We start from the raw sequence: 144,179 nt of genomic DNA, 5'->3' as shown, positions 1-144,179 counted from the left end.
ACTATGAGATTCAAAGAAGAGGAAGTACTGACACTTTTGAGAAATATAAAAGTGGATAAGTCTCCAGGTCCGGACAGGATATTCCCTAGGACATTGAGGGAAGTTAGTGTAGAAATAGCAGGGGCTATGACAGAAATATCTCAAATGTCATTAGAAACGGGAATAGTGCCGGAGGATTGGCGTACTGCGCATGTTGTTCCATTGTTTAAAAAGGGGTCTAAGAGTAAACCTAGCAATTATAGACCTGTTAGTTTGATGTCAGTGGTGGGCAAATTAATGGAAAGGATACTTAGAGATAATATATATAAGCATCTGGATAAACAGGGTCTGATTAGGAACAGTCAACATGGATTTGTGCCTGGAAGGTCATGTTTGACTAATCTTCTTGAATTTTTTGAAGAGGTTACTCGGGAAATTGATGAGGGTAAAGCAGTGGATGTTGTATATATGGACTTCAGTAAGGCCTTTGACAAGGTTCCTCATGGAAGGTTGGTTAAGAAGGTTCAATGGTTGGGTATTAATGGTGGAGTAGCAAGATGGATTCAACAGTGGCTGAATGGGAGATGCCAGAGAGTAATGGTGGATGGTTGTTTGTCAGGTTGGAGGCCAGTGACTAGTGGGGTGCCACAGGGATCTGTGTTGGGTCCACTGTTGTTTGTCATGTACATCAATGATCTGGATGATGGTGTGGTAAATTGGATTAGTAAGTATGCAGATGATACTAAGATAGGTGGGGTTGTGGATAATGAAGTAGATTTTCAAAGTCTACAGAGAGATTTATGCCAGTTGGAAGAGTGGACTGAAAGATGGCAGATGGAGTTTAATGCTGATAAGTGTGAGGTGCTACATCTTGGCAGGACAAATCAAAATAGGACGTGCATGGTAAATGGTAGGGAATTGAAGAATGCAGGTGAACAGAGGGATCTGGGAATAACTGTGCACAGTTCCCTGAAAGTGGAATCTCATGTAGATAGGGTGGTAAAGAAAGCTTTTGGTGTGCTGGCCTTTATAAATCAGAGCATTGAGTATAGAAGTTGGGATGTAATGTTAAAATTGTACAAGGCATCGGTGAGGCCAATTCTGGAGTATGGGGTACAATTTTGGTCGCCTAATTATAGGAAGGATGTCAACAAAATAGAGGAGATTTACTAGAATGTTGCCTGGGTTTCAGCAACTAAGTTACAGAGAGAGGTTGAACAAGTTAGGGCTTTATTCTTTGGAGCGCAGAAGGTTAAGGGGGGACTTGATAGAGGTCTTTAAAATGATGAGAGGGATAGACAGAGTTGACGTGGATAAGCTTTTCCCACTGAGAGTAGGGAAGATTCAAACAAGGGGACATGACTTGAGAATTAAGGGACTGAAGTTTAGGGGTAACATGAGGGGGAACTTCTTTACTCAGAGAGTGGTAGCGGTGTGGAATGAGCTTCCAGTGAAGGTGGTGGAGGCAGGTTCGTTTTTATCATTTAAAAATAAATTGGATAGTTAAATGGACGGGAAAGGAATGGAGTGTTATGGTCTGAACGCAGGTATATGGGACTAGGGGAGAATACGTGTTCGGCACGGACTAGAAGGGTCGAGATGGCCTGTTTCCGTGCTGTAATTGTTATATGGTTATATATGGTTATATAAAACAAACCGAAGTACATTAAATCAAACTTTTAACAAACACTAAACATAACAAAATACGAACAGACTGCCGGCAGGGCTGGCCATCTCCCCGCCGCCCCAGGTGGTATATATGCAAAACCTTGAACTGGTACCATCACATTCTGGAACAGCTTCTTCCCAGCTGTTATCAGACTACTAAATTACCCCCTCATAATCTAGGGGGTAGTCCTGATCTTCCAAGCAATTTTCATGCAGACTTTGCATATTTATTATCTGCACTTCCTCTGCAACTATAACGTTATAAGTCTGTAAGAATGTTTCCTGGTATTTTTCTCTTTGCACAACTTCTTGTACTTGTGTATGGCTTGATTGTTCCATTACCAATGCAATTCCAAGTTATTAACATTACACTGAAAATATTGAAAGATGTCATTTAATATTTGTTATTGTCATGTGCACCAAGATACAGTGAAAAGTTTTGTTTGTGTGTTATCATATTATACATGGAGACACAAAAAATGCAAATACTGGAATCTGGAGCATCTTGAGGGAGACCAGCCCCCCCCCCCCCCCCCCCCCCCCCCCCCCCCCCCCCCCCACCACCTATAACCACCTGTCACTAGCCAGGTTTTGCCACAACCTACTTCTCTTTTCCAACTTTCTACCACTCTATTCCATCAGTTTGAAGAAGCATCCCGACCCAAGATGTCTTCTGTCCATTCCCCCCACAGATGCTGCCTGACCTGCTGAGTTACTCCAAACCTTCCTGTTTTACTCATGCTATATGAGTATAATCAAGGCATACACAAGTCCAACAGTTAGCTCAAAGAGAAAAATACTAGTGCAGAATATACTTGGAACATTTTAGCATTACAGTTACAGAAAAAGTGCAGATGAAAATGAAGTGCAATGACCAACAATAAGGTAGGTTGGCCGATCGGGACTGCACCCTAACAAGCCAATCCCTAATGAAAAAATAATTACTGCCACAGCCAATACAGAGCGAGGGTGAGGGGTTGGGCTTGCCTTGGAGATGAATGAACGTTTCTCGGTGGAATTACAAAAATAGATAAATGAAGGGCTTATCTTATGCCTTCTCCTTTGTAACAGCCCCAAGAACAAGCATTAAGGTTGAAATTAAAATCTGCAATCGCTCGCAACAAAAAGATCAAAGTAGCTAATACGATGTCTGTTGATATAGAATTACTATCAAGATGAAAATATCAAACCAATGGCCTCAAAAAGGAAATACATTTCACAATATTATCACTAAATCGTTTTCTGTTACAAATGAAGCTTTTTACACCTTAGGCTGGACAGCAATATGCTGCCCTCTTTGCAAACAGATAACATAATTTGTGCAAGGCAGCACCATGTGCATTTTGATAAGAAATGTTGACCCTGTGCTACTGGTTTAATGAGCGAAGTCTCCTGACACAATTGCAGTATACGACTGGTGTGTGAACATGGATTGTGGCATGTATTGTGCTGGCAATCACATTGATCAGCACAGCAGCTCATACGCAGTTAATATTGCCTCGAAGAATGCGAGATAAGCAGATTATGACATCAATCAGCGTGTAATGTTGATTTTACGCGGGTGCTGCCAAATTGAAGCGTAACATTCCAGTTAACACCCTCTCAACTTTACACAGCTAAACCATGCCTGAAGCAACAAGGGTCTCCACCCAACAGCTTAGAGAAGAGCACTAAAATAAGACCAATATTCCAGTGCAGTCATGAAAGGGAGAATCAGAGGTCTTGTGAGAGGAGTAAAACTCTGACCATGGTAGGTAAACAATAAAATATATTGAAATACTATTACGTAGTGAAAATACTCTTTTGAAAAGAAGAGATATGCTCAATACTATCTCAATCAAATCAGTAAACTAGATTATCTAGCTATTATGTAGATATTTACCTGGATGTTTGTAGGAGCTTGCTATGTGCAATTTGACTGCTACAAATTCAACAGTGAAGAACGGTTTTGGCCCGAAACGTTGCCTATTTCCTTCGCTCCATAGATGCTGCTGCACCTGCTGAGTTTCTCCAGCTTTTTGGTGTACCTTTGATTTTCCAGCATCTGCAGTTCCTTCTTAAAGTACAAAGATGTACTTTGACTTACAAAGATATATATCACCCCCTCTTTTCCCTACGCCTGTCCCTATTCACCCACATCCCTCCTTATCTAACACCCTTTTGTCACCTTGTCACTTCTTAGTCTTTGTCACTTACTCCATCCACCAGCCAATCAAACCTCCCTCACCTGTGTCCAACTATCACTTGCCAGGCTTTGTCCTGCCCCACTTCTCTTTTCCAGATCCCCCCCCCCCCCCCCCCACAACTCCGGTCAGTCTGAAGAAGGGTTGCAACCCAAAACGTTGTGTGTCCATTCCCTCCCCAGATGTTGCCTGACCCGTTAAGTCTTCCATCACTTTGTATTATATTTTAGAAACATTTGATTGGCTGTATAAGTGGCACATTGATCCTAAAAGGTAATGCATTCTTTACATTTTCACAAACAGGTAATCAATGACTTGCTGGATCATTTCTGTTTGATTTATACCAACTGTTATGATGCTTCTTTAAGCAAATGGTTCTTTCTTGGATTATCCAACATTGTGAAGCTCTACAAGGTGTGACCTACCAGGTGCTGAGGGAGTTTGCCTTTTCTTCAAGGATACTGTCAAGGTCATTGCTCCCACATATGAGCACACAGATATGCATTTTCCTTAATTAGCTGAAACTGGAGATTTCAATGTTCATGCCTGCTGGTTGTAGACTGCCTCTTATTCTGCCTGGGTAGCTTACCACCCAACGGCATTAATATTGAATTCTCCAGTTTCAAGTAACCCACTGTATTTCTTCCCCTTTCTCCTTCTGATCTACTCATGTTCTCTCACACACACCTTTCTTTCCAAGTTCTCCAACGGCCCCCAAACACACAGTTTCTTACACCTCTCCACAGACTTCCCCATCCGTCCCTCACCTGCGTTCTCCTCACACTGGTCCCTTCTCTCCTCCCCTACTTTTCCCATCTGCCCACCATCCCTCCCTTATTTGGTTCCACTCTTCACCTCTGTTTTTTATTCACTCATCATCTCTCAGCTTCTGTCACCATCTCCACCCTTCAATCCCCCACCCGACTCCTTGATCTGCCACTCAACCCCTCCTAATCTCGATCCACCCATCACTCACCAGCTCTTGCTCCACCTTGCCCCTCACAATGTCATACTGGCCATCACCCCTTTACACTTTCAGTCCAGATTACGTTTTTCGACCTGAAATATCAACTGCCCATTTCCCTCCCCAGATGCTGCTTGACGTTGAATCCCTCCAGCAGTTTGTTTCTTGCTCCAAGTTCCAGGACCAGCAGTCACTTTTGTCTATCATGCAGATTCTTGCTTTGCAATTCCACTGCTGCCCCTTTCTGACCACTTCCATGAAAAACTCATTCGAATGTGGTACCAATAATCACATGGTGTAGCAATTAACTGCAGATGCTGAATTACACTGAAGATAGATACAAAAATCTGGAGTAACTCAGGGGGTCAGGCAGCATCTCTGGAGAAAAGGAACAGGTGACGTTTCGGGTCGAGATCCATCATCAGACTGAAGCAGGGTCTCGACCCAAAATGTCACCTGTTCCTTTTCTCCAGAGATGCTGCCTGACCCGCTGTTTTAAATATCTGGGAGTCCACATCTCCGAGGATATGACATGGGCATCACATGCCTCAGCACTCGTGAGTAAGGCAAGGCAGCACCTTTACCACCTCAGGCAATTGAGGAAATTCAGAGTGTCTCCGAGGATCCTCCAGTGCTTCTATGCAGCGGCGGTGGAAAGCATCTTGTCCGGGAACATTACCATCTGGTTTGGGAATTGCTCTGCCAAGGACAAGAAGGCTCTGCAGAGAGTAGTGCGTTCGGCCGAACGCACTATGGGAACTTCACTTGCCCCCCTGCAGGAACTATCCATCAGGAGGTGCAACTCCAGAGCCAACAATATTATGAGAGACCCCTTCCACCCCTGCAACGGACTGTTCCAGCTGCTACGGTCAGGCAAACGCCTCCGTTGCCATGCGGTGAGAACGGAGAGGTTGAGAAGGAGTTTCTTCCCGGAGGCCATTCGGACTGTAAACGCCTATCTCACCAGGGACTAACTCTACTGAACGTTCTTCCTTCCATTATTTATTATGTAAAAGGATATGTGTGTTATGATTGTGTTTATAGTTTGTTTGGTTGTTTGGTTGTTTGTCTTTTGCACAAAAGTCCGCGAGCATTGCCACTTTCATTTCACTGCACATCTCGTATGTATATGTGACAAATAAACTTGACTTGAGTTACTCCAGTGAGTCTACCAATAAGTACAATCCTGATTCTTCATTTTTACTCTCTTCCAACCTTCTTTCCCCTCCCCCCCACCTACAATCAGTTTGAAGAAGGGTCCCAACCCCAAACATCATAAATCCGTGTTCTCCATGGATGCTGCCTGAGCCGCAGAGTTACTCCAGCCCTCTATGTCCTGATTCCTCATTAACATTCTCATGCATTATCACTCACCACCAGTGTACCTAAACTTAAACTAAACGCCACAAACTCATATGCCATTGCATGCCAAATTGATGCATGCACTGACCAGTCAGAGGCTGATGGTGTTGCTGGCTAGAGATGGGCTCCATATCAGTGACTAGAACTTATCTACTTAGATTCTCCATTGCTGTTCACTTGTTCAGCTCGCACAGAGCATCCTCAATCCAATCAGTGCAGCCCTGAGCAGTTTCAGGGGCTTCTGAGATATTACCAGGTTGCATGGTTGCCATAGAACAAGTCAGTTTAACAGATGTCAGGCTGTGGTCCTGAATTTCACCAGCTGTCAAGCTTTTAGAAAACTTTTGAAACACCCTGTCATTCCACAGCTTTCAAAATCTATTGGAAGTAAACAATTAGATTTTTTTAAGTTCAACAATAAACAGAAAATAAGATCTGAAGCAAAATAATTACAAAATCTTTGCAAAGGTAAATGATTCTAAAACAAAATTGCACATCTTATATTCCTCTGGCACCTATAAAATTGCCAGTGAAACAAATGGGATCTGTGAACAGGTTTCCCAGTGTATGTACTGGGGAATATAAGCAAGTCTGTGCTCTGTTAATGGATTTCACAAGGAGATGAGCATTGAGCGTATATTTTCATCAATCGGAATATGTCACTAATTTGGGACCTGCATCTGCCTTTGGATCAACCCGATTTACAGCACATGGTGTTGTAAAATTCACAAATTTACAGCACCATACAACAACTGTACTTCAAGACTCAGAGCTGCTGTAGGTTTGGAAGCAACAGCAGGAGAAGATTAGCAAGAGAAAACACTGATTGGCTCTAGCCCAAGTGGGAGGAGAGAAGTGAGTCAGAGGGGTGAAAACAGTTGAAAAGGAGAGGCAAAGCACAGGCAGACTTTACTCAGAGCTGCTGTAGATTTGGAAGCAACAACAGGAGAAGTTTAGCAAGAGAAAACACTGATTGGCTCTAGCCCAAGTGGGAGGAGAAAAGTGAGTCAAAGCGGGGAAAACAGTTGAAAACTGAGGAATTTGGATTGTAAATTGGTAAATTAGGCAATTTATCAGTCAATATAAGCAAGACTGCTCTTAGGGAGCGGCAGTGAGGGAAGTGCCCTGTGAGAAAAGTGTGAGTCTTTGGTTCGAGAGTCTTAGGAGAGGAGGCTACGCAAAACACTGCAGAGGGAGAGACGAAAGAAGGAGATGTCAGGCAAGCTGATCCAGTGTGATGCTTGCAGTATGTGGGAGGTCAAGGGCACTGCTGGTGCCTCTGGCTGCTACAAATATGAGAAGTGCATCCAGGTACAGCTCCTGAAGAACCGTGTTGGGGAACTGGAGAAGCAAGTGGATGACCTCAGGTTCGTCCGAGAAACGGAGTCGTTCCTCGACAAGTCCTACAGTAAGATTGTTACACCTAAGGTACTGGAAGAGAGAAGGTGGAAGACAGTGAGAAAGGGAAGGAAGCATGTAATGCCAACGTCCCCGGGTGTTGTACCTCTTGTGAACAGGCTCACCCACTTAGAAGCTGTCGGGACAGAAGATGTTTTAACACTGAGCGGCAGATTGGCTTGCGATGCGAATAGGGCTGTTGAGCCAAAACCAAAAAGGTCAAAGTCAGGCAACACCATTGTAGTGGGAGACTCCATTGTGAGAGGTACGGACAGGGGTTTCTGCGGCAACAGACGGGATTCGAGGTTGGTGTGCTGCCTTCCTGGTGCCAGGATCCAGGATGTCACGGACAGAGTGCAGAAAGTCCTCAAGGGCGAAGGTGAACAGCCGGAAGTGGTTGTGCATGTCGGCACATACGATGTTGGAAAGAAGGGGATGAATATTCTGCAGCGTGACTTTAGAGAGCTCGGAAAAATGCTGAAAAGCAGGACCTCCAGGGTTGTTATCTCCGGTTTGCTTCCAGTTCCTCGTGCTGGCGAGAGCAGGAACAGGGAGATACAGGACCTGAATGTGTGGCTGAGGAACTGGTGCACGGGGCAGGGATTTAGATTCTTAGATCACGGGGATCTGTTTTGGAGTAAGATGGAACTGTACAAAAGGGACGGATTGCATCTTAACAGATGGGGGACCAGCATTCTGGCAGGCAGGTTTGCCACTGCTACACGGGTGGTTTTAAACTGAATAAGGGGAGTGGGGTGTCGAATGGGATTGTTGAGGATGGAGTTAAAGGGAAAGGGTTTCTTAAATGTGTGAGCGTAGAGACAGAGGGGAGTAAAATGAGGGTAGAAGCAATAGGTAGCAAGGTGAAAAGTAAAAGTGGCAGGCAGACAAATCCAGGGCAAAAATCAAAAAGGGCCACGTTTCAACATAATTGTATAAGGGGTAAGAGTGTTGTAAAAACAAGCCTGAAGGCTTTGTGTCTCAATGCAAGGAGCATTCGTAATAAGGTGGATGAGTTGAATGTGCAGATAGCTATTAATGACTATGATATAGTTGGGATCACGGAGACATGGCTCCAGGGTGACCAAGGCTGGGAGCTGAACATCCAGGGATATTCAATATTCAGGAGGGATAGACAGAAAGAGAAAGGAGGTGGGGTAGCGTTGCTAGTTAGAGAGCAGATTAACGCAATAGAAAGGAAGGACATTAGCTTGGAGGATGTGGAATCGATATGGGTAGAGCTGCGAAACACTAAGGGGCAGAAAACGCTAGTGGGAGTTGTGTACAGGCCACCTAACAGTAGTAGTGGAGTTGGGGATGGCATCAAACAGGAAATTAGAAATGTGTGCAACAAAGGTAAAACAGTTATAATGGGTGACTTCAATCTACATATAGATTGGGTGAATCAAATTGGCAAGGGTGCTGAGGAAGAGGATTTCTTGGAATGTATGCGGGATAGTTTTCTAAACGAACCACGAGAGAGCAGGCTATTCTAGATTGGGTATTGAGTAATGAGGAAGGGTTAGTTAGCAGTCTTGTTGTGCGTGGCCCCTTGGGCAATAGTGACCATAATATGGTTGAGTTTGTGGCGGCTCCCAAGGGTTGTGCCATCATACTGTCGAACCCCTCGTCACGGGAGTGGTTCAGTCCGGAGGCGGCCCTTAGCCAGAGGGTTTAAAGGCAGGGGTTTGGGTGCCATCTTTCTCTTGTTTGGTCTTCCCTACAACCGGGAGGAACATAATTAAAGGTGCCTCTCAAAACACTGGACTTCGTGCTTCCTTTTGAGACCCACGCACTACATTGGTGACCCCCGACGCTCCATTGGCATCATGATGGAGAGAAGAGAAAGCCCTACCTCCTCACAGGCTGGCCCGGCCCTGTCTCTGGACAAGGTCTCCGGGAAACTGCCCAACTTCTGGACCACCCGGCCACTCATCTGGTTCCAGCAGGCGGAGGCCCAGTTCAACCTGCCTCCGGTCGATCACGGTCGATGCCACCCGCTTCTATTATCTGGTGGGGGCCCTCGACCAGGACACGGTTGAAGAGGTCACGGACTTCCTCGCAGTCCCCCCGGACACTGATAAATATCTCGGCCTTAAGGAGCTCCTGCTCCACATTTAACGCCTAAGCAGGATGGAGCGTGCTGCTAGGATCCTGCATATGGGGGGCCTAGGCGACCGACGGCCATCTAGCCTCCTAAAGGAGATGGTGGCTCTACTGGATGGGCACACGCCGTGCCTGTTGTTCGAGTACACCTACCTGCATCTGCTGCCGGCCTCCATTCGTCTGCAGCTCACAGACGCCTCCTTTGCTGACCGCAGGGCCCTCGGGAGGCGCGCCGACGCGCTGTGGATGGCGCGCCCTGATGACGTCAGTGCGCTGGCCATCAGCAGAGATGGGGTCGCGCTGAGGACGTTGATACTGGAGCTGAGCTCAGCGTCCTGCCCCCTTCACTGGCCGACATTCGTTCCGGTAAGTGGGGGCCCGTCCTCACCGCGGCGAATGGCAGCCCCATCCGCACATATGGAGTGCGCATGGTTCCGATCGTGTTCGGCTCCTGCCATTTCTCGTGGCGGTTCACCATTGTCGATGTCTCCAAGCCATTGCTCGTGGCCAATTTCCTCCGGGCGCATTCCCTCATGGTGGACGTCCGGCGTCAGCGTTTGGTCAACGCCGCTACGATGGAGCCAATCACATTGCGTTTGTATCAACCGGTGGGATGGCCCCTGGTGTCCGTGGACTCCCGCTTCGCACGGATCTTTTCCGCGTTCCCAGACATTTTGACCCCACAGTTTCGATCATCGACCCCCAGCCACGGAGTGGTACATTTTATCCAGACTACCAGCCCACCTCTCCATGCACGAGCACGCCGACTGTCGCCGGATAAACTGCGTCTGGCACGGCGGGAATTCCGCACAATGGAGACCTTGGGGATCGTCCGCCCTTCGAGCAGCCCTTGGGCATCCCCACTCCACATGGTCCCTAAGTCGAGCGGGGGCTGGTGACCTTGCGGGGATTACCGACGGCTGAATGCCACAACAACAGCGGATCGATACCCCGTACCCCACATCCAGGACTTCACCGCCCATTTGGCTGGGGCCACAATATTTTCAAAAGTGGATCTGGTACGGGGTTATAACCAGATCCCGGTTCATCTGGATGACGTACCCAAGACGGCGATCATCACGCCATTCGGACTTTACGAGTTCACGCGGATGCCGTTCGGCTTCAAGAACGCTGCGCAGGCCTTTCAATGCCTAATGGACGGGGTTTGTCGCGACCTCGATTTCGTGTTTGTGTACCTGGACGACATCCTGGTGGCCAGCCGCTCGCAGCAGGAGCACTGCGCCCACCTTCGGCAGCTCTGTCAGCGGCTCAGCTCTGTCAGTTGGCAATCAACCTCGACAAGTGCCGTTTTGGTGTAACCGAGATTGACTTTCTCGGCCACCGCGTGACTTCGCAAGGCGCGGTTCCCTTGCCTGACAGGGTCGACGCCATCCGTCGGTTTCCCCGCCCACGCACGGTGCGTGGCCTGCAGCAGTTTATCTGCATGGTGGCGTTTTACCATCGTTTCGTGCCATCCGCGGCCCACATCATGCGGCCGCTGTATCAACTTCTGGCAGGTGGGCAGAACAAGAACGTTGAATGGACCCACGAGGCAGGGGTAGCTTTTGACGGCGCGAAGGAGGCCCTTGCTCGGGCCGTACTGCTGGTGCACCCGCGGGAAGATGCCCCGACTGCTCTCACGGTGGACGCCTCGGAGTAGGCGGTTGGTGCTGTGCTGGAGCAACTGACGGGTGGAGGTTGGCAACCCCTGGCCTTCTTCAGCCGGCACCTCAACCGTGCGCAGACGAAATACAGCGCGTTCGATCGCGAGCTCCTGGCTCTGTACCTGGCAGTGCGCCATTTCCGCTATTTCCTGGAGGTTTCCGACCCCTGGTCCGCACGACAGCAGCGACAATTGGCCTACATTTCGGAGTATACAACATCTATCCGCTACATCGAGGGGAAAGAGAACCGGGTGGCCGACGCATTGTCCCGCCCCGCTATAAACGCTGTGTTCGAGGTGGCGCCCGGAATGGACTATTCTGCTCTGGCGGCGGCACAGCTCACGGACGATGAGGTGCCCGCCTACCGGACTGCCATCTCCGGCCTCAGCCTTGAGGATGTCCCTCTCGGTCCTGGGGGAGTGACAATCCTGTGCGATGTGTCGTCCGGTCAGCCGCGCCCCATCGTCCCTGCCACCTGGCGCCGGAGGGTGTTCGAGGTGATCCACGGACTGGCTCACCCATCAATCCGGGTGACAACGGCACTAGTGGCCGCTCGTTTCATGTGGCACGGTCTGCGCAAGCAGGTTGGCCATTGGGCTCGCACCTGCATTCCGTGCCAGACGGCAAAAATCCAGCGCCATGTCCGTGCGCCTCTCCAGGAGTTTGGTCTACCTCACCGGCGATTCGACCATCTCCACGTAGACATTGTAGGGCCTCTCCCGCAGTCCCGGGGCATCACCCACCTTCTTACAATGGTGGACCGCTTCACGCGGTGGCCGGAGGCCATTCCGTTGACCGATACTTCAACGGCTACGTGTGCTCGTGCGTTCTCCGCGCACTGGATTACTCGCTTCGGGGTGCTGGCGCACATCTCCTCAGACCGGGGGCCACAGCTGCGAGCTGTGATCAGCCATGGCTCGCTTGCTGGGGGTGCGGCTACACCACACCACGGCTTACCACCCGCAAGCTAACGGTCTGGTGGAGAGATTCCACCGGCAGCTGAAGGCAGCACTGAAGGCACGACTCTCCGGCCCGGACTGGATGGACGAGTTGCCATGGGTCATGCTGGGCATCCGGACTGCTCCCAAAGAGGACTTGGCCTCATCATCGGTGGAGCTCGTGTACGGGTCGCCACTCACGGTGCCCGGGGAGTTCGTGCCGTCGGCGCCGGGGCAGCAGGGAACGCCCTCATCCACCCTAAAGCACCTTCGCGAGCGAGTTGGCAGGCTCGCACCCGTCCCGATGTCCTGCCATGGGACATTTCGCCCACACGTGCCATCAGCCCTCAGCGACTGCCCTTACGTCTTCCTGCGCCGTGATGCCCATCGGACGCCACTCCAGAGGCCGTATGAGGGCCCGTTCCGGGTGCTGGAACACGGGCAGTCGACTTTTGTCCTGGACATGGGGGGCCGGCCGGAGGCAGTGTCGACAGACCTGGACATTGACCAGCCGGTGCTGGTTGCCCAACCTCGGCCTCGAGGTTGCCCCCCTTCACGGCTCCCTCTGCCTCTCACTCCACCTGTCCTCCCGCCGGTCCCTCGACCATTCACTCGACCTGTCCCTCCACCTATGCCTCCGCCAGCCCCATGATCGGCTGACTTCCGCACGCGGGACGGCCGGGTCGTGTGCCCGCCGGTGCGTTTCGTGCCTCTGGTTCTGGGGGGGGGGGGTCCTGTGGCGGCTCCCAAGGGTCGTGCCATCATACTGTCGAACCCCTCGGCACGGGAGTGGTTCAGTCCGGAGGCGGCCCTTAGCCAGAAGGTTTAAAGGCAGGGGTTTGGGTGCCATCTTTCTCTTGTTTGGTCTTCCCTACAACCGGGAGGAACATAATTAAAGGTGCCTCTCAAAACACTGGACTTCGTGCTTCCTTTTGAGACCCACGCACCACAAGTTCTTCATTAGGATGGAGAGTGACATTGTTAATTCAGAAACAAGGGTCCTGAACTTAAAGAAAGGTAACTTTGAGGGTATGAGACGTGAATTGGCCAAGATAGACTGGCAATTGATTCTTAATGGGTTGACGGTAGATATGCAATGGAAGGCATTTAAAGACTGCATGGATGAACTACAACAATTGTTCATCCCAGTTTGGCAAAAAAATAAATCAGGGAAGGTAGTGCATCCGTGGATAACAAGGGGAATCGGGGATAGTATCAAAACAAAAGATGAAGCGTACAAATTAGCCAGAAAAAGCAGCCTACCAGAGGACTGGGAGAAATTCAGAGTCCAGCAGAGGAGGACAAAGGGCTTAATTAGGAAAGGGAAAATAGATTATGAAAGAAAACTGGCAGGGAACATAAAAACTGACTGCAAAAGCTTTTATAGATATGTGAAGAGAAAAAGATTAGTTAAAACAAATGTAGGTCCCTTGCAGTCAGAAAGAGGTGAATTGATCATGGGGAACAAAGAAATGGCAGACCAATTGAATAACTACTTTGGTTCTGTCTTCACTAAGGAAGACATAAATAATATGCCGGAAATAGCAGGGGACCGGGGGTCAAATGAGATGGAGAAACTGAGTGAAATTCAGGTTAGCCGGGAAGTGGTGTTAGGTAAATTGAATGGATTAAAGGCCGATAAATCCCCAGGGCCAGATAGGCTGCATCCCAGAGTACTTAATGAAGTAGCCCCAGAAATAGTGGAAGCATTAGTGATAATTTTTCAAAACTCTTTAGATTCTGGAGTAGTTCCTGAGGATTGGAGGGTAGCTAATGTAACCCCACTTTTTAAAAAGGGAGGGAGAGAGAAAGCGGGGAATTACAGACCAGTTAGTCTAACGTCGTTAGTGGGGAAACTGCTAGAATCAGTTCTTAAAGATGGGATAGCAGCACATTTGGAAAGTGGTGAAATCATTGGACAAAGTCAGCATGGATTTATGAAAGGTAAATCATGTCTGACGAATCTTATAGAATTTTTCGAGGATGTAACTAGTAGAGTGGATAAGGGAGAACCAGTGGATGTGTTATATCTGGACTTTCAGAAGGCTTTCGAAAAGGTCCCACATAAGAGATTAGTATACAAACTTAAAGCACACGGTATTGGGGTTCAGTTTTGATGTGGATAGAGAACTGGCTGTCAGACAGGAAGCAAAGAGTAGGAGTAAACGGGTCCTTTTCACAATGGCAGGCAGTGACTAGTGGGGTACCGCAAGGCTCAGTTCTGGGACCCCAGCTATTTACGATGTATATTAATGATTTGGACGAAGGAATTGAATGCAACATCTCCAAGTTTGCGGATGACATGAAGCTGGGGGGCAGTGTTAGCTGTGAGGAGGATGCTCGGAGGCTGCAAGGTGACTTGGATAGGCTGCGTGAGTGGGCAAATGCATGGCAGATGCAGTATAATGTGGATAAATGTGAGGTTATCCACTTTGGTGGCAAAAACAGGAAAGTAGACTATTATCTGAATGGTGGCCGATTAGGAAAAGGGGAGATGCAGCGAGGCCTGGGTGTCATGGTACACCAGTCATTAAAAGTAGGCATGCAGATGCAGCAGGCAGTGAAGAAGGCGAATGGTATGTTAGCATTCATAGCAAAAGGATTTGAGTATAGGAGCAGGGAGGTTCTACTGCAGTTGTACAGGGTCTTGGTGAGACCACACCTGGAGTATTGCGTACAGTTTTGGTCTCCTAATCTGAGGAAAGACATTCTTGCCATAGAGGGAGTACAGAGAAGGTTCACCAGACTGATTCCTGGGATGTCAGGACTTTCATATGAAGAAAGACTGGATAGACTCGGTTTGTACTCGCTAGAATTTAGAGGATTGAGGGGGGATCTTATAGAAACTTACAAAATTCTTAAGGGGTTGGACAGGCTAGATGCAGGAAGATTGTTCCCGATGTTGGGGAAGTCCAGAACGAGGGGTCACAGTTTAAGTATAAGGGGGAAATCTTTTAGGACAGAGATGAGGAAAACATTTTTCACACAGAGAGTGGTGAATCTCTGGAATTCTCTGCCACAGAAGGTAGTTGAGGCCAGTTCATTGGCTATATTTAAGAGGGAGTTAGATGTGGCCCTTGTGGCTAAAGGGATCAGGGGGTATGGAGAGAAGGCAGGTACAGGATACTGAGTTGGGTGATCAGCCATGATCATATTGAATGGTGGTGCAGGCCCGAAGGGCCGAATGGCCTACTCCTGCACCTATTTTCTATGTCTATGTTTCTAAGATGAAATTTGATCTATGCTGTTTGAAGATATGTTCATTAATCTGCATCGTTTGCATGAGGTTTTTCAACATATTGGGCTTGGCATTCTGCTCTGGATGTCTATGGCTATCTGTTGATTTCATAGAAACATGGAAAATAGGTGCAGGAGTAGGGCATTGGGCTCTTCGAGTCAGCACCACCATTCAATATGATTATGGCTAATCATCCAATATCAGTACCCCGTTCCTGCTTTCTCCCCATATCCCTCGATTCCCTTAGCCCTAAGAGCTATATATAACTCTCTCTTGAATACATGTCACAGAGTATGCCTGCTGATCTATCCTCCCCTGTGATCACCACTATAGAAATATGCATACAAAGCAGTAAAGTCACCCAGAAAATAACCTTACTCACAATTGCTCAAAGGCAAAGCAAGTTTGGCAGTTGCATTCCAGATGAGTTATAACCCTGGGCAATGATCCTTTGTTACTGCTTCACATTCACTCAACAGCAATCCAATGAAGTACCTGAACTCCAAAGTCAACTATCACCAGAGCCAAGCTATGGAACCAAGGCAGGTGCTGTTGGCAATAACTGTTTCCAATTGTCCCAGATTAGCATTTTTAACCATGAACAAATCTAGTAAAGTCTCCTGCTGAGTTTTGGAATTTGTCAAGGTCCCTTGATAGGTTCTTTCCTGGTAGCTGCCTCTAACAAAGAACTTGCCATTCAAGGCAACAGATTTGCTTGAAGACTTCACCTTTTGGAATAAATCCATGTTTCTGTGTCCTTAAACTAATTGCGAGTCTGAGATAAAAGCTGCCTTTTAGGCAGTAAATAAGAAAATGTTGGCAAAACATAATTGTATTGTCCTCATGAGACCAAAATCTCAGACATTAAAGAGGGTTAAAGTAGAGTGCACATTTTAAGTTACTGGACAAACACCAACTGGTTTATGTTGCAACAAACAAAGTGTGACACTGGGACCCATGGGCATCATGACCAAAACCTCATCAACACAGATTTTTTAAGAGTGTGGCTTAAAGGAGAAGAGAAAACAAGATGAGAGGCTTAAAGAGAGTTTAGTGGAACTTGAGGTGAGGGCAGCTGACAGGATGGATACGCAAGGGGCCAGAATTCTGAAGTGATATCAGAAGGCAGTATGAATTATATAGATTAAGAGGCAAAGCAATAGAGAGATTTGAAAACAAAGATAAGAATTTTTGGGGAAAAATGGTTAGAAACAGTAAAATAGAAACAGGCAGTGACTAGTCACCCCTTTAAGTCTGGGCGGCTGTCCAGAGACTCGTTGAAAGTGGCTGAGATTGTGAAGGATAACTCGTTGAATGTGATAGCTAGAGGTTTGGAAGGTCAGAAGTAGAGAATCCCAATCCTTACTCTATCCAGGGGAGGGAGGGAGGGGTGGGTGAGAACAGATGTGATGGAAATATTTGAGTTGCAGCCAACATTACAGTAAATTGTGGTAGAGGGAGGTTCTGGTTCAAACAGAAGGAATATTGGGAAAAATATAACAAAGAATGATAAACTGTTAGAATGGAATGGAATCCTTGCAGAAGACAAGGTGATGAGAAGTATAGTTGAGATAGCTGTGTGGGTTTGTGGGCTTGTCACAAACTTATCCTCTGAAGTGCAGAGAGTGAGAGAGATCAAGAAAGGGAAAAGAAGAGTCACAGACGGACCATATTTTTAGTTTAGTTTAGAGATTAGGGATGCACAATGGAAACAGCCCCTTTAGCCCATCAAGTCCACAACAACCATCGATCATCCTTTCTCACTAGTTCTATGTTATCCCACTTTTCCATCCACTCCCTACACACCAGTGGCATTTTTTTACTGAAGCCAATTAAGCTCCCCTTATGTGGCAACCATTAGCATACCTTGGGTATGCAAGCAAAGAATTTCACTGTGACTTGTCACATGTGACAATTAAGTATTCATTCATTCATAACCTACAAACACGCACATTATTTAGAATGTGGAAGGAAATCAAAGTGCCCACAGGAAACCCATGCAGTCACAGGGAGGTCTGAAGTCTGATGTCTTCTTCTACAGAATGAAGAAGGGTCCAGACCTGAAATGATACCTATCCATGTTCTCCAGAAATGTTGCCTATCCCGCTGCATTACTCCAGCACTTTGTGTCTTTTTTTGTAAACCAACAAATGCAGTTCCTTGCATCTATGGTCACAGAGAGAATGTGCCTACTCCAAACGACAGTAGCCAAGGTCAGGATCTAACCCAGGTCTTTGGCACTGTGAGGTAGCAGATCTATGAGCTGAGCCAGTGTGCCACCCATAAATTGACAACATTGTTCAATGTGTGAGAGTTCAACCCAAACAAGGGCTAAATGAGCGTGTTGGTGGAGAAAAAACAGTTGGGTCCCTCTTCAAGGAAGAGCCCTTAGAGCATTCTGCATCTTTTTTTAATCAAGACCCTCTTTGCAGGTACACTCTTCTCCTTCTTGCTAAAATGGCTTAGTTATCTGTATCTCAATTATTTTATTTTACACGGCTTCCTTGTCTTTTCCCTCATTAATATTCTACATTTCACTCACCAAGACTTCCCCATCCAAGTCATTTTGTTTAAAGCCCTATCAACCACATGAGCTATGTGATTTGCTAAAACTATGGTCCCAGCACAGTTCAGATGTAATTTGATTAGCACTCTCTTTCTCCAGAGCACAACAAATTGTAACTCACTTCTCCCACACCCAGTCTTTGATTCAAGCTTTCATCTCCCTGATCCGATTAATGCTATGCTGATTCCCTGACGATCCAGGTAATAATTCAGAAGTTATTGGCTTTGTAGTTCTGCCTTTTAATTTGTCCATTGATACTCAATCTCTTCCAGCAGAACTTTTGTTGTTAGTTTGTCTATGCCAGTGGTACAATGAACAATAACTTGATCATCCCCCTCCCACTCCAAAACTGAAGGAAATATCTTTATCCTGGCACCAGGTGGACAACATAGCCTTCAGATCTCACGTCTCTGGTTGTGGAGAGCAGTGTCTATCCTCTTAACTATACTATCTTGGAAGGAACTGCAGATGCTGGTTTACACCGAAGATAGACACAAAATGCTGGAGTAATTCAGCGCGCCAGGCAGCATCTCTGGATAGACTTTAAATAATAAGTTTAGTTGTGTCTATCTCCTTGCAATACTGTTCCTTACTACAACTTGCTTTTTACTCTAACCACATGAATGGCTTCATATACTAAAATGCAATACTCATTCTCCCCACCGTCTCCATACTTGTCCTTAAGGGTCACAGAAACCTTAGATCTATTTGACAAGTGTAGGGACTGACACTCATGTGATACAACGCAAGCACTCACCCATAAGCACACCCCCCTGACCCTGACCAAATGACAAAGTATACAAGTCAAAAGCTTTAAGGTACACAAAATTGCTGGGGAAACTCAGCGGGTGCAGCAGCATCTATGGAGCGAAGGAAATAGGCGACGTTTCGGGCCGAAACCCTTCTTCAGACGCTTTGCCTGCATCCTGGAGTAAAAGACCCAGGTCGCATCAACAACTCTCACTCCAGCTCCTCAACATAGACTTAAATTTCCTCAAGCCACAAATATTTACTTCAGATGTCATTTCCTTTGACAGAAATGTCTGCAAACTCCATAAACAGCACATCTCCAGCCTGCTTATTACTTCATTTATTTATCAGAGGGCACAGACCAAGTGTTGTCAGTCCTGAAGCTCCCTTTTGGAAGGGGGAGCAGTAGGACCCAGGAGAGGCATTCCAGGTAACACAGTTGGAGCATCATGTGTACTTCATTTAACCAACAGTGTTAATCAAATTATTTACCTCATTTCGTTTACCAAATTTACTTAACTGCTATAAATTTAATCTAAGCCACTGGCATTACCAATCATTTAACCTGCTTCACGTGTGAAATCACACTCGGGATTTCTCTTGTTGCACCAGGTTTTACACACTCACAGACACTCCTGTACATTTAATCTCAATCCCTACTCTTTATGTTATATATTAAATATAGGTCAGCAAGCCACCTTTTTACTATTTCTCCTCTGCATTTCTCTGTTCAATTTAATCCTCCACTGTGCAAGGAACCATCCAAACCTTCATCTTCAAAAGTTCCACAGAACTGTCCTTGTGGAGTAGAACACAGTGCTTGCGATCACACTACATAAGAAAGGAGGGAGGGAAAAAGAGATATATTGCCCCGTTAACCTAATGTCAGTGCTAGGGAAAATGCTGGCATCTATATAAATATCGTTATAACAGAACAGCTTGAAAATAATAATTGGATCGAGCAGAGCAAACATGAAATATGAAAAGAAAATCAAGTTTGACTAATCTGCTGGAGTTCTTTGATGATGTGACTGGTAAAATAGATAAGGAGGAACCAGTGGGTTGTATTTTTAGATATTTGGAAGGCTTTGAATTAGGTCCCACACAAGAGCTTGGTTTATAATGTTAAAGCCCATGTAATTGGAGATACTGTAATGTACTGATGGATTGAGAGATGGTTAATCAGGCAGAAAGCAATGAATAGGAATAAACAGCAATTTCTCTGGTTGCCTGCTGTGATGAGTGATGTGCCACAGGTATTGATGTATGGCCTCAACTATTCACAATCAGGGAACATATTTTCAAAATAAGAGGTAGGACTGAGATGAGGAAAACATGCAGAAATTGACTGCTTCATGGATAATAAGGAAATTGAGGGAAATGGCCCTGACATAATCATCATGTCCCTGACACAATTCCATGAGCAAGACTGGATTTAGGATTGAACCCAGCTTAATGCAGCCATGAGACAACAGCTCTACTAGCTCCTACCATGCAGCAATACCCAAATAAAATGTATATTTGAATCCACAAACAATTCTATCCTTTTCACAACCATAACAATATCCTTACCCAATTCTAACTCCCTACCCTCTCTCCACCCTAAACACATTTCCAAGCGTGGTGTGTTTGGAATTCATGTCAGTCTTTGCTGATCAGTATTCCCATCCTTATATTTATCTATTGTTCATGCCAAGCATTTTTTTTTTGACTGTTGTAACATCATCCATTTCACTTCAATTATAATGACATTTAAATTACATCAAAGACAAATGAATGTCACATCCAAAAGCAGGTTTTTTTTTGGCAAGTTTCTTGATGAAAACTTGCTAAACTTGTAAAATATCACTCCTTGTCTAAAGCTACAGAAAAGTATCCTTGATCTTAAACAATATCTTCTTTAAAAAAAAATTGCTGTTCTTAAATTACTTAAATGGAACAAATGTCAAATTAAATTCAAATTATTAAAGTAGATATTGAGGCACAGTGGTGCAGCTTGAGGAACTGCTGCCTCACAGTGCCTGAGACCCATGTTCAATCCTGAACGTGGGTGCTGTCTATGTGGAGTTTGCATGGTCTCCCTGTGACCATACGGTTACCTCTGGGTTTCCTCCCACATCCCAAAGACGTGCGAGTTTGTTGGTTTATTGTCTCCGCTAAATTGCCTGTAGTGTGTAGGGAGTGGATATGAAAGCAGAATAACATAGGACTAGCTATGAACTGAATGGCGATCGATGGTTGGCATGGACTCGGGGGGCGCGGGGGGAGGGGGGGGGGGGATAGAAAGGAGAAGGGGGGGGGGGTGAACGTCCTGTTGTGTGGAAACATGACCTATTAATAAAGTCAATGCTATTTTATACAGCTGGTCCACATTACTTCCAAGAGTTAAAACAGATTTTTCACAATAATCTATAATTTATTTGGCATAACACTTCATGAAGATGAATTTTATTCATACCTGCCCATTCTTCATAGTTTCATTGAGTGAAAAAACCCCACCAAATAGTATGCAAATGATTATTAATTTGTTTTACAGAAATGAGCTAGAAATTTAGAGTATCACCAGAGGTGCACTATTGCATTGTAGCACAGTGTGCAATGAACATTTTCATGACCATTTGCCTGAAGAAGGTTCCCAACACAAAACGTCACTTATCCATGTTCTGCAGAGATGCTGCCTGACCGACTGAGTCCAGCAATTTGTGTCGTATTTTTTTTGTAAACCAGCATCTGCAGTTCATTATATCCTCCTTTTCCCTAAAGGTCCCTACAAAATTTAACTCGAGCAAAGGAATCAGTAAGGGTTGATAATCATCAGATTGAGACTGGAATATTTTGGGGCTTCATCGATTTGGGGATTGGGATCCTGAAGAATCAGGAGAGGTAAGATCTGGAAGTTGGACGATTAAATCCAGGGAAGTTTAAGAGTATTGGGTAGTACCATAAAGACTGAGAGGATGAGATGCACAGAGGACAAAAGGCTGTGCAATGAAAACATGGTTGTTTCAGAAGTGAAAAATAATGGCACCTTCCCAGTATAACGTAGTCAGTCTTCCTCTGCAACACTCCATTGAATCAATGAACCATCTGAAGCTAACATCGTCTTACATGTGCAAGTGTGACTCACCATGGGAAGTGCTATTAAATTCCCAGAGTGACATGAAACAACTAGAAATGTTCATAATCACATTTCAATCAGTCTAGAGTGCATTTTCAATTACATATTGCTGAAATAAACAGCAATACATAATTGAATTTCTAGCTCAATAAGTTTAATGTATACGTTGTTATTAGTACCCTGTATGATAAAAAGCATGGAGGAATTGCCAGAAATTGCTGACAATTTGCACTGTTATAAATAACCCTTTCTTAAACTGAACATTATTGTAAGTATAAAGAAATATGCTCTATTTTGATCAGGAATAATAAGTAAATGCAGAAGAATGTTTGAGATTAATATCGCCAATGTGGAGAGAATATTTTATGGCAACATTAATGTTCTACCAATCTTCCAAGTCCACAAAATGAGGAGTTAAAGTTTTGTATTTATTTTCTGGCAGGTTTAAGTAGTTGTTAAAATTCTGTCATACTTTTGTCTTCCTTTTTTCTTCTCTAGTAATCTGGTTAAAGAGAGACTGCCCTTCACTGAGATACTGATTAATATCCATTTTCATTTACTGCCTTCTTGACAATTTATTTTGATTTAATTGCGAATTCTTTGTTGCATCAATGGACATATTTTGACTACTGGTCATACAGAATTTTAATCCTGTAGAAAGGACATAGAAACATAGTAATTCAGCACATGAACAAGCCCTTCGGCCCAACTCATCCACACTAACCAAGAATGGTCCCAAGTCATGAATTATCAACCCTTCATTATTATTAACCCTATAATCCAGGTTCAGGAACAGCTACTTCCCCACAGCCATCAAGCTATTAAACACAACATCAAACAAACTCTGAACAATAACAGCCTATTGCACTTTATCTGTTTATTTATTGTGTGTATATATATGGTCTATGGTATACAGACACACTAAACTTTTATCTCCTGTTCTGTATTATGTTTACATATTCTGTTGTGCTGCAGCAAGCAAGAATTTCATTGGCCTATCTGGGACACAAGACAATAAAACTGTCTTGACTCTTGACGTTCCATTTAATCTATACATAACTAAAACTTGTGCTCTTCCGGTTTGCGTGGTTTTTCTATTTGCGCAAAAACGATACATGATAGCGCTATGATTTTTCGCCACCCCACTCCCCATTCTCATGTGCTGCAAATGCAACAAGTGTTGTTCCAATTGGTGGTATATTTTTAAAGTTATTAAGGTTTAAAAATCTTTTAAACCACACAGGGGCAGATTGGTCTATTCTCCTGTCAGTCAGCGCCACACAGATTCATCTCCTCTCCTGTCAGTCAACGCCATGGCCAGGATGGCGACACCCCTTCCTGCACTGCGGCCTCTCCCACCTCACTCACAAACTCCTTTCTATCCCCCTCACAGTAAATCGTCTACCATCTCCCCCAACACCGGCGGCGGTCGCGGTGAGCGTTCAGTGGAGGACCTTGACCCGTCTCCCTCTCACTCGCTCACCCCTCTCCACCACCCACCCTCTGCGGTATATATATATACAGATGTATGTACAGATGTATATACAAATGTATACATATATATATATACATACACACACACACACACACACACACACACACACACACACACACACACACACACACACACACACACACACACACGCACAAGCACGCACGCATTCACACACACAATGCAAACTGGTCCAACCGTCAAGTCAGCTAACAATGAATGGCCTGTGGAGGAAGGGACTGCAGATGCTGCTTTTTATGTAGCAATGTTACAAAATTTTGAGATTTAAAAAATCAAGTCTGTAATTTATCCCATCCAATAAAGCATAAAAAGAAGTTTAATTTGACACCTAATTCACTTTCATATCTTCAGTATTAAACAAGTTATGGCCATTTTCATACTCGGAAATATGCATCTTGTTCCCTATTGCTTTTCCATTGACTGAACACAAAAACTGTGATCGAGAACATTTAAAAGCTTATAACTTTATTAAAAATTAAGAGAACTGAAATAATTGTATATTATAGTTATTGTAGATTGAAGCATTCTGAAACAAATATGAAACAATCTTACTTAGATGACTTGAAATTAAAGCATATAATTAGTTAGTTACCTAATTGTAGCTAATTACAGAATTCAATTACTAGATCTAAACATCTATCAATTTCTTAAGAATAGATTAACATTTTTAAATAGCCTAAGTGTCCAAATAACATTCACACAAGAATTCACAATAAAACATGTTTTTTAAATCTCATTGTCATGGATTTATAGGCCAAATGGAAGGAATTTAATGTTTAATACCTGTAAATCAATGGCCATTTAAATCAACTTGTGAGTGGGTTTTACTGGAACGGGACCATTTGGAACGCTGAGGTTGTGGTGATTTATACCCCCATATCGGCATGCCGGTTGGTATGGGGACTAAATCGCCGTTTCGCAACATAAAATGTGAACTAAGGGCATCTAAAGGACCACTTTTATACATAAAAATAAACAACTTTCTTTTACCTGTCACCTACATGAAATCCGTCCCCGTTGTCGGCGTTTACGGCTTTAGAAGCTGGTTTTAAAATGACTCCAACGTTGAAATTGTCGGGCGATTTAAAAAAAAAAAGACACAGAACGGCCGTCGGAACGTTTCTTCAGCAAACGCTTGGACTCCGACAAAATATAATCCAGGACAAGGTAAGAGAAAATCGCGTTTTAACTCCGCCCCCCCCCCCTCAAACGCGCCAAAATATCGCACACGGCCAGTGGCAGAACTGCAGCGCTGCTGAAGGTAAGTATTGTAACATACCTATTTTATGGAGGGAGTGACTGAGGGTATGGGGAAAAAAGAGGGAGAGAGAGGTGAGGGAAGGATTGGGGGAGGGGAGGAGGAGTGGGGAAAGATCCTGGGGTGATGAGGAGGGAGAGTGGGGGAATTGATGGAGGGGGTAGGGAGGGAGAGGGGGGAAAGTGGGGGGAGGGGGGTGGGTGGGTGGGGTGGGGGTTGAGGAGGTAAAGTGGGGGAGGAGGGGGAATATTTTATTTTATTACCAAAATTTTATAAAATTCTATTTTATTTTTTATATGTTTTATTATTTATTATTATTTATTTCTTTTTATGATACTGCCTGTAAGGGAAATTCATTTTGTTGTCTCTAACTGAGACAATGACAATAAATTTGAATACAATACAATACAATACGAATAGAGGGAGAGGAGGGGATGACAGGGGAGGTGCGGAATGGGGATAGAGGGATTGGACGGGTGTAGGGAGGGGAAAGTAGTTATGGAGGGAGGGAGTGACTGAGTGTAGGGGAAAGGAGAGGGAGGGAGAGGTGAGGGAGGGATTGAGGGGAGGAGTACAGGGGAAAGAATAGGGGGAGGGAGTGCTGGGGATGATGGGAAATGAGCCGCGCCTGCACAGTTGGGGGCTATGCGTGAGTGGTGGAATATTGCGTTGGGGGAACAGTTTGGGTTGGGGAAATGGGTGAGTGGTGGAATATTGTGTTGGTGGAGGAGGTCTGCACTTAGTCTAGTAATAGACTAAAATTTGTAACTATTGGTAAATTATCCAGACGTATAGTTGGCCTATAAGTTTCTATTTAACTCTCACAATTTCCTCCAGTAAGAAATTACAGAATTTATAGAAATGTCATTTTAATCATTTTATAAGACAATTTTGCAGTAAACAACCCCTGCTGGAGAAGTCTGCCACAAAGCTACTGATAAAACTATTATAGCTAGAGGAACAAACCACGATGCAGAAGGAGGTGATTTTGGTAATCAAGGCTCTGCCCCATCCCTATCTGGGAGTTGGGAAAACAGATGCACCTTCAATATAGATGGCTATCAAGTTATCAATAGCAATGAATGCTGATGAAACTTTCAATTAAAAATTATTCAAACTGTTGAAGAAATTAAAATTGATAAAAAATATTTGGACACTAAGTAAGAACCCAAAATAACTCTGAATAATATTTAAATTAACTCAAAATAAATCTAAAGCCATTGCTGCCACCCTTAGTCATCACACTTATTCTCCATTTCATCCATTTCATTCATTCATCATCGTTGAAAACATTAGCGACTCAGTGGTGCTGGTTTCCGACGGGAACGGTGACGGGCGCACCTCACATCTCTGTCCTCCAGTTCCTGGGGACTTCCACTGCTGGAAGTATAGGATTTTGGAGTATGTGTTTTATCATTCCTTACAGTCCTAAGTACGACAGTGATTGCAACTTCTACTGGTGTGGATGGCCGTCGGCTCGCTAGATGCTCATCCACCCTTTGACAGGTCTTGTTTTTGGTCCTGTTGGGGGGTCCACAGTCCCCTCCTCACCTGGCAAACCAGGTGGGAGTGGCGGTTTAGTCACCAACTATCCGACCATGGAGCAGGTAGCACGGGACTACACAGTACCCATGGCGGGCGGATCTCCCCCTGACCCCTCCCCCCCCCCCCCCGACCCTCCGTTGGAAAAAAATAACTAATGGAAAACTCCATTTGGCAAATCAAACATGGTGTGTTATATTCTAACAGAATGCCACCATAACTGGTGAAGAATCTCCATCATTTTGTGTTTCTATTTTGGACATCTCAAACTTGCAGCTGTCACTTATCTATGCAATAGTCACTCTTCTTCAGATGTGAAGGTCATGGACAAGGGCCATGGACCAGCTTTGCCATATATTGTGAAAATTATATAGAAAATAATGTCAATCAGTATCTAAGAATAGTTCGGAAAATAGGTTACATGTGCCAGTTCCTAAATGAAAGCTACAAACTAGATTCAACCTGTTCGGTTGAAAGGAAATAGTAAAAATCGGAAAGAGCCATGGTTTTCAAGGGAAATTGGACACTTGGCTCGGAAAAAGAGGGAGATCTACAATAATTATAGGCAGCATGGAGTAAATGAGGTGCTTGAGGAGTATAAAGAATGTAAAAAGAATCTTAAGAAAGAAATTAGAAAAGCTAAAAGAAGATATGAGGTTGCTTTGGCAAGTAAGGTGAAAGTAAACCCAAAGGGTTTCTACAGCTATATTAATAGCAAAAGGATAACGAGGAATAAAATTGGTCCATTAGAGAGTCAGAGTGGACAGCTATCTGCAGAGCCAAAAGAGATGGGGGAGATATTGAACAATTTATTTTCTTCGGTATTCACCAAGGAGAAGGATATTGAATTATGTGAGGTAAAGGAAACAAGTAGAGTAGCTATGGAAACTATGAGATTCAAAGAAGAGGAAGTACTGACACTTTTGAGAAATATAAAAGTGGATAAGTCTCCAGGTCCGGACAGGATATTGTTAGGACATTGAGGGAAGTTAGTGTAGAAATAGCAGGGGCTATGACAGAAATATTTCAAATGTCATTAGAAACGGGAATAGTGCCGGAGGATTGGCGTACTGCGCATGTTGTTCCATTGTTTAAAAAGGGGTCTAAGAGTAAACCTAGCAATTATAGACCTGTTAGTTTGACGTCAGTGGTGGGCAAATTAATGGAAAGGATACTTAGAGATAATATATATAAGCATCTGGATAAACAGGGTCTGATTAGGAACAGTCAACATGGATTTGTGCCTGGAAGGTCATGTTTGACTAATCTTCTTGAATTTTTTGAAGAGGTTACTCGGGAAATTGATGAGGGTAAAGCAGTGGATGTTGTATATATGGACTTCAGTAAGGCCTTTGACAAGGTTCCTCATGGAAGGTTGGTTAAGAAGGTTCAATGGTTGGGTATTAATAGTGGAGTAGCAAGATGGATTCAACAGTGGCTGAATGGGAGATGCCAGAGAGTAATGGTGGATGGTTGTTTGTCAGGTTGGAGGCCAGTGACTAGTGGGGTGCCACAGGGATCTGTGTTGGGTCCACTGTTGTTTGTCATGTACATCAATGATCTGGATGATGGTGTGGTAAATTGGATTAGTAAGTATGCAGATGATACTAAGATAGGTGGGGTTGTGGATAATGAAGTAGATTTTCAAAGTCTACAGAGAGATTTATGCCAGTTGGAAGAGTGGACTGAAAGATGGCAGATGGAGTTTAATGCTGATAAGTGTGAGGTGCTACATCTTGGCAGGACAAATCAAAATAGGACGTACATGGTAAATGGTAGGGAATTGAAGAATGCAGGTGAACAGAGGGATCTGGGAATAACTGTGCACAGTTCCCTGAAAGTGAAATCTCATGTAGATAGGGTGGTAAAGAAAGCTTTTGGTGTGCTGGCCTTTATAAATCAGAGCATTGAGTATAGAAGTTGGGATGTAATGTTAAAATTGTAGAAGGCATTGGTGAGGCCAATTCTGGAGTATGGGGTACAATTTTGGTCGCCTAATTATAGGAAGGATGTCAACAAAATAGAGAGAGTACAGAGGAGATTTACTAGAATGTTGCCTGGGTTTCAGCAACTAAGTTACAGAGAAAGGTTGAACAAGTTAGGGCTTTATTCTTTGGGGCGCAGAAGGTTAAGGGGGGACTTGATAGAGGTCTTTAAAATGATGAGAGGGATAGACAGAGTTGACGTGGATAAGCTTTTCCCACTGAGAGTAGGGAAGATTCAAACAAGGGGACATGACTTGAGAATTAAGGGACAGAAGTTTAGGGGTAACATGAGGGGGAACTTCTTTACTCAGAGAGTGGTGGCTGTGTGGAATGAGCTTCCAGTGAAGGTGGTGGAGGCAGGTTCGTTTTTATCATTTAAAAATAAATTGGACAGTTATATGGACGGGAAAGGAATGGAGGGTTATGGTCTGAGCGCAGGTATATGGGACTTGGGGAGAATACGTGTTCGGCACGGACTAGAAGGGTCGAGATGGCCTGTTTCCGTGCTGTCATTGTTATATGGTTATATGGTTATATGGTTATAGATCATCAACCCAAATACCTATGCCACTGGCTTTCAAAATGACCATTGTGACTTGAACATTTCAAGTAATGAAGGAGACATTTGTAAAATACACAGCATGGAAATGTGGCCACGGACAATATTTTCACGAGAGCTGCTGAATACATCCTTGTTTGAAAAAGAAGCACAGGTGCAAAGCAGAGCCTACTTTAGTAAGGTGAAAGTTCCAACAAAGCTCAGGCTTACACTAAGACAGCACAGAGTGCTGCTGTCGCTGAGCATGTCGGGCAGAATCTCGCCATTTCCATGTTCTCCTGAAAGAGTGCCAACCCAATACATAATTTATCCATATTCTCCTGAGATGCTCCCTAACCCACTGAGCCATTCCAATACTCTCTGTCTCCCTTCAGCAGCCAATGTATCAGGTTCTGATATCTTCTGTTTTCTGCTCTCGTGTTTTTCAGGACCCATATCATAAGAAAGGACTGGGTGCTGTTGTGGATTGTAAAGCTCGTAGGGTTGTTGTGGGTATTTTGTCAACAGGTGTTTATTCCTGCAGATATACAACAAACTAGAACACCTGAATGACACTCGGGTCCACCAGGCCTCACCTCCTGCATGCAACTTGCTGTAGTAGATGCTGAATAGTGTGGTCAAAAGAATCATAAATCCCATTAACTACCATTCCAGCTATCGCAGCCTCAAAAGTGCTTGAAAAGCAGAATGTTACTAGTGTACCTGCTCCTGGGTTTTTTGTGCTGCAGCTGCAATTCATGCTTTCATGGAAGATGAACTAACAGGTGTTAGATCTCTTCTGAGGTAGCTTCCGATCATTCACTCCGATAAAGCTGTTTTGTGCTCCTGTTCTAAGGAGACGCTTCTCCTACATGTTACTAAATATAAGAGGTGTAGATCCCAGAATCTCAGCCATCAGTTTGCTGCATATCCTGGGAAGCAATTCTCAGTTATAAATGCTCTCTTGAACATCGTCAGCTTTGGTTTGAAATCTGCTCTTGATTCCCATGCAGGCTTTGAACAAAGTGTTTTTGTGAAGAAACATCCATGGGTGAAATAGGGCCATAAGCCTTCATTTCTTCTCTGAGACTGTTGGGAAAAAAATACATTCTTGTGGTCATTTGGATCACTCCAACAGCATCAGAGTCCCATTGCTCAGCCACCAGGCATACATCATTAGAGAGCTGGCACATCAACTGAATGAATCAGAATGAGTCTGAAGGAGGGTTCCGACCCGAAATGCCATCTATTCTTTTTCTCCAGAGATGCTGCCTGACTCGATGATTTACTCCAGCATTTTGTGTCTATCTTTGGCACATCATTACACAGTCCTTCAAGCTCCCTGTACTTGGAGAACCGTGAGCTACACTTCCTTGCTGACACCTTCTGCCCCTGAGAACGTCTGCATTGCCTCATTTTGCCCTCAATGCAGTTAGGAAGAAATTGCCAAGAAATCCTGGTGGGATCTTTGTGCCCTAATTGGAGTGACCGTTAGAAATGTGCACCGTCTTCGCTCTGCTGCATGACAAAACTTTAAATCCTTGCTATCATTGCCGTGAAATAAAACAGGCTGTCCTGTTATGTGTGTGGGATGAAACTCAGCAGTGAGCCTTGACCTTAGAGCAGCACTCGGAGGACACCTGTAAATTTGATGATGGGAATTTATTCTCTATGTTCATACACAATACCAAATATTCTACACCAATATGACAGATCATATTGTGTCGGCAGGAACTGCAGATGCTGGTTTATACCGAAGATAGACACAAAAAGCTGGAGTAACTCACCAGGTCAGACAGCATTTCTGGAGAAAAAGAATCGGTGATGTTTCGGATCAGATGCTATTGTTATTTTACCTCATACATTTAAAATTACTGTCATTAACATTTAGTTGTATAACTTCTAATAGATGATCAGCAAACATAGAGCACACCATACCATGTGCTGCAGTGGACACTTCGAATGTTATGCTTCTGTTTCCAGTTACTTTCAATTTTAATTATGACTTGTATCCAAATGAGCATAAAATTGCCTGCTTCCTTGGCAGTCCCTGGGAAAAATCAAAATGGTTTTGCTCCATTCTGTTGTGACCATCCCTGACAAGGGCTGCTCTGTTCAACTGCTGCGTGAGAATCAGGAAGCAGATTTTACAGCAATGCCAATTTGTTCCAGGCATCACTTTAAAATTGATTGAGAAGTATTTAAGGTGTCAGCACTAGGCTTGTTATAGGCTGCATGGAATAAAGGACTTCTTCAGTTCTCCGATGCATGTAGTCTGGTCATTATTTTGACCTCTGCCAAGTATTTGGTTGGTAAATGCCTCCCTTTCTAAGAATCTGTTTGAGAGCCAACCTCCCACTGATGAGCACTGCGTTTCTGCCTCCACTTGGAGCAAAGCTCTCATCTAAGCTTCACCTTGGTAATGTTGCTGTTATTTCCCCTAATACCCAACAGGAAAAAACTAACAACAATAAGACAGCACCCACTGAATACAAAATACTTTTTTTTTTTAATCAAGGTCCAAGTAGCTTTTATTCACTATGCTAAAATGAGACATGTGGTGGGAGGATTTCCTCTGAGTTAAAAGCAATGAAATAGTCTACCTGTACGACCTGAACATGTTTGCCACTGCGATAGACATTACACAGAAGGAAACCTGCCCTGTGGTGTGCATTTGATTTACATGCCAGAAACTTGAGAAACAAAAACTGTGTTCCTATTGGCACATCTATTCCTATTCTAACCTGAGGAAGAATCCTATATGCAGCAGGACAGGGGCAGAATTTCTGCTATCTGCTTTAACTCTCCTGAGCAAAGGATATATAAAACAAAAATCAGATAACTTGAGCCAGATTGATATGTCAGCCATATTAAATGTCACCATTTTTAGCTTGTCAAAATTAGAAATCCGTAAAACCTATCCTCATTCTCCCAGAATTAACACCAGGGTACCGAGTAAACCAACTAAATATTGACTGTCAGGTAATGTGGAAATGGATAATTTTGATGGTCCTGCTAGCAAACATTCCACTGAGCTAAAAGAAATAGGAGCCATTTGCTGTGATCCCTTTGCTCATTTAATTGTAATTGTAATTATTTATTAGCCAAGTATGTAAAAATATACAAGGAATTTGATTTGCCATACAGTTATACCAAAAAAGCAACAAGACAAACAACTACATAAAAAATTAACCAACATCCACAACAGCACACTGTGATGGAAGGCAATAACGTATTATCTTCTTCCCTCCTTTTCTCCGGTCGCGCCAGTCGAACCATCCGCAGTCCGGGCGATCGAAGCTCCCGCGTCAGGGCGATCGAAGCTCCCCGCGTTGGGGCGATCGAAGCTCCCGCGTCAGGGCGATCGAAGCTCCCGCGTTGGGGCGATCGAAGCTCCCGCGTCAGGGCGATCGAAGCTCCCGCGATTGGAACGATTGCAGCTCCTGCGGTTGGAGCTCCCAAAATCGATCCCTAACCAAGGGACTGCGAGCTCCACGATGTTAAGTCCACAGGCTACCATGGTTGGAGCTCCCGAAGTCGATCCCCAGCAAAGGGAATGCCAGCTTCACGATGTTAGGCCATAGTGCGCACGGAGATATGATACGGAAAAAAGTCGCATCTCGGTTGAGGAAAGAACTTAAAAAAGTTCTCCTCCCCTTCCCCCCCCACATTATACAAAACTAAAGATACACTAAAAAAAATTAAACAACAGACTAAAAACAACAACAAAAAGAAAAGGATGAGACAGACTGTTGGCGAGACTCCCATCGACGGCGCCACCCGGTGCAGAAGAAACATTTAGACAGGTACATGGATAGGACAGGTTTAGAGAGATATGGGTCAAATGCAGGCAGGTGGAACTAGTGTACTGGAGATGGGACATGATGGTTGGTGTGGGCATATGGGCTGAAGGACCTGTTTCCATACTGTATGACTCTATAACTATGCATTTAAAGTTTTATATGTGTCTGGGGTTGTTCGCATGGACTGAATGGAGACCCATATGGTATCAATATTTAAGACAGGCATTAAACTACAGACAAATTAGTTATGTTTCAGTTATACATAAATTACTTGAATAGGTAATTTCACCGTTTATATTGAAGTTCTGTTGGAGGTGTGATGGAAACACTGGAACCATTGATGGTACAAAAGATGTCTGGGGGTTGAAGATCTTTGACTTTAGCACATAACACCCAGCTCCACTTTTCCACCTGCAATTTACTCCTTATAAGCAATAAGAGGAACACAATAATAATCTTCAGACCCCTCAGAAATTCTGCAAACTTATGAGTCTTCCTACATGGCGACAGACTGGATACAATTAGGCTTTCTCAATTTAAGTCCAAACTGAGCTTCCACAACATAACCTCTCCATTATGAAGACTACCAAATTCCATTATGCTTCAACCCCTTCACTCAAGCTCATTTTTGGTTAAATCCTTTCAAGAGAGAGCTAGATAGGGCTCTTAGAGATAGCGGAGTCAGGGGATGTGGGGAGAAGGCAGGAACGGGGTACTGATTGTGGATCATCAGCCATGATCACATTGAATGGCAGTGCTGGCTCGAAGGAGAATGTCACTTGTGCAATAATTTCAAAATACTGCATTGATGATGAATGTAAGGGCAATGCAGCTAAAATTATAAAATTAATGGCATTGAAGGAGGTTATTTGCCCAAATTATCTAGCCAAACAAAAAAAAAAGTATCTTGGCCAGTCTTAGTTTCCAGCTTCTGAAATGTAACCTCGTAAATCGCAATACTTTAAGTTCCTCTCTATGCATCTCCATTTAGTCTTTGTCACTGCTATCATTGTTGGACATGAGCTCAAGATTGATTTTCGAACATTATTTTATTTAGATGGACAAAGATTGTACATGCGCACTGGAGGTGATGATGAATTTCACTATTGTTTCATATGTTCATAAGGTATAGGAGCAGAATTAGGCCATTCAGCCCATCAAGTCTACTCCGCCATTCAATCATGGCTGATCGATCTTTCCCTCTCAACCCCATTCTCCTGCTATCTGCCCATAACCCCTGACCCATTAGTTATTTGTCTGAACTCACACGTACAAACATAACTGAACATTAAGAGATGTTTATGGGAAGTTGAGGCAATGTAGTTTGAAATTCGATAGCAAGCACTGGCTTGTTTAGGATTAGGTTCATTAATGTCATGTGTACCGAGGTACATTGAAAAGATTTGTTTTGCATGCCATCCAAATAGTTCAGACAATATTATACATAAATACAATCAAGTAAACTCCATAAGTAGAGCGAAGGGGATGATAGTGCAGACTCAAGTGCAGACTATAGTTCTCAACATTGTAGCACATCAGACATCTGGTACACGTTCACAAATTATTGGAGTAGAATTAGGCCATTCGGCCCATTTAGTCTACCTTGCCATTCAATCATGGCTAATCTCTGGCTTCTTATCCCATTTTCCTGCCTTCTCCCCATAACCCTTGACACCCGTACTAATCAAGAATTTGTCTATCTCTGCCTTAAAAATATCCACTGACTTGACCTCCACAGCTCTCTGTGGCAATGAGTTCCACTGATTAACTACCCCCTGACTGAAGAAGTTCCTCCACACCTCCTTTCTAAAATAGCACCCTTTAATTCTGAAGCTATGACCTCTGGTCCTTTCGTTCACTAAGGGATGGCTCCAATGTGATCATGTTTTACTACAGGAACCATTCCTAAATATCTGCTTTGTGCTCCATTTTTATCAACTACATTAAGATTGCAGTAAATTGGCTCGGCATTTAAATAAAAATAAAAAAATATATATGTGTGTGTGTATGTGTGTGTGTGTGTGTGTGTGTGTGTGTGTGTGTGTGTGTGTGTGTGTGTGTGTGTGTGTGTGTGTGTATATATATGTATACATTTGTATATACATCTGTACATGCATCTGTATATATATATATACATACATATAGCTATTGTTTCCCTTAATCTAGATGTATTTATTTTAGAGATTCAGCGTGGAAACAGGCTCTTCAACCCACCATGTCCGCGCCAACCTACAATCACCCATGTGGGAGGAAACCGGAGCACTCACAGTCACAGGGAGAACCTCCGAACTCTGTCTAGACAGCACCAGTTGTCAGGATGCAACCTGGGTGTTTGTCACTTTAAGGCAGCAACTCTACCACTATTGCACTGTGCTGCCAATTCTTGCAAATATCTGCACATTAAATTGACCTGAAAATGGATGTGAAACACTCGCGTTAAATAACTTCCAATCCGATTTTAATTCTTTGAGCCAACCTCTTCTATATAGAGATATCTGTTTTCCAGTCAACCATTATGAATGGTAAGTTAATGTTATGGCCATTGTGGAAAACTATGCTATGTCTCTTGAGAATAAGTCTTCAGTTTCAGCATGCTTTTTATCAATGGCATTTTGTCCCAGTTTTTGATAGGTATATGTCAGCCCACAGCTGAACAATCAACTGAGCAGCCAAGCGAGTGACATACATATTAACATACTGATCATTGCCCTTCATTTTGATTTTGAAATCTCTGCATTTTTCATTACAGAATCACCATTAGTGGCACATATGTTCATAAGCTTCACTCTCCAAGCTGCTTCAATATCGCATAAGCATCTCAGTTGCAGCTTTCTGCTGTCGTTATTTACTTACACCAAAACCTACATGGTTGACATTATTTTGTCTATCCATCCTGGGTGAAGCTAATGTTTGTTTGCTTATCCTCCCAATGGATTTGGAGGATTTTGCAGAGACAATATTGAAGGTACCTTTCCAGTGTCTGAAAATGTCTGTATAGGCATTCCTTGTCTCCAAAGTATGCAAAAGAACAGGCAACTCTGCTTCCTGGAGAATATGAGCTTAGTAATGCTTTTGAAATCTTTATCTTTGAACATTCTTCACCTTAGATGGTCAAAAGTTGTACATATGCACCGGAGGTGATGATGAATTTCACCATTGTTTTCTTCACTGAGGGGTGGGTCCAAGGAATGGAGTGATCAATGTTTTACCACTGAACCACTCCAGAATCTCTACTCTAAGCTCCCACCGGACATTTTCACAAAGGAATTCAAAAGGTAATTACACAAAAAACTCTGTAGGTTATAGAAAATAAGTACCAGTCTCAATAAAACACAAATAAATAAAACATTGATGATGCAAAACCCAACATTCACTGGACCTGGGCCTTTTCAAATGAGGTTCAATGAATTACACCACTGCCATCTACTGAAGAAAAACTGGAATAAACTTGGAAATAAACTAAACACAAATGTTGACATAAGCAACTACGAATGCTAGAATTTTGAGTAAAACACAAAGTGCCAGGGAAACACAGCAGGTCAGGCAACATTTGTGGAGGGAATGCACAGGCAACATTTTGATTCGGGACCCTTCTTCAGACTGAATGATTCTGAAGTACATAACATCTATAAAGTTCACAGATTAGACAATGATCCTTCACTAACTTTGTTTTTTGTCAGATTCTGTAATTTTTTTTACAACTATATATGCAGCTAAAATGGAAAATATATATATTAGATAGATAATAGAAATTAACAGGGATCCTTATGTTTGCCTTTATGCACTTGGTTCCAACCACAATATGGCTTTGATATTAGTAGAAGCACAGGTTTTTTTTAAACTGACATTTTCAGGGAAACCTGAACTTTGGAATTAAAAACAATGCCAGCAGTCTCGGGCCGATGGTGGTCAGCACATCTCGCAATGAAGATTTAAAAAAATTAATAGACCTTTCTGCAGTTTTTCATCAGTCCATTGGCGGTATCACTGCTTGCCTTCAAATGACAACAGCAGATCTAGGTTCGTAAAAGGTGAATATTCTCTGCTTATTTTTGGTTGACAAAATATCTATTGTAAAGGACATAACGTGCTGGAGTAACTCAGGGACATTAGTTTTGATTTTGCACTATTATTATTTATTTATCTATATGTTATAATATATACACATGTATATGTATATATTTCCGTTGGATTGCAACCTTGTTGTGATCGGGGAGCTTGTGTGTCTCAGTGACCCCTAGAGCTATGCCAGCGGGAGATTCGTCTCCTGTTGGGTCTCCCATGCTGGACAGGTCGAAGGGTAGAGGCGAGATGAAGAGCGATCCACTGGTCCTCATCGGTGGTGGTGAAGATGCTGGAGTCAATTATAAAAGATGAGATAGCCGAACATTTGGATAGCAGTAACAGGATCGGTCCGATTCAGTATTGATTTATGAATGGGAAATCATGCTTGACTAATCTTCTGGAAATTTTTGAAGATGTAACTAGGAAAATGGACAAGGGAGAGCCAGTGGATGTAGTGTACAAAATTAGTGTACAGGGTATTGGGGGTAGAGTGCTGAAATGGATAGAGAAGTGGTTGGCAGACAGGAAACAAAGAGTAGGGGTTAACGGGTCCCTTTCAGAATGGCAGGCAGTGACTAGTGGGGTACTGCAATGCTCGGCGCTGGTACCGCAGCTATTTACAAAATACATCAATGATTTGGATGAAGGGATTCAAAGTAACATTATCAAATTTGCAGATGGGTGGCAGTGTGAACTGTGAGGAGGATGCTATGAGAGTGCAGGGTGACTTGGACATGTTGGGTGGAGTGGGTGTCAGGTCTCACGTTTGATCTAGTTTCTGTTTCTTATTGTTTTTATTATTATTGTTTGCATTCTTGTTTTATTTTGGTGTCTCACATCTCCTCTCGTTTCAGGTCCCATTTCCTGTCATGTCGTTTCCCCTCGTGTGATTGTTGGCCCCGCCCTGATGTGTTTCACCTGTGTCTCGTTATCCCCTGTTAGTCTGTGTATTTAAGCCCTTTGTGTTTTAGTTCTCATTGCCAGTTCGTTGTGTATGTTATTTTGTATCACCTCGTGCCAGCTCTGGAAATCTTTTGACCTTGTTATCTCGACCATTGCCTGTTTTTCGACCACTGTTTTTGCCTGCTCCTTGATTGTACCGTTGCCTCCGTTTTTTGCTTACCTGTGTACCGACTTGGAATGATTAAACTCTGAAAACTGATCTGCCCTGTGTCTGAGCCTGCATTTGAGTCCTCCTCCTCCTCATTCAGTTCTGATATTATGAACTGGCCAACAATGGACTCAGCGGGCTCTGATCTTTTTCGTGCAGCGCTCCATAAGCAAGAGGAGCGCATCTCGCATTACGAGGGTCAACTCGCCTCGATCTTCGCCGGGTTCCGGGATATCTGCGAGCGTCAGCAGGGGTTCCAGGCGGACATCGGCTCACAGGTGAACACTTTAAGTTCCCGGTTTGAACACCTGGTTGCTCGGCTCCCAGCAGTGGCGGCAGCGTCGCCCTTCGCCTTCCGGTCGGGACTTCTTCCCTCTCGGCCGGTCCAGTCAGCCTACAGCGCCACCTGTCTCTTCGGAGGAGCCCATGCAGGTGGGACGAGCCAAACTCAGCCCGGAGGAACGGCAGCGCCGCCTAAGGGTAGGAAGGTGTTTGTACTGTGGTGAAATGGAACATTTGTTGAACAGCTGTTCAGTAAAAGACAAAGCTCACCAATGAAAGAGAGGACATTGGTGAGTTGTACCGCTCCTATGAGCCTTTCCTCTCGTCAACTCACGGCTGTACAATTGTTGGTGCATTCCCAGCGTCACTCCCTGCAGGCTTTGGTTGATTCTGGGGCAGATGAGAACTTCTTGGACATTCGCTTGGCTGATGAATTCAAGCTGGAACGTGAACAGCTTCAAAATCCTCTGGAGGTTAGTGCACTGGATGGGCGCCTACTGTGCAGGGTAACTCCACGAACTCAACCTGTTCAACTCATCGTGGCAGGTAATCACATTGAGACCATCAGTTTTCACCTCCTCGACTCTTCTCTTCATCCTCTGGTTTTGGGGCTCCCTTGGCTGTCTGACCATAATCCTCACATGAACTGGGGTACTGGGGAAGTAATTTCCTGGGGGAATAACTGTAAACTCACCTGTCTGGTGCATGATTCTTCTCCTGAGCCTATGAAGGATTCGTCAAGGAGCAGTTTGCTGGGATCTTCCAGGACCACCCTCCGGCAGCCTCCCCGTTCAAGGGAGGGGGACTTTCCAGATCTCACCAATGTTCCATCGTGTTATCTGAACCTGAAGGAGGTGTTCAACAGGGCCAAGGCCACATCTCTTCCGCCGCATAGACCGTACGACTGCTGCACCAACCTTCTGCCAGGTACAGCGCCTCCTAAGGGTCATCTCTACTCCTTGTCTTCACCTGAGCAGCTCGCCATGGAAAAGTACATTGACGACGCCCTTGCTGCTGGGATCATCAGACCTTCCTATTCACCTGCAGGAGCTGGATTCTTCTTTGTGGATAAAAAGGATAAAACACTTCGGCCCTGCATTGACTACAGAGGACTCAATTACATTACTGTTAAAAACAGGTACCCTCTTCCTCTTATCTCCTCTGCATTTGAATTGTTAAAAGACGCTAAAGTATTCACTAAGTTAGATCTTAGAAATGCTTTATCATCTGGTGAGGATAAGGGAGGGGGATGAATGGAAAACTGTGTTTAACACACCCAGTGGTCATTATGAATATCTGGTCATGCCGTTTGGTCTTACTAATGCTCCAGCAGTTTTTCAAGGCCTGGTTAATGATGTATTACGTGACATGCTGAACAAATTTGTGTTTGTGTACCTTGATGACATTTTGATCTTTTCTCCAGACGAGACTTCCCATGTGCAGCATGTACACCAGGTGCTGGAACGTTTGCTCCTGAATGATCTGTTTGTGAAAGCTGAGAAATGTGAATTTCATACTAACACTGTTCTATTCCTTGGTTATGTTGTATCACCTGCTGGTATACAGATGGACCCGAGCATGGTCAGTGCTGTGGCCAACTGGCCTACACCCTCCAGTCGTAAGCGACTTCAGGGGTTCCTTGGGTTTGCTAATTTTTATAGGAAGTTTATCCGGAACTTTAGTGTCACTGCTGCACCACTTCATGATCTCACCTCACCCCACGTGCCTTTCTCTTGGTCCCCTCAAGCAGAAACTGCATTTATGAGACTCAAGAGGAGCTTGGACAGGCTAGATGCAGGAAGATTGTTCCCGATGTTGGGGAAGTCCAGTACAAGGGGTCACAGTTTAAGGATAAAGGGGAAATCTTTTAGGACCGAGATGAGGAAAACTTTTTTCACACAGAGAATGGTGAATCTGTGGAATTCTCTCCCGCAGAAGGTAGTTGAGGCCAGTTCATTGGCTATATTTAAGAGGGAGTTAGATGTGGCCCTTGTGGCTAAAGGGATCAAGGGATATGGAGAGAAGGCAGGTACAGGATACTGAGTTGGATGATCAGCCATGATCATATTGAATGGCGGTGCAGGCTCGAAGGGCCGAATGGCCTACTCCTGCACCTATTTTCTATGTTTCTATGTTTCACCTCAGCCCCCATCCTGGTTCACCCTGACCCGTCACTCCAGTTCGTGGTTGAGGTGGACGCCTCGGGTGTGGGCATCGGGGCCGTACGCTCCCAGAAATCCCCCACAGATGGTCAACTGCATCCCTGCGCTTTCCTCTCAAGAAAGCTTTCTCCTGCTGAGAGAAATTACGATGTGGGTAACCATGAACTGTTAGCGGTTAAAACAGCCTTGGAGGAATGGAGACACTGGTTGGAGGGCACCGAGCAGCCGTTTCTAGTTTGGACAGACCACAAGAACCTGGAATACATCAAGTCAGCCAAACGCTTCAACTCACGCCAAGCAAGGTGGGCTCTCTTCTTTAATCGGTTTGATTTTGTACTGTCTTACAGCCCTGGTGCCAAGAATGGCAAACCTGATGTGTTTCACCTGTGTCTCGTTATCCCCTGTTAGTCTGTGTATTTAAGCCCTTTGTGTTTTAGTTCTCATTGCCAGTTCGTTGTGTATGTTACTTTGTATCACCTCGTGCCAGCTCTAGAAATCTTTTGACCTTGTTATCTCGACCATTGCCTGTTTTTCGACCACTGTTTTTGCCTGCTCCTTGATTGTACCGTTGCCTCCGTTTTTTGCTTACCTGTGTACCGACTTGGACCGATTAAACACTGAAAACTGATCTGCCCTGTGTCTGAGCCTGCATTTGAGTCCTCCTCCTCGTTCAGTTCTGATAGTGGGCAGATGCATGGCAGATGAAGTTTAATGCAGATAAATGTGAGGTTATCCACTTTGGTAGCAAAAACAGGAAAGCAGATTACTATCTAAATGGTGTCAAGTTGGGAAAAAGGGAAGTACAATGGGATCAGGGGGTGCTTTTACATCAGTCTATGAAAGTAAGCATGCAGGTACAGCAGGCAGTGAAGAAAGTGATTGGAATGTTGGCCTTTATAACAAGAGGAATCGAATGTAGGAGCAAAGAGGTCCTTCTGCAGTTGTACAGAGCCCGAGTGAGACCACACCTGGAGTATTGTGTGCAGTTTTGATCCCCTAATTTGAGGAAGGACATTCTTGCTATTGATGGAGTGAAGCGTAGGTTTACAAGGTTAATTCCCGGGATGGCGGGACTGTCATATGCTGAGAGAATGGAGCAGCTGGGTTTGTACACTCTGGAGTTTAAAAGGATGAGAGGGTATCTCATTGAAACATATAAGATTGTTAAGGGTTTGGACATGCTAGAGGCAGGAAACACGTTCCCGATGTTGGGGGAGTCCAGAACCCGGGGCCACAGTTTAAGAATAAGGAGTAAGCCATTTAGAACAGAGACGAGGATTTTTTCTCACAGAGAGTGGTGAGTCTGTGGAATTCTCTGCCTCAGAGGGCGGTGGAGGTAGGTTCTCTGGATGCTTTCAAGAGAGAGCTAGATAGGGCTCTTAAAAATAGCGGAGTCAGGGGATATGGGGAGAAGGCAGGAACGGGGTACAGATTGGGGATGATCAGCCATGATCACATGAAATGGCGGTGCTGGCTCGAAGGGCCGAATGGCCTACTCCTGCACTTATTGTCTAATGTCTATTGTCTATTTCTGCTTTCCACAGAGACCATTCCCTCCACATCTCCCTGGTCAACTCGTCCCTTCCCACCCAAACCACCGCCTCCCCAGATACCTTCCCTTGCAACCGCTGGAGATGCAACACCTGTCCCTTTACCTCCCCCCTCGACTCCAGCCAATGACCCCAACAGTCTTTTCAGGTGAGGCAGAGGTTCACTGGCACCTCCTCCAACCTCATCGACTGTATCTGCTGTTCCAGGTGTCAAGTCCTGTACATCGGCGAGACCAAGCTCAGGCTCGACAATCGTTTCGCTGAACACCTTCGCTCAGCCCGCCTTAACCTACCTGATCTTGCAGTTGCTCAGCATTTTAACTCTCCCCTCCCATTTCCAATCTGACCTTTCTGTCCTGTGCCTCCTCCATTGTCAGAGTGAGGCCCAGCACAAATTGGAGGAACAGCACCTCATATTTCACTTGGGTAGCTTAAACCCCAGCGGTATGAACATTGGCTTCTCTGACTTCAAATAGCCCTTGTTTTCCCTCTCTTTCCGTCCCCTCTCCCTTCCCAGTCCCCTCCACCAGTTTTACTGTCTCAGACTACATTCTATCTCTGTCCCGCCCACTCCCCTAACATCAATGTGAAGAAGGGTCTCCACCCGAAATGTCACCCTTTCCTTCTCTCCAGAGATGCTGCCTGTCCTGCTGTGTTACTCTAGCATTTTGTGTCTATATACATATATATATACATATACATATATATGTATATGTATATGTATATGTATATGTATATGTATATGTAATATATATATATAACTTTCTTTTGTTGTTTATCATGGGTTTTACAGAGTACCGTAGTATATTTACATGTCTGTTGTACATATCTGGGGGCAGGGGGGCAGGCTGGGGGAAGGATCACCTATCCATGTTCTCCAGAGATGCTGGCTGACCTGCTGAGTTACTCAAGCACTTTGTGCCCATTTGCATAAACCAGCATTTGTAATTCCTTTTTTTCTAAAATAACCATTGTGTTTACTTATTTACCTAATTGTGCGGCATGGTGGCGCAGCGGTAGCGTTGCTGCCTTACAGTGCTTACAGCGCCAGAGACCCGGGCTCTATCCCGGCAACTGGTGCTGTCTGTACGGAGTTTGTATATTCTCCTCATGCTTTTCTCCACGATCTTCGGTTTCCTCCCACACTCCAAAGACATATAGGTTTATTGGTTAATTGGCTTGGGTTTGTATACTCGGTATAAGTGTAATTTGTCCCTGGTGTGTGTAGGCTTGTGCTAATGTGCAGGAATTGCTGGTCGGTGCCGACTCGGTGGACCGAAGGGCCTGTATCCGCGCTGTATCTGTAAACTAAACTCGTTTTTAATCTGCATTAATTTTTGTTCCAGTTTAAGAATAGTTCTCAAAGAGTGAGAATAGTTACTTTTCTCAACTATCAGATTCTTGAATGTATAATGCACAGCCCTGATCCTACTTCGACAATGGGACACTGCGGTTCATGTCTTGCAGTTCCATGGACTTTGGGGTTTTTTTAATTGTGTTTTGCACCAATATCTTAGTTATTTTGCAGTCTTCTTTCTTTTAGAAATTTCATGTGTAGGTTATGCATAATTTTTATTTGCATGTTTGTCTGAATATATGTGTCTTTAATGCTTCTGCAAGCAAAATTTTTCATCGTCCCGGTATCTCATCGTACTTGTGGATATGACAATAAACTTGACAAGAGTAGAAAGAATAGTAGGTGGTGCTCATGATCCCTTACACACGCCTATGACTAGATTTAATACCCTACTCTGAAACTCTCCTCGCCATACCAGCCTGTTCACAACTCATTGATGGCTGACATTTAAAATATAACCATATAACCATATAACAATTACAGCACGGAAACAGGCCATCTCGACCCTTCTAGTCCGTGCCGAACACGTATTCTCCCCTAGTCCCATATACCTGCGCTCAGACCATAACCCTCCATTCCTTTCCCGTCCATATAACTATCCAATTTATTTTTAAATGATAAAAACGAACCTGCCTCCACCACCTTCACTGGAAGCTCATTCCACACAGCCACCACTCTCTGAGTAAAGAAGTTCCCCCTCATGTTACCCCTAAACTTCTGTCCCTTAATTCTCAAGTCATGTCCCCTTGTTTGAATCTTCCCTACTCTCAGTGGGAAAAGCTTATCCACGTCAACTCTGTCTATCCCTCTCATCATTTTAAAGACCTCTATCAAGTCCCCCCTTAACCTTCTGCGCTCCAAAGAATAAAGCCCTAACTTGTTCAACCTCTCTCTGTAACTTAGTTGCTGAAACCCAGGCAACATTCTAGTAAATCTCCTCTGTACTCTCTCTATTTTGTTGACATCCTTCCTATAATTAGGCGACCAAAATTGTATCCCATACTCCAGAATTGGCCTCACCAATGCCTTGTACAATTTTAACATTACATCCCAACTTCTATACTCAATGCTCTGATTTATAAAGGCCAGCACACCAAAAGCTTTCTTTACCACCCTATCTACATGAGATTCCACTTTCAGGGAACTGTGCACAGTTATTCCCAGATCCCTCTGTTCACCTGCATTCTTCAATTCCCTACCATTTACCATGTACGTCCTATTTTGATTTGTCCTGCCAAGATGTAGCACCTCACACTTATCAGCATTAAACTCCATCTGCCATCTTTCAGTCCACTCTTCCAACTGGCATAAATCTCTCTGTAGACTTTGAAAATCTACTTCATTATCCACAACCCCACCTATCTTAGTATCATCTGCATACTTACTAATCCAATTTACCACACCATCATCCAGATCATTGATGTACATGACAAACAACAGTGGACCCAACACAGATCCCTGTGGCACCCCACTAGTCACTGGCCTCCAACCTGACAAACAACCATCCACCATTACTCTCTGGCATCTCCCATTCAGCCACTGTTGAATCCATCTTGCTACTCCACCATTAATACCCAACCATTGAACCTTCTTAACCAACCTTCCATGAGGAACCTTGTCAAAGGCCTTACTGAAGTCCATATATACAACATCCACTGCTTTACCCTCATCAATTTCCCAAGTAACCTCTTCAAAAAATTCAAGAAGATTAGTCAAACATGACCTTCCAGGCACAAATCCATGTTGACTGTTCCTAATCAGATCCTGTTTATCCAGATGCTTATATATATTATCTCTAAGTATCCTTTCCATTAATTTGCCCACCACTGACGTCAAACTAACAGGTCTATAATTGCTAGTTTTACTCTTAGACCCCTTTTTAAACAATGGAACAACATGCGCAGTACGCCAATCCTCCGGCACTATTCCCGTTTCTAATGACATTTGAAATATTTCTGTCATAGCCCCTGCTATTTCTACACTAACTTCCCTCAATGTCCTAGGGAATATCCTGTCCGGACCTGGAGACTTATCCACTTTTATATTTCTCAAAAATGTCAGTACTTCCTCTTCTTTGAATCTCATAGTTTCCATAGCTACTCTACTTGTTTCCCTTACCTCACATAATGCAATATCCTTCTCCTTGGTGAATACCGAAGAAAAGAAATTGTTCAATATCTCCCCCATCTCTTTTGGCTCTGCAGATAGCTGTCCACTCTGACTCTCTAATGGACCAATTTTATTCCTCGTTATCCTTTTGCTATTAATATAGCTGTAGAAACCCTTTGGGTTTACTTTCACCTTACTTGCCAAAGCAACCTCATATCTTCTTTTAGCTTTTCTAATTTCTTTCTTAAGATTCTTTTTACATTCTTTATACTCCTCAAGCACCTCATTTACTCCATGCTGCCTATAATTATTGTAGATCTCCCTCTTTTTCCGAACCAAGTGTCCAATTTCCATTGAAAACCATGGCTCTTTCCGATTTTTACTATTTCCTTTCAACCGAACAGGGACATAAAGATTCTGTACTCTTAAAATTTCACCTTTAAATGTACTCCATTTCTCTTCCACATCTTTCCCATAAAACAAAATGTCCCAATTTACTCCTTTTAAATCCTTTCGCATCTCCTCAAAGTTAGCCTTTCTCCAATCAAAAATCTCAACCCTAGGTCCAGTTCTGAACCTCTCCATAATTATATTGAAACTAATGGTATTGTGATCACTGGTCCCGAACTGTTCCCCAACGCATACCTCTGCCACCTGACCCGTCTCATTTCCTAACAGGAGGTCCAGCACTGCCCCTTCTCTAGTAGGCACTTCTATGTATTGCTGCAAAAAACTATCCTGCACACATTTGACAAACTCCAACCCATCCAGCCCATTTACAGAATGTGTTTCCCAGTCTATGTGTGGAAAATTGAAATCTCCCACAATCACTACCTTGTGCTTACTACTAATATCTGCAATCTCCTTACATATTTGCTTTTCCAATTCTCGCTCCCCATTTGGCGGTCTATAATACACCCCTATAAGTGTTGCTACCCCTTTCCCATTTCTCAGTTCCACCCAAATAGCCTCCCTAGACGAGCCCTCTAATCTATCCTGCCAAAGCACTGCTGTAATATCTTCCCTGATAAGCAATGCAACACCTTCACCTCTTGCCCCTCCAATTCTATCACACCTGAAGCAACCAAATCCTGGAATATTTAGTTTCCAATCACAGCCCTCCTGCAACCATGTTTCACTGATCGCCACAACATCATACTTCCAGGTGTCAATCCAGGCTCTAAGTTCATCCACCTTTCTTACAATGCTCCTAGCATTAAAATATACACATTTAAGAAACCCACCCTCTCTTATTCTCTGTTTATTATCTTTTTCTTCTCTCTCCCCTACATTTTGGGTCAGAGTGCTACCATTCTCTGCCTCCTGCCTCACACACTGACTGCTAGCTTTCCCAATTTGAGTCCCTCCCCCCAACCATACTAGTTTAAAGTCTCCCCAGTAGCCTTTGCAAATCTCCCCGCCAGGATATTGGTCCCCCTCGAGTTCAAGTGCAACCCGTCCTTTCTGTACAGGTCGCACCTTCCCCAAAAGAGGTCCCAATGATCCAGAAACTTGAATCCATACCCACTGCACCAGTCCCTCATCCACTCATTTATCCTCCACCTCGCTCCATTCCTACTCTCACTGTCGCGTGGCACAGGCAGTAATCCTGAGATTGTTACCTTTGCAGTCCTTCTCCTTAACTCTCTACCTAACTCCCTAAATTCTTCTTTCAGGACCTCTTCTCCTTTTTTACCTATGTCGTTGGTACCTATATGTACCACAACTTCAGGCTCCTCTCCCTCCCATTTCAGGATTTCTTGGACCCGTTCAGACACATCCCTGACCCTGGCACCAGGGAGGCAAACTACCATCCGGGTCTCTTGTCTGCGTCCACCGAATCGCCTATCCGACCCCCTGACTATAGAGTCCCCTATTACAATTGCCATCCTCTTCTTTTCCTTACCCTTCTGAGCAACAGGACCGGTCTTTATGCCAGAGGCCCGGCCGCTGTCGCTGCCCCCAGGTAGGCTGTCTCCCCCACCCTTACTCAAACATGAGTACTTATTTTCAAGGTGTACAGCCACCGGGGTACTCACCAGTCCCTGCCTCTGCCCGTTGCCCTTCCTAACTGTGACCCAGTTTTCTGTCTCCCGTGGTCTTGGAGTGACCACCTCCCTGTAACTCCTATCTATAACCTCCTCGCTCTCCCTGAGCAGACAGAGGTCATCGAGTTGCTGTTCCAGGTTCCTAACACGGTCCCTTAGGAGCCCCATCTCGACGCACCTGGCGCAGATGTGGACGTCTGGAGGGCACTCAGTCTCCATGACCTCCCACATCTGACATCCAGAACAGTAAACTGCCCTGGCCCTCATTCTCCCCCTTATCCGAATACAATAAAGCCTTACCCGGGATACAAGCCAATCAGCTGCTTCCTCTAGTCCTGTAACGGCTGCTTCCTCTAGTCCGTTCGACCAATCAGAGGCTTCCACCAGCCCCCTTAATTTGAAGTGTGATCTGCGAATGGAACGTTGCAGATTTTGATAGTCCTCCCTCTGTAACGGCTCCTGGGCCTCTGTTGAGACAAGCCCCGCGATGGGTTTTTTAACAGTGCTGAACGATATTTGATTCTAAGCCTTTAAATATACCTGTACCTCTAAACAAGATCTTGACTGTCAACCAGTAATTCCATCTGCAAATTACTGGGGGAAAATTGTAAAAACATGGTTATTCCATTCACTTTATTCACTGGGAGAGAATGATGCAGATCATCTGTGCAATGTGTGGATATCTATGGAAGATTTTGCAATTTGTAGATATCAATGGAAGATTTTGCTCTGCTGATAAGACTGTTTCTTTTGAATTCTTTAACTCTGCTCAAACTTGACCCCACCTCAGCATATACGAAGATGAACCAACTATGGATTTGTTAAGTGCAGACATGTCTATTTCAATGCCATCTTGGCCAGCTCCCAGTTTCCCCTTCCTCTATTAACTTCCTTTGTACTTAACTCAGACAGGATCAGTTAGCCAAACCTCTGTGCTCGAAAGCCTCTCCTAATGTCATGTCCATCCACACTTTGACTTTTCATCCTTTTTTTGCACAATTTTTCCCTCCATAATCTCTTCCAGTCCTTTAGCTCTCTGAGATTTTCTCCTCTTGAAACTCTTCAAATCCACAACTCAAATCACTCAGCCTTGGGCAGTCATTTTCAACAACTTGGCTTTAATTTTTTGCTATTCCATCCCTAACTTCTCCATGTATTTGTTCTTTTATGATGTTCTTTAACATTTATTTCTCAAACTAATTTTTCTCTGACAATATTTCTTTGGTATCTTTGTATTAAACATTAATAAAATTCTTACAAACATTTCATTGCATTAAATGTGCTAGATAAATGTGGTTGTTTGACAAATTATGACTGACAACTGTGTACAGAGCAATATGAGTAGGGATGATCTTTTCTGTAGACAAAGAAATTCAACAATAATGCAAGTATCAGCCATAGACAAGTGGGTCTTTGCTAATTTTTCTTTTAATTCAATTTTTGGGATTTGAACATTATCGGCAAGGCAGCACTTATTCCCATCCTCAATTCCCTGGAGAAGAGAGTGGTAAGTTGCTTTCTTGAACTGTTCCACTTCTGGTGAATATTCTCCGATTTTCTCTGTTGGAATATTCTCCTTTGATGTGGAGCTCCAGGGTTTCGAATCAGTGAGAATGAAGAAATGTTAATAGATTTCCAAGTCCAGATGGCGTGTGACTCGTAAATTGTGTCCTGGGATTGGAGTGATTGACACCCAACAGCAGCGACAACTTACTTTGAGTGGGATATTACTCTTGCTACTGGTGAGGTTTTCCCTTGATTCCCATTGACTTCCAATTTGCCTGGGATTCTTGATGCTACACTGACTCAAATGCTGTCCCGATATCAAAGACAGTAGCCCTCACCTCACCTCTGGAATTCAGCTGTGCAATCAATGTTTGGATTGCAGCTAAACAGTTCTGGTGAAACACAAATGTAAGCATGTTTATGTTTGCCATAAGCATTGCTTGAAACCGTTGCTGAAGACAATGGTGCTACTAAAAGCCAAGAACAGATTGAAATTGGACAGTTTGTATTTGTCCTGCTTTTTGTGGACAGAACATACCTGGGCAATTTTCCTTACTGTCAGGTGATACCATGTTATAACTGGACTGGAACAAATTAGCCAGAGGCACAATAAATTCTGGAGTGTAGGTCGGGAAGGTTCTCATTTTATCTCATTAGTTCAGGCTGAATAATCTCAGAGGCTGCGGAATGGCCAAGGCTGACATAAAGCTAGTGGAATAACATAAGACGTTTTTCAGAACATTTGTGCTCCCACATTGACTAAATCTGGCAGTGAAACTCTAGGTGAGATGTGGCAGCATCTGACCTCTGGGCTGTAACATGCAAGTGCAAAAGTCAGGAACACACGGCCCAGCCTGCTAATGGTTCTCTATTAAATAGATGACAAAAGGGAAGTATGATTTGGTCTGTCACTACCACAAAAGAGGTTCCAGTAAAATGGAGAGAACTAATTGAAGTCTTACTCACAATCCCAAACCAGATGCTGCCTGACCTGCTGAATTCCTCCAGCATTTTGTGTTTTGCTCAATATTCAAGCATCTGCAGTTCCTTGTGTCTCCACTAATTGGTAGATCTGTTTGCCTGTGTAACCTCAGTTGGCACCTGCAAAATTCCCAGTGAGTTTCAAGAAACCTGGAAAATCAGTGGATTGTTTTGAAATATTGCTTTAATTGAGCAATTAACAGCGAACCGCTCTCAAAGGGTTGCCTAATTTGACTGTATAGTGAAATTCCCAAAATGCTTGATTGAACCTGTTTTCCCAGCATCCACACTTTCACTGTTTACAAAGGCCCCATCTGTAATCAGACCCATGCATTTCTGTGATTAAAATTCAGTTCCAAGTCATTTTTATATGTAGCCATAGAGAGATTCAAAAGTAGGTTTCTTCTTTAAAATGTAGAATAAAATAAGCCCACCAGAATTTCTTGGAAGTGGAAGAATATTCCCTGCAAATCTCTACTTTGACTTCTTCTTTGTAAAACCACTTTGTTTCACCTTCAGGGCTCAGAGGACAGTTAAGGGATAAAATTGAATTGACACTTGCCCATCAGGAGTGGGCAGGGAGATGTGCAACAGAGAAACTGCACAAAAAACTGCACAAAAACTTCTGACATCTTGCGCATAAAATAAGCCAAGGTTTCCCTCTGCTGGCTGGTTTGTTACTTTAAATATTTTATATTTCACACATAAATCATGGGCATTGGTGGAAACATCAGCATCAATTATCCAGCTCTAAATGGCCAGAAAATGTGGTGGTGAACTGATTTTTTGAAATTGAGAAGTTGAAAAGTATTGGTTTTCAAAGGATCCCGGATATACGTGTTCATGGATCACTGGACATTAATGTGTAGGTACATACTGCAAACATCAATGAGACCAAGTGTAGACTAGTCGACCGTTTCACCGAACACATGCGCTCGGACCACCTGGGCCGACTTGATCTCCCAGTTGTTAACCATTTCATCGCCCCAATGGACTCCTCCATTGCCAATGAGGTTACACGCAAACTGGAAGAACAGCATCTCATATTCCGCCTGGGTAGTTTACAACCCAATGGTATGAACATTGAATTCTCCAATTTTAGCTAACTAACCTGCACCACTCATTCCCTCATTTCCCCCCTTTGTTGTTCCCTGTGCCCTACCTGGATGCACACCCATTTCTCCCTTTCCCCTTCCCACCATCCCCTTCTTCCTATTTTCCTTCTGCTGGCTTTACATTTCACATCTCTTCCCTCCTTATCTCACTTTATGTCTTTTCATCTCAGACCTTTGTTCAACCATCTGCCAATCAAAAGTCCCCTCGCTCATATCCCCTTATCACTTACAAGGGTACAGTATGTCCCACCCCGCCTCTCTTCCACCTCCCCACCCACCCCCACCCAGTACTAGCAATTTGAAGAATGGTCCCGATCCAAAATGCTGCCTATCCATATTCTCCGGAGATGGCAGCTCAGCTGCTGAGTTACTTCAGCACTGTCTTTTTTTTGTAAACCATCATCTGCAATTCCTTGTACTGTATCTACAAAGAGGATGTGTGTTTGCCTGTAGTCCAAGAGTCAAGAATGTTTAATTGTCATATGAACTGACATAGAACAATTACATTTTATTTACAGGAGCTTAACGAGTCCACATATGAAGATTGTGTATTTTATAATACACTAGACCAAGTGGGACCCGTTGGGTCCAATCCCCCAACGCGGGGGAGGGGCCGGGGCGCGACGTCAGACAGGAGGGCTGGTCCCCGAACGCGGCGTTGGCGCTCACCCCGGAGACAGGTGCCCCTCGGAGCCAATCACCCCATCACCCATTCCCCCAATGTAGCCCGTTCCCCCAACGCAACCTGGGCCAAGCCCAGAGAGCGGGGCCAGGTCGAGCGAGTGGGGCTAGGAAAGTGAATAAAAGCAAGGCGGGCCGAGCCGACTGGGAAATTTTGAGCGCTAGCGAGTAACGTTTTGACGAAGGTAGAAAAATACATACATACACACGCACACACGTATACATACATACACACACATACGCACACACGTATACATACATACAAGATGAGACTTTTATAGGTATATTAGACCAAGTGGGACCCGGTGGGCCCTGTCCCCCAACAAGGGGGGCGTCGGCGCTCACCCCGGAGAGAGGCGGGCGCCGATCCGAGCGAGGCCACGGGCTGACCCGGTGAGGTCGCATCTTCAGTGTGACCAGGCCAGGCAAAGGGGGACGGGAACATTCCAGTGTGGTGACTCCTCCCCCATTGGAAAGAATCAATGGTTTATGAAGTTAAAACCGTTGGGGAGGTGGAGAGGGTGGCGACCTCCTCCCCTTGCGGGGGCATTGTGACGCCACCATCATTAAGCTATTGGCCATGGTTGTAGAATACTATATACAGTTGCTCCTCGACTTACGTTCCGATAAACCCATCGTAAACTGAAAATATCGCATCGAAAACGCATTTTATACATTGCGATCACGTGACGTGCGGCTCGCTGCTGTTGCCGAGCGTTTGCTGATCGTGGTCGAAATATCGCAAGTCGAAGCATCGTAAATCAGGGAGCATCTGTACTTGACTGGACCTTTAACAGTGATTAAAAATGGCCTCACTTGAAAGGACTGTCAGGGCCCCAGTATGAAGTTGAGGGAGGAGGTATAGAGACAAGTGATGCATCTCTTGGGGTTCAGGGGAAAGTCCTGGAAAGGGGGTGGTTTGGGTGGGAAGTGATGTGGGAACCAGGGAGTTGTGAAGGGAATGGTCTCATAGGAAATCAGAAAGGGGTGGAGATGGGAAGATGTGATTAGTGGTAGGACCCTTTTGGAGGTGGCGGAAATGTCAGAGGATGATGTGTTGTATGCAAGGGCTGATGGGGAAAAAAAGTATATATATATATATATATATACACACATATACATATATATAGTGCCCTCCATAATGTTTGGGACAAAGATGCAACATTTATTTATTTGCATTTGTACCCCACAATTTAAGATTTGTAATAGAAAAAAATCACATATGGTTAAAGCACACATTGTCAGATTTTGTTAAAAGGGTATTTTTATACATTTTGGTTTCACCATGTAGAAATTACAACTGTGTTATACATAGTCCCCCCCCCCCCATATTCCAGGGCACCATAATGTTTGAAGACAATTGCTCAAGTGTGTTTAATTGCCTCCTTAATGCAGGTATAAGAGAGCTCTCAGCACCTAGTCTTTCCATCACCTTTGGAAACTTTTTTTGCTGTTTATCAACATGAGGACCAAAGTTGTGCCAATGTAAGTCAAAAAATCCATTATGAGACTGAGAAACGAATAAAACTGTTAGAGACATCAGCTTAACCTTAGGCTTACCAAAATCAAATGTTTGGAACATCATTAAGAAGAAAGAGAGCACTGGTGAGCTTACTAATTGCAAAGGGACTGGCAGGCTAGGGAAGCCCTCCACAGCTTATGACAGAAGAATTCTCGCTATAATAAAGAAAAATCCCCAAACACCTGTCCAACAGATCAGAAACACTCTTCAGGAGTCAGGTGTGGATTTGTCAATGACCACTGTCTGCAGAAGACTTCATGAACAGAAATACAGAGGCTACACTGCAAAATGCAAACCACTGGTTAGCCGCATAAATAGGATGGCCAGGTTACAATTTGCCAAGACATACTTAAAAGAGAAACCACAGTTCTGCAAAAAGGTCGTGGACAGATGAGATGAAGATTAACTTATATCAGAGTGATGGCAAGAGCAAAGTATGGAGGAGAGAAGGAACTGCCCAAGATTCAAAGCATACCACCGCATCTGTGAAACACGGTGGTGGGGCTGTTATGGCCTGGGCATGTATAGCTGCTGAAGGTACTGACTCACTTTTCTTCATTGATGATACAACTGTTGATGGTAGTAGCATAATGAATTCTGAAGTGTATAGACATATCCTATCTGCTCAAGTTCAAACAAATGCCTCAAAACTCATTGGCCGGCGGTTCATTCTACAGAAAGACAATGATCTCAAACATACCGCTAAAGCAACAAAGGAGTTTTTCAAAGCTAAAAAATGGTCAATTCTTGAGGGGCCAAGTCAATCACCCGATCCGAATCCAATTGAGCATGTGTTTTATATGCTGAAGAGAAAACTGACGGGGATTAGCCCCTAAAACAAGCATAAGCTAAAGATGGCTGCAATACAGGTCTGGCATTGCATCACCAGAGGAGACACCCAGGGTGATGTCTATGAATCGCAGACTTCAAGCAGTCATTGCATGGAAAGGATATGCAACAAAATAGTAAACATGACTACTTTAATTACGACATTGCTGTGTCTCAAACATTATGGTGCCCTGAAATGGAGGGACTATGTATAAATGCTGCAGTGTAAGCACAAGGTAGTGATTGTGGGAGATTTCAATTTTCCACACATAGACTGGGAAACATATTCTGTAAAAGGGCTGGATGGTTTGGAGTTTGTAAAATGTGTGCAGGATAGATTTTTGCAGCAATACATAGAGGTACCTACTAGAGAAGGGGCAGTGCTGGACCTCCTGTTAGGAAATGAGACCGGTCAGGTGGCGGAGGTATGTGTTGGGGAGCACTTCGGGTCCAGTGATCACAATACCATTAGTTTCAATATAATTATGGAGAAGGTCAGAACTGGACCAAGGGTTGAGATTTTTGATTGGAGAAAGGCTAACTTTGAGGAGATGCGAAAGAATTTAAAAGGAGTGAATTGGGACATTTTGTTTTATGGGAAGGATGTAGAAGAGAAATGGAGGACATTTAAAAGTGAAATTTTAAGAGTACAGAATCTTTATGTCCCTGTTCGGTTGAAAGAAAATAGTAATAATTGGAAAGAGCCATGGTTTTCAAGGGAAATTGGACACTTGGTTCGGAAAAAGAGAGAGATCTACAATAATTATAGGCAGCATGGAGTAAATGAGGTGCTTGAGGAGTATAAAGAATGTAAAAAGAAACTTAAGAAAGAACTTAGAAAAGCTAAAAGAAGATATGAGGTTGCTTTGGCAAGTAAGGTGAAAGTAAATCTAAAGGGTTTCCACAGCAATATTAATAGGTAAAGGATAACGAGGGATAAAATTGGTCCATTAGAGTGTCAGAGTGGACAGTTATCTGAAGAGCCAAAAGAGATGGGGGAGATATTGAACTATTTATTTTCTTCGGTATTCACCAAGGAGAAGGATATTGAATTATGTGAGGTAAGGGAAACAAGTAGAGTAGCTATGGAAACTATGAGATTCAAAGAAGAGGAAGTATTGACACTTTTGAAAAATATAAAAGTGGATAAGTCTCCAGGTCCTGACAGGATATTCCCTAGGACATTGTGGGAAGTTAGTGTAGAAATAGCAGGGGCTATGACAGAAATATTTCAAATGTCATTAGAAACGGAAATGGCGCCGGAGGATTGGCGTACTGCACATATTGTTCCATTGTTTAAAAAGGGTTCTAAGAGTAAACCTAGCAATTATAGACCTGTTAGTTCGACGTCAGTGCTGGGAAAATTAATGGAAAGGATACTTAGAGATAATATATATAAGCATCTGGATAAACAGGATTTGATTAGGAACAGTCAACATGGATTTGTGCCTGGAAGGTCATGTTTGACTAATCCTTGAATTTTGGGTATTAATGGTGGAGTAGCAAGATGGATTCAACAGTGGCTGAATGGGAGATGCCAGAGAGTAATGGTGGATGGCTGTTTGTCAGGTTGGAGGCCGGTGACTAGTGGGGTGCCTCAGGGATCTGTGTTGGGTCCACTGTTGTTTGTCATATACATCAATGATCTGGATGATGGTGTGGTAAATTGGATTAGTAAGTATGCAGATGATACTAAGATAGGTGGTGTTGTGGATAATGAAGTAGATTTTCAAAGTCTACAGAGAGATTTAGGCCATTTGGAAGAGTGGGCTGAAAGATGGCAGATGGAGTTTAATGCTGATAAGTGTGAGGTGCTACTTCTTGGCAGGACAAATCAAAATAGGACGTCCATGGTAGTGAATTGAGGAATGCAGTTGAGCAGAGGGATCTAGGAATAACTGCATAGTTCCCTGAAGGTGGAATCTCATGTAGATAGGGTGGTAAAGAAAGCTTTTGGTGTGCTGGCCTTTATAAATCAGAGCATTGAGTATAGAAGTTGGGATGTAATGTTAAAATTGTACAAGGCATTGGTGAGGCCAATTCTGGAGTATGGGGTACAATTTTGGTCGCCAAATTATAGGAAAGATGTCAACAAAATAGAGAGAGTACAGAGGAGATTTACTAGAATGTTGCCTGAGTTTCAGCAACTAAGTTAGAGAAAGGTTGAACAAGTTAGGTCTTTATTCTTTGGAGCGCAGAAGGTTAAGGGGGGACTTGATAGAGGTCTTTAAAATGATGAGAAGGATAGACAGAGTTGACGTGGATAAGCTTTTTCCATTGAGAGTAGGGAAGATTCAAATACGAGGACATGATTTGAGAATTAAGGGACAGAAGTTTAGGGGTAACATGAGGGGGAACTTCTTTACTCAGAGAGTGGCAGCTGTGTGGAATGAGCTTCCAGTGGAAGTGGTGGAGGCAGGTTCGATTTTATCATTTAAAAATAAATTGGGTAGGTATATGGATGGGAAAGGAATGGAGGGTTATGGTCTGAGTGCAGGTAGATGGGACTAGCTGAGAATAAGTGTTCGGCACGGACTAGAAGGGCCGAGATGGCCAGTTTCCGTGCTAAAATTGTTATATGGTTATATGGCCATTATTAAAATCAGATAATGTGCACTTTAACCACGTGACTTTTTCTATTACAAATCTTAAATTGTGGAGTACAGAGGCAAATAAATAAATGATGGGTCTTTGTCCCAAACATTATGGCGTGCACTGTATACAGGTGTATATGCACATATACTATTTACTGTGATAGTTACAGAATACCATGTTTACATATTTGCTGTTCTGTTTAAATAAGAATTTCATTGCTCTATTTCTGAACATATGAAATAAAACACTCTGACTACCTGGCCAATTGAGTTACTCCACCAGCTTGTTTTTGCTCCAAACTCCAGCATCTGCAGTCTCTTTCGACTACATTGTGGAAAGTGGCTCAAGTACAAAATTCCTGGCTCTGTCCAGCCATGATCATATTGAATGGCGGTGCTAGCTCGAAGGGCTGAATGGCCTACTCCTGCACCTAATTTTCTGTTTCTATGATCCATGTTTCACACATCCCCACCTCCCTCGAGTCTCGGCCACCAAAAGGGAAAGGAGGACACAATGTGCTGGAGTAATTCAACGGGTCAGCCAGCACTTCCGGAGAACATGGAAAGATGACGTTCAGATTGATCTGGGATCAGGGCCCCAACCCAAAATGTTCTCCAGAGATGCAGTCTGACCCACTGAGTTACTCAAGCATTTTGTGTCTTTCTTTGCAAACCACATCTGCTTTCAGCCTCGGCTTATGCGATCTCGTTGCTAACACTTTAACACCCTTTCCGCTACTGACCTTTCTGTCCTGGGCCACCTCCACTGTCAGAATGAGGCCAAACCCGAATGGGGATATGAGGGAGAGATAGATCAGCCATGATTGAATGGCCCGGTAGACTTGATGGGCCAAATTGCCTAATTCTACTACTATCACCTATGACTTATGACAAATGCAAACTGGAGGAACAGCACATCACGTTTCGCTTGAGCCGCTTACACCAGTGGTATAAAATATGACATGTCGAACATCGTAACCCTTGCACCCCCTATCTCTCTCTCTCTCTCTCTTTGTCCCTACCCACCCTAGTCATCGTACTAGTTTCACTGTCACCCTGCTGAGTTTCACTGTCTGTATGACTTTTTTTAATCAACTTCCCCACATCCAGCAATGTACCGATTGTGGGCTCAAACTTTCCTTGATCATCGTTACTTTTTATCCAAATCTTTCATTCGTTTGTTCTATGTGCCTTCTATATCTCTCGTTTCCCTTTCCCCTGACTTTGCTCAGTGTGAAAGAAGCGTGGCCTATATATTCCTTCTGTGCAGAGCTGCCGCCTGGCCCGCTGACTGAGTGAGTGACTCCAACACTCTGCGCCTGCAGTTCCTTTGCGTCTGCGAAGGCGGGCACCTGACCGGAAGTCGCGTGCTGGAAGCGACGTCAGGCGTTCCATGGCGCACGGCACGGGGTTTGCAGCGGAGTGAGCGCGCGCTGCCCTCGGTCGCCGGGTGAGCGGCCCCGACCCGCCCGCGCACGCGCGCCAACCGCCGCCACCGGCCCAGCGCCATGGCCGCCCTGGCTCCCGGAGACCCCAAACTCGTCTCCATGATCGTCAATCACCTGAAGAACCAGGGCCTCTTCGACCAGTTCCGCCGCGACTGCCTGGCCGACGTGGACACCAAGGCGAGTGAACGGGGACTTGGCCGGCCGGGGCGGGCGGGTTGAGGGTGTTGGAAGCGGCGCCGCTCTGCGGGGCTGGAGCCCTGGCACCTACTGAGGAGGAGGGGGCAGATCTAGAAGCCCTGGCACCTACTGAGGAGGAGGGGGCAGATCTAGAAGCCCTGGCACCTCCTGAGGAGGAGGGGGCAGATCTAGAAGCCCTGGCACCTCGGGGTGGGAAGGGATGTGAAGGTAGAAGACCTGACACCTCGGGGGGTGTGGTGATGGGAGCATGGACACTTGTTTTATTTTGGTGGGGGGAGGGGGGTCGTAGTCGCTGCTTCAAAAAGGCAGCCAAAATCATATTCAGTACTCATGTTTAGTACTTTGCTGCACATCCTTTTGCATGCAATGACTGCCTTAAGTCTGCGATTCATGGACATCACCAGTTGCTGGGTGTCTTCTCTGGTGATGCTCTGCCAGACCTGTATTATTACAGCCATCTTTAGCTTCTGCTTGTTTTGAGGGCTAGTCCCCGTCAGTTTTCTCTTCAGCATGTAAAAGACATGATCAATTGGGTTCAGATCGGGTTGGCCACTCAAGAATTGACCATTTTTTAGCTTTCAAAACGATAGCAGGCAGCCTTTGGAAGCCTTACCCCATTACTCAAACCTCACGTCAAAAACCTTGGCGTGATATTTGACTCAGCATTGAAATTTGACAAACAAGTCAATGCCGTGATAAAAGCTAGCTTCTTCCAGCTTCGGACGATAGCTAAAATAAAACTATTCCTCCAGTTTGATGACCTCGAAAAGATCATCCACACATTTATCTCCTCCCGCCTCGATTACTGCAACTTCCTTTACACTGGCATCAGCCAATCTTCCCTGTCCCGCCTGCAACTGGTCCAAAACGCCGCAGCGAGACTCCTGACAGGCACCCGAAAAAGGGACCACATCACCCCGATTCTGGCCTCTCCACTGGCTTCCTGTGCGGTTCCGAATAACTTTCAAGATCCTTCTTTATGCCTACAAAGGCTTGCCCCCACCTACATCAAATGTCTGCTTACCCACCACACCACCTCCCAAGTCCCTCAGATCGGCCGACTTGGGGTTACTGAACATCCTGCGGTCTAGGCATAAGCTCAGGGGCGACCCCGCCTTTGCGGTTGCAGCTCCTAGACTGTGGAACAGCATCCCTCTTCCCTTCAGAACTGCCCCCTCCATCGACTCTTTTAAGTCTAGACTTAAAACTCATCTTTACTCTCAAGCCTTTCTTGACGTCCTCTGAGGGAGGGCTATATGTATGTATTTATGTATGTACTTAATCTATGCACCAATGTTGTATAACGTTAGTACCTCCACCAATGTAAAGCACTTTGGTCAACGAGAGTTGTTTTCTAAATGTGCTATAGAAATAAAAGTGACTTGACTTTGAAAAACTCCTTTCTTGCTTTAGCAGTATGTTTGGGATCATTGTCTTGCTGCAGAATGAACTGCCGGCCAATGAGTTTTGAGACATTTGTTTGAACTTGATGAGATAGGGTGTGTCTATACACTTCAGAATTCAATATGCTACAACCATCAGCAGTTGTATCATCAATGAAGATAAGTGAGCCAGTACCAGCAGCCATACATGCCCAGGCCATAACATCCCCACCACTGTGTTTCACAGATGAAGTGGTATGCTTTGGATCTTGGGCAGTTCCTTCTCTCCTCTATACTTTGCTCTTGCAATCACTGAAGAGTGTTTCTGATCTGTTTCTGATCTGTCAGACAGGTGTTTGGGTTTTTTTCTTTATTATAGAGAGAATTCTTCTGTCATCAGCTGTGGAGGTTTTCCTTGGCCTGCTAGTCCCTTTGCGATTAGTAAGCTCACCAGTGCTCTCTTTCTTCTTAATTATGTTCCAAACAGTTGATTTGGTAAGCTGTAATTTCTACATGGTGAAACCAAAGTGTATTAAAATGGCCTTTAATAAAATCTGACAATGTGCACTTTAACGACATGTGATTTTTTCTATTACAAATTTCAAATTGTGGAGTACAGGCAAATAAATAAATGATGGGTCTTTGTCCCAACCATTATGGAGGACACTGTAAGAGGTGTAACTAGCTGGTCAAAAATGTTTGCCAGCAATCCCACACATTGCTTTACATGTTGGGAAGTAAAGTGAAAAGCAAACAAAATCTGCATACGCCTGGAATATATGGGGCAAAACATTGGGGATATGCAGGCAGTAGGTCTGGCAACATCAGTGAAGAGGGCAAAACCTCAGATCAAACTGAGAAACATGAAGGACAGGGAACTCAGGAAAGTTAGTGGGGATCTCTTGGGGATAGTCTGTGTAGATGGGAAGGATGTAGGGGAAGGATGTAGATGGTTTATGCATGCAACCTATAATGTAGCTACCTCATCACCACTAACCACGCCCCATCATATTAGTATAACTGTAGTATCCTCCCTTTGTTCCTCCCACTAGGTCCCAGTACGCCTGAAGGCTGGATGCAGTCAGTGCTGGGACGTGTGTGCCATGTGCTTTATTAAACTCCTAGTAAAGGTGTCAGTGTGTCAGATATCAGTCCTTTACAGTCTGCATCACAGTAGAGGAGATACTGGACACCTTAGAGTGGGAAAGGTAGGTAAATGAATGTCAGTGTTCAGGAATATTGTTCAGGAATATTAGGTATATTCCTGAACACTGAGAAGCTGAAGAAGAAATTACAGGGGTTCTAGCTGACATATATGCAGCATCACTAATCAAGGTGAAGTGCCGGAGTACTGGAGGGTGGCTAATGTGTGCTTTGTTCTAAGAAAGGCTGTAAAACAAAACCTGTTAATTATAGACCGGTGAGCCTAAAACATAATTGTAGGTAAGTTACTTCTGGGTATTGTGAGGGATAATATATACATGCATATGAGGAATAGTCTCGACACGAGACGTCACCTATTCCTTTTTTCCAGAGATGTTGCCTGATCCGCAGAGTTGCTGCAGCATTTTGTGTCTAAATTTTGGAAAGATAGGATTGATTAAGGTTAATCAGCATGGAGTTGTGTGTAGGAGATCATGTCTGAAGAATTTGATTGATTTTATTTTGAAGCAGTGAGGGAGACATATGATGATAAAACACTCTTCATTTGTGATCCAAGAAGAATTGATACATAATTAGCGTGATGGTCGGAAGCAAAGGGTGAAGGTAGTTTTTCAGAGTGGAGGCTTGTGACTAGTGATATGCCTCAGGTTGGTGCTGGGTCCATTATTTGTCGTGTATCAACAATTTGGTTGAGAATGTGCAAGGCATAGTTAGTAAGTCAAAGACATGTCTTAAAGAGTGCAAAGGGTTATCAAGAATTTCAGCAGAATCTTGATAAGTTGTGCAAATGGGCAGAGGAATGACAAATGGAATTTAATTCATACTCTGGTGAGTGTTGTAGATCAGGGACACTGGTGTACGTAGCCAAGGACATTGTCAGGACATGGGGCTGATATTGGGAGAGGCTGGGAAGGCTAGTACTTTATTTGTTGGAATGTAAATGAATGAGGGGCGACTTCATTTGTGTATAAAATCATGTGGGGACATACAGGTACGTTGAATGCACACACTTTTACCTTGAACACTTCATATTTCTAGCATAAACTATTCTAAGTGGGACCCGTTGATCCCAGTCACACAGAAGGCCTGGCCCCCTAATGCAACCAGTTCCCCAACACAATATTCCACCACTCACCCGTTCCCTCAACGCAACCCGTTCCCCCAACACAGTATTCCACCACTCACCCATAGCTCCTAACTGCACAGGCATGGCTCATTTCCCCTCATCCCCCAGCACTCCCTCCCCCCTCTTCTTTCCCTTCTCCCCTCCCCAAATCCCTCCCTCATCTCTCCTTTTCCTTTGCCCTACCGTCAGTCACTCCCTCCATAACTCATCACCCCTCCCTACCCCTCTATCCCCCACTCCTCACCTCCCCCTACCCCCCCCCCCCACTATCCCTCCTGACCTCCCCCACTACCTGCCTCTATTCCCCACTCCCTACCTCCCCCACTCCCCCCCCTCCTCTCCCTCTATTCCCCCTCCTCCCCAACTTTCACATTGTCTATCCATTCTGCAATAAATGTTTACTAAAGCCATTCTGTTTAGCAGCTGGTATGTTGGGTGACCAACCTGCACAGCTCATGTATAGAATGTGGTCTGTTAACTTTGATAAACCATTTGCAATCGTTCCTTCTTACTTTGCTGTTGAGGTAAAAAGATTTTCATCCTTTCTCAATAAAATGTTTGTTCCAGGGCATTCCAGAGCAGCATCTTTTAGCTTTCCCTTGTTTTTCTCCAAGGTGATTTTTTTTGTTGAAAATACTAAGTCAGCTAACCTGACTAGGATATTATTAAAAATCAGGCTATAGTACAATTTTCATCGTCGTTTAATAGTAGTGAATGGTAGCTATCTCTATGCCCGTACTGATCTAAATGTAGATTACAGCAATTAATATCAATGAAGTATCTGGTATAATTTAAGCTTGATCATTCAACATTTGTCTTAAAAATATTTAAAGTCTTCATGTAGTCAAAGCAAAATGAACGAAAGGAACAGGGATTCATCATTTGCCAAGCTTTGTCCCACCCCCACCTCTCTTCGAACTTTCTCCCCTCTATTACAATCAGCCTGAAGTAGCGACCCGGCCTATCCATGTTCTCCAGAGATACTGTCTGATCCGCTGAGTTCTCAAGACCTGTGCAGACCAACTGGCGGGAGTTTTTGCAGACATTGTCAACCTCTCACTACCGAGGTCTGAGGTTCCCACCTGCTTTAAGAGTGCATCAATAATACCGGTGCCCAAGAAGAGTAAAGTGACGTGCCTCAATGACTATCGACCAGTGGCGCTAACGTCTGTGGTGATGAAGTGATTTGTGATCAAGTGCTTTGAGAGGTTGGTTATGGTGCACATTAACTCCTACCTCGACAAGAACCTCAACCAACTACAGTTCGCCTACCGCCACAACAGATCAACAGAGGATGCAATTTCACTGACTCTCCACTCTGCACCGGACCACTTGAACAATAAAAACACTTACGTCAGGCTGTTGTTTATAGACTACAGCTCGGGGTTTAATACCATCATCCCTTCCAAGCTGGTTACCAAGCTCATGGAACTGGGCCTCTGCGCATCCCTCTGCAATTTGATCCTCGATTTCTTCATCCACAGACCATAGTCTGTTCGAATTGGAGGAACCACTTCATCCTCATTAAAATTAGTAGGGGAGCACCTCAAGGCTGCGTGCTCGGCCCCCTGCTTTACTCACTCTATACCCATGACTGCGTAGCCAGTCGTAGTGTGAACTCTATCATCAAGTTTGCCGACGACACCACTGTGGTTGGACGAATCACAGATGGGTACGAGTAAAGTGTAGAAGTGAGATCGACCGTTTGACCAAATGTGCCAGCACAAAAACCTGGCTCTCAACATCAGTAAGACCAAGGAACCGATTGTGGACTTTGGTAAGGGAGGGATGAGGACCCACAATCCTGTTTATATCAATGGGACGATGGTGGAGAGGGTCAATAACTTCAAATTCCTGGGCATACATATATCAGAAGATCTTTCCTGGATCCAGCACCACCGATTCAATTGTAAATAAGGCACATCAGCGACTCTACTTCCTGAGAAGATTACGGAGATTTGGCATGTCGAAGAGGATTCTCCTAAACTTCTACAGGTGCACGGTAGAGAGCATTCTGTCTGGTTGCATCGTGGCCTGGTTCGGCAACATGAACGTCCAGGAGCGAAAAAGACTTCAAAAAGTTGTGACCACTGCCCAGTCCATCACCGGCTTTGACCTCCCCACTGTCGAAGGGATCTATCGCAGTCGCTGCCTCAAAAAGGCAGCCAAAATCATCTAGGACCCACACCATCCTTTCCACACACTCATCTCACCACTGCCATCAGGAAGAAGGTACAGGAGCCTGAAAACTAATATCCAGGTTCAGGAACAGTTACTTCCCCACAGCCATCAGGCTATTAAACACAACGAATAAGCTATGAGCTCTGGTCTGCAAAAGACTATTATTATTTGTTATTTGCACTATATTTGTTAATTATTGAACTTTTTTTTCCCGTTATGTACAATGTTTACGTAGTCACATATTCTGTTGTGCTGCAGCAAGTAAGAATTTCATTGTCCTGTCCGGGACATATGACAATAAAACACTCTTGACTCTTGAGTTACTCTAGCACTTTGTGTCTTTTTAAACAAAATTGTAAATTGATTTTCTTTATTTTTAGCCTGCTTATCAGAATTTAAGACAACGAGTGGATAATTTTGTGTCCAACCATCTTGCAAGTCATACATGGAGCCCTCATCTCAACAAGAATCAATTAAGAAATAGTCTTAGACAGATGGTACTACAGTAAGTTTGTATTTTCTTGTGATATGTTTAATATATCAAACAAATTGAAGTATAAAATATACATTTGTGCAGTCAAATAATGAACACATTTTAATTATATTTATATTACAAGGTTGGATATTTTTCTTTAATGTAATTGCAGGTCGGGTATGCTGGAGGTAGGCGTTGACAGAATTATTTCTCAAGTTGTGGATCCAAAAATTAATCACATATTCCGACCTCAGGTCGAAAAAGCTGTTCATGAGTTTTTAGCAACAGTAGATCGGAAAGAAGAGCCTGCTGCTGTAAATGGTGCTCAAAACTCTGAGAAACAAGAATCAACTACTCCAGGTACCATTGAAAATTACCAGAGAAAACCATATAACATCTTAAATTCATATTTCAAAAATCTGTTTGATCGATAAGGGTATAATCGATAAAGTTTCCCTCTGGCAAACTTGCTTTATTACAGTTTTGGATATGCCATGTGGGTGGATGTTTTTATTCCAGGGTCACTGAGGCAGTAATGTTCAAAGCAGAATATAAAATATATTATTTGTGAAATCCCTCTGACAATGCAGTACTGAAGAGGGAGCAGTAAATTCTGGAAAATGTTTGGCAGTCCAACATTGGTGGTCTGTGGGATAGAGTAATGGAGATTGTGTAGGGGGAACGTGGAGTGATCTCATAGAGTCATAGAGTGATACAGTGTGGAAACAGGCTCTTCCGCCCAACTTGCCAACATGTCCCAGCTACATTAGTCCCACTTGCAAGCGTTTGGTCTATATCCTTCCAAATGTGTCCTATCCATGTACCTGTCTAACTGTTTAATTACCTCCTCTGTCAGCTTGTTCCATGTACCCACCACTCTTTGTGTGAAAACGTTACCCCCCATCCATTGAAGCTGTGTGTGTACTGCACAATATTTTTATTAAATCAACATGAGGTAACTGTTAATTTCACTTGTAATATTAAAGGCAGTAGCAACCTTTTAAGAGGAATCTTGACAGGTACTTGAATGAGCAGGGCATAGAGGGATATGAAATTAATACAAAGAAGTGGGATTAATATAGATAGGCATGCTGGTCAGAATATATGTTGTGGGCTAAATGGCCTGTTTCGATGCTGTACAATTCAGTGACTCTAAAGTTGTCCCCCAACACCCACGGTATATTGAGATATAATTTCTGATCGGGTATGCAAATGCATTTAATGTCAACTACGAAATAAGGAAGAAAAATTCCAAAAGCTAAAATAATAAAGACCAGCCCACTTTTAAATAAAATTAAGTGACCCGATCAGCACACAATTATTAAAGAGGGAAATGAACAGCAGCTTCCAGCAGCTTCCAGCAGCAAGAGTTTCGTTAATTGTAGAAATTGTCTGTGAGTGAACTTGGTTACTCATTTTTGGGACATGGATGTTGTTGGTAAATCAATTTTGTTGGATTTTTGCTTCATGGTACTTCACTTGAGAAGTTTGGAACTGGTGATATTTTGATGTAATTGTTGATTTGTCATTGACATTAGTAGAGGCACCAGAATTGCAAAGTGCTGCCAATGAGGCTTTGACAAATTGTGGCAGTACCCTTTTGATCTATCAAAGTAAACCGATATTGTGCAAATGTACATTTGAGATGAATACAGTGTTGATCAAGCATGGTGCTTTGACCTTGATGTTAGGCTAGTTGAGGTTTTTTTTTTAAATGGCAAGTGAAGTATATTCCATCAGATACCTCACAGCTTGTGAGAGTGAAAACATTGAGGATTTGAGATTAATCTTCCGCTACAGAACACTACTTTCTGACCTATTCTTGGAGTCAGTAATTACCTGTCCAGTTGAGCTTTAGCACAGTGTTACTTTAGCATAGCACTGCTGGGATATTGCTGGAGATTCAGTGGTAATGCTGTTAAATACCAAAGCACTGTAGTTAAATATTGGTCCCTTTGTCAGAGATTGTTACTGCCTGACAGCTGAGTGACATAATTATTGCATGTCATTCAATAGCCACAAAGCTGAATGTTCTCAGGCAGTGCTGCATACAGACCTGCTCCATTGTATGAAAAATTACAAATTGTGGAAGCACACAAGACAGCCGTTTGACCTTTTGTGTGTGGTTCAGTGAAAAAATAAATGATTGAACATGTTAGAACAGAATAAAATAATGAAATCATCAGCAAATATATCAATTTCTGACTTTATGCTGGAGGCACATCACAATCTATGGAACACATGCCATGATATTCTGGGAACTGGTGGAGTTAGCCTTTGTCTAAGGCAAACACTCAGTTCTTTTCCAATTTTATTTTTAATTTTGCCCAATTTTGGATGAATGTTCTGAAATTGTTGATAGTAATGGATGGCTGCCGCTGTACTTATCATGTTTGTGCAATATCCCAAGTCTAAATGATGCATTTTGGGTCGCTGCATTTATGTAATGCTGTAATGCTATGATAATTTATGAGGAATAGACGTTTTATATTTTTACATTGTACTATGTTTTAATTTGCAGGTCCTTCCAGTTGTCCTAATACAAGCAAAGCTGATGATGCCCTTTCTATCCTGGATACAATAACCTCTCTTAATCAGGAAGCTAGTGCTGCCAGGTCTACAGTTGAAAATTCATCAAGTAAAAATTGTGAAAAGAATTCTAAGAAGATCTCCACGACAGAAATGAAGTCTCAAAGTTTTGATCTTGGAATGGAGAAAGATCATGTCACTGAAGAAGCTGAAAAATCTATATTGGAAGCCAAAGTGGATGATGGGAAGATATATTCTAAGTCAGAAGGATCAATTAATGCTTTAACATCTTTGAAGACATGTGAAGATAAGCATGAAAAGGCTGAGACTATTGTGGAAAGTACAGAAGATGTGAACGATAAAAATGATAAGAGAGACAAAGATGCAATAAGAAATGAACAAATTGGGCTTTCAAAGATTGAGAGAAGGGGAAGAAGAAAAAACTCTGAATCTGTGAGACGCATTTCTGAAATTCTAACTGTTAAACAGACGGCCAAGGAAAACTTAAAGAAAGGTACAGAAAACTGCTTTGTTGATCAAAACTACTTAAGTTACTTTGAACATTGACAGGCAGAAAAAAAACTGTCTTGTGATAATAAAAGGTCTAGGGAAAAAGGTTTCCTTGTAACCTTCCCACAGTAATCTGACATCTTGTTTCATAGAAACATAGAAAATAGGTACAGTAGGCCATTCGGCCCTTCGAGCCTGCACTGCCATTCAATATGATCATGGCTGATCATCCAACTCAGTATCCTGTTCCTGCCTTCTCTCCATACCCCCTGATCCCTTTAGCCACAAGAGCCACATCTAACTCCCTCTTAAATATAGCCAATGAACTGGCCTCAACTACATTCTGTGGCAAAGAATTCCAGAGATTCACCACTCTCTGTAAATTTTTTTTTTTCTCTCATCTCAGTCCTAAAAGATTTCCCCTTTATCCTTAAACTGTGACCCCTTGTTCTGGACTTCCCCAACATCGGGAACAATCTTCCTGCATCTAGCCTGTCCAACCCCTTAAGAATTTTGTAAGTAGAAAATTTCCTTAGAAAACAATCTGTCAGTTTCACTGCAGGTGACTATTGAAATTGATATGCAGTCACTTCTGTTGACCCATGTGTAATGACGCTCTGTCAAACAATGTAATTAGTCTTTAGTCTTTTTAGTTTGCTGTAACAAAAATAAACTTGCAGCTACTAAAATGACATATTTTTCAATCCTGCAGGAAAAAAAATTATATTGTGTCAAACCCTGTAGCCGTAGCTCCTAACCCCCAACCTCGTTGACACAATTTTTGTGCCATTTTCAATAATTCGAAGTTTCTCAGGAGCACAGCTCTCATGTCATAACAGAACTGTCAATACCTGTGGCAGAGCTGCTGTTCGATTTATGACGTCACTATTGGCAAACCTTCAATAATTACTTTGAAGGTTTAATTTGAATGTGTTAAAGACTGCGGTTGGACGTGGAGATTTTTGACAGATGAAATGCAATCAGGGCTCTTGACAGCTTTTTTAAATATCTATTGATGTGCCCGACAAGAGGATGTTAACAGGTTAACTAGGGACAAGCATTTTGTATTTCTGACAAGCAACTTGCGATACATTTAATCAAGTATTTAAAGATTTTGAATTTGTTACTCGTTGATTATAAATTAACGTGTTAACAGTATTAAAGGAAGCGTGACAACAGCTTAAAAAAGAAAGTTACTTAAAGGGTAGAAAACAGGCTGGTCATGACTGTTTTTCCACGCGAATTGTAAAGGTACACCAGCTGTTACTATTAAATTTCTTGTCCGTCTAAATTATTTAGATGGGTAAGTGGACAACAAGGTTATTATTCGTGGGCATCTGTGCAGAACAGTACAGTGCACTGGAAAGCTGGTGGACTATAGGGGCACAATTCTTTGGCTAGAGGGTGAAAGCAAATTAATGTTCACATTTTTTAGAACAAAATGCACTGGAGGTTATTACAATAATAATTCCCATCTGAGTATATTCCCTTCTATTAATCTTCAGAATATTTCCTGGAAGATTCTGATTTTGAAGGCCTGAGTGACATTACTGTCAGTTCCGTCCACACCAGTGATCTTTCCTCTTTTGATGAGGAAGATGATGAAGAAGAGGAGGGTGAAGTTCCAGATTCTGACAGCTCTGATGAAGTTCAAGAACAAAGTTCAGAAGGTACTATATAATTTTTTTAATTTGTCCCAATTTAGAATAGTAAAGTTAAAGCAAAATGTTAATCTTAAATTTCCTCATGAATACATTGAAAAAGTATTTATTTCTCTAAGTTTAGAGAGAAGTTCCAGCTTTAATTGAGATTCTGCTGAATGAAAATTCTAACGCTAGTTTTACTTTGCTCCCCTAACTCCTTTTAATATTAAAATCCATATTAAAATCATGCAGCACGTATTGTGCAAAAGTACAATAAATAAATGGTTGCTATATGCCGCATGTTGAACTCACTGGTGCAAGTATTCTTTTTAATCAAAAGTCGCCTTGACTGCTCCCTTGCCACTGTCCTGATGTTGACCTGGACATTCCCTCTAAAGTGCCAGTTATTGTAGTACTGGTTAACTGACCTTGTACATTTTTGCATAAATTTAAACTGGAAACAAAAGGTGCCTTTAGTATACTTGACAGGACAAACTAGAAACTCTGGTTGCTTTAGAAAAGTGAGTCTTTGAACAATAAATAGATGGAACATTCCTGTTGCCAAAACCAGAAAATATTTGACAAATTATCTAAGGTAGACAAAAATGCTGGAGAAACTCAGCGGGTGAGGCAGCATCTATGGAGCGAAGGAAATAGGCAACGTTTCGGGTCGAAACCCTTCTTCACGCTGATGTGAGGGTGGGGTGGGGTGGGGGGTGGGGGGGCGGGAAGAAGAAAGGAAGAGGTGGAGCCAGTAGACTGAGGGAGAGCTGAGAAGGGGAGGAGAAAGTAAGGACTACCTGAAATGAGAGAAGTCAATGTTCATACCGCTGGGGTGCAAACTGCCCAAGCAAAATATGAGGTGCTGCTCCTCCAATTTACAATGGTCCTCACTCTGGCCACGGAGGAGGCCCAGGACAGAAAGGTCGGATTCGGAATGGGAGGGGGAGTTGAAGTGCTGAGCCATCGGGAGATCAGGTTGGTTATTGCGAAGCGGAGGTGTTCGGCAAAGTGATCGGCAAGCCTACGCTTGGTCTCACCGATGTAGAGCAGCTGACATCTAGAGCAGCGGATGCAATAGATGAGGTTGGAGGAGGTGCAGGTGAACCTCTGCCACACCTGGAAAGACTGCTTGGGTCCTTGAATGGAGTCAAGGGGGGAGATAAAGTGACAAGTGTAGCATTTCCTGCGGTTGCAAGGAAAGGTTTCAGGTAGTCCCTACTTTCTCCTCCCCTTCTCAGCTCTCCCTCAGTCCACTGGCTCCACCTCATCCTTTCTTCTTCCTGCCCCCCCCTCCCCACCCTCACATCAGTCTGAAGACCCGAAACGTTGCCTATTTCCTTCGTTCCATAGTTGCTGCCACACCCGCTGAGTTTCTCCAGCATTTTTGTCTACCTTCGATTTTCCAGCATCTGCAGTTCCTTCTTAAACTTTTGACAAATTATCTAAATCTTTTTCACACAAGGATGTGATTCTTTGGTTCCTGAAATTTAAAAAAGGAAGGATATCTCCAGTTGTCATATTTTTATTGTCTTAAAAGTGTAAGTAAGTTGGAAGTTGATATATAGACGTATGAGGTGTTTAGAGAGAAAGGAATTAAATTCAAAAAACGAAATTAAAATCAAAATGATTAGGCTTGGACCTCATGTGCTGAATGTTATTTGAGTAGTTATTTATTTTAATCAATGCTGTAGATCTGTCATTTCTGACCATAATGTACCATCCCCTTCTTCATCGGTATGTGCTATTTTTTTCTGACTTATTTACATTTGTTACCCATGCCAATCTCTATATCTGTGTTCTGTAGTATTTTCTGTTGCAGTTCAATTTCTTTTTTATTTTTATTTTTTTTTATTTTTTATTTTATTTATTAGAAGTACAGTACATTACAATAGTACAAGCCAAATATATCTTATTACGTTTATTGTACCACTTCATTTTTTAAGCTTTAAAAAGAGAGAAATAAAGAAAGTGAGAGAGTCGTGATAATGTGAAAGAGTGATCAAAAAGAAAGACCCATTGAGCAAAGAGTTAGGGAAAAAAGTTAAGAAATAGGCCATAGAAAAGAAGAAAGAGAAAAATAAACAAAAGCTCTATTATGAAGACCGCGCAAAAAGGGATATACCAACTTCGTATTTTTCGTCCCCCCCTTACCAGATCCTGACATCATTTCTTCAGTTGTTCAATTTCTGATGCAATTGTTTCAATTTAAGTTATGGGATTGTCCCACTTAGGCGACCTAATCTGCGAGTTTAGAAGAGTGTCTTCGACCTTCAAACTCGCAGCATGGTCGACACGTGTTCCTAGGAGGTCCTATGAGGTCGCTGGAGCTCTCCTTCATGCTCGAGGGAAGTTTCCGAATACTCGTGGCCTCAGCTAGGTCGCGGAAAATGTTTCAGCTTGTTGAAATATTTTACGCGAGTAAAATTAGGTCGGCATGGTTCTTTTGAACTCGTAGTACAGTGGAGCGGGGTCGCTATTTAGTTACAGGCAGTCGAGGACAGCTGTAGGCAATCTCCTTCGCTGACCGGGCTTTTGATAGGCTCATGGGAGTTTTCAGGACCAGGGAAAACCTACCGTTAGATAAAATGCCCCCTAAACTTTATTATACTTCTTAAAGGTGTCTCCACTTTGTGTGCTAGCCTGAAACAAAGCGTGTGATTGGCCAACTGGCAGACAACTCAATGTTAAAAGTGCTTTGATTGGACTAAAAAATTCTCGACATTTTTCCGGTTTTTCTCTAATTTAATAAAAATGTGCAAGTTTTCTTCATATCGAGTTTCAGGGGTGATTTATATTTAAAAAATTACACAATATGTGAAAATTTCATGTAGTTTGGTGACTTGGGTCACGAAATCCTATTTCTAGACACATTTTTGATGCTCGGCCCACAGCCTACTCCCACCCCCCCCCTTCTCCCACCCCCCCCTTCTCCCACCCCCCCCTTCTCCCACCCCCCCCCCCTTCTCCCACCCCCCCCTTCTCCCACCCCCCCCTTCTCCCACCCCTCCCCCTTCTCCCACCCCTCCCCTTCTCCCACCTCCCCCCTTCTCCCACCCCCCCCCTTCTCCCACCCCCCCCCTTCTCCCACCCCCCCCCTTTCCCCACTGTGTGTGTGTGTGTGTCGCTTTGGAGCTTGAAGGTCGCAGATACTCTTCTTAACTCGCGCATTACGTAGCCCAACTAGCCTCTTCATGCTCTGTTTCCGTTGATTCTAATCGTGCACCTCTATGCTCTCTATTCTTATGTAGTCTCTTTTTATCTCTCCAGTCGTGTATTTGTTTCATATATCTACTTCAGCATCGCTTTCTTTGGTTTGTCATTTTGTTATCCCAAACTAATTGTCATTTATACTTGATATTTCAAGACATTTGCCTTTAGTTCCTATATGCACTGTATGTGTTTTTGGTAGCACGTGGGATGTCGTGCATCTGTTATGAATACGTGTGCACTATTGGGACTTGCTCTTAAGATCCTTGCGCTGAGTTTTGGGAGGTGAATGTCGTAGCCATTTAACGTAGCTTTAAAGACGGTTTCTGATGAGGAGAAGCCAGAAGTTATCACTGTTTCCCAAGTGTGCAGTTTCATTGCTAATGATAATTCCCAACTTCTCTTCACCACAAACACATGTCTTAAACCACTTTCTTAATCTGCTGCCACATTTCCTCTCAAAAATAAGTGCAAGGAGCTTGCTAACTTTGCCATAGAGATAAGACTATCAATTAGGTTAGCATTGATGTTTCTAGTCACTGCTTCCAGTATGCAAGTCCAACTTAATTTTATGCTCTCCTGTTTTCTATCCTTAACTTTCACCTATCTCCTACTTTGCTCTGTCAGCACTCTTGTGCAAAATACACGATTCCTGCTTTCCTTTCATGCCACAAATGCCCTTAATCTCAACAGTCCTTGCAAGCCTTCTAATAATTAAAGTCTTCTTTAATTATCCCTCCTACCTCAAACTTTGCAAACTTCATTGTGTCCCAAATCACTACAGAAGTTTCTGAATTTACATTTGAATCCCTTCAGTTAGATTTCTAATCCATCGTAGTAATAATGACGTGAAAATTGATGGGGAGGGCATGTTGAAATGAAAATATTTGGACCATGCAACAAATTATAGATAGGTTGCATGAGTGAGCATAAACTTGGCATATAGAGCTTGATTTCATGGATGTGAGGTCATGCTCTTTGGTAGGAGTGATCTAAAGGTTGCCTATTTTCTAAATGTATAAAGATTGCAAATGATTGAAGTGCACAGGGATCTAGGTGTTATTGAGCACAAAGTGCAAATTCAGCATGCAAATGCACTATCTGGTTAGCAAGGCAAATATATTGGCTTTCATTCCAAGAGGGATGGTCTTTAGGAATGCTGAAATATTGTTAACATTGAGGTAACACTTGGCAGTCCAATGACATTCACTAGACTAATGGAAACAAAAACTGGTGGAATGTTGATTAAAAATCAAACTGCTGGAGAAACTCAGCGAGCCAGGCAGCATCTGTGGAGGGAAATGGCCAGACAATGTGCTCCTCCAGCACACTACTCATTTTTGGGATGAAAAGGCTGTCCTTTCACCAGCAGCTAAGAAATTGGATCTGAACTCTTTAGCGTTTAGAAGAATGAGGGTGACATGAGATCCTGTAGGACACTGGTGTGGAGATGTTTCCATCAGTACAAGAATCTCAAATGAAGGGAAATAGCTACATGTTTGAGGATCAGTCTTTTAAATCAGAGATACATAGAAATTTCTATGTATCCTTGCAGAGGGTGGTGAATCCGGATTTTTTTCTACCCAAGGGGTTTATGTAAACTAGGTCATTTGGGGTATTTATCATGAAAATGACTACCCACTGTTACTGGAGACACAAGGAACTACAGATGCTGGAATCTTGAGTAAAACTGCTCGAGAAACTCATCGAGTCAGCAGCCTCTCCAGGAAAGAGGTGGGGCCAGGACAAAGCCTGGCAAGTCATAGCTGGATACAGGTTAGTGAGGTTGAATTGGCAGATGGGTGGATAAAGGCGAGAGGTAAGAAGGAGACAAAAGGGTGTCAGATAAGTAGAGAAGCAAAGTGAAATGTAAAGCCACAGGGAGAAATATAGGTGGTAGGGGATCAGAGGGGAAATGGGGTCGGATAATGGAGATAATGGGTGTGGATCAGGGTAAGAGAGGGAGAAAACTAGGGAGAAGGTATCTAAAATTGTAGAATTCAGTGTTTATTACCGTTGGATTGTAAGCTAAGCAAGCGTAATATAAGATACTGTTCCTCCAATGTGCGTGTGACCTCACTCTGGCAATTTGATCCCCAATGGAGGAACAGTATCTTATATTCCGCTTGCGTAGCTTACAATCCAACAGTAATAAACACTGAATTCTACAATGCATGTAATGGCATATTTAATGGAATGCAGTAATAATCGTAGGAAAAAAGAATCCATTGTTACGAATCAGTCCAGTTTGTAAGAAATGTGTTACTTCAAGCAAATTATTTAAGTTTGCAAATCAAAGGCTGAGATACACGTAATTAAATGAGAGCATGAGATTTGCAGCAGCTCCTCTGTTCAAAAAGAACAAACGGTTTGTCTTAATTCGCAGAAAGTTGAATAAAATAAAGTAGCTTTGTTCCAAGAATAGAACCAAGGCATTGGGATTGAGAAACCAAAATGAAGGACAATTTAGGTTTTTATTAAATATTTACTCTGTTTAGAAAAAGATATGAATGTAGAACCAAATGAAGAAGGACAAAAGGAAGGTAAAGCAAAACCAGGACGACATCCATATGTCCACAAACCGTTTCTGTATTCAAAGTACTATAGTGATTCAGACGACGAAGAAACAGTAGTACAACGTCGACAGTCAATCGTAAGTTGGAGCAATTTCTTACTATTTTTACTGTTTATTGTTTCGAATTATGAATTTGGGTGTGGAGAGTGATTGAAACGGTTACAAGAAATGATTTAAGTAAATGTATTTGTGATCCTGGTTTATAAGCAAAAATTATAAGATAAAATGACTGAGTTTGTGTGTTTAACAGTTCCATTTCTTAAGCTTGAATACTAAATTTATATTTAATTTCATCATGCGTTCATTATTTTACTGTCAGGCTAACATTCCTCTCCAAACAATTTCTTCAATGCATTCAGATGCCAGTTAAGAGCTTCCCCAATTATACCTCCCTAAGTATTGTAACCATCCTGATTGCATAACAATTTTTGGGGAAGGGTAGTTTTGGGACTGTACAATGAAAATTCAAAAGAAAAGATTGAAATTGCATCATTATTTCACAATACTATGGAACTGATTAAATCATATCGGGTATTTTTAGTTCGGATCTAGTTTATTGCTGGGATTTAAGCTCACAACAGAAATTTAAATTTTCATTGGACTATGACATCCAAGTTAAAACCATCTATAAAACAATGTCTTGTTTGTGTAATATATGAATTGTGTAATTATTTATGTGAAACGACATCTTCAAAGTAATAAGAACTAGAACTTAGTAACGTTATAAACAAAATTTGTTGACAAGCTTGTGTTTGTCAGCCAACATAGTTTGGGAGGGTGAGTATTAGTTTATTCTAGTACTGAGATAGGGAAATGCTTTTGTTTGCATGCCATCCAATTAAATCATACTATATGTTGTACAATCAAGATGTACTCAAGTAAAGTAGAAAAACAAAAACCTGCAGTTACTGGAATCTTGATCAAAACACTGTTAGTCAGTGGGTCAGGCAGCATCTTTGGAGGAAATGGGAAGGCAATGTTTCAGTTTGGGGCCCGTCCCTATCTCTCCACAGGTAATGCAGAGAGAAAAATATCAGAGTGTAGAACAATGTGTTACAGCATTATGGTGTTATAGTTACAAATATGATAGGTTGGAAGATCGGGACTACACCCTATCATATCAGTGGACCATTCAGTAAATTGTCAGATAACAGCAAGGAAGAAGCTGTTCCTGAATCTGGTGATACATGCTTTCAAGTTTTCGTATCTTCCTCCTAAAAGAGAATGGAGAAGAGGGAATGACTGGGGTGAAAAAGATTCTTGATTATGTTGGCTGCTTTCCCATGGTAGTGTGGAGTGTCGATGGTGGGAGGCTGGTCTGTATGATGGACTGGCTACATCGACAACTCTTAGCAGTTTCTTGTGGTCATGGGCAGAGCTGTTGCCAAACCAAGATGTGATGCATCCTGATAGGATGCTTTCCATGATGTATTTGTAGAAGTTGGCTGATGTCATTTGGAGACATGCTGAACTTCATTGGATTTCTGAGATATTAGAGACATTGGTGTGCTTTCTTGGTTGTAGAGTGGAGCGATTGTAGTGGATGATGGTAGATCCTCTTCACGACCAGCACACAAAGAGTCACCAGACTCTGGCACCACCTTAGAATGGTTTGTATGCATTTGTAACATGCCTTTCTTCAGATGTGCCAGGAATAAAAAAATTACATTTTTCTTATATTTCCGCATAGGCAAAAGAAAAGGCAGAGAGGTTACTGAGGCGACAGTGGAACAGGGAAAGAGGAGAGGACAAGCACAAACAGTTGGAAATTGAGAAAGATGGGCCACCAGAAGAGACTCAAAGGAATGAAGAAAATCTCCAAATATTGGAAAAAGGTAGTTACGTCTTTTATTTCAGACCTTCAAAGTGGGGAAATAACTATTTCTGTCTCCGGACAAGGTGTTTCCCCAGCAAGTCTAGTTTTGTGTTTTTATTTTGACATAGATGAGAATTGTGGCCAAATTTAGTTTTGTTCCCTCACGAAATGCACTTTCACATACCATTTGCTTGTGTGCTTTAAAACATTTCAGGAATGCATAAATCTCAAGTTAAATCAAAATGTTGCAGTACTTTTGAATGCCTATTTCAGTCCTCAAAACAAAATTGTATGTGTTTAAAACTTTATTTTGTACTGTCCATGATCAAATTTTGCCACTTATTAACTGCATTAGTAATATAGATTGAATAAGGCCTTTCTGTCCACTGACTGCAGAAACCATCAAACACCCATTTACACTAATTTTGTTTTATTCTCCCTATATTCTTTTCAAGTACTGCCTTTCAGTGACACACTAAGGACAATTTACAGTGATTAAGTAACATACTAACCTGCTCATCTTTGAAATGGGAAGAATCCAGAATACCCAGACGATCACAGCGAAGCATTTCAACCCAGAGTACTCAAGATATGAGGGAGAAGCTCTACTGCAGTGCCACTGTGCTGTTTGTTATTTGATGTAATTAGTTACATTTCTTTCAGTGAAGTCATCCAGTTATTAAAAAAATAGGTATTGAAGCCAGTTCAGGGAAAATGCGAAAATCAACAACCCTAATTTCAAAAATTAGCAAAGCCAATTTGAAAGCACGTAACTAGTTTTCTCCAACAAGTTTAATTTATTATTAATATTATTATCACCACATCCATTGAGATATAGTGAACCTATCTAGTCAAATCATACCTTACATGAGGACAATCATACACAAGTAAATAAGTGGAATGATTGCAGTAGATGATAGTAGATCCTCTTCTGAGACCAGCTTGCAGGATTCGCTCCGGTGCAATCCTGCATCTATCAAGACCTAATTTTCTGCAAATATCCTGTCTGATTTTGGCCTAATGAAAGATGTATTTATTTTCTCACTTTTTGCAACTGTAAGGCCCTGTGTCCTGACAAAATTGGGTCAGAGTGGAGATATCGAACATGTTGGGTGCCATCCAGGGTTCGGCCTGGCCCAGCTGAAGGCGGTTAGTTTAGTTTAGAGATACAGCATGGAAACAGGTCCTTCATCCCACCTAGTACACGGCGACCATCGACCAACTGTGTACACTAGTTCCATGTTATCCTACTATGTCATCCACATCTTACACATTCTGAGAAATTGAGGCCAATCAATTAATCTCCAAACCAACACATCTTTGGTTTGAGGAAGTAAGGAGGAGGAGGCGCTGTCCTGAACGGCTGCCTGTCCTGCAGCTGTCCGTTTTTTCCTCTTCTTTTTTATTATTTTTAGTTCGTTAAATGTATAGTCAGGGGGCCTAAATCTTTTATGTGTGGGGGGTGGTGGGGGGGAAGGGGGAAACTGCCTTTCTAAGTCCCTACCTGGTCGGAGGGGTTGCCTTCCTCCGAGCAGCGACTTCGACCTGTCCTCGCGGCCTACCAGCGGGTCCTGCAGCGACGTTTCCCTGAGGACCTGGCCAGAACGTCGGCGTTGGCGGCGGCGCAGAACGTTGGCGGTGGCGGCGGCGGCGCAGAACATCGGCTTTGGCGGCAGTGCAGCGCTGGAGCGCTATTGCGGAGCGGGCGATGCCTTTCCTGGGTCGCCGCGCTGGAACTCCGGTATGCTGGGACCGCCGAGGAAAACATCGTGGAGCCGTGGTTCTGCGGAGCGGCCAGCTGCGGCGTTTGAACTAACATCTCGCCGAGATCACCAGTGTGCGGAGCTCCGTCTGGCGTGGTCTGTTGGCTTGGAAGCCGCAGGCTCCGGTGAGAAGGCGGCCGTTCCTGGCACCCCAAGCTGCTGAGGGTTCTCCCGACGCCGGAGTACCATCACCCGGCGAGAACATCGGGCGCCGTGGCGGCGACTGTGGAGGCCTCAATAGGCCCGACTATGGGTGGACAAGTGGATGGGGACTGGACTTTGTGCCTTCCCCCACAGTGGGAATCACTGTGGGGGATGTTTTGGTGTTGAACTTCTTTGAATACTGTGTTGTATTTTTATTAGTGTGCTGCATGGACATTAGAATTTCCCCTGAATAAGGGGATTAATAAAGTATTTATCTATCTATCTATCTATCTATCAAACCGGAGCACCCAGAGGAAACCCACGCAGTTACAGAAAGAATGCAAACTCCACACTGACAGTACCCGTAGTCAGGATCGAACCTGCGTCTCTGGCACTGTGAGGCAGCAGCTCTACCAGCTGCGCCACTGCACGGCCCTGTTCTTTTCTTGGCCATCGCTGCTCCTTGCAGCTGCCAAGGATGCGCTCAGAGTTTACCTAGCTGCTATAGGACCTCGAGCGGCCCGCCTTATCTAACCATTCCCACACGTTGGCCTGTGGCCCATGGCAACTGCATTGGCTAAATGGAAACTTGAGCTGCTACCTCCCGCAGCTGTCCCTCTGCGTCTGTGCGCTAAGGACGACATTTTCTGCTTGAGGAACAGTATAAAGCTTTGGGACCCAACCGTGATACTTTACGCTGCTTTCTGAGGGGTACAAGAGGTGATTGTCCACTCTTCCATTGCTATCATGTCCAAAAAAAAAAAAATGTAGGATGGCTAGTTTTCCTTTTACATGCTACTTTACAACTATAATGAAAAGTAACTCTGATATATTTTACAACATAGAACTAGAATTTTGTTCTCGACAAAAGAATGGCCTGCTCCTGCACCTATTGTCTATTGACACTGCGATCCTTCATTGTTATAAATATGAATGCATACATTTTGTACTGCAATATCCTAGTAAGACCTATGGCCTAAAGATTCAACACTCTATTCTCTTTCCCTCTACATTCATTTTTTCCCCCTAGGTATTAACAGTAATTCAAGTGTTGAAACCAATTTAAGAACAATGCAAGAGCCAACATCACAAATTTCAAAAGTTAGCAAAGCAGCTTTGAAAGAACAAAAAATCTTGGAGAAAAAAGTGGCATTGAGAAGAAAAAGGAAAGGAGATTTAAGGTATAATTCTTCTACTTGTGTTTGATAGAACTTTGAAGCAACCATGATATATGGATGCAGAAATGCTCATCCTTTGTTTCTGGATTTGACAGTCGCCTTCTGGTACTTCTTTGTTCCTACGTTTTGTAAATTTGATGTCATACAAAATCCTGCGTGTGTTCTCACTGGATGATGTTATTCTCCCATTACCTGTCCTGATGTAAGGCTTCAATTCCCGAACAGTCCACCCCCAACACAGAATTCCATCAGCAGATTGTTTATTGTTCTAAATTCCACCATTGTCATCGTTAGTTGCCTACTATTTGTGTCCTTTTTTATCTAAACTATTTTTTTGTTAAGCAATGCTCTAAAACAAAAATCGTTCTCACGTCTTTCTCAACCCTAAATTTAACTTAGCCATCAATATCATCGGTCAGTTCTTGAATTCCGTCCTGAAAACTATCTCTCTACCAGTTTTCTCTGCTATATTTTGGTCCTTTATGTGACTTATCATCACGTTTTTCTTTGTGCAATCATTTTCCTAAGAAGCAGTAACATTTAAAAAAATTATTGTTAAAACATAAACTACTTGGTAACCGATAAAATGACTCGTGCCTAGACATGGTACAGGTGCACAACCTTTTATCCGAAGATCCAAATAACGAAAACCTCCGAATAGCGGACATTTTTTCGGTCCTTGAAGAAAGGTCCTTGAAAACGTTCACCGAGGGCGGCCCGCAGAGGTGACAGCGAAACCTCCGGTCGGTCCTCGAAGAAAGGGGAACTAAATCCCCATTCATAAAAGAGAAGGTGAGGGTATATTGCGCGGGAGGGTTAATAATTGACAATCTGCTGCTGCCTGCCCGCTGAGTTAAAAAGTTCCCACGGTAGCACGATACACAGTGTTTCGTGAGTCTTGCGTGGGAACTTTTTAACTCAGCGGGCAGGCAGCAGCAGCAGATTGTCGCTGCCTTCAGTTTCAACCCACCTACACCCCTCTGCTTCCCGGCCATGTGTGTGACCTCTTCCCTCCCCTCTCCAGCTCCCCGCCCATTGCACCGGCGCGGGGGCTTTGCACTGTCTTCATGTCGGCGATGCTAGCAGGTCAGTGCCAGTCACCGGAGACGTCAGGACCAACGGGACACCGACCCCCAGGCCCACTGCAAGCACGGAGATCCCAGAGACCCACAGCCAGCAGCAGCCCAGCCCCGTTCCAACTACAGAGGAAAACTGCAAACTGGCCGGAGACATCAGGACCACCAGAAGCCGCTCCCCGATAGGCCGCTACGGCGACAAGTGGCAGTTCGCCCACAGCCCCCTCATCGGGACACCGACCCCCAGGCCCATTGCAAGCACGGAGATCCCAGATCAGCAACTCCAGCCCAGCCCCGCTCCAACTCCAGAGGAACACGCTCCCCGTATGGGCAGAAGCTGATGGTGTGCAAGGTACGTCTTGTTCTTGGGGTCGCGCAGCTCGGGCTGTGGGCGAACTGCCACTTGTCGCCGTAGCGGCCCATCGGGGAGCGGATTCCTCTGGAGTTGGAGGGGGAGGGGGGTATTGTGCTGTTTGATCGCCCCCTGCTATCCCAGGGACAGGGAGACAGGACGTTCACCGAGGGCAGCTCGCAGAGGTGACAGCGGAACCTCTGGTCGGTCCTGGAAGAAAGGGGAACTAAATCCCCATTCATAAAAGAGAAGGTGAGGATACATTGCGCGGGAGAGTAGGAATCCCAAGACAAAGTTGAGTGAGCGTTCACCGAGGGTGGCCCGCAGAGGTGACAGCGGAACCTCCGGTCGGTCCTGGAAGAAAGGGGAACTAAATCCCCTTCATAAAAGAGAAGTGGAGGGTATATTGCCCGGGAGGGTATATCGCCTACCTGGAAGAAACCGGACATTTTCCCCAGGATGTCGTCTGCACACCAAAGCTCACCAAAGCTCACGTTTGGCACCAAACGCACGTCGCCTCTGCTGCACACGGATATAAGAGTGTGAAAATGTCCCCTAAGGGCATGTAGCCCCGCTAGGGTGACATGAGTGCGAGAGGTGATTCAATGCTGCGGTCACATTTATAAATTCAGGAATTCATTCAACACACTGCATTTCATACAGACATTTATTCTGCAAGAAAAAACTACATTGAAGACTCAAACTCGCGACCGAGGAACTGCCGGGATCAAGGCGCAAACTCGCGACCTTGCGGATATGAGCCGAGCACTATACCACTGAGCCAGCCATTATAATCTACGCAAAAAAAATTCCATTCCGAAGACCGACAAATTCCGAATTACGAAAAGTGTCTGGTCCCAAGGCTTTCGGATAAAAGGTTGTGCACCTGTACTAATATATCGTGCAATAAGTAAATTCCTGAAATCAAGCTTTTGATAAAATATTTTGAACATGGAAATTATTGGATTGGATTGCATTCAATTTATTGTCATTGTCTCAGTTAAGAGACAACAAAATGCTATTTTCCTTAGTCATACAAATAAAAAAAAGCACGAAACACAGAAGTCCACAACACAACATCCCCACAGCAGCAGCAAAGTTCCCACTGTGAGGGAAGGAACCAAAGTCCAGTCAGCCTCCTCGCTGATCTTCCCCGTGGTCAGGGCCTCCCGAGCACCCCTTAGTAGCCGCTATGGGTGGCCCGGTGTTCAGGCCCTCTCGCCGGGAATGATGGAACCCCGACGTCGAACGGGAGAACATCCTCAGCGGCCCGGACCTCTAAATCGGCCACCTCCCACCGGAGTCCGCGGCTCCCGAAGTCCACAGGCCGAGCTGGGCGGAGATTCACGCTGGCGACCCCCGACAAAGGGTCGCAGGACTCCGCGATGTTGGTCAGCGCCGGCCGTGTTGGGAACTCCGCGAACCACAGCTCCACGATGTCGATGCAGCAGGCCCAACACTCCGGAGCTCCAAACGGCGATCCCAGGTGAGGCATCGCCCACTCCGCGATGTATCCAGCGCAGCGCCGCCGCTGCTGGAGCTCTGGTCGGTCCCGGCAGGAAAGGCCGCGCCAATCCAGTAGGTAGGCCGCGCGCGGGGGGGGGGGGGGGGCGAGGACGCGACTCGAATAATAGTCGCATCCTCTCCAGGAAGCGACTGAAGGACGGTTTCCCCCTTACCATACCCTCTTCCCCCCACATTTAAAAAAAAAAAAAAAAAACCACAAAGACATACTTTGAACATAACAAAAAATAAAAAAGATACCGGACTGAAGGCGGACGCAGCCATAACAGCGCCACCGGATGTCCATGGCATGCCAATAAAGTTAATGTATTGGATGCATGAAGGATATAAATGTTAGATTAAATACTAAAAACGGAATTGAGAATTGCCAAAAGTAAAATTATGCAGTCAGCTTTTTAAAGTTTTCATTTGTTTCTAATCATTTAAAAGTAAAATTAGTGTATGAATTGTAATAAGTTTTTAAGTCGGATAATGTAACTTTTTTTGATATTTGGTGAAATTGCATTAGTTTTCTGAAGCTTTATATGCATGTGAAATGCACAAATCCTTCCACAAATGGTGACTTTTACTAAATTCAATATTCACTATTTTTGATATCCAGTATCTTGCAATAATATGAACCGAGAGATGTTTTTCCCCATGCTCTTCCCCCCCATGCTCTTCCCCCCCCATGCTCTTTCCCCCCCATGCTCTTCCCCCCCATGCTCTTCCCCCCCCATGCTCTTCCCCCCCATGCTCTTCCCCCCCATGCTCTTCCCCCCCCATGCTCTTCCCCCCCATGCTCTTCCCCCCCCATGCTCTTCCCCCCCATGCTCTTCCCCCCCATGCTCTTCCCCCCCATGCTCTTCCCCCATGCTCTTCCCCCCCATGCTCTCCTCCCCCATGCTCTCCTCCCCCATGCTCTTCCCCCCATGCTCTTCCCCCCCATGCTCTTCCCCCCCATGCTCTTCCCCCCCATGCTCTTCCCCCCCCATGCTCTTCCCCCCCCATGCTCTTCCCCCCCATGCTCTTCCCCCCCCATGCTCTTCCCCCCCCCATGCTCGTTCTTCCCCCCCCATGCTCTTCCCCCCCCATGCTCTCCCCCCCCCCCATGCTCTCCCCCCCCCCCATGCCTCTTCCCCCCCATGCTCTTCCCCCCATGCTCTTCCCCCCCATGCTCATCCCCCCCCATGCTCTTCCCCCCCCCCCCATGCTCTCCCCCCCCATGCTCTCCCCCCCCCATGCTCTCTCCCCCCATGCTCTCCCCCCCATGCTCTCCCCCCCATGCTCTCCCCCCCATGCTCTCCCCCCCCATGCTCTCCCCCCCCATGCTCTCCCCCCCCCCATGCTCTCCCCCCCCCCATGCTCTCCCCCCCCCATGCTCATCGCCTCCCCCTATGCTCTCGCCCCCATTCTCTCGCCCCCATGCTCTCCCCCCCATGCTCTCCCCCCCCATGCTCTCCCCCCCATGTTCTCCCCCCCATGCTCTCCCCCCCATGCTCCTCCCCCCCATGCTCTCCCCCCCATGCTCTCCCCCCCATGCTCTCCCCCCCATGCTCTCCCCCCATGCTCTCCCCCCCATGCTCTCCCCCCCATGCTCTCCCCCCCATGCTCTCCCCCCATGCTCTCCCCCCATGCTCCTCCCCCCCATGCTCTCCCCCCCCATGCTCTTCCCCCCCATGCTCTCCCCCCCCCCATGCTCTCCCCCCCCATGCTCTCTCCCCCCCCCATGCTCTTCCCCCCCCCCCATGCTCTTCCCCCCCCCATGCTCTTTCCCCCCCCCCATGGCTCTTCCCCCCCCCATGCTCTTCCCCCCCCCATGCTCTTCCCCCCCCCCCCATGCTCTTCCCCCCCCCCCATGCTCTTCCCCCCCCCATGCTCTTCCCCCCCCCCCATGCTCTCCCCCCATGCTCTTCCCCCCCATGCTCTTTCCCCCCCATGCCTCGTCCCCCCCATGCTCTTCCCCCCCATGCTCTTCCCCCCCCATGCTCTTCCCCCCATGCTCTTCCCCCCCCATGCTCTCCCCCCCCCATGCTCTTCCCCCCCATGCTCTTCCCCCCCATGCTCTTCCCCCCCCCATGCTCTTCCCCCCCCATGCTCTTTCCCCCCCCCCATGCTCTTCCCCCCCCATGCTCTCTCCCCCCCCATGCTCTTCCCCCCCCATGCGCTTCCCCCCCCATGCTCTTCCCCCCCCCATGCTCTATCCCCCCCCCATGCTCTTTCCCCCCCCCCATGCTCTTCCCCCCCCCCCATGCTCTTCCCCCCCCCATCTCTCCCCCCCCATGCTCTCCCCCCCCATGCTCTCCCCCCATGCTCTCCCCCCCCATTGCCTCCCCCCCATGCTCTCCCCCCCATGCTCTCCCCCCCCATGCTGCGGCTCCCCCCCCCATGCTCTCCCCCCCCCCATTCTCTCCCTCCCCCCCCATTCTCTTCCCCCTCCCCATGCTCTTCCCCCCCCCCCCATGCTCTCCTCCCCCCCCCCCATGCTCTCCCCCCCCATGCGCTTTCCCCCCCCCATGCTCTTCCCCCCCCCATGCTCTTCCCCCCCCATGCTCTTTCCCCCCCCCATGCTCTTCCCCCCCATGGCTCTTCCCCCCCATGCTCTCTCCCCCCCCCATGCTCTTCTTCCCCCCCCATGCTCTCCCCCCCCCTGCTCTCCCCCCCCATGCTCCTTTCCCCCCCCCATGCTCTTTCCCCCCCCCATGCTCTCCCCCCCCCATGCTCTTCCCCCTCCCATGCTCTTCCCCCTCCCATGCTCTCCCCCCCCATGCTCTTCCCCCCCCATGCTCTTCCCCCCCCCATGCTCTCCCCCCCCCCATGCTCTCCCCCCCCCCCATGCTCTCCCCCCCCCCCATGCTCTCCCCCCCCCCATGCTCTCCCCCTCCCCCCCATGCTCTCCTCCCCCCCCCCCATGCTCTCCCCCCCCCCCACCTGCTCTTCCCCCCCCCCCCCATGCTCTTCCCCCCCCATGCTCTTCCCCCCCCATGCTCTTCTTCCCCCCCCCCCATGCTCTTCCCCCCCCCCATGCTCTTCCCCCCCCCCATGCTCTTCCCCCCCCCATGCTCTTCCTCCCCCCCCCCATGCTCTTCCCCCCCCCCAGCTCTCTTCCCCCCCCCATGCTCTTCACCCCCCCCCATGCTCTCCCCCCCCCAGGCCTCTCCCCCCCCCATGCTTCTCCCCCTCCCCCGCCATCCTCCCCCCCCCATGCTGCTCTTCCCTCCTCTCCCCCACTGCTCTCGCCCCCCCCAGGCTCTCGCCCCCGCCCATGCTCTCCCCCCCCCTCATGCTCTCCCCCCCCTCATGCTCTTCCCCCCCAATGCCTCTGCCCCCCTCATGCTCCCCCTCCACCCATCCCCCCCCCATGCTCTCCCCTCCCCACCCATGCTCCTTCCCACGGCCCTCCCAATGCTCTCACCCCCCCCCCATAGCTCTCCCCCCCCCAGTGCTCTCCCCCCCCCATGCTCTCCCCCCCCATGCTCTCCACCCCCCCCCCCCCATGCCCTTTCCCGCCCCCCCCCCCCCCCCCCACCTTAAACCTATGTTCTGCTGTTCTCGATTCCCCAACTCTGTGCAAAAGACTTTGTGCATTTGCCCATTGTATTCCTCTCATGATCTTGTACTCCTCATCCTACTGCGCTCTGAGAAATAAAGTCCTGCTTAACCTCTCCCTATAGCTCAGGCCCTCGAGTCCTGGCAACATCCTCGTAAATCCTCTCTGTACCATTTCCAGCATGACAACATCTTTCCTACACCATGATAACCAAAAATGAACACAATACTCTAAATGTGTCCTCACTAATGTCTTGTACAACTAACATGACCTACCAGCTTCTACATTACAAGCCGTGTTATCTTACATCAGTGTACTCTTTGTGTGAAAGGAGGGCATGGAGGTATGGAATTATTTTATAATGTTTATCGTTTGTTCAAAGTTGATAATGCACCAAATGCCATTCTTGAGCTGTGTGATAGAGTTACCATATAGGTATTTGCATATGAAGTTTGAAACTCCAATGTTGCTGCAGTGTAATTGGCATTAGGCAGAATATTGCAAATTGTAGTTTTGTCATCCAATTTACCCATGTTTTGCAGAACATTATCTCGGGAAATTGATTTGCACCATGAAGATAGAAAAAGAAAGCGAGAACTGCCAGAAGAATTTAAGGAGACACGGAATAGATCTGAGGTACATAGAACATACCAGACTAAGTGGAACTTGTTGGGTCCCAGCATCACACAGGAGGGCTGGTCACCAACGCAATATTCCACCTCTCCACCAATTCCAATACTGCTCGCCAGTGGGGGTGGGGGGGCTGTCTGTTGCGCTAGTATGGGTGTTGCGGGCCGAAGGTACTGGTTTCCAGAGGGCTCGTATAGACATTGTGGGCCGTATAGATGCTTGGGCAGGCATCCAACTGTTGCAACAATTTTAAAGCCAAGGCAAACAATTGGGCTGCAGACACCCGACAACCAAAATTCATTTTGTGAACACAAACTTGTTAAAAAAGGCGAGGCAAACAATTGGGCTGCAGACACCCGACAACCAAAATTCATTTTGTGAACACAAACTTGTTAAAAAAGGCGAGGCAAACAATTGGGCTGCAGACACCCGACAACCAAAATTCATTTTGTGAACACAAACTTGTTAAAAAAGGCAAGGCAAACAATTGGGCTGCAGACACCCGACAACCAAAATTCATTTTGTGAACACAAACTTTTTAAAAAGGGCTGCAGCCACTTTACAGCCGCATCGAGGGGACTCACCGTGGAGTAGACGTGCGTTCAGTGTTATTCGCAGCTCAGAGAGCCGTGACCCTCTCGCTTCCTGGTCTGGCAGAGACTGAGTGAGGCACGACACTTCCTGGTTTTATAGTCCCTCCCTCTGCCGCAGAGGGAGGGACTATAAAACCAGGAAGTGTCGTGCGGGGGCAGCAGAGAGAATGGGGAATTTTGTTAAAACATTAATATCTCTCATTTTTCATCGATGGAAAACATTCTCCGCACTCATACGGCGGAGGGGGGCTCCTAGCGAGGTGGCCATAAATGACGGCCGTAGGTTGCGGCGTTCTCTCGGAAATCGCAGCACATTCGGCCAAAAGCGGTCAAGATCAGAGATTTAGTAATATAGAAGATTACCATTCCTTTCAGCTTTCCAGAATCTCCTGCATTTTTATTTTCAGGGATATGAAATAACAATTTTTCGAAGGGTCAGTGAATAACAATATTTTCATTAAATGTTTTAAACCCACTTGCATCAAGAAGAGGAAAGGTTGAAAATATATCAATCTGGTTGAACCCGGGAATAAAAAGTTAAATTGCGTGGATATCGCATGACATGTTACTTTGGTTTCATTTGTATGTAATTTGCTTTTTGATTCAGCCAGGGTAAATGTCACTGAGTTAGTCCCATTTGCTTACTTTGGCCCATTTCCCTTTAAACCATTCCTATCCGTGTACCTGTCCAAATGTTTTTTAAGAATTGTAATTTTACCCAGCACTAACACTTCCTCTAGCATCTTATTTCACATACCCAATACCTTTAGTGTGGGGAAAATGTTGTCATTCGTGTTCCTGTTAAATCGTACCCCTCTTCCCTTGAACCTATGCCGTCTAATTTTGGACTATAAAAAAACCCGTCCTATCCAGTCTCTTACAACTAACGTCTTTGTGAATCTTTTCTGCACCCTTTCCAACTTAATGACATCCTTCATATAGGTAGGGACCCAGAACTGCATACAAAACTACAAGTGTGTAGGAAGGAACTGCTGATTTTACTTCGGAGTCACGTGAGTGACTACGTGAAGAACCCCGCCACGAAGCATGCGTGTCATATCGCTTTCACGCTTGCGAAACGTCAGGCGGGGGGGGAGCGTTCCCCCGAAGCAGTAAGTTTGAAACCGCGACCTGCTGGTAAGAAATTTACTCTGCGGTAGTTTTTGTCCCCGCGCTGTTTTTACACAGGGGGGGAAGCTGGACAAAATAAGTGTCCACAAGTGCTGCGAGTGAAGCTGGCTGGGGAGGACCGCGAAGTTGCGGGAGCCAGCAGCAGTTGAAGGCACAAGCCCGGTAAGGGATCAGCTGTGCCGACTTTTGGACCCGCGCCGGCCAGAACACCACGGCCGGGCGGGAGACTACTCAAATGGGGCCGTCGACTTTTTGGACAAGTCGAAAACGGCAGGTGACGGGGTGGAACGACGTTCCCCCGTAGCGACAAATTTTAACCTGGACCTGCAGGTAAGAGCTGCGGTCTTTTTTGTGTTTTTCCATGCTAATTACAGGTGGAGAAACCAACGGGCTGCGACAAAGCTGGTGGGCTAGATGGGATCAGCTGTGCCCGATGTCGCCTCCGCACCGGCCAGATCCACGGCAGGGCAGTAAGGACAAAGCTAATGAGGGAGGACCGCGGAGCAGCGGGCAGCCAGCAGCAGCCAGCGGCACTCGGATCACCGATAGTGGGATCAGCTGTGCCCGATGTCGCCTCCGCACCGGCCAGATCCACGCAGCCGGGCGGAAAGGCTAGACACAAAAACAAACAAGGTCGTGGACTCAGAGGAGTCCGACTTTGAACAACCGCGGGCGGCCAGCGACTGAGAGCGCTGGAGCCGGATGAAGCGGTGTGTGGAGCATTTGCTCCATGTGACAGATTCCGGGAGATGGAGTTGGGTCACTGTGGGCCTTATGATAAACCCACAGCAGTACCTCTTGTAGGGCTGCACAGTGCTTCTACCTCATCAGAGGGGAGCACTGCGGGTCAGTTCTGGGCTGACCTGGAAGAGGGGTCCGCAGAAGAAAAGACAAGTGTGCAAGGGGTGCAGGAACAAGAGAACCTACTGGACTAATAAAATGGACTCCAACAAACACTACAGCCAAAGACAGCACCCTACGCACCCACCAGCAGAACTGGTGAAAGCTCGAAGGCCCGGTATTCAAAACATGAGTCTTTTTAGGCGATGGCCCAGGCCGGCCTTCTTGGAAGATGCGGGGACCTCCAACGCCAACCAAACCGAAAATCCAGACACCAACGCAACAACAGCAGCGAAGAACCTACAAAAAGAAGTAAACCTGCCACTGGTAACTATGGAGGTAGGTGGGTCTGGTTCCCTACAAAATACAGGGAGCATGGAGGTTGGGGGGGGGGAGACTACACTCTCTTCTGAATGCATGGAGCATGTTAACAACCGATACTTACATCTTAAGCAGTATCCAGGGATATACAATAGAGTTTATACACAAGTACAGCCCTCCAGTTCAACATATACCGAACCGAATGTTCGTGCCTTCTGATAAAGGAAAATCAAAAGCGCAAGCTGAACTGGAGCGGCTTTACATAAAAGGTGTAATTGAGAAAACTCAACACGAACCATTAGAATTCGTGTCCAAAAAAAAAAAAAAAAAAAAAGATGGTGGTTGTCGCATCACCATAGATCTGACAAAATGGATACCTTTGTTACTGCTATACAATTAATTCCAAAGGTTACTTCATGGCAAGCATCGATTTAAAAGATGCTTACTATTCAGTGCCTATACGAGGTGACCACAGATGTTACTTAAAATTCAACTGGATGGGCAACTCTGGCAGTATAAAGCATTACCAAATGGGTCATCAGCCCCAGGCTGTTCACAAAAATTTTGAGACCAGCCCTAGCGTTTCTACGGAAACGTAAACACATGGTCATGGCATATTTAGATGACATACTCATTGTGGGCGAAACTTTGGAATTGGCCAAACAAACTAACAGCCACAAAACAGTTATTTGAAAAACTGGGATTTATTATCCATCCAGTTAAATCTAAACTAACGCCTTCCACTACTATGGACTATTTGGGGGTTTCACCATTGACTCAGTTCACATGTCGGTGACTCTGCCTAAGGGAAAGGCTAGAGATTTAATAGAGGCTTGCATAACCTCATTGACATCAGCAAACCATCCATCAGATTGGTAGCAAAAGTAATTGGCAAATGGTGGCTGCCTTTCCAGCCACACAATTTGGACCTCTACATTACCAAAACTTACAGAGAGCAAAAATACTAGCACTCTAAATTAATGCAGGTCACTTTGACAGACCTATGAAACTACCAATCAAGCTAAAATGAAATAAAATGGTGGATAGATAACATCTGGCTTTGTTCCAATCCAATCATTGTCAGTAACCCTTCCATGGTACTACAAACTGATGCCAGTGCACTTGGGTGGGGAACCACCAATACCATCACCAACTGTGGAGGTAGATGGACTGCTCAGGAGGCAGCATTATTACTCACACTGGGCATAAACTACCTGGAAATGTTGGGTGCATTCCATGGCCTAAAGTCATATTTTACTGGATCATATCACCAGCATGTTAGACTACAGATAGACAATACCACCGTGGTAGCATACATAACCACATGGGTGGAAACAAATCGACATCATGTGACAATCTGGCTAATACAATTTGGCAATGGTGTATTCCAGAGAGATATTTGGATATCAGCCACTTACCTACCAGGAAGACTAAATTTAGTGGCAGACACCAGGTCACGCAAATTTAATGAAAACACCGAATGGATGTTGAATAAAAAAGTATTTGCTGATATTACAGCAAAATATGGAACACCAGATATCGATCTATTCGCATCCAGACTTAACCACCAGTTATCAAATTATGTTTCATGGGAACCAGACCCTGGGGCAGCGGCGACAGATGCATTTTCGCTGCATTTGGGGTAAATTGTTTATTTACGCATTCCCTCCTTCCTGCCTCATCAGTCGGGTATTAAGGAAAATACAACAAGACTGCGTCTGGTATTGGTAGTACCCGATTGGCCTACTCAACCATGGTTCCCAGTGGTATTAAACATGGTATTAGAACCATGTATCACCATCCCACATAGACCAGATTTATTGCTACATCCCGTAACAAGGGATAGCCACCCATGCCATAAACATTTGAACTTATTAATTTGTAGAGTTTTAAAAACACCTCTACTACAACTGGGACTGACGGACCGAACAGTGAACATGATCTCGGCGGCCCAAAGACAGTCAACCAAAAAACTGTTTCTGGTCTATATCAGGAAGTGGGCGATGAACTGCCATAAAAACAACATCACCTACAGAGACATGAACATCTCGTCTGTTCTGGAATATCTGGCAGGCCTCCACTATGATGAGGGGCTCAGTTACAGTGCCATCAACTGCGCCAGAAGTGCCCTATCGACTTACCTATGGCAGGAGACAGAGCGTTACTCTATTGGGACTCACCCACTGGTAACAAAACCTATGAGGGGAATTTTTAATACTAATCCCCCAAGAACCAGGTACTCCCAAATATGGGATGTAAGTATTATCCTGAAGATGCTCAGGAATTGGTCTCCAGCAACAGCTCTGTCCCTACACAGACTGACATTAAAAACAGTCATGCTAATGGCATTGGTCACGGCACAGGGTACAGTCACTGCATAAACTAAGACTGGACAACATGACTTCCTCAACAGAAAATATTACGTTTCATATCTATGAGTTAGTAAGCAGAACAGACAGGGATCAGCAGGCCTCAATATACAATTTAGGTCATACCCAACAGATGACCGTCTGTGTATAGTAAGACATCTGTCGTTGTACATGGAGAAAACGAAAATCCTAAGAGGCAATGAGAAGGCACTTTTGGTCAGCCACTAGCAACCACACAAAGAGTGACGGTCCAGACCATCTCAAGATGGCTGAAACAGGTGCTAACACAGGCTGGGGTGGATACTAATATTTGAAATCTCATTCCACCAGGGCTGCAGCTACATCGGCAGCGATACAGTTGGATGTACCAATGGACCAAATCCTCAAGGCAGCAGGATGGTCTGGGGGGAAAAAACATTCCAATTATTTTACAATAAACCAGTAATGAAACCTGGAACGTTTGCAGAAACAAATTTAAGTTCTGTAAATTAATTTAAACTCATAAAAAGGGGTTATAAATTAGTGTTAATAAATTTTATGATTTCAATGTCGAATTCATGTCCAAATTATGTTAACACAATTCCTCCTACAGTCATCAAGGCAGACATGATGCATGGACTCGTTTCCACGGCATGAAATCACAGAGCTTTAAAATCTTCACGTAGTCACTCACGTGACTCCGAAGTAAAACAGTAAGATTAAACGAGAACTTACCAGTTTGAAGTTTGATCTGTATTTTATGAGGAGTTACGATGAGGGATTACGTGCCCTCCGCTCCCACCCTTGATCATATACTTAACTGGTATCTCTTCTCTAATCTTACTATGTTTAGTCATTACAGTTATCTGTGATTTCACACCGCTGCTTTGAAGAATGACACGCATGCGTCGTGGCGGGGTTCTTCACGTAATCCCTCATCGTAACTCCTCATAAAATACAGATCAAACTTCAAACTGGTAAGTTCTCGTTTAATCTTACTATTATGGTTTATACCAAAGATAGACACAAAATGCTGGAGTAACTCAGTGGGTCACGTAGCACCTCTGGAGAAAAGGAATAGGTGATGTTTTGGGTCTGAACCCTTCTTGCAAGTGCGGTTTCACAAATGCTTTGTACATTGTAACATGATATCTCAACTCTTATACTTAATGCTCCAACTGCTGAATGCAAGTGTGCCAACCATCGCATTTACCACTTTGTCTACTGGGCCACAATTCTCAAGGAACAACCTCTGAATCTCTCTTTTGTACAAAACCTTTCAGGGCCCCACCATTTACTGTGCAAGTCCTGCCCTGGTTTTACTTGCCAGAATGTATTGCTCTGCATTTGTCTGAGTTAAATTTCTTCTCCCATTCCTTAGTTCACTTTCCCATTTTTATCTTGATCGTGTTGTAATCTTAGACAACCTTCTTCACTGTCAATTATACCTCCAATTCTGTATCCAGTCAGCTAGCTCTCCTTGGACCCCATTTGATCTAAACTTCCAGAGTATCCTACCATGCGGAACCTTAGCGATGGCTTTGCCAAAGTCCATAGAGCCAATATCTGCCCCCGTCAACCTTCTTGGTTACTTCTTTGAAAAAAACACAATCAAATTGGCGATACACTATCTCCCATGGACAAAACACTGCTGATTATCCTTAAACAACCCCTGTCTTTCCAAATGTATGTATTACCTTATCTGTACAGAAGCTATCACAGTGACCTGTCCTTCAGAGATGTTCGGCTTGCTGGTTGATGGTTCCCATGTTTTTCTTTGCAGCCCTTCTTAAATAGAAACACAATATTAACCATCTTCCAGCTACTTACCTCACAATGATTCATATATCTTAGCCAGGCCACCAGCAATTTCTCTCTAATTTCCTATGTTGTCCTTGGATCCACCTGATCTGACCTCAGAGATTTATCTACCTTCATACTTTTTAGGACAACCAGCACCACCTCAACTGTAATACAAACTATTCTCAGGACATCACCATTTTCCCCAAGTCCTCTAGTCTTAGTCTGCAGTAAAAACAGGAGAAATCACTCATCTCCTGCAACTCCACACATTGATGACACTTTAGTTTAAGAGGGGCTGTTTTCGCTCCCCAGTTTCCCTTAATATACTTAGAACATCTCCGGGTTCTCTTTAATTCTATCTGTCAGAGCAATCTTCTGCCTCCTTTAATCCTTTCTGAATTCTTACCACCCATTGTGTAAAAGAGCAAATCCTGTCTAATACAGGTGCACAACCTTTTATCCGAAAGCCTTGGGACCAGACACTTTTCGTAATTCAGAATTTGTCGGTCTTCGGAATGGAATTTTTTTAGCGTAGATTTTAATGGCTGGCTCAGTGGTAGAGTGCTCGGCTCATATCCGCAAGGTCGCGAGTTTGCGCCTTGATCCCGGCAGTAAACTCGATCGCGAGTTTGAGTCTTCAATGTAGTTTTTTCTTGCAGAATAAATGTTTGTATGAAATGCAGTGTAGAAGAGGTGCACTGACTGTGTGGGCAGAACTTTGGAAGTGATTGCCCACCAGTCTAAAAAGCCGCTGTGTCTCCCTGTCCCTGGGATAGCAGGGGGCGATCAAACAGCACAATACCTCCCTCCCCCTCCAACTCCAGAGGAATCCGCTCCCCGATGGGCCGCTACGGCGACAAGTGGCAGTTTGCCCACAGCCCGAGCTGCGCCCCCTCATCCGCCACCCCAAGAACAAGACGTACCTTGCACACCATCAGCTTCTGCCCCTACGTGTTCCTCTGGAGTTGGAGCGGGGCTGGGCTGGAGTTGCTGCTGGCTGTGGGTCTCTGGGATCTCTGTGCTTGCAGTGGGCCTGGGGGTCGGTGTCCCGTTGGTCCTGACGTCTCCGGCCACCCCCCTGGACTGGAGCTGAGACTGGAAACTGTACCGCCCTTGCCCCCTCCCTCTGCAACTGCAAACAACCCCACTCTCCTGCAAGGGCGGAACGGTTCCCGGAGGATGGCAGGTGGCCGGAGACGTCAAGACCAACAGGAACCCGCTCCCCGATGGGCTTCTACGACGCCCCGAGCTGCGCCCCGTCATCCGCAACCCAGGTTCCTCTGTAGTTGGAGCGGGGCTGGGCTGGGCTGCTGTTGGCTGTGGGTCTCTGGGATCTCCGTGCTTGCAGTGGGCCTGGGGGTCGGTGTCCCGATGAGGGGGCGCAGCTCGGGGAACGGCTTCTGGTGGTCCTGACGTCTCCGGCCAGTTTGCAGTTTTCCTCTGGAGTTGGAACGGGGCTGGGCTGGGCTGCTGCTGGCTGTGGGTCTCTGGGATCTCCGTGCTTGCAGTGGGCCTGGGGGTCGGTGTCCCGTTGGTCCTGACGTCTCCGGTGACAGTGCAAAGCCCCCGCGCCGGTGCAATGGGCGGGGAGCTGGAGAGGGGAGGGAAGGGGTCACACACATGGCCGGGAAGCAGAGGGGTGTAGGTGGGGTGAAACTGAAGGGAGCGACAATCTGCTGCTGCCTGCCCCGCTGAGTTAAAAAGTTCCCACGCAAGACTCACGAAACACTGTGTATCGTGAGTCTACCGTGGGAACTTTTTAACTCAGCGGGCAGGCAGCAGCATATTGTCAATTATTAACCCTCCCGCGCAATATACCCTCACCTTCTCTTTCATGAATGGGGATTTAGTTCCCCTTTCTTCGAGGACCGACCGGAGGTTCCGCTGTCACCTCTGCGGGCCGCCCTCGGTGAACGTTTTCAAGGACCTTTCTTCAAGGACCGAAAAAATGGCCGCTATTCGGAGGTTTTCGTTATTTGGATCTTCGGATAAAAGGTTGTGCACCTGTACCGTCAAACTTGACCTTGCCCCAATTTAGAACATTAATTTGCAAATCTCCCTGCCACATTATTGAGTCCCTTTTCAGGTCATTTCTGATCCAGAAGAGATCCCAATGGTCAAAAATCTGAATCACTGCTCCCTGCACCAACACATCGGCCATACACACATCTTATCTTTCTATTGCTACCCTCGCAGGCACATGACAGTGGGAGTACTCTGGAGATTACGACCCTTCAAGTCCTATTTTTTAACCTAACTTCCTATGTTCATTCTGCTGAACCATTTCTAATTTCCTACATATCTCTCTTTTGCCAGTCTGCTGCACAATGACTTCTGGCTGCTCATCCTCACCATTGAATGTTTTGCAGCCACTCTGAGACACCCTGTACCCAGGCAACACACCATCGTGTAATCCCTTTTGTGGCCACAGAATCTCATACCTGCCCCTTTAACAAACGAGTTCCTATCAATATAGCCTTGTCTCACTTCACCCTTCCCTGCTGTGCCACAGACCTGATTGTTGCTGCAGCTTTTCCCTGAACCGTCATTTACCACTTTTTCTTAAACTATGGCCCCTGGTTCTGGACTCCCCCAACATTGGGAACATGTTTCCTGCCTCTAGCGTGTCCAAACCCTTAATAATCTTAAATGTTTCAATAAGATCTCCTCTCATCCTTTTAAATTCCGGAGTATACAAGCCCAGCTGCTCCAATCTATCAACATATGACAGTTCCGCCATCCCGGGAATTAACCACGTGAACCTACGCTGCACTCCCTCAATAGCAAGAATGTCCTTCCTCATGTTTGGAGACCAAAACTGCACACAATATTCCAGGTGTGGTCTCACTATGGCCCTGTACAACTGCAGGAGGACCTCTTTGCTCCTATACTCAACTCCTCTTGTTATGAAGGCCAACATGCCATTCGCTTTCTTCATTGCCTGCTGTACCTGCATGCTTACTTTCAGTGCCCGGTGACGAACAAGGACCCCCAGATCTCATTGTACTTCCCCTTTTCCCAACTTGACACCATTTAGATAATAATCTGCCTTCCTGTTTTTGCCATCAAAGTGGATAACCTCACATTTATCTGCCATGCATCTGCCCACTCACCCAACCTGTCCAAGTCACCCTGCATCCTCATAGCATCCTCCTCACAGTTCACACTGCCACCCAGCTTTGTGTCATCTGCAAATTAGCTAATGGTACTTTTAATCCCTTCATCCAAATCATTAATATATATTGTAAATAGTTAATATATATTATAAAATGATCACCAATGCGTCCACGATTTCTAGAGCCACTTCCTTAAGTACCCTGGGATGCAGACCATCGGGCCCTGGGGATTTATCAGCCTTCAGTCCCATCAGTCTACCCAACTCCATTTCCTGCCTAATGTAAATCTCCTTCAGTTCCTCCGTCACCCCAGATCCTCTGGCTGGTACATCAGGAAGACGGATCCAAAGTACCTGTTCAACTCATCTGCCATTTCCTTGTTTCCCATAATAAATTCACCCTTTTCAGTCTTCAAGGGTCCAACTTTGGCCTTAACTAGTTTTTCCTCTTCACATACCTAAAGAAGCTTTTACTATCCTCCTTTATATTCTTGGCTAGATTACCTTCGTACCTCACCTTTTCTCTCCGTATTGCCTTTTTAGTTATCTTCTGTTGCTCTTTAAAAGTTACCTAATCCTCTGGCTTCCCGCTCATCTTTGCTATGTTATATTTCTTCTCTTTTGTTTTTATACTCTCTCTGACTTCCCGTGTCAGCCACGGTAGTTCAGTTGGAATCTTTCTTCCTCTTTGGAATGAACCGATCCTGCACCTTCTGTATTATTCCCTGAAATACCTGCCATTGTTGTTCCACTGTCATCCCTGCTAGGGTATCTTTCCAGTCAACTTTGGCCAACTCCTCCCTCATGGCTCCATAGTCCCCTTTGTTCAACTGTAATACTGACACCCATGGGCGGAAATCCCGGGGTGGGGGGGGGGGGAGAGAGGGGAAACGCTTAAATCTTTCAAAAGCCACAATATGGTAAATACCACTAAATAAAACTGAAGCAAATAAAGGCAAACAGAAGAACTAGCCTTGGAGGAGAGAGAGAGAGAGAGAGAAAACAACACACGTAAACTTTTCACAAACTAACAAAAACATACATAAAGAAACATTTGATGGGAGGAGATAAAATTGTTAGTTGTCATGCACACTTGCCATCGGGCTGCCAGGCAATTGTGTCCCCCCCCCCCCCCCCCCCCCGCATGTTTTATAAGCGATTTCCGCCCGGTGTACCCTTCTCACTTTCAAATTGTAGAGTAAGACTTACCATATTATGGTCACTACCTCCTAATGGCTCCTTAACCTCAAGTTATATCCGGTTCATTACACAACACTAAATCCAGAATTACCTTCTCCCTGGTGGGCTCCAGTACAAGCTACTCTGAGAATCCATCGCGGAGGCACTCCACAAACTCCCTTTCTTGGGGTCCAGTACCAACATGATTTTCCCAGTCTACCTGCATGTTGAAATCTCCCATAACAACCGTCGCATTACCTTTACGACATGCCAATTTTAACTCTTGATTCAACTTGCACCCTATATCCAGGCCACTGTTTGGGGACCTGTAAACAACTCCCATTAGGGTCTTCTTACGCTTACAATTCCTCAGTTCTATCCATACTGACTCTACATCTCCTGATTCTATGTCACCCCTCGCAAGTGACTGAATTTCATTCCTCACCAACAGAGCTACCCCACCCCCTCTGCCCACCTGTTTGTCTTTTCGATAGGACGTATACCTTTGAACAGGTGAAAATAAAAGATCATACCTTATCTTTTTATTTCCACTCTGTTTCCTCGTCAAAGCCAGAGCCTTCAACTTATGGACCAGTCCTATCTTTTCTCCATAACTATTTAAACAATTAATAGAATTATAACCATTAGTCCCAAAATGTTGCCCAACTTACATTTCAGCCACTTGCCCTGCATTTCCCATTGGCGATCCAGTTATGCCCCGTTTCAATATATCAAGATAACTTTTCTGGATGCACATAACTAATCAATATCAGGGAAATGAAAACCTCTACTATTAGAGCCCTATTACTATGAGTCATAGTCATACAGCACAAAACAAACTCTTCGGCCCTTCTTCTCCGTGCTGACCAGGTTGTCCCATCCAAAGAGTGCTATATGCCTCTGCCTGGCCTACATCCCTCTAAACCTCTCCTGTCCATGTACCTGTCCAAATGTATTATTATCACTGCTATCTGCAAACTTCCTAAATAGTTGTCCTCTAATTCCCGAAGACTATTCGGGGGCTTATAGTACAATCACATCAAAGTGATCACCACTGCCTTATTTCTCATGTTGCACCCTTACTATGAGTCATAATCATACACCATGCAGATAATCCCACAGGACTATCCCTGGGGAAGTTCTTTCCAATTAATAAAGCAACTCCATTTTGCTCTCGCCTCTATCACGACTGTAGCATCAGTACACCAGAACATTGAGCTACTGGTCCTGCCTGTCCCTCAACCATGTTTCCACAATAGCTATAATGTTGAAGATCCATGTACCTATCCATGTCCTGAGTTCATCTGTCAGGTTTGCTTTAAAATAAATGCAGTTTTGCCTATTAGACCTTCCTTGCTCCCTGTCCTGCTCTTGCTAATCCAGGCTACCACATCTTACTTGGAGTTATGGTGCTGAACTAATGCAAGTAATTTAAGTTCCATATTATAATGATTATACACATGACATTTGTTTGACTTAGTACTTGCAAAAAATAGAATAATATTAAAGTAACCTATTTACTGATTACAAATTCTTCTCAATGTTTCTTTTTCAGAACAAGGAAAAAGCTTTTGCTTCTTGCACTTCTAAAGACTCCAAGAATGCGCAGTCCACAGATCAGTCACTCGGATCTGTTCAGATACTTTCGGAGTTTAGCCAGTCCAATAGTGAAAGAAACAACCATTTAAAAAATGATCACGAGTCTAGTCAAAAGCAACCAAGAAACAATGATTCAGATGTGGGCAGATTGGATATGTCTGGAGTAAATAAGCTTGATGACTTTGGATTAGAGGAAAATCTTACAGATTCGTCAAAGCACAAAGATGAGATGAAACATGTAAAACAAAGTGGGGAAGTAATGTCTGAAAGCAGCCCTTGGACACATGATGTTCATATTGACGCTGATCAAAAGCAGGAATCTGCTTTAGAGGACAATGTCACAACCAGCTGCCATCAGGTTATCTTATCGCGTGACAGCAAAGCTCTAATTTCTTCAACAGATTCTGCAGAATTACCAATAAAAGAACATGGTCAAGATGTCAAATCTAGGGACCACTCAAAACTAAAAGAAGAAAAAGGGAAAGAAAAGAAATATACTGCTGAAAGCTCCGGGCCAAAGTCTAGGGAGCATACACAGGAAGATACAAAGGGTCATGAGAAAAACAAAGAAAAAAGAAATGAATCTGAATGCATGCGGCCAAAGTTCAAAGAAAACTCACAAGATGATGTGAAATCCAGTGAAAAATGGAAAGAAAAAAGAAATGATTCTGAAAACTCATGCTCCAAATTCAAGGAAAGCATACATGAAGATGCTAAAAGCAGAGAAAAGAAAAATGATTCTGAACATGGTCGAACTAAATCTAGGGAAAATACTGTAGATGAGAAAAGCCATGAGAAAGGTAAAGACAAGAAATACATGTCTGAACGCTCTCGATCATTATCTAAGGAAGGCTTCCAGGAGGACATGAAAGGTAATGAAAAAGTAAAAGAAAAGAAAGGTGAATCTGGGAACTCCCGATCAAAATCCAGAGAGAAATTGCATGATGACACAAGAAGTCATGAGAAAGTTAAAGAGAATCAAAATGAATCTGGAATCTCTCGGTCAAAATCAAAGGAAACTGTACAGGAGGATGTTCGAAATAAAGATAAACAGAAGAACTTTGAAAATTCACGGTCAAGATCAAAGGAAGATTTGCAAGAAGATAAAGCAAGGGAGAAGAAAATAGGAAAGAGAAGAGAATCTGAAAGCTCCTTGTCAAAATATAAGGAAAGAGTTGATGGCTCTCGATCCAAAACAAAGGAAAGCATTGAATTGTCACGATCAAAGTCCAAGGAAGATGATGAATATATTCAAAAAGGAATAGAGAAAAAGCATGATTCTGAAACTGCTCGCTTGAAATTCAAGGAACATTCGGAAATCGCTAGATCAAAATCCAGGGAAAAATTGCAGGGAGATGTTCAAAATGAAGAGAGAATAGAAAAGAAGCGTGATTCTGAAAACACTCGACCTAAGTCTAAGGATAATGTTGATGCCTCTCGGTCAAAATCCAGGGAGAAAGTGCGAGATGCTTTCCAAGGTGAAAAAAGAATGGAAAAGAAGAATAGTTCTGAAAATGCTGGTGCAAAACCGAAGGAATATTCAGAAAGCTCGCACTCAAGAGTAAAAGAAAAGGTGCGAGATTCTGCTCAGGGCACTTTGAAAGGAATTGACAAGAAGCATGACTTTAAAATCAGACATTTTGAAAAATCACGTTCAAAATCCAAAGAAGACTTGCAGGAAGATAACACAAAGAAGATGGAAAGAAAATGCGAATTTGGAAGTACTCGGCCCAAGTCTGGGGAACGCTCTGAACATTCACGATCAAAATCTAAGGAGCATTCTGATGGTTCCCGATCAAAACACAAAGACAGGGTGCAAGAAAATATTCAAATCAATGAAAAAGGAACGGACAGGAAGCACAAATATGAAAATACTCTTTCAAAATCCATGGAACATTCTGAAACATCTCACTCAAAATCCAGTGAGAAAGGAAAGGAAAACATTAAGGACTGTGAAAAAGGAAAATTAAAGAAGAATGATTTACAAAACTTTCAATCTAAATCTAAAGAAATTTCTGAAAATATGCAAGCAAAGTCCAAAGAAAAAATACAAGGCGATTGGAAAGGATTAGAGAAGGATGATGTTGAAAATATTGGGTCATGTTCTAAGGATCAAGTGCAAGATCTTCAGGGTAATGTGATTTTAGAAGAAAAAGCGATTAAGTCGCCAACTGCTATGTCCAAGCCTGAAACAATGGAAGATGAACAAAGCAGAGAGAAGAACACTAACTTTATAAATGTGGCAAACAATGAGGAGCAGACAGAAATTGCCAAAAGTAATGAAACAGACGAGATAAATAAAGTGGGGAATGATCAGTCAGGATCCAAAGCTCACCTGAAAACAAATATTAAAAGTAATGAGATAGTAGAAGAAAAAAATGATATTCAAAGTTTGGAATTAAAAGAGAATCATTTGGAAGAAAATGAAATAAGTGATACAAAAGAAAAATCTGAAAATACGCTGTCAGGATCAAATGAAGATCAAACTGATGAGATTGATGATAAAAAACAAACTGAAACAGAAAATTCCCAGTTGAACTCAAAAGAGAGCATATCAGATAGTAAGGAAATTCTGCACAACACTCCAGGAAATTTAGTGGACGTAGAAAGTTTGATAAAAGCTGAAGACAAATTAGAGGAAAGAACAAAAGTCTTTGAAGATGAAAAGAATGAAGCGGGACCTTTGAAAGATATAAACATGGGAGAAAAGGAGATTGAAATTGTACAAAACACTGAATGTAAAACATTTTTAGATAAAGAACAAAGTAAAAAAATAGCTCATGACCAATTCGTAAGACCAAATAAGGTAAATATTCCTCCAAATGTGGAACAACATGAATCTTTAAATACCCCTTGTGAGACCATTTCCCCTGGTACACCAACAATGAATGATGCTGGGCTTCTCCATTCAATTGCTAATAAAGCACAGTTTGTTCATTATGATCCTTCTTCACCGGCTACTCCAACACTCGATGAAACTTTTAGCTATGAGGCACCTTCTAGTGTACCGGAATCTGTTGTGCCCTCTGTGGAAAGTCCTGGAGAGCAAAAGGCTCATAGTTCAGAAAATGTTGCAGAAGAATTGGGTGACAAGCATCAAGATGAAGAAATGGACTCCAAATGCGATCCTTCAAAAGTGGAGTCACAAGGTAGCCAAGAAGTCTTCAATCATGAAATGCATGAACCATTAAACCATTTAATGTTCAAAAAATTGTTAATTTGCGATTTTTTTAGAGTTCTTGGAACATTCAATATATTCTAACAGCAGTGGAAAATTAGAATGTATTAGAGTTTCTTCAGTTCAGATGTTCTTGATTGTTCTTTCCCCTTCTGTGTATTTGTGAAAGCAAACTTTCAATGAGTTGTAGGTAGAGTCATGCTGTCTATATTTGTGGAATATTTATTCATTCTGCTATTATTTTAAACTTCCTGTTTGGCATTTGTTTTTAAACCTGAGCAGAAGAAGCATCCACAACTGAGAAGACAAACCTGATAACATAACAGATTTCACGGTTCAAATTTTGAAAAGTTCAGGATAAGCTAAGCAGCTTCCCCCATAGCTCATGATAGATGCCCTTGACTGATCTCAGTGTGATTTTTGTTTTGTTTTTTTTGTTTTGTTGCATCAACTAAATTTTATATATATATATATATATATCAACTAAATTATATATACTAAATTATCAACTAAATTATATATATACACATCAACTAAATTATATATTTATTTATTTATCTATTTGTCTATTTATTTATCTATTTATTTATTGACTTGGCGAAGGCTGTGCATAGAATGATTTATTTACAGTGGGCCTCCAGATAGATAGAAACATGAGACTGCAGAGGCTGGAATCTTGCGCAAAAAGTTGTACTGAAGGCATTCAGCGGGTCACGCAGCAGTTGTCGAGGGAATGGAAAGATGGTGCTTCAGGTCGGAACTCTTTAGACTGGAGTAGAGGGAAGTAAACGATACGAGAGGTGGAGTGGAGCAAAACTGTGATCAAGGTGATGGGTGATAGAAGTGTGCAGAGGGGTGTGATTTGCAGATGAGATGGTGACAAAGGCTGGGGGTGAAAAGGAGACAAAAGTGTGTTGTAAGGAAAGAAGACGAGTGAAATGTAAAGCCAGAGGAAGGGGTATGGGTGGAATGGATGGGGAGAAGGGGAGAAGGGGATAAAAGGGAAATGGGCTAACTAGGAGGTGGAAGAATTGGGAGATGAGCGAATAGAGGCAAAAGGGGCAGGGTGACCAAGGTGGTATGAGATATACGGAGGAGGCGGAAGGGGCAGGGTGACCGGGATAAGAGAGTGACGCCATAGAAAAACAGCATCTTTAATCATATGTGATAGGAGTAGAATTTGGTCATTCGGCCCATCAAGTCTACTCCTGATCTATCTTTCGCTCCGAACCCCATTCTCATGCCTTCTTCGCATAACCTCTGACGCCTGTACTAATCAAGAATCCACCTCTACCTTAAAAATATCCACTAACTTTGCCTCCACGGTCGTCTGTGGCAAAGAATTCCACAGATTTACCACCCTCTGACTAAAGAAATTTCCCCTTGTCTCCTTCCTAAAAGAACGTCCTTTAATTCTGAGGCCATGACCTCTAGTCCTAGAATTTCCCGCTAGTGGAAACATCCTCTCCACTCTATCCAAGCATTTCAATATTCGTTATGTTTCAATGAGGTCTTCCTCATTCTTCTAAACTCCAGCGAGTACAGGCCCAATGCCGACAAACGCTCATCGTAGGTTAACCTCATTCCAGGGATCATTCTTGTAAACCACCTCTGGACCTTCTCCAGAGCCAGCACATCCTTCCTCAGATATGGTGCCCACAATTGTTCACAATATTCCAAATGTGGCCTTACCAGCATCTTATAGAACCTCTGCGTCACATCCCTGTTTTTGTATACAAACCCTCTTGAAATAAATGCTAGCGTTGAGTTTTCTTTCTTTACTACCAATTCGACTTACAGATTTACTTGTTGGGAATCCTGCACCAGCACTCCCAAGTCCCTATGCACCTCCAATTTCTGGATTCTCACCCCATTGAGAAAATAGTCTACGCCTTTATTCCTACTACCAAAATGCATGACTCGACACTTTGCTATACTATATTCCATCAGCCACTTCTCTGCCCACTCTCTGAACCTGTCCAAGTCCTGCTGCAGAGTCCCTGCTTTCTCTACACTACCTGCCCTTCCACCTATTTTCGTATCATCCACAAACTTAGCCACAAAGCCTTCAATCCCCTCATCCATATCATTAATATACAACGTGAAGAGTAGCGGCCCCAGCACCGACTCCTGCAGAAGTCTGCTAGTCACTGGCAGCCAACTAGAAAAAGCCCCCTTTATTGCCACTCTTTGTCTTCTGCTTTCAAGCCAATCTTCTATCCAGGCTAGTATCTGCCCTTTGATACCGTGGGCTCTCATCTTCCTTAGCAGCCTCATGTGTGGCACCTTATCAAAGGCTTTCTGAAAATCCAAGTCAACAACATCTACTGACTTCCCTTTGTCCTGCTATTTACTTCAAAGAATTCCAGCAAATTTGTCAAGCAAGATCTCCCTTCACAAAGTCATGCTGACTTTGGCCTTTGTTATCGTCAACTTCTGAACACTTCGTAACCTCATCCTTTATAATGGACTCTCTAAAATCTTACCAACCACCAAAAACAGTTTACCGGCCTATCGTTCCCACTTTTCTGCTTTACTTCTTTGTGCTGCGGGGTAATATTGCCAATTTTCCAATCATCTGGGACCACTCCTGTCTTCAATGATTCTTGAAATATCACTGTCAATACCTCCACAATCTCTAAAGCCACCTCTTTCAGAACTCTAGGGTGCAGTCCATCTTATCCACCTTCTGCCATTTCAGCTTCCATAGCACCTTCTCCCAAGTAATAGCCACTCCTAACTTCCACTCCCTGACTCTCTTGAATTTCAGGAACATTGCTGGTGTCTTCCACTGTGAAGACTGATACAAAAAAAGTGATTCAACTCCTCTGCCAATTCTTTCTTCCCCATTATCACTTCTCCTGCATCATTCTCCAGTGGTCCAACTTCCACTCTTGCCTTTTTCTTATTCGTTATATCTGAAGAATCTCTTGCTATCTTATATTATTGGCTAGTTTACCTTTATTTCATATTTTCTCCCCCTATTGCCTTTTTAGTTAACTTCTGTTGTTCTTTCAAAGCATCCAAATCCTCTGCTTCCCCTTTGCTCAGCTGCAATACCAACACATCCGATTTCACCTTCTCCCTCTCAAATTGCAGTTTAACAATTATCCACAGCCTAAAGGTATAAACATTGAATTATTTAATTTCAAGTAATAACCTCTCCTGAGTGTGTGCACATTACTCCCATCGCCAGGTCATGTTACTCCATATGCTCATCTGCCACCCCCCCCACCAACCTGTCCCAGCTCTTTGTTCTTCCATTTACCCCCCCCCCTTTTTTCCCCCTTCTCCTGTCTCTTCTATCCAGATCCCTGTGTTCAGCTTTGCATTTTACTCTTATCTCAGATCTTTTTTCTCCTTTTTATCTCTACCCTACGCCACCGTCTTCACACCAGTAAGCTCACCAGTGCTCTCTTTCTTCTTAATAATGTTCCAAACAGTTGATTTTGGTAAGCCTAAGGTTTGGCTGTTGTCTCTAACAGTTTTATTCTTGTTTCTCAGTCTCATAATGGCTTCTTTGACTTTCATTGACACAACGTTGGTCCTTATGTTGATAAACAGCAATAAAAGTTTCCAAAGGTGCTGGAAAGACTAGGAGCTGAGAGCTCTCTTATACCTGCATTAAGGGGGCATTTAAACACACCTGAGCAATTACAAACACCTGTGAAGCCATGTGTCCCAACCATTATGGTGCCCTGAAATGGGGGGGGGGGGGGGGGATTACAAATCTCAAATTGTGGAGTACAGAGGCAAATAAATAATTGATGGGTCTTTGTCCCAAACACTATGAATGGCACTGCATATCTATCACTTGCCTGCTTTGCTTCATCCCCATCTCTCTTCCAGCTTTCTCACCGCCCACTCCATGTCTGAAGGAGCTCGACCTTAAATACCATCTGACCATTCCCTCCATAGATACTATCTGATCTACTGAGTTCCTCTAGCACTTTGGGGTTTTTCCCCCCTCCATATAGATGATTATTTTGTGTGAATTTATGGTTGAGAGAATGACAACTAATAATGCTATCATAGGTTTTCTTAATGTTTTTACCCATTCATGTAGAATTGCCAGTACACCAGGATGTCCTGCCAGAAATCAACACAAGTGCCAAAAGTGAATTGAAAGATGAAGATGTTGTAAGTAGCATTTTGGAAAGTTTACAAGCCTGGAAAAAATTATATGATTTTGTGGCCCAGTCATAGGGGGTGGAACAAATGTATCTCCTCTTCCATGCGGTGTCCATCTAGTATGTTGCCTGCTTTTTCCAATAACGAGGTTATAAGAACCATTGTGCTGGCACCATTGCTTCAACTGTACCACTATCTCTATCCCATATCCTTTTTATAGTTTCCATTATCTAATATTTAACCTGTTCATACTTTCACAGTTGATAAATTGAATCAGCAATCATTTGAAACCAGTCTCCCAATTGTTTCAAAACCTTTAAAATGCACACACATGGGCAGGCCCTTCAGCCCATAATGTCCATGCTAAACATGACAAGCTAAACTTATTTTTGTCTGCAAATGATCCATATGCTCTCTCCCACCCCCCCCCCCCCCCCCAAATCCCCTGCCTGTCCAATGTGCTGATCTGAAAGCCTCTTGAATGCCACTATTATACCTGCTTCTAACAATACTCCTGACATTGCATTCCAGGCATCCACAATTTGCCCTGTGCATCTGCTTTAAAATTTGTGCCTCCCAATCTAAAGCTGTGCCCTCTAGTGTTTGACAATTCCATCTTGCGGGATAAAGATTCTACCAACCCTAACTATACCTCTCATAATTGTATATGTTTCTGTTTGGTCTCCCCTCAGTCTCTGATGTTCCTGAGAAAATAATCTATGTTTGTCCAACCTCTCCTTATAGCCAATACCTTCTAATCAGACCTGCATTCTAATTAACTTATTTTGCACCCTCTCCAAAGCCTTCACATCATTCTTGTATTGGGGCGACTGGAACTGCACACAATACTCCAATTATTGCCTAACCAATGTCCTATAAAGTTGTAAAAATAATTCCTAACTCCTATACTCAATGGCCCGATCAGTGAAGGCAAGCATACCATATGCCTTCTTTACTACTCTTATCTACTTGAATGGAATGGAATACTTTATTGTCACATGTGACTAGGCACATTGAAATTCTTCGCTACATACCCAATGTATACGAATAGCATTCTTGTTTGCCACTTTCTTTTTTTTAAATTTTTATTTATTAGAAGCAAATGTACAAAAATAGAACCAACGGCATATGAAATAATACAGTTATTGTACAGCTTCACTTTATACTTTTAGCTATAGTTGGAAGAAAAGAAAGGAGAAAAAGTGAAGTTCGCAAAGATAGAACCCCTAGACTACCAAAGTGGTGTAGCCAAAGAGTGAATAAATGAAAGAAAGAAGAGAGGAATAGAAAAAATAAGAAAAATAAAAGGACAAAAAGAGAAATAAATTAAAAAAGTGGTGATATACCTGCCTCACATCCCTCCCCACCCACCTCACCCAACCCGTAATTAGATTTAAATCCAAAGTTGTGTTGTACCATACTATCCTTGTAATAAATCAATGAATGGTGACCATGTCTTCGAAAAATGAGCTGTTTTTTCTGCCAAGACAAGTCTAATATTTTCAAGATGTAGCATCTCGGACATGTTTATAATCCACATCTTAAGAGTAGGGACTGATGTATGTTTCCAAAATTTGAGTATTAGGTTTTTTTCGCTGTTATCAAGCCATAATTAAGGAACGTCTTTGAAATAATGATAGCAGAGCAGGCTTCTGACGTACCTAGAATGATCAATTCCGTATCGGGATCCAATTTTGTATTTAGTGTTTTTGAAATGTTTTTGAAAATTCCTCTTCAAAAATGATGTGACTTTATACAAGAGACAAAGGAATGGGTTATAGTTGCTTCCTGGAGAAGACATTTATCGCAAATAGGAGATACATTTGGAAATACAATACAATACAATTCAATTTATTGTCATTTGGACCCCTTGAGGTCCAAACGAAATGTCGTTTCTGCAGCCATACATTACAAACAAATAGACCCAAGACACAACATAATTTACATAAACATCCATCACATTGCTGTGATGGAAGGCCAAAAAAACTTATCTCTCCACTGCACTCTCCCCCCCGATGTCAGAGTCAAAGTCAAAGCCCCCGGCGGGCGATGGCGATTGTCCCGCGGCCATTAAAGCCACGCCGGGTGATGCAAGGTCGCACACCGGGTTCTTGATGTTAGAGCCCCCGGCGTGCGCTCGCAGAGTCCCGCAGCCATTCCAAGCCGCGCGGGGCGATGGTGTAAGGCCCCGCTCCAGGAGCTCTTCAACCCCGCAACTCGGGCGGGAGAAGTCGCCGTTGCGGGAGCCCTGAAAAGCGGTCTCCCTCCAGGGACCCGCGGGCTCCCGGTGTCGCCGTCCGCCAGACCCGCAGTTGCAGCCTCCGAATCTCCGGGGGTCAGGTCGCAGCAGCGTCCACCACCGCTCCACCCGCTCTGGACTCGGCCAGCTCCGCGACGGTGAGGTGAGTAGTCGGCACCAGAGCCCCCGATCTTGCTGTTGGAGGCCGCTCCTCGTTGCAGCCCCAACGACAACGGAGACCCGACAAAGAAAAGGTCGGGTCTCCCGTGCAGGGAGAGATTTAAAAGTTACCCCCACACCACCCCCACCCCCCACACACACATACCCCAACAAAAAATAACAAAAACTACATAAAAACATAAACATAAAATAATAAAAACGCAGACGGACTGCAGAGGCCGCTGCTGACGAAAGTCGCGCCGCCCACCGAAAGATCTTATTCAGTTTAGACTTTCAATAATAGAGTCTGTACAGTATTTTAAATTGAATTAACGAATGCCTAACGTTAATCGAACAATTGTGTATATATAGAAGGTTTTCCTCCCATCTGTCTTTTAGAATTTTTAGGCCGAGTTCATCTTCCCAAGCTCTTCTAATTACTTCTGACGATGGGTTTCTATATTTAAAAGGGTGTTAATCAGATATGATATTAACTTGTTTGAATCCGAGTTTCTATTCATGCATTCGTCTAGTGTGTCTGGCAGTAAAGATTGGTAGTCTTGGGTATATGATTTCAGATAGTCTCGAATTTGAAGATATCTAAAATATTGACTACCTTTCAGGTGATATTTCGACTGTAATTCTTGAAATGAGAGAAGAGTTCCTATCTCATAAAGGTCTCCGAGTTTTTTGATTCCTAATCTTTCCCAATGTGTGAACGTTTTGTCTAGAATAGATGGCTTGGACGAAGAATTGGTGGCAATTGGTGAGAGAAGAGATACATTTCTCAGTTTAAGGGTTGTCTTCACTTGTCTCCAGATTCGTACGGTACTGTGGATAATCGGATTTTTCCTGTTGCCACTTTTTCCTTGTTTGCCACTTACAAGGAGTTATGGACTTGGTCCCCAAGATCCCTCTGTACATCGGTGCTCTTTATGGTCTTTTCATGAACTGGGTAATTTCCTCATATATTCGACCTCCCAAAGTGCAGCACCTCACACATGCTCAGATTAAACTCCATCTGCCATTTCTGTAGCTGATCTATATCCTGCTGTATACTTTGACAGTCATCCTCACTGTCCGCAGCTCCACCAATTTTGATGTTATCTGTAACCGTACAAACCAAACTATCTACATTTACATCCAAGACGTTTTTATATAGATCTCAAACAAAAGAGGTCCAAGCACAGATCCTGCAGAACTGCACTGGAAACAGACCTCAAGCCAGAATAACACCCATTAACCGCAACTATTCTGTCCTCTGCGTTCTACGTTCTACTGTTAACAATCACGTAGGGAGGACAGTTACAGCAACCTTCTGTCTTCTTTAAGTAATTTGGTTTTGAATCCAAACAACCAAGTCGCCGTGGGTCTAATGCATAGATCTCTGGTAATGCGTAGGTCTCTGGATCAGCTCATCATGAGGGACTTCATGCCTTAGCCTAGTCCATATAGGCAACATCCACTGCCCTCACATATCACCTTTGTTACCTCTTCAAAAATTGTTAATTTTTGCAAACCTATATTAATCATAACCTCTTCCATGGGGAAGAGCAAATCATTTTAAATCTTTATAATTGGATTCAACTCATAATCTAAATCTGATGAAAATTTATTGCTGCTTCAAATTTTTAGTTAATTCAAATTTGTTGCTCCTTCACCAAATTTGCTGCTTAATTTGAATTCAACCTGGTTTAAGCAGGCCAGAATTACTAACATCCCTGGCCACCCAACCTCTCCTTGCAGGAATAGATGAATGAATTCAGTGAAGACATTGACAATGTTTCCACCAAAACCATTAGCAGTTGGGTAAGTATTAAATTCATGAATTGTTGAGTCATTAGCCCAAAGACTTATTTAATCGTTGTGAAATTGACATCATTTATAACGATCTGTTTAGATGCTTTAGACGTTTTCACCCAAAGTAACCCAATTTAGCAATTTGAACGGCAAATTACTCCTACGGATTTTATTGAGATGGCTGGGTGCAAAATAAGCTGCTTCTGATGGTACTGATCCTCTGTGAAAGCAACAAAATACTATGTACAAATGGTAGTGGTTTTTGAAGTATTGCTTTGAAACTTTGTCCATGGCCTATTCTGAAGTCGCCATGTTAATAATTAACAATTCACCCGAAACCTGAATCCATTGGCAACATTTCTTCCCACTTCCATTTCACACACCAACTGCATTTTGCCATAATAGACATCACAAGTATGGGCAAACATTAACAAAAAAAATCGGAGTTCTCATTTACAACAATGAGAAACATTTTGGAGTCAGAAATATTGCTTGTCGTAACTAAAAGTAATTTGAGATTTTCATATTGGAAAGTAACTGGCTCAACAGGTTAGGAATTATTTGCCACAGAAGGCTGTGAAGGCCAAATCAGTCGATAATTTTAAGGCAGAGATATAGATTCTTGATCAGTACAGGTGTCAGAGGTTATGGGGCGAAGGCAGGGGAATGGGGTTTGGAGGGAGCGATAGATCAGCCATGATTGAATGGCGGAGTAGACTTGATGGGCCGAATGGCCTAATTCTACTTCTATCCCTTATGACCTTATGGTGATTTTCCGATTCTCGAGTTATTGCAACCAGTCCCTTTCTGAGATACTTGAGTCTACCACAGAGGTTAGTATTTAAGTGGAATTTCTTGATCCTTGTTTGGGCAACTAGACCAGGCAGTCTTGTGCTTTTGTATGGAGTTTGTACGTTCTCCCCGTGATCTGCGTGGGTTTTCTCCGAGATCTTCGGTTTTCTCACCCACTCCAAAGATGTACAGGTTTGTAGGTTAATTGGGTTGATAAAAAAATGTAAAAATTGTCCAGTATAAAATTGTCCCTCGTCCAGTGCTGAGTAATGCTCTACCTAGAGCTTTTCAGCGTTCTACATTCAGATCCAGACCTTGCTGTAGATAATTCATCTGGATTGTGATTGATTTTTTATTTTCTTGTACTAGCCACACATCCTTTGATTCCATTAATGTCCTGGAAGTCATCAATTAATTCAAAGGCACGCTTCCACAACCTTCTCAAACTTCCTTCCAAAATATACCATCCTCTGAGTGAAATTTAACCTCGTATCCCACCAAAATGACCTCCCTTATTTTGAAACTACGATCGCAGGTCAGAAAATTGAATGTCGTTAACAATTACATTTAGTTGGTTACATATACTGCTATTTGTTGGAGGTTACAACTCAGTGGGATCTAATTGAGAGTGGGGTTTTTTACGTTGTTTCAACAATTTCCATTTACCACATTTGTAAACGGGAATAGAAAAGTCACTTTCCTTGTGTGTCTGACCTGCCTCGTTGGTTTAACATGTGCAGATGAGATCTTACAGACATTTCCGATTAATTCCTGCAGGCTCCACATTGTCCCACTGAGCCCTTGCCTATTCGTTGGTGGTTAATGATTTTTCACTCATTACTTGTTCACATGCTGACTGCTCCCAGTGTTTGCCTCGACTGACTTACTACTCAGCCTGATAGTTTTCAATCATGGATGAAGATGTTTATTTATCTTAGCATGAAAGAACCAAACATGTCTGTTTTTAGACTGAGCAGATACTGCATAGTCTTGAACTGAATTTCAATATTCACACCCTGTAGAGCTATTAACAAATACTCCGTAACAATCCAACAAGTTTATTAGCATATAATAAAGTTACACTACAAGCAGGCGTCTATAAGAATAGGCAGTCGCTTCAGCACTGGAGCAGGTTAAGCATAGTTCCCGTATCTAAAGGTAGGTTTGCAAATGTGACCCGCACGCGTACAGTACAAGCTCGCATCTCCATCCTTCACCCGCGAGAACTATGAGACCGGGGGCTGTTGGAGCACCAGAGATCTGAGAGATGGGTGTGGTGAGACTGGAGACCGGGGGACCGACCGTGGTGACGAGAAAGCAGGATACATGCCGGGCGCAGACTCCGCAAATGGACGCCGTGCCGGGGAGAAGAGAATATCGGTTGTGCAGTGACACAGTCCAGGAACATCCGGGTACGGGATCGTGGGTTGGGGTTTCTTCACTGGTAGAAGGTGTTGACGGTTTCGCAGGTAAGTCCCTCCATTTGAATCGACCATGTACGAACTCCAAAACGACACCGGCTTGCAATGTGCTTTATGGTAATGTAAGCCTCGACAGGCTCGCCAGGGAGCAGGTTTTTTTGATAGAATTTGTTGCGTTCCATAACCATGTTGGTCCGAAGTTCACACAGGTGTCTGAACTTGTTCATTAAACAGACTGGGTAATTTATAGACTCTTGAGTGGTGATCTCCTCATTGTTGTCACCCATCACAGTCGGGGCATTGTAGAACCGCTCAGCTCGTTGAATAGCTTCAGATCCCGCGACATTGAGAAGTACAGCAGCTATCTGGTCTGGAGGCGCTCCGCGATGGGCAGCTCGAATGTAGACATTGAAATCCCTTTCAAAAATCCGCCAACACTCACTGAGGTCAGCATCGAAAACTAGGGGGTCGGGCTTTATAAACGATTGAGCCATAATAAAGTGGGAAGGGGAAAATAAATACTGGGGAATTAAAATGGAAAAAACTAGGAGCAGAATGGGACCAAAAACTCTGACACCATGTAGAGCTTTTAACAAATACTCCAAGTCGCTGAATAATACAGTACCCGAATCGCTAATAGCGCATACAGGGACGTACAGATGGTTTAAACAAAATCCCCGTACCTAACGGGTGGCCTACAAACCCGTCCCGCGCGGTATAGATCAGCGTCTCCTCCCTTCACTGGGAAAGTAACCGGGGACTCATACGGGGAGAGCACCGGAGACCAGTGGGGTGAACATGACAAAGCCGGCGAGAGGGGTGCCGAACGTTGTGGTGGGGATGTAGGGGACAAGGCTAGTGTCTGATCTGCAGCAGCAGAGCGCGAGGGAAAAGACAGTCCGACAGTAGAAGGGTACATCAGACGTGTGGCTTCTGGATACGAGACCGCAGGACGGGGTTCCTTCACAGGAAGGAGATGTTGACGGTTGTGTTTGTATATTCCTCCATCGGCGCTTACCAGGTATGAGCGCGGCTCCTTTGCAGGGCTGTGGATGTGACCCAAACGACCATAGCCCTTGTCAGTTTGAAGGCAAACAACTTGCCCACTAGAGAGAGCTAGAGTGGTTTGCTGGACTTGTCGAAAGATCGTTTCTGTGCATCGCGTTTCAGTTGGAGTTGTTTCTGGCCAACAGGAGGTGAACGGATCTGTGGCTGCAGCAGCTGCTGGGGCACGGGAAGGGCAGCACGGGTTTGCCGAGACATCAGGCGTTGAGCTGGAGACCACAGTATTGGGTCACGGGCGATGTTCCTTAAGTTAAGCAGGTCCAAGAATCGGATTTAGCAAGGTGTGAGCGCTACGGATCACCTGTTCTGTGAGTCCGTTGGACTGGAAATTCAGGACTGCTGGTGACATGGCAAAAATCCCATAGTTGAGCAAAGTTTTTGAAACACTGGCTGGTGAACTGACTGCCGTTATCAGACAGGAGGCGTGTAGGGGCGCCGTGCACGGAGAAGTGGCGTGACAGCTTTTGGATGACTGTGTCGGGTGTGATGTTTTGGAGTAGGTTAATTTCGAACCAGCCCGAATAAGAGTCAACGAGAACCAGATAGTGTTTTCCACGCCACTCGAATATGTCGGTAGTGACCGTGGACCATGGTAGAGGAGGAACAGAGTGTGAGAGCAAGGGTTGTTTCTGTTGGTGTGGCGTTAAACTGTTGCAGATGGCACAGGCTTCGATTTTTTCACGTATATACTCGGTCATACCGGGCCAGTAAAACATGCTCGTTGTAAGATCGCTTCCATACTGGGGTGGCCCCTGTGGATGGCATCAAAGTACTTGTCCTGAAGAACAGCTGGGATGACTGCTTTGTGACCCTTGATTATGACGCCGTCCTGTAGCACCGGTTCGTCGCGAACCAGGTAGTTTGGGCGAATCGCAAGTGGGGTACTATGTTGTTTATCCAGCCAGCCACGCCGGATGACTGAGGACAGTAGTTGTAGAGTTTTATCTGCAGCCATGTGCTCTGCCAGGCTGCTTAGGCATTCAGTGGGTACGTACGACACCATCATTACTGTGAACTGGTCATGTTCTGAGGGCTGTTTGCGTATCGAATCGAAACACTGTAGCTGCATCATCATCAGTTGCAGGCGAGCCAGAGCGGCGGGAATGGGTTTGTTCAGAATGGTGACCAACAAATGGTGGTTTGTTTCCACAGTCACGGACTTGCCAAAAATAAAGTCTTTTTGTGCAGGGAAAAACCACAGCAAGCAATTCTTTTTTGATCTGGGCATAACTTTGTCAGTCTCAGATAGCGTGCGGGAGGCGTAAGCAACAGGTCTGCAGTCACCTTCGGTGGTAGTCTGTAGGCAAGCAGTGCCAAGTCCATATTGGGATGCATCACACGTGTGCGTCACCGGCAACTCCAAAGCAAAGTAGGCCAGGGTTGGAGCACTGGCGAATTGCAATTTAAGGATTTCAAAAGTTCTCTGGTGTTGTGGAAACCAGGACCAGGCAGTGTCCTTGTGGGTCAGTTCTCGCAGGGGAGCAGATATATCGCTGAGGTTGGGAATGAATTTCCCCAAGTAGTTGATCATTTCCAGGAATCTCGGTAAACTCGTATCGTCAGTGGGAGCTGGCATCTCGTTGATGGCAGTGGTCTTGGAGGGGTCCAGTCTGAGGCCATCACTGGTGAATACGTGCCTGACATAGTTGACCTCTGTGACAAGAAAGTTGCATTTTAGAGGGTTGAGCTTAAGATTCAGATTCAGATTCAATTTTAATTGTCATTGTCAGTGTACAGTACAGAGACAACGAAATGCATTTAGCATCTCCCTGGAAGAGCGACATAGCAAATGATTTGAATAAATAATAATAAGTGATAATAAGTGTCCGGGGGGTGGGGGGGTGATTGGCAGTCACCGAGGTACGTTGTTGAGTAGAGTGACAGCCGCCGGGAAGAAGCTGTTCCTGGACCTGCTGGTTCGGCAACGGAGAGACCTGTAGCGCCTCCCGGATGGTAGGAGGGTAAACAGTCCATGGTTGGGGTGAGAGCAGTCCTTGGCGATGCTGAGCGCCCTCCGCAGACAACGCTTGCTTTGGACAGACTCAATGGAGGGGAGCGAGGAACCGGTGATGCGTTGGGCAATTTTCACCACCCTCTGCAATGCCTTCAGGTCGGAGACAGAGCAGTTGCCATACCATACTGTGATGCAGTTGGTAAGGATGCTCTCGATGGTGCAGCGGTAGAAGTTCACCAGGATCTGAGGAGACAGATGGACCTTCTTCAGTCTCCTCAGGAAGAAGAGACGCTGGTGAGCCTTCTTGATCAGAGTTGAGGTATTGTGGGTCCAAGAGAGGTCATCGGAGATGCTGACTCCCAGGAACCTGAAGCTAGAAACACGTTCCACCTCCGTCCCGTTAATGTGGATGGGGGTGTGCGTGCCGCCCCTGGACTTCCTGAAGTCTACAATGAGCTCCTTGGTCTTCTTGGAGTTAAGGGCCAGGTTGTTGTCAGCGCAGATGGATGTCTTTAGCACAGTCTAATACTTTTTTTCAAATTGGCATCATGTTCAGTGTAGTAGATGGAGCCTAATGTAATAATAAAGCACTACATTGGTTAGTGTGAAGTAACCAATCTACAATTAGCTTACAGCTCATTCATAAATGTTCCTTCCATTTCCAAACCTGTTCTGTTTGTGCCATTTGCTTTCAGTCTCCCTGTTGTCCCCACAGTTTTGGTATTCATGTTCATATTTACTGATCCAGGTATTACCTTGACATCCTCTCCTCTTCAACCCCATTCAGCTCTGTATATGCGTTGACAATCCAAAGACTCTTCTAAATCAACCTTCAGTTTTACACTGCTCTTAACTTCAACAGTCGAAGCCATCCATGCTATTCAGTTTCAGACTTCATGTATGCACAGTGATATCTTGTAGACTTCTTCAGAATCTGCCCCAAGTTTTGATTGTTAAATAACTGTAATGTTTCATTCATTTGTGCTTTGGTAATGTCAGTTCCAAATGGATCTATGCCTTCGCTCGCTCTCAGGAACAAATTATTGTCCCAACTTACTGTTAAATTTAGCTCACCCAAACTTAAAAAAGATTTAGCTCAGAATCATTGAGTAATGCAAATCACTTTATTTCCATTGTTTCTTAACTTTGTGTTCTGGCAATTGCTTCTTAATATTAAATATGCATTTAGGTAATTTAGGGAGTTAGATGTGGCCCATGTGGCTAAAGGGATCAGGGGGTATGGAGAGAAGGCAGGTACAGGATACTGAGTTGGATGATCAGCCATGATCATATTGAATGGCGGTGCAGGCTCGAAGGACCGAATGGCCTACTCCTACACCTATTTTCTATGTTTCTATGCAATGCTTTTTACATATAAAACATTGGTGCATTGTGCAATCAATTACTTGTAAAGTTGTGAATAGTTTACAGACAGATTACTGCATTGTAATGACTGAACCTTTCATAAAAATTCATTGATTCCATAGATATCTTAGCAGGTGAAACCTGTTTAAGGACCAAAATGGTGATTCAGTGGCATTTATACTCAGATGTAACTTGTTTTTAAAAGGAATTGTATGCAAACTATTAATGCAGCCTTTCCTTCCAAAATAGACTGGGGAATCTGTCAAAGATGCTGAAGAGCAAAGTTCCACTAAAAGAGAAAGGAAACCCAAGCGTCCATACACTCCAGTAGAAAATCCTCCTAAAAGGAGACTACTTCAATCAGGTATATTAAACTGTAATCTCAGCTTTTCATTTTTGAGTTATGGCGAGCAAACATGAGGCCTTTTCTGCATTACAAACATCTTGGAGGAATTTAAGCCTTTAGTTACCTGGATTTTTTCTTGCTGTATTTTTTTTTTTATGCATCAGAGGCAGAATCTGCAGCGGATGAACCTGTTGAAGCTGTATTAGTTCAAGTACAAGATGAGGACAAAGCAACACAATCTCGAGGCAAAATTACATCAAAGGTTGAAGAAAAAGCAAGGTAGTTTTCTGATCTAGTTATTAGATTTGCCTTCAGTTTAGACAGATTGAATAAATCCCTCCCTCCATTGACATATTTGTAATTTACCATGATTTATTGAACTGTTCAAGTTGGTACTTGTATTGTTAATTGTGTAATTGCAATAATTATTTTCATCTAAAGAGATGTAGCATGAAAAAGCCCATTGTCATTATATCAAACCAATGGGAGGTAATTCAATGAATGGAGTAAGACCTTTTTTTTAAATTACATTTGCCCTATTATAGAAAATCTGTATTCACCCTTTGGGAGAAGGCCAACTCTTTCTGCATCTAATATTGCATTAGCAAGTAAAAAAAAGTATTAATTGATCAATTAATCTATTTATGCTGGTTTCATTTGAGTAAAGTATGTTTCTCTTTCATATAGCTAAAAGCTGCAGGTCAATTTGCACACAAAACCTCGAATGTGCAGAACTAACATCTAATTCTGTAGTACCTATATTTTGTCTTAGATCATTTGCAATTCATTGAGAACGCATTGTACTATTTTTGCATCAGTATGTAAGCTCACCATCAGGATAGTGCATAAATGATCATCAGATAAATTCAGAGTTCCTTGGAATTGCAGAAGTGAATTATTTTAACACCTTATAAAGAAAAATCATCAATCAGATCATTTCCACACTGGACCTATACAGTCTTAACTTCATAGGGTAACTTTGCTGTGAATGCTTAATACATAGCTCTGATTTCCTTTTTAAGAAACCAGACAAATGATGCGAGTAGCCAGAATAAACCAAACACTCGTGCAGCAAAGAAAGTAAGTAATCAAGAGCATTTGTCAGTACCTGAACGAGAACGACGTTCATCGACTTTGGCAAAAGAGAAACTAACACCAGATTCAAAGGCAGGAAAATCTTCAGCAACAGTATCAGTGACAAGGTAAGATCGTCCTATAAATCCCCTAAGGTCCAAACTAAATGGTTCAATGGTACTTTATTGTCAAATGTACTGAGGTACAGTGATATTCTTTTTTGTATACAGTTTTGTACGTATTGTTGATATATTGTTACAATTGAAACTGGGTTTTAACATGCAAATTAGGTGCATGACTTAGTAAAGTCATGTGATCTAGTTAGCACGAGCAGTTGCAGAATGAGAAGCCTGTAGAACCCAGTAGTAGTAAAAGAAAACTACGACACATAGTGCTGTCTCCGTTCTTTATCTTGAAGATAGCCCTCAAAGCAACACAAAACATAACATGGTGGCAGTGGTGGAATTACAGTTTATTTTGCATGTCAAAATAAATTGAGTATGAAATTTAAGTTAAAACATTTCCAAATTGCACTATTAACAAAGGTTTACCCTCGTTTCTTTACATATCCCCAAGGCTTTCTGGTAATGTGCAGTCTGCTCTAATTACAGTGTACATTTATATTTTATTTTGACTGTCACTGGCATCAATAACTTTGGATTGGAAATTGCAGTAACATTGCACAGTAATTCTGCTAGAATTAACAAGTCATTGAGTTATGGTAGGTGAAGAAATAATAAAGATTGTACCTGCAGGACATGGCCTGCATCTCCAATGTAAAGCCAAAGGGAGGTCCTGAAATGTTTTCATTGTAAATTAGAAGCAGGAATTTTAACACATGGATTCAGACCTATTTATCTCCTTCCCCCTCCCCTGACATTCCTTCCTCTGTTTTCACAATTTGCAACTTTTCAATCTGTTCTTCCCACACCTTCTGTTGTAACCTCCAGCCATTGTTCCAACCTTCTACCAATCATAAATCCCTCTCACCTGTGTTCACCTGTTACCTGTCTGATTTATCCTGCATCTGGTCTCGTCTGGCCTTCTTCCCCCCCAACCCCTAACACAGTCAGTTTGAAACATCACCAATCCATGTTCTCCATAGATGCTGCTAAGTTACTCCAGCACTTAGTATCCTTTTCTGTGAACCAGCATCTTCATTTCCCTTGTTCCTACTTTTTATTAATGAGAGGCGTTTCAAATAGGCTAAATCAAAAATGTATCCTGTAAAATATTTGGATGCAAAGCCATTGAGGAAATGTTGAACTGAAGTTGGAAGAGCTCTTATTGGGAATAAATTCCAAAATGAAAAATACAGATCTTAAATCGTTATTTCTATCTTTTCTTAAAGCTTAAAAAATGAAGGGGTACAATAAATGTAATAAGATATATGTGGCCTGTACTGTAACTTACTGTACTTCTAAAAAAAAAATGTTTTAAATAATTTTTTTTAAATCTGTAGTGTCTACAGTATGTTATAAAATTTTGTCATTCAACAGATCACGAAATCAACCATCACCTGTGATTAAACAAGGACGTAAAAGAGAAGCAAGTCCAGAACGCAAAAGAAAGCAAAAAACAGAAGTGCCACCAAAACGAACGAGGCGATAACTCAGAATGTTCGAAGTTGCCACTTTAACTCAACAAAATTAGTTGTGTACATTTTATATTATAAATTATATTTGTTGTAGTAATCTAAGGGAAATGAAGTCAGTATTGATAGGTTAATACTGTCTTTTTACTGTACTTTTGTGTTGTATATGATAAATGCAAACATGTTGTGCTTTTACCTGTTGTATCTTGCAATTTTAAGTACAAAGGTTTTTCATTCTATGAATGTATTTTATTTTTACCAAATCCTATTTAATAAAATTGTTTGCTGAAAGTAAGCAACTGAGGGATGCAGCCATTCACAGTATAATTTTGTACATTGTACATTCCTTGATGTTCCATGTGTTATATTCTTGGAGTGAGTAACGAACTATTTTGTACTCATACACGACTACTGAGCATGTTCAGCTGGTTTATAATAAAACATATGTGCTCATATGGTGCTTTATCATGTAGATACACCTGCAATCATTTGATGACAAAGATAATCTCAATAAACATTAGGTAACTTAGGTGAAGATTGTAATGAAGATCAAATTTTGAAATCATAAACTCATAATGCTTCCATGAAACTTTCATAATAGTTTCAAGTTATTGGCTGCATGTTCTGACCATCATGCTGCAGACGATGAGCTGGCTGATTTGGAGCTAGGATTTCATGGTTACTCCAAGCTTGATAGTTTCCTCAATGAAAAATTAAAGTCGGGCTTTAAAATTAAATTTAAAATTAAAAAATTTGCTTCTGTCCAAAAAATAGTATTTTATAATTTTCTACATTTTTATAAATTAAAATTGTTTACTACAATTATATTTTGTGCTTTTAAAATATTTCCAAATATGAAATGTATCCTGTGGTGCTTGATGAAAAATCAAATGTTTGCAGATAAAATTAACATTCACAAAACTCATTGGATCAGGCCAATGAAAAACAAATATGTTAAGTGTTTAATCTACAATTTACAACAATCTAAAAGTATAATTTTAATCTAATTTTAACTTAATTTTTAATTTTAAATGTTAATGGCAATTACCTTTGTGTGGGATTAGAGAACTTTCTCATTTAAAGGAATAAAGGTAATGCTAATGAGTTGGTTAGGAAATTCCCATTGAAGGTACCAAACTTATTTTAAGTCTTGCCTGGCAAATCTCTTATTAACATTCACTTTATAAATGATGAAAATCTGTCAAGAGTCAAATAGAATCAAAAATTAAAGGTGTCATTTTGTCTTTTCCCTGGATGAAAGAGGTACAACTTTGAACTTAACTAGGTCATTTTTGTTGGTAAAAGGTAGCTTTGCATTTGTCCGCAAAGGTCTAAATGGTTGTTTTAGACACCATTATTGTTGATTGATCAGGCTCGGGAATCTTAATTGCTTTCTCTGCTTCAACCTGAAAACTTAATTTCAAGGATTAAAATTGTCAATTTTCTTGTCTATCCATGCCTTTCCAATTCTGCTGTCCTTGGAAATCAACAATAACATTTCATCTCTTTTCCTGCTCTTGCTTGTCCTTCCACCCAAAAAATAATAACCATTGCTTCAATGTGTTGCTCTACAAAGTGCAATACATGGCAGACATTCGAGGAACAAACAATAAGGTCAATGTATGGTTGACTTCATGGTCTTCTTATTGACCTAAACATTTTCAACAGTCTAATTTCAAGCATCAACCTTATTGAGAATTGTTTCTGAATTGAGTATTCTCAGATTTATTTAGCTTAATAAAACTGAAAACACTACACCCGTGAGGTAGAGTATAGTTGAATGGCTGGAATCTGGATCTTCACCTGATCTATTTTGATTTCATCAGTAAATTGGAACATGCAGGGAAATGCTGAAGTGAAAGTAACTGCACTGGTAGAAAATTATGTAGCTCTTTGGCAGAGTTAGATGCTGATGAATTGCACGAAATCTCAATTTGTTAAAAGCTTATGCGCAGTTTAAATGGAATCCATAATAGATTTTAACGTAATTATATGTAAATTATGCTAAAAACAATCAGTATATGGGAATAGACTTGGTGAAGATTGATGGATTGGCAGATGGAGGACGGTGGAATGTTGTGAAACCAGAGTGATGTTGCACAGAAACAAGAGCATGAGTAAAGGTATGATATTATATAGGGCCCTGACAGACTGCACCCAAAGTATATAATGTAGGCATGATTTCCCTTCCAAAGGAAGGATATACTTCTGATAAAAGAAATGCAATGAAGGCTCACTAGATGACACCAATGCATTCTTGGTATGGGGAAATTTTCTTATGAGGAGGCACTCTAAACTTTAGAAAAATGGGAAGTGATATTGAAACATAAGGTAGATATTGTAACTCAGCGGGTGAGGCAACATCTATAGAGCGAAGGAAATAGGCGACGTTTCGGGTCAAGACCCTTCTTCAGACTGATGTGGGGATGGGGGGGCCAGGAAGAAGGAAGAGGCGGAGACAGTGGGCTGTGGGAGAGCTGGGACTACCTGAAATTGGAGAAATCAATGTTCATACCACTAGGGTGCAAACTACCCATGCGAAATATGAGGTGCTGCTCCTCCAATTTACGGTGGGCCTCACTCTAGCCATGGAGCAGGCCAAGGACAAAAAGGTCGGATTCGGAATGGGAGGGGGAGTTGAAGTGCTGAGCCACCGGGAGATCAGGTTGGTTATTGCGAAACGATCGGAGGTGTTGGGCGAAGAGATCGCCAAGCCTACGCTTGGTCTCACCGATGTAGAGCAGCGGATGCAATAGATGAGGTTGGAGGAGGTGCAGGTGAACCTCTGCTGCACCTGGAAAGACTGCTTGGATGGAGTCAATGGGGGAGGTAAAATGACAAGTGTAGCATTTCCTGCCGTTGCAAGGGAAAGTGCCAGGAGAGGGGGTGGTTTGGGTTGGAAGGGACGAATTGACCAGGGAGTTACGGAGGGAGCGGTCTCTGCGGAAAGCCGAAAGGGGAGGAGATGGGAAGATTTGGCCAGTGGTGGGATCCTGATGGAGGTGGCGAAAATGTCAGAGACGGCTGGTAGGGTGGAATATGAGGACAAGGGGGACTGCCCTTGTTATGAGTGCGGGGAAGGGGAGTGAGAGCAGAGTTACGGGGTATAGAAGTGACCCTGGTGAGAAGTAACCCTGGTGAGCCTCATCTATAGTAGAAGAGGGGAACCCCCGTTCCCTAAAGAATGAGGACATCTCCGATGCCCTGGTTTGGAACACCTCATCCTGGGTGCAGATACAGCATAGACGGAGGGAGTAGGGGATGGAGTCCTTACAGGAAGCAGGGTGGGAAGAAGTGTAGGCCAGATAGCCATGGGAGTAAGTGGGTTAATAGTAGATGTCGGTCAGTAGTCTGTCACCTGCGATGGAGATAGTGAGGTCTAGAAACGGTAGGGAGATGTCGGAAATGGTCCAGGTGTATTTGAGTGCCGGATGGAAGTTAGTGGAATTCTTACAGGGTTTGATAAGGTGGTTGCAGGGATGATATTTTCCCTGACTGGGTTGTCAAGGACCAGAAGTCGCTCTAAATATGGGATCAGCTGGTTAGGTTTGAGAAATCCTATTTAGGATTAGATGAGAAAACATTTTCCTTAACTCATAGAATAGTTATCTTTGGGATTTTCTATCCATATGGGGAGTGTAGTTTCAATTGCTGACTATATCAAGACGGGTTGTTAAATAAAGGATTCAAGTATTATGAAGTTAGTACAGTGAAGTGGCATTCAGGTAACAATTAGCTGAGCTTTCATTAAATTCTGGGCAGGCATGAGGGGCCAGCACCTGCCTTTATGATGTCCCTTTAAAGTTGCAAATCTTGTAAACACATTAAATTTCTAGACAGCACTTATATTTACTTTACTTTAGACTTGAGAGATACAGCGCAGGAACCGACCCTTTGGCCCACCAAGTCTGTACTGACCTTCGATCACCCCATACACTAATACTCCTACACACTATGGACAATTATTACAATTTTACCAAAGCCAATTAATCTACAAACGTGTACATCTTTGGAGTGTGGGAGGAAACCGTAGCATCCTGAGAAAACCCACCCAGTCACAGGGAAAACGTGCAAACTCCATACAGACAGCATCCATAGTCAGGGTCGAACCTGGGTCTCTGACGCTGTAAGGCATCAATTCTACCACTGTGTCGCCCTATATTGTGATGTCATGGGATTTAGATTAATATTCTTTTTTTAATATAGTGTTTCACTTAGCCTTTACATCATGTCAATATTTTTTCCTGAAATTATTCAACACAACTTGAATTGTTTCATACTGAATGCTTTTGTATTTAGTCATTATTAACAATGTAACAGTAAAATGACTGAACAGTTCCACTTCCCAGGATGTTTTAAATGTTTCTTGCACTTCACAAATTATGTTCACTCATATTCAATATGTCACATGGAAATTTGTATATGGTTGATGTCTCATTGAGGGAGTTTCTGTAAACTGCATGGATGTGTTTCTTGGATTGGCTGGTGGTTTAGGTAGTCGCCTAGTATGATCAATGGTGGCATAGGTGGCATCAATATTTTTGCTCCAGTAATTTCCATGTTCCAGATCCTATAAATGAGAAATTGCTAATATTATTCATAATACTCATCATTCAGAAATCAGTAAAATTAATCAACAGATATTAAAATGATATCAGGTATTGAAACATTGAACAAGTTCTTGCAGAGGTGATTCTCTGAGTTCTCGGAGAATGATTGGCTTTTGATTTGGAAGGGCGTCAAAGGTTACACGTAGAAGGCAGGAGAATGAGGTTGAGAAGGAAAAATGGATCAGCCATGATGGAATGCAGGATAGACTGAATGGCCTAATTCTGCTTCAATGTCGTAGGTAATAAGTGAACACAGTTCAGGAGTGGTGATTGGGAAGCGCATGTGAAATTCAAAAGTCCTGAAAATGGGAGTGCTATTGTGATATGGGGTTAACCATTGACTATATTTCCAATGCAGACACCATATCAGCTCTGCTGTTTCTTAATCAGCATTATTACGAACTGCAGTTGCTGGGTGCTTCAGCAAAGGTTGCAAAATTTGCTCAGCCATACCCCCACCTCTTAAATTAGGGATTGGTGTTGAGTGGCTGCAGTTTAGGCAGATTTTTGAGCATGACCTTAATCCTTTGTTGGTCCAGGCAGAAGGATTATGGTTTGAGATGGTTGGACAACATTGTGAGGATAGGGGGTGGAGTGAGAAAGGAGTGTTTATTTCTGCTAAGCATGTTCAATCATGCATAATTATCTGGAACATTAAACTCCAAATTAGCAGCACTGGTATTGAATTAGTGTTGCATATTAACTGATAATAAATTAATCTGAACTAATATCAGTTTGATTCTGACAGCTGTTATCGAAATGTGCAAGTTAAGCATGACCCTGATCCGCACCATAACTCATCCCACAAAAATGCTCATTGACATTGTGCGCAGTTTTGGGGCTTAGTCAACCATAGCCATAAGACACAGGAGCAGAATTAGGCCATTTAGCCCATCACGTTTAGAAGGTTGAGGGGGTCCTCATTGAAACTTACAGAATAATGAAAGGCATAGATAAAGTGGATGTGGATTAGATGTTTCCACTGGTGGGAGAGTGTTGGATCAGAGGTCGTAGCCTCAGAATTAAAGGGCACTATTTTAGAAAGGAGGAACTACTTTAGTCATAGTGTAAATAATCTGTGGAACTCATTGCCACAGAGAGCTGTGGAGGGTGTCAATGGATATTTTTAAGGCAGATATAGACAAATTCTTGATTAGAATGGGTGTCAAGGGTTATGGGGAGAAAGCAGGAAAATGGGATTAGGAGGCAGAGATCAGCCATGATTGAATGGCGGAGTAGACTTGATGAGCCGAATGGCCTAATTCTGCTCTTATAACTTGTGAACGTGAAATAAATAAAGTAATGTCTAATGGGCAACATACCATTCCGTAGCACCTTCAATACAATTTTTAAAAGGATAAAATTATGGATAAGGATTTACCTCTTCTTTGGTTTGCACAGCGACATCTTTATGAAATCTCTGAAGCTGAATTGAACGTGGCTGTTTCCTTCCTATAGTAAAGTGAGATTTTGTTTTATATAATTAAGATAAATACATACCACTTTGATCATTTCAGACAGAATCAATGTGGGGAAAGCCAGATACAGTGAAACCCGCCACATATCAGCAGTTCTGGTAATGGGAATTCACACTTTTGGATTTCACAAATCACTTTTGTATGTGAAAAAAAATCCATAAACACACATGTATACTGATCGAGTTAATCAAAATAAGAACCTTTTCTCCTCTGGATACAATACAATCAGAATTTACGGGCGGCATAGTGGCACCGCGGTAGAGTTGTTATTTTGCAGTGCCAGAGCCCCAGGTTCAATCCTGTCGATGGGTGCTGTCTGTATGGAGTTTGTATGTTCTCCCCATGACCCAATGCTTCCACACCTCAAAAAAATCCTTAAATAGAATCCCAAATTTCCTGGAATTTTCAAAAATGCTTCCTGCATGCTATTTGTTGTTGGGTTTTTTTGCGGGCACACATTAACAACACAAAGAAGACCAAGGCAAAATAGATCTAAGTAACTACACTATATCTGCCAGCTTCTGTTACTCACTTGCACAGTGTTATGCAAGGCAGGTTTTGTTGCCTCCAACTGCTTTCGTTATCTTCGTTTTTTCAACCTGCTCTCGTGTCTCAGTTTCTGCTCTCTCTCCCTCCCACTCTCCCTCCCTCCTTCCCTCCAGCCCTCCACCTCCCCCCCACCCCCCCCCCCTCCATCCCTCTCTTCGGCCAGTCCAGGATTTACCTAATGGTTTAGCAGGCTGAAGCCTAGGGCCTCAAAATCTAGGGGGCCTCTGGCCAAGGTGTATTGACACTGTCATAGGACTTTCTTACATGTGCTGTCACAACGCACTGTAGTCTCTAAACAACCCTTCAGTAATTTTCCTTGCCCTCCATTTCAGAATAGTACTGTTTTAAGCCGATAACTCGACACTAGCGCTGGCAATAAATAAATAAATAAAAGCGCAGCTTTCCTGCCCCTTATCTCATCGGCCATGTTCGGCTGCACATCGGTGTCAATCTGGTGACACTGGGGTCCGGCAAACTTTTACACATGCTCCAGTAAGCAGCGATGGCGGGTGCAGGGAACATCTTTGGATACTTGCAGGCTTCAAAAGTCAAAACTCAGGGGTAAGTAGGAAAGTGCAAAGATATTTGAATTAGGAAGTTGGCAAGGAGCAATGCTATGGGTAGAGCTGATAATCGTTGCTAGAAACCTACTGTGTAGTACTGTGGCTGCCACTGTCATGTTAGTAATAAAACTAAGATTATTTGTAGCATAACGATAGGAAAAAGCATACTCGTTTTGTAAACAGTTTTTGGAAGCAGATTTGATTCAGATTTTGCAATATAATTGTCAATAAGGAACAATTCTTTAAGAAATATTTCCCAAATATTATACAGAAAAAAAAAGTTTTCCTTGAGATAAAAGACCACTAAGGAAAAAGCATGGCTGATTTAGTGTTTAACTATCTCACTACTGAGCTTGAAATTGACTTTAGAAAATGCCGAGGGCAGTCTTATGACAATGCTGTCAACATGGCTGGTAGGTACAAGGGTATGCAGCAAAAAATCATCGAAAAAAACAAGTTTGCAAGATTTATTCCATCCACTCATTAAATTTCGTGGGCCGTTCGGCTGTTGATTACTGCCGATGCCGTGAACTGTTTTGGAATTATCAATGAAATTTATACCTTCTTTTCATCCTCCACAAAGAGATGGGCAGTTCTAAAATCATTTTTGCAACCTCAGTCAAAAGTGCCTAAATATTTGTCAGACACTATGTGGGGGTGGGAGATTGCAACCTTCACGTGGTCCACCCTGTTTCGACGAATGCAATCAACCTGGCTTGCACAATCAAATAAGATCAAATAGAACAAGTTGTCCTTTAGGCTGTGCACGCCATACGCAAGAAGAAGACACTAGGTGGAAGGCACATGCAAAAGCCACAGAAGTTATTTTGGAAAGTTACAGAGCTATCACTGATGCCCTCGGTCATTTGTACTCTGATGTTAATGTGAAGGGCGATACCAGGCTTCAAGCTAACAATCTTTTGCAGAAAATGGAAGAACTGGAATGTGTGTTTATGCTGCATTTTTGGACCTGTGTGCTAGGTTATTTTCACAAGGTCAACAAAGCCATTCAGAAATCAAAACTGTTATTGCGTACGTGCAAGTTTGTACAGTTCACTTAAGGATTTTGTAAGCAAAATTAGAGAAGATTTTGATGAGCTTGAGCAACAAGCAAAGGCCACCTTACCAGATGTTAACTACAGAACTGTCACAGGGAGACAAAGAGTAAGGAAATGGCAAGGAAATTATGGAAGTGCACCTGTTCCTGATGCTTTAGATAAACTCTCTTCAAGAGATAAGTTTAGGATAAAATCCTTTATTCCTATACTAGATGCACTTGAAACCAATTTAAGAAGAAGAGGTACTGTGTACAGTGAAGTTGCACAAATGTTTTCCTTTCTTGCTAATCTGACCGCATCTAAGCAAGAAATTCAGCAAGGAGTTGAACTGTTGATGGAAGCATTGCCAGAAGATGTTGACCTGAAACTTACAGGTGAACTTTTGCACTTTCACTCGTACGTGAGACAAAGCCATAGGCCTACAGAAGAGAACTCTCTGATTCATACAGACCGTTATCAAATTATATATAAGGAAACAATTCAGATGGCCTTCCCTAATATGGAAGCAATCTGCAGCTTAATGGTCACTAGCTGCTCGGGAGAGAGGTCTTTTTCAAGACTCAAAAGAATTAAAAATGAATTAAGGTCCACAATGTCTCAAGAGTTTGTCTGCACTGAGCATTCTGTGCATTGAGAGTGACAAACTTAGACAAACAGATCTTGGTGAACTTCTGGATGATTTTGCAATGAGGAAGGCTAGAAAAAAACTTTTTTAGTCTTAGTGTATTTGATGATTGTAGTCTTGATTCTTCATATCTTAGTATGTATTTTAAAACCAACTGTTTAATGACAACATACAGTAGGATCTAAAAGTGTAACACAATTTTAAACATCCGTCATCATCCTTGGCTTAACTCAAATTGTTTAAAACACTCTTCCATCTTTCTCTAGTCGTGGGGATGGGGGATTGGGAGGGGCCTCACAAGTGGAATAGCCCAGGGCCCCTCTTCATTTAAATCCCGCTGTCTTCGACCCTCCCTCCCTCTCCTTCCCTCGCTCCCTCCCTCTTCCCTCTCTCCCCCTCTCTCTCTCCCCCTCTCTCTCACCCTCTTTCTCTCCCTCCCTCCCCCTTTCCATCCCTCCCTCTCTCTCTTCCTCTCTCCCCTTTCCTTTTTTCTCTCCCTCTCTCCCTCCCTCCTTCTCCCTCCCCTCTCCCTCCCTCCGCCCCTCCCGTTCTCCCTCTCTGCACCCCTCCCTCTCTCCCTCTCCTCCTTGAGCCCACCCACCATTCTGTAAAATCAAAGCCAATCCCAATGTAACTGCAACAGGGCTGCCAACATTCGGTGAGAGTTGAGAGTGAGAAATTGTGAGGGAGCGTAGTGACCGAGGGGGGGAGGGTGTGGGAGTGGGTATTCCCCCTCCCATAGTAGGCTCCGGAGGCGGAACCAACCGGTCCGCTCCTGGCTCCGGGCCAGGGTTAAAACACCATGGGGTGTGGACAGAGCGGTCGACGGACATAGAGCCGTCGGAGGTGAGGGTGAGAGGTGTGTGCCGTGCCTCAGGGAGGAAGGGGGAGGTGGGTTGGTGCTGGTAGTTTGATAGCCCTGCTTTAAACCAATCCCCTCTAGTGCTTGAATCACATATCCTGGGGAAAAGTCTATGCATTCACCTGATATTCCCCTCATGGTTTTTACTCACCTCTAAAACAATTTTTGCTTTATTTTGAACTTTCAGCACCCGCAGATATTTGAGCGTGAGAAATTTTGTGATCAGCGTGAGAGCATGAGAATTTTGTGAAATGCGTGAGTCTCACGCTCAATGCATGAGAGTTGGCAGTCCTGCTAATAATGCAAACATTTTATGCAAGTTCCAATTGTTTGGACAAAAATCACTTATTACTGCTTTATAACAGTTAAGTTACTTTAAGACCATTTCAGAAATTATGGCACTCAACAAACAATCAACTAACAAATTCAAGCAAACTAAAAATAAATAACATGTTCCCTTTTCTGACTCGACCTCATAAGTACTTTAACGCTGTTAACAGAGCAAAGGGATATTAATCTCAAGAATCAAAATGGGGAAAGTGGGGGCAATTTTGCTTAAATGGTCATTCTAAGCCCATTCAGATCTTCATAGAGTCAGAGTTGTACAACATGTACGTGGCTGGCCCAATTTGTCCATAATGATCAAGTTGGCATTCTGCGTGCCCAGGGACTGGCTGCCATTCCCAGATCAGCTCGCGTCCCAGGGACTGGCTGCAGTTCTCAGGTCGGCTCGCCTGCCCCGACCCTGCGAAAACGAATTGAAAAAAAACGTGGTTTTTCGGGTTACGGGTCGGATTCAGCCCGCGTGCCGTAGGTTGCCGAACCCTGTCCTAGATGCTTGGCCTCATTGTGGTCCTCCCCTGTTTTACAACCGATTCACCTGGTTAGTTTTACCTCCGGCTGCTTCATGTTGTCGGCGGCTGCACATCCAACCAAGAAAGAAGAGAAGAGAAGAGATGCGACGTCACTCACAGCCGCCAACTGACCCGCTTCCCCAGACTGCACAGATCATTGTGATATGGCGCAAAAAGACAAACTGTGCAGGGACTGAAGACAGCGTGAGAATTCTGACATCAGTGTGAGAATTGGCTGAAATGCGTGACTCTCACACTCAAAGCGTGAGAGTTGGCAGCCCTGTCTAAGGCCAGGATGTGACAACAGACGCACAGGGAGACACATACACAAAGGAAAACACACACACAGGGGGACAGACACACACACACACAGGGAGACAGACACACACACACACACACAGGGAGAAAGACACACACACACAGGGAGACAGACACACACACACACACAGGGAGACAGACACACACACAGGGAGACAGACAGACACACATACGGGGAGACACACACACACAGGGAGACTCAGACACACACACACAGGGACACACACACACACACAAAGGGATACACACACACACACACACACACAGGGAGACACACGCACACGCGGGGAGACACACAGGGAGACACACAGAGACACGCACACACACACAGGGAGACACACACAGGGAGGCACACACACACACACAAGGAGACACACACAGGAAAACAGGCACACACACACCTTTCCTTCCCCCCCTCCATCCTCCCCCTCCCTCCCTCTTTCTTCCCCTTCCTCCCTCCTCCCTCTTTCCTTCCCCCCATCACTCCCTCTTTCTTCCCCCTCCCTCTCTTTCCTCCCCTCCCTCTCTTTCCTCACCCTCCCTCTTTTTCCTCACGCTTCCTCTTTCTCCCCTTTCTCCTTCCCTTCCTTCAATCCCTTACTACATTCCCTCCCCCAGTCTCTCTTTACCTCCATCCCTCCCTTTTTTTCTTTCTCTCTCTCTTTCTCCCCTCCCTCTCCTTCCCCGGCCGCCCAATGGGGAGTCTGACGGGCACGGTGTAGCGTGGATTGGCGGAGTTGGCGCTGCCGTGTGAGTTGAAGGGCAGGAGGGAGGGAGTGAGCGAGGTTGCCGCGGCAGCCGGAAGCGCAGCACTCGCAGACGGCGCACAAAAGCGCTGACATCCGCTGCCCGGGACCGACGCGCTTCCCCAATCCGTGCAGATCGCTGTCATGTGACGCAAAGAGACAAACTGTGCAGCAAAGATCCTATAGCTCCGCTATATGATCTTTGCTGTGCAGGGACTGAAGACAGCGTGAGAATTCTGTCTTCAGCGTGAGGGCGTGAGAATTGGCTGAAATGCGTGAGTGTCACGCTCAAAGCGTGAGAGTTGGCAGCCCTGCTGCAATCCCACCACACACTGGAAACCTTCCACCATAAGACTTATCCAGAATTCTACCACTACCTGAAAAATAATCAAAGGCTCAACTTCCACTGAGAAAGAGAATTCCAAAGACTCATTGTTATACGAGAATATTCCCGAACAGTCTGTGATCCATAGCCCTGTGGCCATGTTTAAAGGCCATAGTGCTGCAGCCGGAAGCACTGTATTTAGCACCCATGGCGCTGCAGTTGACAGCTCTTTTTTTAAATTCCCACACGTTAAACTGACAGCGCATTGTTTAAACCTTTGAGCGCCAAACCAGCAGTGCTGTGTGTATTACCTTCACACCCCTTTGCGGGCCAGGTGCGAAAATTTCCCAAAATTATTCCATTTCCCTAAAATTACCCGACGACAACCAGAATTTCCCGAATTTTGGGTAATTTCTTTCAAAGTGGAAACACTGCCATGACTGCGTGGGTTGCTCTGGTATCCTCCTACACTCCACAGATTTGTCCCTAGTATGTAAGATAATGCTAATGTACGGGGATCGCTGGTCGGCACGGACTCAGTGGGCTGAAGGGCCTGTTTATGCGCTGTGTCTTTAAACCTAACTAAAATTGCCTAAATATGGCATCTTTCAATCCTCAAATGCTTTACAGTAAATTAAATAAAAAAAAACAGAAGATGCTGGTAGATCAGGCAGCAACTTTCGGAAAAAGCTATAGTAATGTTTTAGGTTGATGACCATTTGTCTGGAGTTCTGATTATAGGTGAACAACCTGAAATATTGATAATGTTGCGTGAGCTACCAAGAATTTCCTGCATCTTGTTTCTTCAGAATTTAATTACTTTTTATGTGTAGTCATGCTGGGCAAATATTAATAAATACTCAGAAAATCACATGCTTAATCCAGAAATAATTTTGTTCTGAAGGCAAATTGAATTAGACATGTTAATTTCATTCATAATAAGTTCATGTCAAAGGTGCAGAAGTAGGCCATTCGTCCCAAAGAGTTTACACCGCCATTCAATCATGGCTGATTTATCTTTCCCTCTCAACCCCATTGCCATCAACCTATAACCTTTGACAATCTTACTAATCAAGAATCTGTCAATCTCCAATAAAAATACATATTCTGTGGTAATCATAGGTTATAGTTACCTATAACGTATAAACAGGAGATAATATTATATGCACCATTTATTAATTGAACCAATGATACATTCTTGTAAAAAAGACAAAAACAATTGTTACCTTTCAACCTTTTCTTAACCATCCATATAGCTGTCAAAATGACTCCAACAATGAATAACACCAAAGCTGAACTGATGCTGATCATCACCCATGGGATCCTGGATGCACTGTGGCCATTTGGAACGGTGAGAGTGGTTTCCATTGAAGGTATGCCAGAAGCTGTGGAAAGAATGCCAACCAAATAACTCTATGTGGAATTTATCTAGAAGATACGTCAGCAAATAACAATAGCAGGGCAGTTACCAGAAAGTGGAATCTCCATCAGGCCGCTCTTCTCTGTACTGAATTTGTTGCTGACTTTACAGAAGAATAGGCCATTATCTTCTTTCCTGCTGGGATTGAGCACTAATGTTTGTAGATAATGGTTTATTTTCTTGGCTTTTTCTGTTTTGCTGGTCTTTCTGTACCACATATATGTGATAGGTAAAGAACCACTGGTGACTGCACATTTCAGTGTTACTGTACTTTGTTCGGTAACGTTTTGACCTGGAAGAAGCCTAATGATGGGCTTTGAGACGCCATCTGTAGAAAGAGGTAAGGTTATTTTTCAAAATGTGGCGTTAATTGGAATATTGAAACACAAGCAATGGATCGTAAACAGCTCTATGTTTCTTCTTGTTCTTGTCCACAAACAAAGCAGTAATTTTTTTTTAAATTTGTTTTTTTGTTTCTGGGGCTAAATGAGATCACCAAATTCCCAAATAAATTTTATCACATTTTCCTTGCATGTATAAAATTGTTTTCCAATTTTTCTGAATGGAGTATTTCTCTCATTGTATACCACATCCCCTTAATATTATTGGCGCAAAGATTAATCAAGACGTCACATAAATGATCTACAACAATGTTGCCGATTCAGCATTACAACATAAGAGATGCAAAACTCACCCATCAAAAGTTTATAATTTAAAATTATTTTGTAAGGAAATAATTTTGCTTTAATCACTGGGAAATGTTAAATCTCTATTACATTCATACATTTGCTTCAGCTAAGTAAAATAAAATGTATATTGAAAACTTTTTAAATGGTTTAATTTGAATCATTGTAACCTTACCTTCAGTAACATAAAGAAAAATCTCTTCATATCTGATGCTTTGGTTCTTGCTACTGGCTTCACATTGGTACATCCCAAGATCTTCTACCCTCAGATGGGTGATCATGAGTGAGAGATTCCCAGTTGAAGAATTTGCTGGCATTTGAATCCTATTTCGGAAAGATTCATCCAGAACACTGATTTTAGATTTACCAATGATTCCTGCCATTAATGACGAATTATTCTTAAGCCATCTGAAGCTGGTCTCATATTCTTCGAGGAAATGAGAATAACATGGGAGCATTGCGCTTCTCCCAACTGAACCTTTCACCTTGTTTTGCTGTGCTTGATGGATAGAAACTGCAAGAGTCAGCCAGAGATAGGAGTTAGATTTCTCAAGAGCACATCTCCATAAGATGTAAATAATTTCCTTACATTTTAAATAACTATATTTAACAAATGCCTGCCAGTCCATAAATACTAAATCTGCTCATTTATATTCAAATTATACTAAATATAGACAAAGTATTCAACTGAAATACTTTTTCAGGGTTGCATTTTCATGTTCAACAATTTAGATAGCTTTATTGATATATAATATATCCCAGTGAAATCCAATCTCATTATCTTATGTTGCCCTTCACTTCAACAAGAAAATGAAGCCACTGTGAAGTATAAGGGCACAGTGGTGCAACTAATAGCACGAGAGAGACGAGTTCAATCCTGATCTCGGATTGAAGTATAAGGACAAGGACTGAATGCCACATATGAAGTATAAAAAATATTAATTCATTGTCATTAAAGTTAAACTGAAATAAATAATTGTAGAATGGCAGTTTTACCAGTTCTATTTTAAATACAACGGTAATTTACTGTTACCACCTCCAAATCAAGCGTATTCGCATTGTGAATGATGAAGAAATTAATTATACTATTATTATAAAATGGCCACATCTGTTTTGGAGAGAGAATCAGTTGTAGAGGGATATGGCACGGAAACAGGCCCTCAGTCCACCGACACCCCTCCGACCATCTGCATACACTAATCCAACATTATAAAGGATATTTACTGGCTTAACTAACCTGCCGACCAGCGATCCCTGCAAACAAACACTATCCTACCTGTCCTAGGGATAATTTACATTTATACCAAGCCAATTTGCCTACAAACCTGTACGTCTTTGGAGTGTGGGGGAAAATCCACGCAGATCATGGGGAGAACATACAAATTCCGTATAGGCATGCACCCTTAGTCACGATGGAACCCGGGTCCCAGGTGCTGTAAGGCAGCAACTCTACCACTGCGCCACTGTGCCATCCTATGTCATGCTCCCTGTTCAATTAAACACACAATCTGTTGAATAATATTACTTCTGACTCTTTTCCAGTTTGAATATCTCCCATTAATGCAATCCTTTGCGGTCTCTATTACTTACCCGAAACAATACAAAGCCAAGTAGTTAACAAGCATCTTGAAACCTTCACTGTCATTGTGCTCTTTACTATGGTGCAGCTAAAGTAACAAGCTTACAAATGTTTCAATAAAAATACACTTCCTCAACATCCACATCAGCACACTTCACTGGCACTTCCTATGAAGTCACGTCTTAAAAAAAAAAACGAGCTTAGTAATATTGTAATTTCCGCTTTAACTCTTAATTCTTGTTGGTTTGGTTAAAATGATTTATCAAAATGAGTCTGTTAATGTCATGGAACAATCAATCATAGTAGCTCTGTGGGATATGCTTGGTTAAAATTGACCATCTCAGCAGCAGATGGCTTAAAGTTTCAAATATAAAATATACTCAGGCAAGAGTCCGTGAGTAGTTTTCTGAGAAATTTCAAAGGAAGCTATTTTTTTAAAGGAGTGATTTGAATTATTTTGAAAATTGTGTCAGCGATAGGGCACGCTGCATGAGGGTGAGCTCCTCCTGCGAGCTCACCCTCATGCAGCGTGCCAGCACAGAACAGCATCTGAGGCTCAATCAATGTGGAGGAAGAGGGGCTTGTGTAAACATGTGAGAAAAAGCTACAGTTAAATAAGCAATATGTAATTTTCCCAGGGGTTCGGCATATACTGTATGTGCAGAATTGAGGACAAACACAAAAAGCTGGAGTAGAAACATAGAAAATAGGTGCAGGATTAGGCCTTTCGGCCCTTCGAGCCTGCACCGCCATTCAATATGATCATGGCTGATCATCCAACACAGTATCCTGTACCTGCCTTCTCTCCACACCCCCTGATCCCTTTAGCCACAAGGGCCACATCTAACTCCCTCTTAAATATAGCCAATGAACTGGCCTCAACTACATTCTGTGGCAGAGAATTCCAGAGATTCACCACTCTCTGTGTGAAAAATGTTTTTCCCATCTCAGTCCTAAAAGATTTCCCCTTTATCCTTAAACTGTGACCCCTTGTTCTGGACTTCCCCAACATCGGGAACAATCTTTCTGCATCTAGCTTGTCCAACCCCTTAAGAATTTTGTAAGTTTCTATAAGATCCCCCCTCAATCTTCTAAATTCTAGCGAGTACAAGCCGTGTCTATTCAGTTTTTCTTCATATGAAAGTCCTGGCATCCCAGGAATCAGTCTGGTGAACCTTCTCTGTACTCCCTCTATGGCAAGAATGTCCTTCCTCAGATTAGGAGACCAAAACTGTACGCAATACTCCAGGTGTGGTCTCACCAAGACCCTGTACAACTGCAGTAGAACCTTCCTGCTCCTGTACTCAAATCCTTTTGCTATGAATGCTAACATACCATTCGCTTTCTTCACTGCCTGCTGCATCTGCATTTTGGGTTGAGACCCTTCTTCAGACTGAGTCAGGGGAAAGGGGAATGAGAGATATAGACAGTACTTAGGCGTAGAGCTGGGGAGAAGGAGGAATCACAGAGGGGGTACAGCAAGAGAGAGAGTTCCAGAACTCTCATCGGAGAGAGGAGGAGAACTTCTTTAAAGTAGGCATACCTTGAGGGGATTTTGCAGTGGTGCAGACAAAATATGTAAGGAGGAACTGCAGATACTGCCAGAACTGCAGATACAGGTTTAAACCGAAGACAACTCAAAAAGCTTGAGTAACATAGTAGGCCAGTGACAAAATATGTATTGAGGAACAAGGAACTGCAGATGACAAAATGTGTAAGGAGGAGTGGGAGTGAGGGAACAAAATAACATCAGCAGTATATTAATATATCTCCAGTGATCTCCTTTCTGCTAATCTCTGTTCCATCAAATCTCTTGTGTTCCGTGATATCCAAGATGGCCACTTCAAATATGACCCATGGAGTCGCAGTTTTCTTCTTATTACACACCATAGTGATTAAACCATGTGGTCTGAAAACATTGAGAGACTTCAGCCCACATACACAGTGGTGCAGTGGTAGAGTTGCTGCCCTCACAGCGCAAGAGACCCGGGTTCGATCCTGACTACGATGTCAGGGTGCCTATGGAGATTGTACGTTCTCCCCCTGAGCTGCGTGGGTTTTCTTCGGGAGCTCCGGTTTCCTCCCACACTCCAAAGACGTGCAGGTTTGTAGGTTAATTGTCTCGGTAAAATTGTCCCGAGTGTGCGTCTGTGTCCTTATGAGTGCTAGTGTACAGGAATCGCTGGTCTGCATGGACTCAGTGGGCCGAAGGGCCTGTTTCTGCACTGTGTCTCTAATCTAAACTAGACTAAACTAAACTAAATTGTCCATCCCCCAGCCCATTCAATCTGACACAGGATACAGTGTAGTTGTCAGCCAAGAGTTTAAACTCTAAATGTCGAGTGTGCTACAGTATGGCAGATGGAATTAACATGCACGGCACTGAGGCTCTCCACCACGATTCACTGCATTGACTATTGTGTCGAAGGCAGAACAGAGGCAGCTTTTCTCCAGTCGTGTTCTCTCCAGAATCATTCATCAGGTCAGACATTTGTTCCTGATCAGTAACCCAAACCACTAGTGCGTGCAAGCAGTGTGAATCTATCTGCAATCTGCTGCAAGATTTGCTTGATTAGCACTTTTGAGGAGACCATCTTTCTTTCTAAACCAAAGCCATGATATATCCCGCCATGCTGCTAATCCAATTATTTATTTTGCAAGTGAAGTATTGTTTTATGACAATGGAGTGGAGAGAAATGTGTAAAGCTTCTACTGTATTTCTTTGTTTATTTTTAAATAGGAGTGGGCATCATTCACAAGACCAGCATTTATTGTCCATCCCTAAATGTCTGGGAAAAGATAATGGTACTCCAACAATGTCGGCTTGTTGTAGTCCCAGGTGAGAGTACCCGTTTCTACCACTCTCCAAGGCATTGTGTTACAGATTGAAACATCCTCAGGGTGAAAAGAAATCCTTCAGAACCATTCTAAACCTTTTACTCCTCATCTTACCATTTTTGCCATTTGTCCATACTTCCCTAACAGTGACGACACCCCCGCTGTGGTTTGTTCACAGTAAAACCTCATAGACCATAGAGGAGGGAGTGGTGTCAGTTATTGCCGATGACTGCTGATCATGGTTAATTGGCAAAAGGACCAAAAATGCTGCAGTAAGGATCTCTAGAGAACATGGATAGGTGACATTGGAACCCTTCCTCACATGGATTCAGTCAGCTGAGTTACTCCAGCACTTTGTGTGATCTATCTATCTATCTATATACTTTTAAAACTCTGTGTTTGTGTGTGCGTGTGCGTGTGTGCGTGCGTGCGTGCGTGTGTGTGTGTGTGTCAGATTTGGCCTTTGATTCCTTGGTCTGCCAAAACCACATGCAAAAACTCCGAGATTGTTTCCATTTCGCTAGCGATTTCACTTTTATATTCACTAATCCACTCTTCATTACATTTAGCGATTTTTGCTGCTGCCGCCCGGCTCTCCTCCACTTCCACTCCCCCCCCCCCCCAGCCCGGCTCTGTCACGCTGGCGGAAGGCACAGATCGGCTGCTCCCCCGCTGCTTTTCGCCGTCCCCGCGGGCTTGCACTCTCCGAAAATCCCGCTTGTCAACGGCGTGTTGGCCCGCAGGCACATTGAGGGCATACGCAGCGTCTCGACGTCGTACGCAGCATCTCAACGTCGTACGCAGCGTCTTGACGGCGTATGCCTAGCGCGTGGTGTTGCGTGCTGACGTCAGGCTGCCCCCCCCTTGCAACCACGCGTTGAGGGAACAGACCCAATGGGTCTGCACTTGGTCTAGTATACTATTAAAATTGTCATCTTGTATGTGTGTGTGTGTGTCTAAATGTATGTATGTGTTTTTCTACCTTCATCAAAACGCTACATGGTAGTGCTTACATTTTTACATATTCCGACACGTTTTTTCCCTCCACGCAGTAATCATGTTCACTTAAGATTTCATCCCATATTTCACAAGTTATTGATGATTCAAGTTTTTTAAAAAATGCAAAAAACGGTTCTCACACACAGCCTTTTTCCAGGACTTTCCAATGATGATGTCACAATGCCACTCACAGTGCATCAATCACAATGGGCTCTCAAGCTGCCGAGTGCCACAATGACATCACAATGGGACGTTGCCATCGGTAACCGCAGCTCACACCTTCCAGTCGGGGAGTGCCTCATTTCAAAAACAGCTTCATTAGCTCCCCAGCGCACTCCGTTGGGGGAGCAGGGTCTGCACTTGGTCTAGTATACTTTTAAAACTCTGTGTGTGTGTGTGTGTTTATTTGTGGGTGTCAGATTTGGCCTTTGATTCCGTGGTCCGCCAAAACCATACGCAAAAACTTAGAGATTTTTTCCATTTTGCTAGCGATTTCACTTTTACATTCAATAATCCACTCCTCATTACATTTAGACATTTTTCTGTACACATTTTTAATAAAATCCTTCCCCCCCCCCCCCCCCCCCCCCCCCCCCCCCCCCCCCCCCCCTCCACTCACTAATTTTTTTCGCTTCCTGCTGGCCAGCCACCATAACGGCTGCTGCCGCCCGGCTCTCCTCCAAAAACGCCGACAATTTTCACATTTCGCTAGCGATTTCCACTGCTGCCCACCGGCTCTCCTCCACTCCCCCCCCCCCCCTACCCCCCCCCCACCCCGGCCCGGCTCTCTCACGCTGACGGAAGTCACAGATTGGCTGCTCCCCCGCTGCTTTTTGCCATCCCCGCGGGCTTGCAATCTCGGAAAATCCCACGCGTCAACGGCCTGTTGGCCTGAGGGCGTACGCAGCGTCTCGACGGGAATACGCAGCATCTCGACGTCGTACGCAGCGTCTCGACATCTTATGCAGCGTCTTGATGGCGTACGCCTAGCGCGTGGCGTTGCGCGATGACGTCAGGCCGCCCCCCCCTTGCAACCGCGCATTGCGGGAACAGACCCAACGGGTCTGCACGGTCTAGTTTCACCTTAAAACTAGGCATGGTTACCATGGGTCTCCCTCCCCTCTCACCTGCTGCTGCTTCCAAGGTGGAGTATGTCGGCGACTCCAGGGAAGAATGAGGAGGTGGCAGTGGTGGTGGGGGAGAGGGCGGGGGGGGAGGGGGAGGAGAAGAGGCCAACTGGACAGCGATGGGAGAAGCAATGGCGGTGGTCGATTGGGAAGTGGATAAAGCAAGAAACAGTAGCAGGTGAGAGGGGATTGCTGGTGCACCTTGCGAGTCGGAAGTAGTGTCGGAAGCTGGGGCTCTAAATGACCAGGGAGATGGTGGGAGCCGGCGATGGGTCAGCAGGTCATTCCATTCACATTCAGTTTTCATTGAATATTTGTTTTTTGAAGTTTCTGGCACTTCATGGTGCTTTAGACACATGGTAGAGGTGTCATTAGCGGGCCAGTGGTATATTGTAATTTCATATTCACATGACCTCTGTTGGTATGGAAAAACAGATAATCCATAAAAGCTCAAGAACCGAGGGTGCCGGAAAATTGGTGTTCAACCTGTACTTTTCTACCAGTCTCCCTGCAACCTTTAGTGTTCCAGAGAAAACAATCCAAGTTAGTCCAACCTCTCCCTGTAGCCAATACCCCCTAATCCCAACATCATTTTGATAAACCTCTTCTGCAACCTTCCCAAAGCCTCCACATCCTTCCTGTAATGGGGCTGCACACAATCCTTCAAAAGCAGCCTAACCAAAGTCATATAAAGTTGCATCATGACTTCCTGACACTTATACTCCATGACCTGATCTATGAAAGCAAGCATTCCATTCTTTACTAATCTGTCAAAGCGTGTTGTCACCTTCAGGGAACAATGGACATGGAGTTCAATATTGCTCTGCAAATCACAACCAATTGTTTTCCTCAGCTTGACCTGCACTATTGACCAGAAGTTTTTGCAGCTTATTTATTACCAAAGTTTGTATTACTTTGACATTTTTCCAATAAACTTCCCGAAATGGTTGATAAATTCACATTGCAAGTCATGTTTTGGTTGGTATGGAAGTAAACATTTTTATTTGGAAGACATTTGTTATACAGACGTGACGCAAGATCACTTTTTCTAGGGCCAAAAGTTTAAGAAGACTGAAGAGCGGACTCTACACGTTGAGTAGTAGCATTCACCCATTGGTGGGTGCCCATATAATTGTCACTCAGGACATGAGCACAGCTATACCAACCCGGCATGGGGGGGCTGGTGAGAGGCAAGGTGGACCTGGCCTGGGGGGACCGCAGAGAACTAAGTGGTGAGGGTTTGGGGGGTGGGGGCGAAGAAAAGATAAGAGGATGAGTGCCTTTTGTAATTTTATTGGCGCCTTTGTGGCGACTCTTTTGTGCACATTGTATGCAAAAACAAATAATTTCACCATACCTAGCTAGGTATAATTGGCAATAAAGTCTTATCATCAAACACAATGCTAACATTTATTTCAAAAGGGCTTGTATACAAAAACAGTGATGTAATGCTGAAGCTCTTTAAGGCGCTGGTCAGGCCGCATTTAGAATACTGTGAGCAATTTTGGGTACCATATCTGAGGAAAGTTGTGCTGGCTCTGGAGAGGGTCCAGAGGAGGTTTACAAGAATGATCCCAGGAATGAGTAGGTTAACATATGCTGAGTGTTTGACGGCACTGGGCCTGTACTCGCTGGAGTTGAGAAGATCGAGGGGACACCTCATTGTAATGTATAGAATAGTGAAAGGCTTGGATAGAGTGGATGTGGAGAGGATTTTTCCACTAGTGGGAGAGTCTAGGACTAGAGGTCATAGCCTCAGAATTAGAAGGTGTTCTTTTTGGAAGGAGATGAGGAGGACTTTCTTTAGTCAGAGGGTGATGAATCGGTGGAATTCTTTGTTACAGAAAGCTGTGGAGGCCAAGTCAGTGGATATATTGGAATGTATGCGGGATAGTTATCTAAATCAACATGTAGAGGAACCAACGAGAGAGCAGGCTATTTTAGACTGGGTATTGAGTAATGAGGAAGGGTTAGTTAGCAGTCTTGTTGTACGTGCCCCCTTGGGCAAGAGTGACCATAATATGGTTGAGTTCTTCATTAGGATGGAGAGTGACATTGTTAATTCAGAAACAATGGTTCTGAACTTAAAGAAAGGTAACTTTGAGGGAATGAGACGTGATTTGGCCAAGATTGACTGGCAATTAATTTTAAAAGGGTTGACGGTGGATATGCAATGGAAGACATTTAAAGACTGCATGGATGAACTACAAAAATTGTTCATCCCAGTTTGGCAAAATAATAAATCAGGGAAGGTAGTGCATCCGTGGATAACAAGGGAAATCAGGGATAGTATCAAAGCGAAGGATGATGCGTACAAATTAGCCAGAAAAAGCAGCATACCAGAGGACTGGGAGAAATTCAGAGACCAGCAGAGGAGGACAAAGGGTTTAATTAGGAAAAGAAAAATAGATTATGAAAGAAAACTGGCAGGGAACATAAAAACTGCCTGCAAATGTTTTTATAGATATGTGAAAAGAAAGAGATTAGTTAAAACAAATGTAGGTCCCTTGCAGTCAGAAACAGGTGAGTTGATCATGAGGAACAAGGATATGGCGGAT

At 44.0% G+C, this 144,179-nt stretch overlaps 2 protein-coding genes across 4 annotated transcripts; one reads left to right on the top strand and one right to left on the bottom strand.

Moving 5' to 3' along the window:
• The first annotated feature begins 57,860 nt into the window (after nucleotides 1–57,860).
• On the top strand, nucleotides 57,861–121,449 carry bod1l1 (biorientation of chromosomes in cell division 1 like 1). Its single transcript, XM_033025676.1, has 15 exons — nucleotides 57,861–58,109; nucleotides 64,364–64,488; nucleotides 64,631–64,818; nucleotides 66,980–67,501; nucleotides 69,003–69,167; nucleotides 74,849–75,003; nucleotides 76,616–76,760; nucleotides 79,679–79,829; nucleotides 86,850–86,943; nucleotides 99,823–103,015; nucleotides 107,111–107,184; nucleotides 118,220–118,334; nucleotides 118,481–118,595; nucleotides 119,339–119,518; nucleotides 120,890–121,449. Exons 1-15 carry the CDS (start codon nucleotides 57,993–57,995, stop codon nucleotides 120,999–121,001), a joined length of 5,451 nt encoding a protein of 1,816 aa, XP_032881567.1. The 5' UTR covers nucleotides 57,861–57,992; the 3' UTR covers nucleotides 121,002–121,449.
• Nucleotides 121,450–125,253: 3,804 nt separating this feature from the next.
• On the bottom strand, nucleotides 125,254–136,974 carry LOC116976096 (V-set and immunoglobulin domain-containing protein 4-like). 3 transcript variants are annotated; one of them, XM_033025644.1, is made up of 6 exons: nucleotides 136,669–136,974; nucleotides 135,254–135,592; nucleotides 134,442–134,720; nucleotides 134,199–134,357; nucleotides 126,976–127,046; nucleotides 125,254–125,554 (listed from the first exon to the last, which is right to left on the bottom strand). In XM_033025644.1, the coding sequence occupies exons 1-6, from the start codon at nucleotides 136,721–136,723 to the stop codon at nucleotides 125,381–125,383; spliced, it is 1,077 nt and encodes a 358-aa protein (XP_032881535.1). In that variant the 5' UTR covers nucleotides 136,724–136,974; the 3' UTR covers nucleotides 125,254–125,380. The 3 variants fall into 3 exon arrangements, with proteins under 3 accessions (XP_032881535.1, XP_032881552.1, XP_032881545.1); XM_033025661.1 differs by having other exon boundaries at nucleotides 135,254–135,402; XM_033025654.1 differs by lacking the exon at nucleotides 134,199–134,357.
• Nucleotides 136,975–144,179: the final 7,205 nt, after the last annotated feature.

This window comes from Amblyraja radiata, chromosome 1 (assembly GCF_010909765.2).
Source record: "Amblyraja radiata isolate CabotCenter1 chromosome 1, sAmbRad1.1.pri, whole genome shotgun sequence".
NCBI lineage: Eukaryota > Metazoa > Chordata > Chondrichthyes > Rajiformes > Rajidae > Amblyraja > Amblyraja radiata.
Note: the sequence above shows the minus strand (reverse complement) of the source record. Positions and strands in the feature narration are given on the sequence as shown.

Excerpts from the sequence above, each read along its gene's own strand:
- bod1l1 (XM_033025676.1), top strand. The coding sequence starts at position 57,993 with ATGGCCGCCCTGGCTCCCGGAGACCCCAAACTCGTCTCCATGATCGTC. Across the intron at positions 58,110-64,363 it reads TGGCCGACGTGGACACCAAG|CCTGCTTATCAGAATTTAAG; the intron begins GCGAGTGAACGG and ends CTTTATTTTTAG. Across the intron at positions 69,168-74,848 it reads TCAAGAACAAAGTTCAGAAG|AAAAAGATATGAATGTAGAA; the intron begins GTACTATATAAT and ends TACTCTGTTTAG.
- LOC116976096 (XM_033025644.1), bottom strand. The coding sequence starts at position 136,723 with ATGACAGTGAAGGTTTCAAGATGCTTGTTAACTACTTGGCTTTGTATT. Across the intron at positions 134,358-134,441 it reads GATGGAGATTCCACTTTCTG|CTTCTGGCATACCTTCAATG; the intron begins GTAACTGCCCTG and ends TTCTTTCCACAG. Across the intron at positions 125,555-126,975 it reads CTGTGCAAACCAAAGAAGAG|GATCTGGAACATGGAAATTA; the intron begins GTAAATCCTTAT and ends TCTCATTTATAG.